General features: G+C 39.1%; 2 protein-coding genes and 1 long non-coding RNA gene across 9 annotated transcripts in view; 1 reads left to right on the forward strand and 2 right to left on the reverse strand.

The window, feature by feature from the left end:
• Window positions 1-8876, reverse strand: part of GDAP1 (ganglioside induced differentiation associated protein 1) — a 23553-nt gene extending 14677 nt beyond the window's left edge. Inside the window, exon 1 of the mRNA XM_066180003.1 lies at window positions 8864-8876. Coding sequence (XP_066036100.1) covers window positions 8864-8866 — 3 coding nt within the window. The 5' untranslated portion in view covers window positions 8867-8876. The remainder of the gene's footprint in view (window positions 1-8863) is intronic.
• A 3061-nt stretch (window positions 8877-11937) lies between these two features.
• LOC136287354 (uncharacterized) lies at window positions 11938-16505 on the reverse strand. Its single transcript, XR_010720141.1, has 2 exons — window positions 16167-16505; window positions 11938-15472 (listed from the first exon to the last, which is right to left on the reverse strand). It is a non-coding gene; the product is annotated as an uncharacterized lncRNA (long non-coding RNA).
• A 374-nt stretch (window positions 16506-16879) lies between these two features.
• JPH1 (junctophilin 1) lies at window positions 16880-99759 on the forward strand. 7 transcript variants are annotated; one of them, XM_066180023.1, is made up of 6 exons: window positions 16880-17373; window positions 23733-24489; window positions 71732-71850; window positions 88526-89187; window positions 96649-96744; window positions 96904-99759. In XM_066180023.1, the coding sequence occupies exons 1-5, from the start codon at window positions 16995-16997 to the stop codon at window positions 96727-96729; spliced, it is 1998 nt and encodes a 665-aa protein (XP_066036120.1). In that variant the 5' UTR covers window positions 16880-16994; the 3' UTR covers window positions 96730-96744; window positions 96904-99759. The 7 variants fall into 7 exon arrangements, with proteins under 7 accessions (XP_066036120.1, XP_066036126.1, XP_066036136.1 ...); XM_066180029.1 differs by having other exon boundaries at window positions 97293-99758; XM_066180039.1 differs by having other exon boundaries at window positions 98602-99754.
• The last annotated feature ends 44420 nt before the right edge of the window (window positions 99760-144179 follow it).

Below are 144179 nucleotides of genomic sequence, written 5' to 3' on the forward strand. Positions count from 1 at the left end.
CAGACAGAGCAGCTGTAATCATATACAGGTGTTTCTTCTTCCTAACCTAATCATCCATATTGCTATGAAATACAGAAAGGACATTGACTTGCTGGAGCGGGCCCAGAGGACCAGATGAGTAGGGGGATGGAGCTCCTCTCCTATGAGGAAAGGCTAGGAGGATTGGGATCACTCACCCTGAAAAAAAGAAGACTTACAGGTTACCAAATCGTGGCCTTCAGTACCTGAAGTGAGCCTACAGGAAAGACTAAAAGACAGTGACAGAACAAGAAGGAATGGCTTCAGACTGAGAGAGAGTAGGTTTAGATTAGATATTAGGAAGAGATTCTTTACTGCGAGGTTGGTGAGGCACTGGAACAGGTTGCCCAGAGGAGCTGCGGACTCCACATCCCAAGAAATGTTCAAGGCCAGATTGGGAGTGGCTCTGAGCAACCTGGTCTAGTGGAAGGTGACCCTGCCCATGGCATGGGCGTTGGAAGCGGATGGTCTTTAAGATCCCTTCCACCCTAGGCCATTCTATGATTCTGTGATAAATACTACCCCGCTGTCCATGTTTATAGTCCTGGTTCAACTGAAGGAAGGAGTGCCTGCGCCTGGGATCCCTCCAGCCCGCCAGGGCTGTTCCCATGCCTGGCCACACGAGGACTCCCTTTTCCAAAATACGGTGCATAGGACCTTCTTCCAGAGATTAAGAAAAAGGAACGATTCCTTTCTCTTCAGAGAAAAAAGGAATCCATCCATCCTATGTTTGCCCTCTACCTTCTCATACCCACAGAAAAGCAAGGAAAAGGTCCAGATTATGAAAAAGCTCACCACATCCTGGAACACCTTGTTCCACAAGCATTTACACAACTGAAATAAATGTCTCTTTCAAGGCATGTTTAATGTGGAAGTGCCATCAATACACAAGCAGCACAAACCTGACTGGCATCTTGCCATTTTCAAGCAGACCCCTAGCTCTGTGTGATAAGTCATTTTTCCTGCTATACTGATGTTCTTGTCCTGTTTCTCTACATGGCCTCTCTTGGGCCTTTTTTAGCATCCCATACACATTGACAAAAATATATGTATATATGCACACCCCTCTACAAGTTTTTTTTAATGCACATATTTTTACATCATGGAGAGAAAATAGCATTTACAGATAATGCTAAAAATAAAAAACATCTTGAGAAACAGTTACATAAATTGGGTCAAAGATCTGAAAATCAATATTCTGATAATCAGTTTTCTTCTTTACTTCACCTTTCACTCCATGTTATTAACAAGAAACGCATAGGTGAGATGTATCATTAGAGTAATTGACTCAAGTTAAAAAAAAACTATTTTTTTCTTATTAGATCAATTCATTGTGCATATTGAAATCCAAATTTATTAGACTACAGGGACATTCTTTTTTCCCCATGCAGCCAGAGCCATTATAGCTGAAAATCAGCTGTATTCTGTGTATGAATCATTAACAGATGCATTGGTTCAATTCCAAGTGCAGAACTGGCCTAATTGATGGTGTTGCAGGAGTTAATACTCGTTGGGAATGTAAGACAGGTTCTGTTCTGGACCTTCTGTCATCAATGGTTATTGACTGAATACCACTGGCAGATGCTGCTTTACTGGTGATGATATGAGTCAAAACAACATAGCATTGAACTCAGGTACACAGCTGAGACTTAATACTGGCACAAGAACTCACAAGAACTTTAACATGACTGAAAAATTAGATATGCAACTCTATAGAAAGAGGGAAAGCAAAGTTATGTCTTGATAGTCACAGCTGAGACTATCTGTGCCCTAATTTAACTGCATATAAAACCATGGAGTGATGGCAATTCTAGATAGCTGATTCATGTTCTCAGGAAATATAATTAGTCAGTTACCATTTTACATCCAGCAAACTCAACTAATAATAGAATTTATTTAGTCACTTTCAAAGTTACTTAACATATCATACTAGGTTTTCTTCAGGGATTTCACCACAAAATTCTGCCAATTTTTCCCTAAATACTATAGTAATCCTGTTCCATGCAGGAGTTTCGTATGTAAATGCTTCAGCAACACTGCTTAATAATTAATTTTTATATAAAATTATTTGAAGCTTTATAGTAAGCCATTTCAAAGTAGTTACTAATAATTTTGATGAAACAAAGATATTAGTTGCTCTAATGATATATAAATCTCAACAGTTTTGATGATTGGAATGAATTTTCCTGAAATATTAGGCTTTTAACGCACACAGAGAAAGATTTAATGTATTTTCATAAGGTGAAAAAAGTGCAGTTTCTTAGCTGTAAAGGTTAAAATCTAGGTATTAACATTAAAGTGTTATCAAGTCTATCCCTCCTCAAGGTTTTATGTAAACAGCATCTTTACTATAAAATCTAATATATCAGCCAAATTCAAAAGATTTAAAACTGTTTTTATACTTGCCCATGTTTGTTGTCTCTGTGCACATGTGAAACATGCTGGCTCACAAACTTGGATCATTACCAAGCTTTTAGGAACAATTCTGTATCATCACTTCTCATGCTTCATCTTCCCTCACATTAACTTAGACGAGTAAGCCACAAGAGTGAAAACTTTGTACCTCTGTGCACAGCATCCAGGTGTTGATTTTTATACTGGTTTTAATCTAACAGTGATGACATTTTGTTTGCACAGCACTATCTGGCACACTGGCTGCCTATTAAAACCCACGTATTATCACAACACAAACAATGAATCTAAGAAATAGTACCTTCCAGCTATTGCCTGCGGCCAAAACCAGAGTGCACAACTTTGACCTTGTAAAACAGATTGGACAGATGCTGAAACAAAGTCCACCAAAGTTAGAGGGGTGATTTGTACTGACTTCAGTGGGTCCTGTACCAGCTCTTAGGCCACTTCAAATTCTATTACAATCACAATGCGAAATATAAATATCCAGTAACTGGATGACACCCAAACACCGAAAGCCTTAAGAAAATCTAAGGAGGTAAATGCAATTTTGTAAAATGTCCTTTGAAGCCTCATTTGGTATCTTCTTTGACTGGAAAACAGTTTTAAAAATCTTTCCTGAAAAATTATAGAAATCAGAATCCTTCCATCCCTGAAACAAATCCAAAGTTTAATAATTTTCAAAAGTTCCTAAAAATCTTGCTACACTCTCTATTGGAAACATGAACACTTTGATAAGTTAATTTGTAAATAAATTTAAATATTTTATCTTTTTCTAGCAAACTGCTCAGAAAAACAGCTTTAAGATTCTTTAAAGCATAATCATTACTTCCACACCTTGTTATTGACAAGTAAAAAAAAAGGGGCCGCTAAGGAAGATCCGTATCATTTAACAACATTAATCACTGGGACAACATAGAAGTATAGGTCTTATTTAAATAAGGAAATTCTTGTTTCTTCAGCCTTCATTCTTGTTGTTTGCTCATTTCATTTGTGCAAGCTGGACTAAAACTTAAACAGGAACAGGTAAAATATTTCAATTAGACTCCGTGAAATCTCATTTCACAAGACTGTCAGACATCTGTGTTAGACAGAAGTAAAAAAAAAAAAAAAAAGGTGTTTTGAAAAGCTACAGTCATCGTCTGTCCCAGAGCACCCTGCACCAGCACAGCAGCAGGGATGGAGGCTGTTCTGTCCTGGGCCACAGTGGGCTCCACACCACCACAGGAAAATCACGGTTGCTGTCTGAGCAATGCAGCTCACAAGTGCTCATGGCAGGGTGGGAGCCATAAGTAGAATATGTTCTCTTGCTAAGGTTTTTTTTCCCCCAATCTAAACCACATCATTTATGCATCACTATTGCATTGTCTTTTCAAATTATAGTACGGCAGAAACAACAAGGAAATTGTAGTGGTCAATTATGATACATCAATTTACTGTATATTTACTGAATTCTGAAAACTAATTAATTCTCATTGCTTGAAATAAAAGAACAGCAGACTATAAAACAGCTGAATAAATTCACTATCAGATAGGATGCAAACATAACATTCACCTAACTCCTCTGAGTAAGACCCTCATTTGTGAAAATAAAAATAGGACAAGATACAGTTTTGGGCAGCAATAGATCTGGGCACTGAATCACTGTCTGTGTTCTTTTGGCACTGACTGAAACATGCTGGCATGATTTTTTCTCAACTGCATAACGTCACTCATAAATAGACAACAAATACCAGAGCTACTGCTCTGAAAACACACTTCCCCTATCACATTTAAAGAAATCCCAATGAGATTTTCTTAAGAAAAACAGAGGTAGGATATTAGTGCCAGCTGAAGGCAGGAATATTTGCTATTTAGCATTTACTGAGTTATCTGTAGAGAGGGGGGAAAAAAAAGGCACTATACAGAGAGAGGGATGAATTTAAATCCTGTGTGTGTAACTGATACAAATGAAAGTATGAAGTTGTCTCTGTGCCCTGTGCGAGCTCAGAGGAGAAGTGAGGGCAGCAGGCGATGGTATGTGTCTGAAATAACAAACCCTCTCCACTAACACCCCAGCTAATGCACCGGTGCGGGGGCAAAGCCAGAGGAGAGAAGCTGCAGAAGCTGAAATGAGCTTTTCAAACTTTACAGAGATGTGCAAACTGGTGCAGGGGGGAGGAGGAAGACATGGTGCCTTGGCTTAATTTCTGTATTGTCCTGTCAAGTCCATCAGGCAGAACACAAAGGCAGAAGTTGACCTGTATGTTACAATCCTCAGAGCAAAACACAAACATTATATGAACAGAGTTTTGGGACAAGGAAGTCCCAAGTTCTTTTGGCCCAGGGGGATAATCTTTTTTTTCAAGATGAAGAAATTGACGGGGTTAATTCTTGGCCTTGAATAATTAAAATTTCCCCTCTAATGTGCTAGACAGGCCGCTGCCACAGACCTTCAGGGCTATGTTACTTCATTTCAACATATTGCACAAAGTGAGAAATAACTGAAACTGGAAAAAAAAATTTAAATCTCAGCTTCTCTCTGATTTCACTCTACAATGTATTTCAATTCCAGTTTTGACATTGTGTGGGACCCAAGACAGTTGAACAAAGAGCTACTCTTCAGTTTACCTTTCCTCCTCTACAAAAGTTTCATGCTTTAGCAGTTCTAAGTCACTAGAAAACGTAGGCTAACATGAAACAGGAGTCTAACAAGTACAGGGTTCATATCTTGGAGCAAGTTTTAATACTGTGATAAAATTTGTATTCCCCCTAAACTGCATTTTGTTTGAACCCCGTGGCTTGTGATCCCGTTTCCTCCTGTTTTCTTGATGTCAGCTACTTCAGTGCTGGCAGAAGATCCCTCTGAACTGCAGCTGCATTTGTAAATGTTTCATCAAAGGCCTGAACGTCTGGTAAGCAGCAGACCCGGTGGGTGCTACGAATGTGATCTGGGTCTATCTCGGGGAGGAACAGCATGACCGTATTTACTGCCGATGCTATTCTGGGGGCTGGATGACGTGCTTTTCCCCTCTGGCTGAGCAACACTTGCCTGTTCATCTTTCAACACTCACTCCCAGCGTGACAGGATGAAATAAAACAAAATTTACTGGTAGCAAGCGTACTTGAATATTGAAGATTTCCATTCTAACAACTTCATGCGCACACATATAGTCTTATTTCAATAATCATGTTAAACATTTTGTACTCTAGGTAGATATGATTTTAGGTTCCATTTAAAAAAACAAAATCATAAGATAAAGTATTACCTCATAAAATAGTTCAAATTATAATGGGGACACAAGTTTATTTGTCCCCATAAATGAACTCTTAACTCAGGATGGCAGCAACAAAGTAGCTCCAGCTCTGCACAACACTTCCAAACGTGGACAGCAGCTGTGTCCCCCCAAAACTGTGAAAGTAGGGGGGAAAATACTGTATTTGTAAAGCAATTGTGCACATAGGGCCACCTCTTCCAAAATTAGGCAAGTAGTTTACAAACTGAAACTCACTCAATAGCCAGCAGAATGAGCCAGGCACTTCCAGTCATTGATTAAACCCAACCTAGCACAAGTTCCGTGCTAGACTTTGTAAGAGAAAGGAGGAAAAAAATTTAAAAACCCCAACAAATGAAAAACCCAACAAAAAATCAGATTAAAATAACATGTACATTTGTCACACTTCAAGGGTTATAATTTTGCCAATATTTTTTAATCTAGAAATATGCCACTGACACCAAATGGCACAGAAAAGATCACTTTTTTTTTTTTTTAATCTCTTAGGACTATACAAATAGTTTTCAATACTAGAAATGGAGAATCACAAAGTTTCATAATGCCAGATTCATTCCCTTTCTGGTTACTGAGGTAGGAACATCCTAACATCATAAATTTTCAAAATCAGCTGACTTTTTAAATATATTTACATATAAATATATATTTATATACATTATTATTTTTATATATTTTATATATTTCATTTGGTTCAACTTTGCAAATATGCAACCAGCTGGTAAAAATAAAATACGATTTAAATTTTCTTTAGACAAAAACTGCAGTCTCAAATTTACATAAAACCAAAACTATATCCCTTTATATGTGAAGACAAAACTGCAACCTCCAGCTTCTAACTTTAGCATGTTGTATCCCAGAAACAGTCCTCCAGCTCTATTAAATTTTTGTTTTCATGGCAGAACTTCTCATAAGCAAAAACAGCAGATAGATAACTGTGGGTGAATTAACAAAATTTTTGCAATGTTATCACATGAAATAAGGGAATTTCAAAATCAATTTTACTTCTCAAATCAGTTGGAAAAAAAAACTTTGTACCTAATATAACCAAATACTTTGTACCTAACATAACCAAATATTATGCAGGTTAATGACAAATTTTAAAACTGACAACCTAAAACAGAAACTAAGGTGATCTCCACAATAGACTTAACAGCACAGGTGATTTTAGGCATACCTAAAAGTTAATGATTTAGTGAACAATACATCCCAAACTGAACACAAATTATAATTCTGTAAGTCAATTACATTTATTATGCATTCAGACATAAGAAAATATCATATACTTGTTTTTCAAATACACTGTGTTATTAGGAAGCTATACATTCCATGATTAGAGCAGACACTGTCAAAGAATATTTTTATATTCTGCAGAAATCCTACATTCCACCATTACCTACTTAATACGCAAAGTATAGCTGGTTTAGAAAAATCAACTAATGGATAATTTTTCATAACGGACCTTCGTGCGAGACCATAAACTTCTACATAAAAGGATTTTATTTCCTATGACAACTGCAGTTTCTAGAGGATGATACTTAGTTAAAAAGCACTACAAAATGTGATTTAGACTCTATACCTAGAGAAAAAAAAGAAAAAAAAGATTACTTTTAAACAAAAGGCTTAAAACTCTCCAAATGACACAGTTTGTTTTTAGGAAAAAAATACTGCAAATACTAATTTATCCAATGTCTATCTTGTACTTGCCAGAAACACACTTGACATAGACATAGATAACTTATTCACAGGCAGAGCTGCGAACACAAATTCATGTGAAGTCACCAAAATAAGAGCATAAAAAACTGTTCTGCACCTGCACAACACAGAGACAGATACACAAAATTCTGCATTGTTGGTTGTGTCTTCCAAAGTGCAGAATCTAATCTTTAAGTGCAATTACAGTGGACAAATAGAAAACCATTTTGCAGAAATGTGGTATTACAGTAAGTGCATTTGCTAAGAAAGCCAGTTTTCAAGATGCAGAGGGGGCTGATACTGTAATCCACACAGTGAACGGGCTTCTTCATTACATAAAAACATCATGTCACTACGTTACAAGCATTGAAAAGGCCAACACAAGAGAAGCAAATGAAGAAAAAATGAAAGCTCATACCAGCTGGTAGGTTTAATTCATGGGTTAGGCTGATTATGATGCACTAGCCCTTGCTATATTCTTTTATATAAACTTAAATATCAAAATACATTAAGGTGTTTGACTTGCATGTTAGCTGTGGAAAGAAAAATTTTCTTCCCCAGGACAAATATTCCTGAAGAAGCAGAAGAAACTTATCAATAGGGTGCACTTCTCAACTCAGGCATAACAAGCATCTGTTTGTCTTTTACTGTTTTATCAAAAATCAGTTAGAGTAAGCCGCATTATCCTCACCAAAGTTTAAGCAGATTGAGGGAGTGGCTTTCTATTAATGGTCTTTGCAGCACAGCCTGCTTAGCCCTATGGTAATGTCCTCTAAAGTTCAATTCCTCTATTGCAGAATTTGTTAATGGAAACATATCTCAAAAGTGACTGTACCGTGCATAAAATATGCATATTACATTCAGTCTCAAACAGCAAAACCCTCAGCTTTTGCATCTCTCGTAGCATTTGCTTTGTTTTCTCCATCACAAACTGAAAAAAAAAAAACAAACAAAAAACTAAACCACAAAAAAACCCCAAACGCTGTCATATTTAGAATGACAGTGATTTTCAATTAATTTCACAAATGGATTCACTCAGAAAAACCAATTATATGAGGTATAAGAAGTACCAACACTAATTCATTGGTGAAATGCAACAGTTGTTTCTTCTGATCTAGTAGAGCAAAACAGGAGTGTGACATCAGCCAAGGCCCTCAAAATGTATTTTAAAATTAGAAATATCATATCTAACTGCTATTTTAACATTAATTTATCACCACTCAAGTAAATTAAAAAAAAGACATTTTCATTTTTATAAGAAAAAACCCAAAGAAATACACAAAAAACATACCATGTTAAGACAAAATTAGGTATGACTGCAGTCAGACATATGGCCTCATCCCTATGTCTGATAAAATCTGCCTGATAAAATCAAGGCAGATTATAAGGAACTGCAAGCTCCAGGGAGTAGCTGAAGAACTGCAATCCCTACGAAGTTGGGATGGGTGCCTTCTTTGAGGCGCACTCACCATTGCAAAGGTCTCCTGGTGTGACCTGCAGAGCTCCGGTCTCCTTCACTGGAGTCACATGAGACAGAAACACTGCAGAGCTGCCCGTCTGATGAAGGAATTCTCTTTACCAGAGCTCTCTGAAGGTCTGTAATCACTGGTGATGAAAATGCTAACTAATAAAGGAGAATTTTCAATTACTAAATGGCCTAAAGCATGGCAAAAAGCCTAGATTTCTGGGAAGATATAAGTGGTATATAACTCTCAATAGAGGTATTCTGATAAATAACACCATGGTGAGCAGGAAGGCCACTGAACTTTTTTTTTTTCCTACAGTATTAAAGCAGCATGTATGAAAATTATTTCATTCACTAGCTAATTTACATGAAAATTACCAGAGAAATTAAGATCTCAAAAGAATGTTATTTCTACAACTTAAAAATAGCAAAGCCACGAAGTACACATCCAGGCAGAAGAGAGATGCTTTGCACATCAAAAACAAATAAATATTAAATAACCCAAATTCTTACCTGATGTGAGGGTTAATATGAATCCTCCAAACAATTAGAAAAGCTTCTATCAGGTTTTGGTCCTCCTCAGACACCTGGAAAATGCGTAGAACATGGCAATGCAGGACTCAAGAGCTTTGGGTGCTGCTGTTAGTTCTTCAAAGCACAGAACAGGGTGAACATGAGGGACTTCAACAACCAAGGGACCCGTTGGGAAGGTATCATTACAGTACAGAATCATAGAATGGCTTGGGCTGGAAGGGTCCTTAAAAGACCATCCAGTTCCCACCTCCCTGCCATGGGCAGGTACACCTTCCACTAGACCAAGTAGCTCAGAGCCACTTCCAGCCTGGCCTTGAACATTTCTCAGGATGGGGAGTCCACAGCTCCCCTGGGCAACCTGTTCAGCCTCACTAACCTCACAGTAAAGAATTTCTTCCTGTATCTAATCTAAATCTACTTTCTTTCAGTTTGAAGCCATTCCCCTTAGACCTGTCACTATATATTCTTTTAGAGTCTCCATGTAAGAGTCTTCCCTCAGGTACTGGAAGGCTGTTTTACAGGGAAGAATTTTGTTATTGGGCAGATAAGTAACTACATCGAATCTGGAATATCTCTTTTCTAATCAACAGTGGGCAAACTGACTGAAAGTGCAAGACTGAGGGCAACTTCGGTGAAAGATTATGGGAAAAATGTTATGTGTAATTCCTAGAAAAAGAGAATGGAGTTACAAACAAACAAGGTGAACAGTAAAGCTGACAGCTTTCCTGTATGCTTTCAATTGCATTAAGGCAATTGTTTGCATAGATGTTCTGCAAACAGAGCAAAGGATTCGGCTTTAAGAGGAAAATAAAAATAAATCTTTTCGCTGGATTATTTTTAAGCTGGATTGGTTTCCTGATCCAAATCACAGCTCACTGAAGAAACAGTTGTGCTGGCAGCACAGAGGGTTGGGGGCATGAGAATATCTCAAGCCAGTGTCTGCCAAGACTGCCCTGAAAAAACCACAAACTTAAGATTTGCTCTCTACTAGGTTTTATTTTATTATAAAAGTCCAAAGAGAGAAATCTGAAAATATAATGTGAATATAATGTGAAAATAGTGTGAAGGGCATAAATGAACTACTTCGATGAAAAGGGAAAATAAGATGAGTATCATGAGATAAACTTGACTAAATTGAGAGCTCTTCAAGGATCCTGAAACACTAGAAGGAAGCATACGCAAGTAAAAAGTAGGTCAGATTACAAAAGGATGAATTTTAGGGAAGAGTGCAAGTATGCAGGGGCAAAATCAGAAAGGCCAAATCACAGAATGAGTCTTAGTTAAGAACAGAAAAGGAAACTGAGACAGCCCTAGAGGTGGAGGAGGATGGCAAAGGGAAGGGCTGTGCCACTGCTCAGTGGGGAGAAAAAGCTTTCAGCCACACCAGTGAGATAAACCAAAGTGCTAAAAGCTTTTCTGCTTCAGCCTTCAGCCTAAAAGAGATATTATGTATTTTGACTTCAGCAAAGCTGCTGATGTTTGTTAAATGTGATCTAAGTAAAGCTGTAAAAGACTACACATTGTGTTTAGATATTAGGTAATGGTTATTAATAATTAAGTGCCAAGCCTAAAGGATGTATGAAATGCTAAATCTGTACCAAATACTTTAATATTCAATACCTTTGTGAATAACTTTGATCTTGGAAGAGTTCAGTTATTGCACATGCAAATGTGGAAACTGTTAAAAACTTGTGAAGAACTGCAATGTGGAATTAAAACTGAAAATTAACTTAACTTGGGAGCGTAATCCCAAAGCGGAGGGAAAAAGAGTGTGCTAAGTGAAACTCAACTTCACTAAAGCACAGTGGAAGCAACTATCTAAACCAAATTCTATGGGAAAGGATTAGGACAACAGCAAATCACAAACAGAAGATGAGTTTTTACACATCATCTTGTTGTGTGGAGGAAAACAGAATCACCACACTTCCAATTTCTGGTACCAGTGTAAAAAGCATAATGTAATTTGGGAGTCACACAGAATTATGCTACTTTAATATGACACAATATTAGCCAAATAGCATGGTTTGTATTTGAAATCAAACTTTAGCAACCAATAACATAATATAATTAGATAAAGTCCAGACAACAGCAACTGTGACAATCATGAGGTCTACAGGAAAATAAGGCATCACAGAGCCTCCTTAAGCTAAAGAAAAATGCTCAAGCAAAACTATTCAAGCCATTTTCAGAAGTGGGAATTTGTTCCAAAGAGGAAATCCATAAACCTTTCCCATCTTCCCCAAGGAAACAAGACTTGAACTACAGCAATTGCACAATTCCTATCGCCATTTAGGAAAAAAATTACTGGGGATAAATCTGATTTTCTAGATGTCTTCCACCTATATAATCTGAATGCTAATTTAGGGTAATCAGTGATACTCTAAATCACTTATTTTCTTCAAATCAAGTGTTATAAAACAAAACACATTTGGAGTTAGTTATTTTTTCTAAGTAAATGGATTAAGGTATAGTGATCCACTCAGTTTTGTTCTGTAGATATATTAAAAAAAACCCCCAAAACAACCAATGACACAACTCCAAATGTTGGCAAGATCTAGGAACAATTTATCATATTTCTTCCACTATTATAAATTATACATTTTAAAAAATCATTCCACCACACTGGATATGTACAAACATGCAACTTATTTGTATAGACAGTTCTTTTACTGTTAAAATCACTTCAGAGACAAAGGTGTTCAACATAAATGCTGCATTTCCTTAAAAAAAAAAAAAACCTGCATTTTTATTTCAAATCTAATTCAGCTGCTTGGAACAATGCTGAAAATAGAAGTCTGGGTACAGAACATACTCATCTTGTTTTCAAGTTAGAAGAGGATCTGTATTTTTGTTTTTTTATAAGCTTTATCAGCACTTTTCCAAAGAAAATAATAACTGTATTCACTGAGTAAGCACAATATCTCTGGAATTAAATATACTGTCTTACTGGCTAGGTCCCAGCTTCAACTGCAAGAACTGACACTGATACACCTAGGAGAGCAGATTCATAACACAGTGTTGCTCAAATATTATAGCAGGTTTTTTGAAAAAAAAAAAAAAAATCCTCTAGAGTTACTGCTTCAGTGTTTACACTAACTTACGTGGATCTACAGTGTATAAGGAAAAAGTGTTATGTTCCTGTTCTAGAAGTCAGACAAAACTATTTATGTTAAAGCTATACAGAGCTATGTTTAAAAACTTTTAACATGGATTCTGGACACAAAAATTGGCATAAAAGTAGTGGCTGTTCCTATGAAGCCAGAAAAGACCTACTTGCCTTTGAAATTTCTACACTTTGTGTTTTGTACTACCTTTACTTCTGTATTTCTGCCTCCCACACAGCAGTCCTGTGTGTGAACTCCTCCAATACAACGTGTGAGGCGTGGAGCTCATCAGTGAAACATCCTGCCTCCATTCTGCCAAACACTTGAGAACAGTCTTTGGAGCTTTGCTGTATTTGAGCACAGATATCTTGCAGATGTTTAATTTAAAGCTCATGTGTAGTCCCACTGAAGTAAATGGGATTACTAAAGTACTTAAAGTAATTCCCTGCTGAATCAGGCTTTTAGGAGTAAGAATAAATGTGCCTAATTTTTATTCATGCATCAGATATCTATAGACTAATAGTTTAAACTCAGCAGTTTTTTATCCAGTTAATATTAAATGTCTGGAGTTAGTTTATCTTCACCTGCTGCATCTACCACCCCTATAGCAAGGACTTTTTAAATATAACCCTGCAGCACAGTTTTTGCATACATACTGTGTCATCAGGCACTCATGTTTTGCATACATATAGTGTCATCAGACCTAGTGCTGTGATGACTTTTTTGTAAATAATAAACTGCACCCGGCCCTTGTATTTTTTGGGTGCTACATGCATGAAAGATTTCAGAAAAGAACTCTTGTAATGTAGATTAAAAAATTAGTGGAAGTAATTCCATTTACTTTGGACAAAAGAGAAACTCATTCATATACCTGTAACTGCTTACTTCCTGCATCTATGGAGATGTAGAATAATTTTTAACTTAATTGTGGGAAGAACAAAAGGAAAAAAAATCTGTGGATCTAAGGTATTTAACACATACATGCTAGAGGTTAAAATGGGCATTACTTACACCGTGGTCAGAAGCAAACATGATGTGGTGAACTAAAGGTGAGATTTGTGAATACAAAATCTTTCAGCAAAAAAAGAAAGCACAACCAAAAATCCAAATAATAAATCTACAACCTCATCAGCAATGAGACACCTGTGGCTTCTTACATCAAGACCTAGCTAAGTGATGCTGAGAGTTCTCTGCAAAGTACTTCTATTCTCACATCTATTAAAATTTATCCCCTGCTGAAAGTATAATAAGAGAAGGCTGGCAGTGATTAATTCATCTTGTCATCAAGCATCAAGTTAATTTAAATTGATTTCCTCATTTAAATGAGTACACCTGGAAATATCAACCACATGCAAAATTACCACTGATTTTAGCATCATTTGCAGGTCACTAAAAAAGGACCCACTGACACACATGTGATAACAAAAGAAAAATAAAATTATTCCTTCCTGAAATTTTCACTGTTCATCTCTGGCCCACCTGATCTAATTGGTTCAGCTAATCTAGTATTAAAACTTGGAAAATTTAAATCAAGGGGGCAAAACACAGGACTAATAGGCAGATGCCTATTTAATTTTTGCAATGTTACAACATCTTCTACTGTACAGATGTAAGAACTTAAGGCAGCCCCGATGAGCTATAGGTCTGGGATACCATAAGAGACAGTACAACAGCTTTAGGGATAAACAATTCATCGCTAAGTGACAGTACACATCAGGGGTGCAATTACCCAAGTCTTTACAACAGCAAACCCAGTTATTCACCAATACCGAGCCAAAAGTGATACCCAGCTTGGCAAAGGACTTGCACAACCGTGTAAATGGGATAGGCCATTGGGCAGAGGGACACAGCTGGTCCTTCAAAGAAACAGCTTAGATCTACAGAGGAGCTGGGCGAATCTCCCATTCCCTCATCAGACCCACCTCTTCCTCTGCCGAGTCGCAGCAGCAGTTGTTTGGATTTGCTAACCCGTTTTCACACCTCACCTCTGCTCCCCTCCGTTCTGGTTGTGTTCTGGCTGTCCACAGGGCACAGAAGTGTTGTCCGAGGCAATTCTGGCTTTACACCTCACTTCTGCACAGAGCACCCAGAAACACAGTGCAAAGCAACAGTAGCCCCGTAACAGACACATCCAATGCTCAGCAGCTCCAGTTCAATCCTGACAACTTCAAAAAAGTCTGCTCATGTAACAGCATGCAGTTATGAACAGGCAACGTCAATGACTAGTTAATTGTACGCCAGTATCAGCTATTATGCATGCTGTCTTCCAGCAGGTAGTTCCCCATAACCATACAAAGTGTTTCAATCTTCTGTAACTCTGTTCAAACATGGCAGAGCTTTATCTTCTGTCGGAAGAAAGAAAACATGAAAAAATTTTAAGAGTGAAAGTAGTAAACTCCTCAAAGCACGTGTGTTGTCACCACGATTGTTTCCAATCTTTCCCCTGATGAAGAAATGCAAGACATGTAGTGCATAAAACCCAGTAAGCTCGAGCAATACTCAGAGAATATTGCACTACAGCAGTATTCTTCAGCAATCCCATCCACTGCAAATTTTCAGACTTCCCCCCAATTCTCAATAACAGCATTGCAAAAATACAATATTGCAGTGAAGGTCTCAGTCCTTTAACTTCAGCACACTTCGTAGCCTCGTCCAATGATACATGAAAGACTGCATGTCTGTGCTACAGAAACAACATTTTTGTCTCATTTTCTACACTCCAAAACTATGGAACAGAATTTTCTGGGTTCACAGAGGCACTGAAATCTTCTCTATCTTCTCATGAAAAGGCACAAGTCTTTGACTGTGTCTTTTTCTCTTTGTATGTATGCGTCCAAATGTGTGCGCGGTCTTCTACCTCCACAAGTTCAAGCTGAACTAGAAATCCTCTTTCTGGCACAGAAAGAAGGCTTTGAAGCACACACTTCTTATGATGACAGGAGACAACAGTATCAGTCATGGCACCCAGCTCTCTCCTAGAAAGAGCAGAAATACTTTGGCACTAAACTGTATAAATGTGGCATAAAAACGTACACGTAAGAGTGTGTCATGAAGCACAAAGTTTGAAAATTTATTCAAGTTACATGGGTATGTTTAGTATGTGGAATACTTTAATTTCATTTAGGTTTAAGACAAAACTGCTTACGTTTGGGCTGAGTTTGACAGATTTCTGAAGCCTGTTTCAATATCTAATGTTTTGAATTCAAATCTTCCACTTGCAGTTCTATTTCTGCTTCTATTCATCATTACTAACATAGCCATTGTTATTTCTCCAGTATTCCAAATAATCTGTGTCCAGATAGTACCACAACGCATGATTAATAAATATGATTCATACTTCTAACAAGATCCCCATTGAAGAGAAACATTTTCTTTCATATTTTTTCCAATCCTGGTCTGTAACCGTGAAAAAACAAAAAGCTAGAATACTGTGACAGCAGATTTCAATGCCTTCCCTGCTATTCTCTCTGCAGTTTCTACACTTACATATTTCTCCAGTCATTTGCCCTTACAATTTTTTTATCTGATTATCAAATATCTGGCAAAGAAGTACTTGGCAGGATTTAGAGCTCTTCAGTCGCCTGATGACCGCGGAGCTGATGGCATAATAAAAGGCTACTAATGAAGTTCCCGGCAGTGCTGTCCCTGAAAAACCTCGACCACACTCACTTTTTGCCCCGTATTTCTCCACCCGTGGAACTTGGTGAGCTCCACACGTAATCTGGAAAAGGCACAAAACACAACTCGGCTGTGCTCTTCATGCACCATTTCGGCTTAAACCTCGTCTTCTAGCTCAGGGCAAGTAAGAAAAAAAACAAACCAACCACACACACAGACACAGAAACAAAACCAAAACTAAGAACCACAAGTAGCACTCGGAAGCCCTCTCTTTTTGCCTACTTGTTGCAGGTGCTAGCAGGTGTAGCAGCAACCTGCACCGGAGCCGAGGGGCGGGCAGCGCCGACAGGGCAGGGCACGGAACCACCGCCGCCCCCCGGGCACCGCGGGGCCCCGGCCCGGCTTGCGCGCTCCCGGCTCGCCCCGCCCCGGGCCGCGCGCGCCCCCGACCAGCGGGGGGCTCCTTTTCCCGGGAGCAAAAGGCACACGGAGAGCTCCCCGGGAGCCGGCTGGCGAAGGTGGCGGCTCCCGGGGCACGAGCCCACCCAGGCGCGGCGGCCGCAGCGGCAGCCCCAGCCCGCCCCAGGGGCGCGCACCTGCCCCGCGGCAGCGGCGCGGCCACACCGGGGGCGGGCCCGGGCGGGAGCGGAGGGGCGGGCGGGGAGGAGCGGGGGGCGGGTGCCGCTCGCCGCCGCGGGGCTGCGGCTGGGCTGGGCGCGGGCTGCCGGCCGGCGGAGCGCTCGCAGTCGCGGGAAGCGCCGGGGTTGTCGGTCGGGCGGCGGGCGGGAAGGGAAGGCAAGGCAGGGCAGGCGGAGCAGGAAAGGGAGCGGAAGGCGGGCGGGAGGCGGCGGCGGCGCCGCGCTCGCCCCGCTGCCCTGGATGACGGGCGGCCGGTTCGACTTCGACGATGGCGGCACCTACTGCGGCGGCTGGGAGGACGGGAAAGCCCACGGGCACGGCATTTGCACCGGGCCCAAGGGGCAGGGCGAGTATGCCGGCTCCTGGTCCCACGGTTTCGAGGTGGCGGGCGGCTACACCTGGCCCAGCGGCAACACCTACCTGGGCTACTGGGCGCAGGGCAAGCGCCACGGGCTGGGCGTGGAGACGAAGGGCAGGTGGATGTACCGCGGCGAGTGGTCCCACGGTTTCAAGGGGCGCTACGGGGTGCGGCAGAGCCTCAGCACGCCGGCCCGCTACGAGGGCACCTGGAGCAACGGGCTGCAGGACGGATACGGCGTGGAGACCTACGGGGACGGAGGTGGGCGCCGGCGGGGGGCGCCCCGCGCGCGGCGGCGCCGGGGGGCGGGCGGGGATGGGGGCGGGGGGGCGCGCGCCTGCGTGGGCGCTCCGCGGGAAGGGCCCCTCCTCCCGCCCCCGCGCCCTCACCGCCGCCCTCGCACCGGGGTCTCTGCTCTTCCCCTGCCCGTGGCCGGGCGCCTTTCCCGGCGCCGTTCTCTCGGCGCCCCCGAGGCCCCGCTGGCGGCCGGGGAGCGCCACAGGTGCCTGGCGCCCGCCCCGCCCCACTCTGAGGAGCCGCCTGGCCCCGGCTGCGCTCCGAGCGCGCTGAGCTGTCCGGGCTCAGCGCTTTCTCCCGGCCAGCTGGTAGAAATCCGCATTACGGCCGCCTGCAGACAGCTTTCCTTTCTCTCCGCTGAGGCGGCTCATGGGCTCCCTGGCCGAGGTAGCGATGGCCGGGCGGCCGCGTCTGGCTCGGGGAGCGAGCGAGGCGGGCGAGCCCCGGCACCTCGCCCCCTGCGCACCGCGTTGGTGCGGGAACGGCAAGAACTTGTTGTAATGGAGCCCTTGTATCGCGCTGATGTGCAGGCAGGGATGGCTTTGTGCGCTCGGCTTGTAAACGCGAGGCTGGAGCTAATGGAGTGGGGACGCAGCTTGCGCTGTAAAATCAATGAAACTTGGGTCCACCCTCACACAATAACTCCGGGTTTTATCAAAATTCGGGATAGTTTCAAGCATCCTGCTCGAAGCAGGAGGTGTGCAGTGCAGTCGCACAAGACCTGCCTCTGACACCCTTCCCCGCCACCGAACCCATGACCCAGGGCTGAGATCGCGGTGGGCGTGCGGAGGGGCCGCAGCGATCCGCCCTCGGTTGAAGTCGGGGCGGTCAAGAAGGCAGGGTTCAGTGAGGTCACTGAGGACTGGAGCTTACTTGAGTGCTCACTTACAGTTCTTGTACCTCTGTCGCTTCATGCTCTGCGCGATAAATAAGCCTGATACTCTTTAATTCAGCCTCGGCTGCTGTAATGTCCTTGGCCTCGGTGGAAGTGCCACCTGCAACTTCTGCAGAGTTGCTCTTCAGCTGGGAGCAAGGGAACAGGTTTGCGCTGTGTAACAGGAGGTAAAACGGGTCTCGGTTTTAGGATTAGAGAGTTGCTGGGATTTTTTTACAGAAATGCTGCTTGCTTCAGCATTCAGCAGCGTATTCAGTTAAGTGGCAAGTAATAGAATTTACCGAAATCAGAGGTACTGTTCACGTGATGTGACTAAAGGACTAACCCACGTGTCAGCTCTCAACTGATACTTCTGCTGGTTTCTTTCAGGAATTTTTTCAGGTCATCTCTGGTCAAACTTTTAGGAGAGTGGGTCTTTTTGTATGAAGCGGAAGATGAGATATTTGCGGTTGGGCTCCTGTTTTTTCTTTTCCGAAATGCAAAATGTAGCAATTTGGTAGGATTCAGTTCCTTCAGACAACGAAATCCGCAGTGGGTTTTGTACCCTTCTGTCCCCTTATTTAGAGATATTTGTAGCTGTCCAAAAATTGTTTCCTGGTGTGGAAAGTTCTGATATTCAAAGGCAGCTATGTGTTTGTGGATTTAAAACAAAAAGAAAAAAAACCCCACAAAACTAACAAACAAACAAAAAAAAAAACCCCACAAAGTCAACGTGTGAAAGAGAACAAAATTTCAATTTCACTTTCACCACACAATATATTTTTTCAGTTTTTATGAAATGTGTTTTGGCTGAATACAAGCAGTGGCGCTTTTTTTTTGGTTGTTTTTTTTTTTTTTTCCCCCCCTCCCTCCCCTTCTGGGAAAGTAAATTGCCATTCCAGTAAATGTTCTAGAAATTATTTTCTCAAAGTTGTTTTTATCCTTTTTTTCTTCAGGCTTCTTGTGGCTTTAAAAAAAAAATCTTAATATAGTACTGGTTATTGGAGGTAAATTGTCTCAATATTTAGACTTGGAACAACACGTGAAGGATCCAGTTCACACTGTTAGCTGAGATCTGTTGTCATGACTCCAGTCTTTTGCATGTTGCAGTTCATACGAACAGAGGGTGTAAAGCCCCATTGATTTTAATGAAAGTACTCATGAATGAAGCAGAGCAGTACGTCATAGATGTTTGCAGATGTGTTTTTGTTTTCATGCTCTGGGAACAATAGATGTATTCGCACACCAGAACACATCTGAAATGGGTTTATAAGGAAACCAGATTTACACATGTATCTTTAACATAATTTAAAACAGTTGCAGGAAAGCTCTCTCTTCATGAATACCAGAGAGTACCAGTGTGGAGAAATAACTCTTTAGACTATGCCAATTGCTAATTTATTTTCAAACTCACTGTAATCAAGGCCTCTTTGCTGCTAGCTGTTTAGTTTTTTTTTTTTAGTCTATCCCCAGTACGTTGCTTTAAAGTGTGTTGGTGGTATTATGAGATATAATTGAAGAAGAGAAAAGGAAAATGAGCATTGACAGGGTTCGTCAGTTTTTGCACACAAAACTTTTTGTGATATGAGTAATATATGTCATGCTGTGTTTAGATGCTTAAAATTGTCACTCAGTCAAATCTCTGGGTAAAATGCTGTGAATTACAAACCATGGTACTTCATACATTGCATATGATTACAGTGGGCCTTCAAGTGACCTATCAGTCTGTCCCCTGCAGCAATCTGGATTTTTGTGCCCCCTTTAAACTCTCCAGGTTTTATTAATCTGTGTGAAGATGCAAAACCTGCTGGAGGAGGGACTGTGGCCTAATTTGAAACTTCAGTGTGTCTAAATTGGTTATTTATGGCCCTTCCAACAACAGCAAAAACCAATTGCATGTTGTCATTCCACAGAGGGAGATCAGGGGCAAAAGCACCCTGAGCAAAGGTCACATATGTTCATTGATTTCTGAGAGGTCTTCGTTTTAGGTCTACGCTTATTTAACATTTGAGTCAGAAAAGCATGCAAAAATCTTGATGTAACAACAAAATTTTTAAACCATAGACTAAAGGATAAGAGCAAGTGGAGTAGTTAAATGGGTCGTTGGCCTCTCCTTTTTTTCACAGTATAGTTTTAAATTTTAGCTGCAAGTGGGCAATGACATTTGCAGCTGTAAGATGCGCCAAGGATGTTTTAGAAGGGATGGCACACTGTAACTAAGGAAACTGATTATGAAATTATATCTTACAGCAAATTGCCAACAAAAAGAAAAGGAAAAAGATATACTCTCTAATAGCTCTCATGCTCAAAATATGACCGCCTTTTTAAAAGAACTAATTAAACACCAGATGGATGGTCAGGAGTTATGGCTGAATGTTTCTTCAGTTACCGAGGATAGCAAGCCTACCTGTTGAAAAATTAGTGTCAAACAACGTTATTATTTTATGGTCAAACACAATCTTAAATTATATTGGTAATTACAGTGATAATTCAAATTTTAATAATTGACCTTTAGAGGAACTGCTTTGAACAGTCAGCTGTGGTATAAGGTGAAAAAGAATGTGGTGTGTTTTTTGATATATCATTCATATTTATCTCTATCTAGAGAGATAGGTAAATAATGCGTAAGTTTTCTTCATATATGAGAAAAGCTTTTTCATCATGTCTTATACATTGTTGTATTTAATTATAGTGCAATATTGACATACCTTGCGTTGCTTGTTTAAACATTTCTAAAATTTATTGAATAAGGTGAGGCAGTGTGAGATAGTCAAATTACTGTACAAGGTTCTTGTATCTACATTCTGGACACTGCTCTCCATATGTCATTAAAATACTTTTCGTTTGAAATGTGAGTAGAAAAGCCAAGAAAAATGAGTTGGCTTTTTAGCATTAGTATCAGAAACCTTTCCATTACTGGATTTGTAATGATAGAAGTGATAATAGTTACCTGCTGCGCTGCATAAAATTCAACCTAAGTATCTCATACTTTTTAAAGATGAAATAAATACGAATCTTCCAATGTTTTTTTTTACTATTTTGTCTTTAGAAGAAGCTGGCATTGATTTTATTTCCTCAATAGAAAGAAAAATTGGACAAGTGGATAGCAGTGCAATAATTGTTTTTGTTTTAATGCCCTTACGTGTAGCAGCAACCACTTCCCTTCTTTCTAGAGTAGTGAAAAATACAAGTCTTAAATAAAGTATTTTTGAGCTTTCCATTATTATTAATTGAAGTATTAGTAAGAAAAACAGGCTGACCTTTTATATGTCTTTAAAATTCTGTACTGAAATAAGTTGATTGTGCTTGAAGTCTGACATTGTAAGCAGCATGCAGAGCCATAATTATTAGATGCTGCTTTAATTTAATACTGAGGTATAATCAAAATTAGACTTAGATTTATTATTTCAAAATTAAGTTAAATAGTGGAGAACATTAAAGGGGTTATAATATGTAGCAATAAGTGTATGTAGCCAGATTCTTAGTTCCAGCAAATCGTTATAGATCCCAGAAATAATTAGGGACAAAATGAAGTAATTTATGCTCATAAAATATTAATGTACTTCTGGGAATTTTCTGTTTAATAAAAGAAAAAAAATTAGAATGTGGCTGTATATTTGCAGTATTTACAGAACATGTCATGCCAGTGCTCTGTGCTCATCCTTCTATTTGTTCTTCCCCATATGCTGAGTTTTTTAAAATAATCATGTTCCTAGATTCAGCACCCTTACAACCAGTACAGCAGTAAGTATCCAGGATACAGAGAAGGAGAAAGAAACTAAGAAAGTTGTTTGTTTGTGTCAGCAGCCATCTGTTAAAACCTTCCACTTGGTAGAATTTTCTACCAACACAAAACAGTTACGTTTTGGAACCTATCTAGTATTATATAATAAAGAAAACAGACTTAGCAAATTTAATTGTGTTAACACTGAAATGTAAGTTAGCAAAAGAGGTAAAGAGTAAGGCAGTACCTGATAGATGCTGGACAGGTACACAATCAAAACAGTATGTAAATATGTTAGGGATTGAATCTCAAAGCAAATGAATCTTGGAGCTACGTCTTCAACTGTAGATACTTCACAAATATTTTCACAAAAATTTTGTCAATCCCTAAACTTGACACTTGATGCTTAGTTCTCTAAATAGTTGATAGCTGTTCCAATTGAAGTAGATCAACATTTTAAAAATTAAAGATTGTTTATTGATCCGTCTGTGAAAATATTTAAAGTAGCTTTAAGAAAAAAAAACAGCACTGGGGGGTGAGTGGCTACATTTTGAGGAGCTTAAAGGAGTTCAATGGGAATTAGAGTGAAATTACATCAGAAAACAGGGTATCTTCTATTTGCTAGTTATGGCATTCCTGCCACCTTCCTTTGGAGCCTTGGGTAGAAGTGGCCTTCAGAGAGCAGGCACTGGCAAGTGTCAAAATGAAAATGCCTTTTGAGAATATAAGAAAAAAAATTGATGTAGTAATCTGTATAATAAAGGTGGGGTTTGGCTCCAGTGCAGCTTTCCATGGACGTCCATGACATTTCGTATCGTATACAATACTCCTCCTTACATTGCTGTTTGCAACTTTCTACAAGAGTAGTTATGATTAAATATTTGCTAGAATGTTGTGCAATATTGTGTAACTGCCTTGCCTTTCTCATGTACTGCAGAACAAATGAAAGGCAAAAAAAGGGCTAAAGAATTCATGCTTTTGATCTCTCTGTCACAACATAATGCAGAATGCAGTACATGTTTATGTACTGGGGATACCAGAAAGTGTTGACATGAAGAGTTTGTGAAGAGAAAGGAGTCCTAAGATTTTGTTCTTTCATTCAACTCCACACAAAAAAATGTAAAAGATTTACTTTACAATAGAGGTTTATGACAGTGGATCCAAAAGCCCATCCGAAGGCAATCTAGTGCATTGTCAAATAGCTCCTGACAAGGAGATGTCTGTAGTCACCTTAAACCCACAGTACCAGAATGGTTACTTTTCCTACTTTCTCCTTCTGTGAGCAGCTGGGCACAAGAGCTGTGAGTGTCCTGCTCTCTCCCTTCTCTCCAGCCCTCTCTCCCTCCTCAGCTGACTGCGTATAATGTGTGTCTGTTTCTGCTGGCCACGTTCCCATCAGTCCACCTTAAAATATGTTGACCGAGTCCTGCTTTAGAAATTTCTCTTGAAGTATTTTTCCTTGGACAGATCCATTTTAAAAATGTTCATGTGATTATAGTTACTGTGTCTTAGTGGCCAAAATGAATCAGCTGTGAAAGTGAAATATTTGCTAAGTGGAAAAATAATTTATAAAAAAAAACAAGTAACAGAAGTAGTTTATCTCTCTGTATCGTGTGCATCTCACCAAAATCAGAGCTGACAATGTAGTGTTGCCTGTAGCTTATTGGATGGAGAGGGCTAGGTCTTCTACAGCTTCCTAAATTTAATTTCTTATTACTTTAAAAGGTACCTACCAGGGGCAGTGGACAGGAGGGATGAGACATGGATATGGTGTACGTCAGAGTGTACCCTATGGCATGGCCACTGTGATCCGTTCACCTCTCCGAACATCTCTGGCGTCGCTTCGAAGTGAGCAGAGCAATGGCACTGTTCTGCATGACGTCACTTCAGACAGTCCAGCTGGAACAAGAGGAGGATTTGTGCTCAATTTTCACAGCGATGCAGAAGCCATGGGCATTAAGAAAAAAGGAGGCTTGTTCAGAAGAGGATCCCTTCTTGGTAGTATAAAACTTAGAAAATCTGAATCTAGGTCATCGATATCTAGCAAACGGAGCTCTGTCAGGAGCGATGCTGCTATGAGCAGAATTAGTTCTAGTGACGCCAACTCTACCATTAGTTTTGGAGATGGTGACTGTGATTATAGCCCTCTGGAAGACCATGTTGATGCTACCACTACAGAAGCCTACATGGGTGAATGGAAGAATGACAAGCGCAGCGGTTTTGGTATCAGTGAGCGTTCAAATGGTATGAAATATGAAGGAGAGTGGCTGAATAACAGGAGGCATGGGTATGGATGTACCATGTTTCCAGATGGCACCAAAGAAGAGGGAAAGTACAAAAATAACATTTTGGTCCGTGGAATAAGAAAGCAACTTATACCAATACGAAACACAAAAACTAGAGAAAAGGTGGATAGAGCAATAGAGGGTGCACAGCGAGCAGCTGCCATGGCAAGAACCAAAGTGGAAATTGCAACCTCAAGGTAAGTTGTCAAATAGAAGGTTGTAAACCTTTGTGTTAGTGAGCACTTGCTCACCTTTCAGTTTCATGTGTGTAGCTCCATTGACTTCAGTGGCATTACGCATGTGAAACTTAGAACTTGAGCTCATTTGAGTAAAGAGTTTGTGTTTGTTCCATAATATACTGTAAAAGTACATTTCCATTCTTGGTACATTTCTGCTTTCTCTCAAGAGCTCCTGGATTATCCCTTTAAACCTGTTTGGAAAAAAAAAAAAAAACTGGTGAGGAAAGAAGTGAATGATTTGGGGGATATGAGGTAAAGTTTGAATATTTTCCCATAAGCATGCTCCATTTATGCTTATTGTATTGCTGATTTTTTTTGGTAGCATCTGAAACTCACTGAAGTTGCCCATTTGACGATAGACATCTCAAGAGGCATCTTTTTCTGAGAAATTGTGGTGTGAACAGTGTAAGAATAATGGTCGAGGATGTTGTGCTTGGAGGCTGTTATTTGGTTGCCAGGGCAGTATCTGCCAAAAGAGTTCTGTATGAGGACTCTTCCATTTTGGAGCATGCTTCTCCTCAACTCATCTGATCATAGGGCCACCACATCAAATAGTGGTGGTCAGCTTCTCCCTGTGCCTCTGCCAAGTGTTTGAGATGGGAGAAGTGTGTGGGTATTGGTAGTGGAGAAAAGTGCCATTTTAACTTTGAACTCCTAACCAACAACCAAACAAAGATTCTTGAAATGGAATTGTTACAAATTAAATCAGTATAGACAATTTAAACTTCTTTTATTTTAAGTTTGAGAGCTCTTTTAAAAGCTATTTAATTTTTATTGCCTTCCAATAAGTTTCTGAGGTGGTTTCTCTGTTGATGGCTTTAGTTTATTTCCTCAGGCAAACTTTTCTTGAAATATGCTTTGAGTAAATAAAAGAGTTCAGAATGTGCATGAAAGAAAAACTTCATGCTATTTTAGAAAGAGGATGTCACATTATTCTTAAAGCTGAACAACTGATTCCTAATTTAGTGTGGTCACTAGTATGTCCCCAGTGACTACCCTTTTCCTGACAACCTTAAGAAATACAGAAAATGCCAAAAACTGCATAAGTGGGAGAGCTTGAATATATAAAATGCTCACAGCAAGAAGTAGTTGAGACACTAAGGTGAAGAATGTAGCATACTGTTAAAGGACCTTTCTGAGAACTGGTCACGTAAGTAACTAAAGGGTAGACTATACTCAGTTACTTCTATAAATACATGTAAGGCATTGTATGACAGTATACCATATTAGTAAAGCAGATCAGTAATACCTAACTTTAGGAAAGTACTAGATCCCATTCATGTTCATTCAGTACATGATAAACCCTAGGTTTTTTTTTTAAATGGGGCACTGGGATGTTTGGAAAGGGGGAGTCACCCCTTTGAGTCTATATAAAGCTATTAAAAAGCTGTTGTCTGAAACGATTACGTTCCAAGGCATGGTATATGGACTTCCTCTTCAAGAAATGTCTCTGAAGTGTTTTGTTTGCTTTTCCTTCCCTTGGATTTTTAGGTGGAGGATAGAGTTCAAATTGCTTCTTTTGGAACAATTCATCAAAACAATGTTTATTTCTTGAAAATACGTTTTTGAAAATGCAGCAGAAGGACTCGGGTATAGTGCAGCTGTGACCAAGGGCAATCTCTCCCTTTGGTTTCTCAGCTAAAAATCTCTCTGAAACACTCCCATGACTACCAGGATAGACAACAAGATCGCAGATTCAGGTCTTCTCTCTTTTTAGTCGCCACTGCACCAACTGTACTGGCACTGATTCAAAGGCCAAGAGATCTGACACCAGGCTGGGCAATATCAGGCATGAAGATAATATTAACTTCACTTCTGAGGGCATGTTGGACTCCCCTAGTAAGAATGGCAAGACCTTTCTTATCTCTCAAGTTTTAAGGGTTGTTTTGAGTATCAACCAGCGGGAGCAAGGTGTTGGGCACTCGTGAACTAAGGATCTGTCATACTGGCAGGGTCAGTAGCCGTATCATCTGGAATAGATTCTCGAGCGGCATTGAGTAAAAAACTTCCATGTCAAATAGTTGTTAAAATCTAGGCTGAGCAGATTGGTTATGGTTTCAAGATGGAAGTACTTCTGTCTCACTGAAGCCTGATGACCAGTACTGGTTTGTGACTGTATTTTTTACCAAACTTATATATTAATAATATAATAATTCTTTAGACAGTAGCATTCTTGCAACGTCTTCCTAGATGACTGTGAAGATGATGGTCTTGTCTGTTTCCCAACAATTACTAGTGCACAAAAAAGTCTAGGAGTAGTGCCTTCTGTAATACCTCTCATGTTTAATACAAAGGTGGTTCTGCCCATATGGCATAACCTCACTGCACAATGGCCTTCTGTGTTTCACACTGGACAGATACCACCAGAACTGTGTGCTTGCTGTAGGTTTCCATTCCATTAGTTGAAGAATTCATTAGATAGACCTTTTTTCACCCCAAAAACCATCAAAGCAAAGAGCTAGAAATCCTTACTCTCATCCAGATACCTTCCTTTTCAATGCAGCTTGGAGTTGTATGCTATTCTTCCTGCATTGTTTATTCCCAAAATGTTTGTTCAGCCAAATGGAAACAGACCATACTCCTCATCATAGCTCCCTGCTGGTCATGACAGGTTTGGCTGGTAGTTTGACCTGTGACAGATGTCCAAACAGTCTTCAATGAGACCAACCACTGTTTTGCTTTATATTCCTGATGTCTTTTCATGTCTAAAAGTCCTCTTTAGTAATCTGTGTAATCTTCCTTTGTCTAAAGTGGCAGTTTTGTAGACACAGAAAAATATAAAAATTGGGATAAATAGTGCTTCTCTGAACCTGAATTTACATTGGCTCTCCTGACATAACTTTTGTGGTTTTGAGGCATTTGTCCTAAGGTGTTTGGAAAATGACAGCAGAATTTCTCAAAAGACAGCAGATTGCAACATTGTGTGATGTATAAAAAGCTGCTGTATCAGGGAAGTAATTACTAGCTTCTGCTACACAGATGTGTATTCAAAACAGATTAGAAATTAGCAATGAATAAAAATTCTTTTCAAATTACAGTGCAGCTTAATAGATTTGATTGTGTAGTAAAGTTTTACTAGCTGTATTTAAGGAAAAATATTTTGGCATAAATATAAAAATCATGGAATTTGAGAAACTTCAAAAATATGTTCAATGCTTCCCTTTTCAAAACTTTTTTAAGGTGCCTTTTTTAAAAATACCATTCTTATGGGGAGTAATTAATTCAAATTCATCTTTAACGCATTGCGCTAAAAGCAGTCAGGTTTATATACCTTATTTGGCGTCCTCCTGTCTGAAAGGAGAAGCTACTTTCCAGAAATGTTTGATTCTTTTCTATACATGTGAAGTGCTTTAAATGCTGAAAGATGTACTTTTGGGAGATATTAAAAAGCCCCAAGTGTTGACTCAGCCAAGAGTTAAGTGGAGACTCATTTTGAGGATATCACATAATTCTCACTGTAGGGATTTTGAACATTCTTTTTACATCACTGTCATATGTCTTATTCAAAGGAGATATCCCTCTGCAGTTCAATATAAACTGGAATTACATTAGAGCACTTCTCTCCTAGTATGAAAATCACTTAAGTTCTCATTGTACTGTATTTTATTAACTTTGCCTTCATCAATACTTATGCACAGTATAAAACTGTAATGTTTCTGGAATTAATTTTCAGAGTTTGAAGATAAACTTACCTTATAACACTCAGTGTCACTGGGTGTTTAAAATACATCAGTCCTGTAAGTAAACATGAAGCACTGGAAGCAAGAAGGAGTGATGTTTGTTTACTAAAAACCCTTCATGTCCATATTCTTTCAGAAAAGTAAATTTTATGTCTTCAGAATTGAGTGTTCAGAGCCAGGCCTTTTTGGTTTTTTACTCCCTTCAAATATTTTCCAGCTAATTCTCCCCGTAAAAAGATCTTCTTTAAGTGTTGACTCTCTGAAGAAAAACAAACTTTGCAAGGACACAGAGGGACATGATAAAAATACACTAAGGGTAAGAAGTATGAACCAGAAGATAGTGTGTGAAGGAAAAGGGAGAAAGAAATCAAAAGAGAAAAATATCTCCTTGTTGACACTTTCCTAACATTTCATTGATCTTTCAGGTCATAAAACAGGCAGATTAAAGAATTTAAACTTCTTTTTTAGTTTCTTTTTTCACAGAAGATAAATACTTTTAATTACATTAAAGTTTTGAGTGATTTTTAAGTGAAGTATATCTGTAGTCATAATATGCCATGAGAACTTGTGACCACCTTAAAAGCAATATTGTAATGGGCTCTCATTACATGATCACCTGAGATTTGGTGAAGCATAATGGTTCCTTTGTGTTAGGCACTGCACAAACAAAGTATGCTGTCTGGAGACCTTGCAGTCTGGGAAAATGGCAGTGCCCAACAGATGAAAAGGAGCTGGCAAAGACTGGATCAGAGAACAAGATAACAGTAAAATCAATATCTTGCTACTAATAATATGGAGCAGTTCCTCCTTGTTAATTAGCTGTCTGTGCTCAGACGCAGTGACTAGCAAGCCTTCAGTCAGGAAGACCTTTTAAGTGGCGTACTGAAGGGGGATTATCTGGCATCTTCTGCAGTGATTTCTTTTTCAGAGCAGCTTTTTTAGACAGCTCTATTTTATTTTTAACATTTTTGCGTCCAAGTCCACAGATGCTGGAACTAAATTTCGGCTTTTATTTTTTCAATGGAAACTACTGAAACTCCGATTGTGATCCTGTCTCACAAGCAGGCTGCTTTGTTCTGCGTGGCTCCAAAGGAGTCTTGGGTTGTTAGAAGTGGATATAGGTGCAGCAGGATTGACTTGTAATGGAGACCCAAAATAACAATTTTGTTTGGAAGTGGACCCACTTTCACAACCTGGACTTTCTTGGGTCCCTGCTCTCCCTTGGAGTCATCATGGCCTGGTGCCAGTAGCTGACTTGTGTAATGTTCAGTGCTGAGGATGAGTCAGAGAACTCCAGTTTACCCTGAGTCTTGGCCTGGTGCTGCCCTGGGCTTGGGCACTTAGCATTGTCTTCAAGTTGCTGTGCAGCACCTCTAGCTCAGTTGTCCACCCCAGAGCACCCATGTCCACAGTAAAGCAGTTACTTGAGAACCCACTGCTTATATTTTTCATAACCTTGATTCAGAGTAAGTGCTTCAGTATGCTGTGCTGCATGATGGGGTCATATGGAGCACGTGGAAGTGCCAGGATGCAGAACTAGATGGTTTATTAGGCAGCTTCTGTGTTGTGTTCATTGCCTTGTGTAACAGGTGTGCTCAGCCTGACCTGAACAAACTGTAATTTCTAGGGAGAGCTGAAGTTACATGCATGTGATAGTACAGTTTGTGTCCGCACTAGAAGGCAGCTGCCAGTCATTCCAAACAGCATTGAATTATTTGTGCCACACACAGCTTTCCATGATGGATTTAGCTGACTCTACCACTCTCACTTTACTCGAGAAACTAAACTGGACACTTGCAAGCCTGGTCCTCACACGCCTTGGAGATGCTTTACTTATTATAGCTGAAATATGAACATTGTGTTTAGGAATAGGATCCAACAAATACCAAAGGTATTTATCTAAGACTGCTTGCTTCAGTACAGAAAGCTGCCTGAGGTTCAAAACAAAATCACTTTTAATAATTTGCTACATAGTTTGTTTGAAGATAACAAGTTAAATGCTGTGGTAAAACTTAAAATAGGTCTTGAGCTACTATAGATAGTAATTTTGAAGTTAATTCTGCATTCTTCATAGAAAACCATGTGTTCTTTGAATCCTGTGAGAGTTGGAGCACATATTCCCTCAGATTTCACAAACAACTCCTTGGTAGAAGAGTATAATCTTCCTTTTTGCTGGGGAATGAATAATATACCTGTTTGAAATACACAAGTCATATAAACATCACCACACAGATTTTTTTGCTTTCTTAGTTTTTAATGCACCAAGGTTATGTGGCTGAAAATATACAAAATTAGACCTATGCCATCCCTCAGCTTGAAATTTTAAAAAGCCTCAAGTGTTTAATTATCATATTACCTATATCCAAATATGCCTACCTACAGCCATAAGCTTGATAGAGATTTTGGTTTTTTTAATGCAGTTCTGGTGTGGATCCTGTCTTACCATGTGTTTGCATTAGACATAGAATTGTTACTTGAGAGTTGCTTTTCTAAATAGTTTAAAATCAGGAGATTGTGAGGACAAGACAGGAAATATTCAGTGCTTTCAGAACATAAATGAAACAATGCTGCACTACTGCTTCTGAAATAACCTTCTAAGAAAGCCTTTTTCTACTGTATAAACGTTCTTGAAATATTTCTTTATTCAGTTTCCAGAACACTTAATACAGAAGCAGAGAGGATTTTTGCAGTAGTGGCCCAGCAGATATATGTGACAACATGAAGGCTTTTTTTTAATGATATTGGGATACAGAAAGAGACTAATATTTTTTTGTAGCCGCAGAGGATGAGCTGTTATGCAGATTCTCCTTAGTTTTTACACAGCATGTCAGTTTTGATCTGTATTACAACAATTGTTCAAAAGCTAAGCTGCAAATAGCATCTGTTTCTACTGACATGGAGGAGAGTTTCTGTGATGGAAATAAATGCCCATTAAAAAAACAAAATGTGGATCATTTGGACTGGTTAGTCATGTATGAACTGTACAGTTAAGTCATTAGATTTATGTTATTGATTGCTGTAAAAATACTCTCAAGACCAAAAAGAGATTTTGTATTTCCATTGTATCTAGTATCACTGCATATATATATGTCCAGTAGTACTAGCTGAAGCTTGAGTAATTTACTCAATTTTTTTGCTCAAAGACTAAATCAACTCATATAGAACATTCCCAGCTTGTTTCTTCAGAGATAAGAAAACTTGATATCATCTAACTGTAACATTGTCAGTCAGTATTTCATAGAGTAAGATGTTTCTCACTGAACAACTACAGCAGAAAAAATATCCGATAAAATTACTAATTCATGCCCCCTACGTTAATCTAATTCTGTATTTCCCAAATAATAATTGATTCATTTTCTCAAAACTGGTGTAGTTCAATGAGTAGTACTGTTTGAATATTAATGGATCAGTGATATGTATTGTGACTTCTTGTATTGTGACTTCTTTTCATGTTTCTGGCGATTAATACATTTTTCTGCTTTATGTATTTAACAGATTTTGGTGCATACTTGCATACACTGACCTGCATTCTTTTGCCTATCTCACTGTGATCTTCCTCTTTCAGTACTCCTGTATTTGCACTTTGTTATCTGCTTTCTCATTCTTCTGCAGTTCTTTGCTCTCATTGTCTGTGGAGGTAGAGGCACAATCTCTTTGTGGCTAGTGTCCAGGAACAAATTTCTCCATAAAAGTTTGCCTCCCTAAAGGCCATGTAAGTGTTTGACATCTGAAACAACCTATTGATTATTCCTGTTGTCCTCTCAAAATGTAGTATTCCCAGATCTGCTGAATCGAGGTAGTCTCCCAAGAGCTCACTCCCAGGGTCACCTTAAGGCCACTTATAAATAAAGTTGGGGTTGCACTGCTTTGCACATCACTCTTACACTTAAATTGAACTTCATTCGCCATTAAGAGTTACCAGTGAGTTTTGTGCAGCCCTTCATTGCAGTTGTGCCTCAGACTCCTCTGACTCTACCGTTCATGAATTCAGTCACTTAGCTGTTCCAGCTTTTCCTTGGCATTTAAGAATCACATGGCTTCTCAGCCCTGAGCCCTGTGGATATCCAGCATTAAACCGCAGCTGGAAGAACCAGTCATTTCGTCTGTCCCATTATCTTCTGTTTCTGAATTAATTTTTTATTCACTTAAGCTCTTCTTCTTTTTCTTCGTTTTAAATCTTTATTTCCAGACTTTTTGGTGATGAATGCTATACTTTGGTCCTACTGCATTAAAAGTAGGGATTGATGAGAAATGATGGTATTACTAATTTGCATTTAAAAGCCAGAAATTTCCTTCTAGTATCTGGCTAAAATGAAATCAGTTAAATGTGAATTTTCAGGTCTTCTGTTCTAGGAGGTTAAGAAGACGGGTATCTACATCTCTTTTCTCTTACCAGCCTGAATCAGGTGGGTGAGGCTTGTTTAGTTATCTTACTGCTATAATGCAACGTTTCCACTTTGTTCTTGCCTCAGATGTTACTGGCATATATAAGAAGAGGGAGAGGTCATTTTGCTGCTGCTTTAGCTTTCCTTTCTGGCTTTGGGGTGAATAATTTCGAAGATATTTCTCCTCTGAATTTTTAGACTACTTCATAAATAAAAGTATGGGATCGTGTCACTCTTAGTTTTGCAAAAGAACTTAAAATCCAAATGTGGAAACAAGCAAGACTCAGAAGTCTCACTGTTGAGGTGGCCTGTGGGCAGATGCAGGCATGTATCACAGCCCTAGTATGTTCTTATCTGCAGCTAGGATTTCATACCTGTTGCTGGTTAAAAATTTGACTTCCACAGGGAAAAAAAAGACCAAGAAATCTTGGTGATGGCTGAACTGAAGTGACATCATAGGATCTGGCTGTGTGTGTGTGTGTGTGTGTGCATGTGTGTGTCCATGCATGTGTGCGTGTTCAGCCCAAATTCCCTTTTTAAGGTCTTTCACTTGCAGGAATTTGTGATGTCAGTTGTATAAGCATCTTTGGAATATCCTAAAAACAAATAATATACTGCCAAGCACTAAGGTAAAAAACGTATTTCAGGAAAAATAAGGGAACCATCCCTGAATGTGCTTAAAAGACGTGTAGATGTGGTACTTTAGGGACCTGGTTTAGTGGTGGACTTGGCAGGGTTGGATTAACTGTTGGAATTGATGATCTTAAAGGTCTTTTGCCACCTAAACAAATCTGTGGTTCTATAAGCAAAAGTTAAGACTGTAACCGGATGGGTGCCAGTTGTCAGAATGCTTTGTGAAGAGGCAGTGGTGAGCCACGTTAAGCATAGAAGTGTCTTTTCCATATGTCTCTGTAGGCAGTCCTGCCTTTACCTTCATGTATCTTGATGAAGGGCTTATTTTCAGTTTTACTGAAAATCTAATGATTTTTCGTATTTTAAATGTTTCTAAATTTATTACCATTCACAACATCATTTTCTGCTTCAGATAAGAGTTCCATTTTGGAAACCGCAGATTAGCGATTAAGGTGGGAAAGGCATTTATAATTTCCATAAAAATCAACAGGACAGATAAGTTGGTGACTTATTGTGATATTTAGAAATGTTTAAATTGTACAGATCTGTTGGAATGTTAGTCAATGGTTTCTGGTGAAGAGGCTTTCTCTTTCTTCCAGTGGTGACTAGATCCCTTGTGCAAAACTTAATTCTTATCTTGGGAGGTCTAATGTTGCCCAGCATTCACAATTTCTAATTGGTGTAATGTACAGGTATAAATATTGTTTTATATTCTCAGTGGATAATGAAATATGAGAAAAAAATCATAATGATGTGTTACAATCCCAAGCACTGTTTGATAGTATATGCTGTATCGATGAAGAATGTAGTTTTATTTCCTAATGTAGAGTTTATACTTGTTCCAGAAATTGATTTTAAGACAGAAATGAGACAGATAAAAATTAGTGTATGCCTAAAATTTAGACTGCCTGCAAGAGATGTAGTTATATTACTTGCTCATAGTTGAGCTTTGTACAAGTACTTGTTATCAGAAAAAGACACTAAACGTTTTCATCTCAAAGTCTGTGTCTGTGACATGCACAGATGCGATGCATTTCTGATGGAAAAATTGTTGATGGAGCTCTGAGGGTGAACCTTTTTTAGCAGAAGAATTAAAGTGCATAGAATTTAGCTTTTAGCTTTACTGGTTTGGTGAACAATAAATGCAGAGACCAATTAGTCAAAATTATAGTTCTGAATAGATTCACCAAGGAGTTTGGGCTAAATCTGATTTGATGTTTTCTTCAAATTTTAGTCAATCAGGATATGCTTTAAATGGCTTTTAACAGTTCACTTGTTAGTTCCATCTTTGTAATGTAACATATACTTGATTTGACTTCACTTGCTCCTTACACTTGTGGTCAGACCATTATAAAAGTGATAATGAAGTCTGTATAGCAGTTAAGTTGTGGGTTACCTGCTGAGAGATGACATGCTGCATATAGAACATGATGAACTTTGGCTGTGGACCTTCTTGGTGAGTGAACCATATGAAGGAATTGGTGTCTCTTTCAGGAAGGTCTCCATACAGTGCAGATAGACCATCAGAAGTCTCACACACTTGTTTGCACACCTAGATTTTTGCTGTTTCCAGCAAGGATGAAGCCAGACTGGAATCCTTCAGTACAGAATACTGTTACATTTTGGACCATTACTAAAAGTCCTCAGAAATGTTGAATTGTGTGCCTTGGTATTTGAGTAGGTGTTGCACAAGACTTGCATCTGTGAAATGCGTGAGCTCATTTCCTCACAGCGAAAGTTCTTCCGTTTATTTGCTATTTCACAACATATTAAATCAGCTCTTTGTAATAATAGTGTAAGAATGAAGGCATTTTTGGTTGATGGTTCAAAAAACATACTGACTGTGTCTTCATAGGTCAGTCTGAGAAAACTCATCTTAAACTGTGTTCAGAAACCCTGCTTGTTCAAGGTCCCTGAAAATGGAAGAAATGCTGTTCTGCTTTTAGTGTATCTTAATGTGATACTTTAAAAGATACTTCTCTTTAAAAAGATTACTGATTTCCCTGGAATCTGCTGGTACATGAAAATGTGGGTTTGGGCAGATGTATAACCTAGCACTGCTTAATCTATTCAAGAAAATAGTTCTGGTTTTGCGTAGAAATTCACTTTGCAGAATTAGGGTGACAGTTTCCTCTTGGATTTTCTACTTTTATGTGCTCACTGTTAAACTTAAAACCATTTCCTCTCTGTCTGAGTCTGAAACCATTTATTGTCTTTTCATTAGTAAAACTAATTCACACCTTTGAATCTTTTTCTCTGTTCTTTGACACTGAGTTGTCTCATTTTGCAAGTAGAAGTTTCAAGGGAGGCAGAAATTGAGCCTGCTGAGGTGCAAGTCAGGTGAGGAAACATTTTGTGCACAACATTGACGCTTCCATCTATTAATAAATAAAACTTTAAAGTAGATTGAGACCTTTTAACATTAAATCCACTGTAGTTTGTTTCAGATCACACTAAGGAGTGGTTTAACTCATCTTTTTTCAAAAATATTTGCTGTTCATAAAAATACTTTCGTTGTCCTTTGCTGGTCCTATTCCCATACTTTCAGTTTAAACATGCTTTATTCCTCTCAAGATTAATATGAAATAGAATGTAAGGGGAAATGGTTTCTTTGCTGTCATTTTTGAAAAAAAAATAGTCTCTCAGAAAAGTAGAAGTTGCTTCAGGCTTCCTAGATAGCATAAACCATGTGCCACTCAGAAATTGCCAAACACCTAATTTTCTATTTGTTTGATTCTCTTGAGGTGTCACCAGCTTGTTTTGCATTATGAGATTCTTATTTGAAGTGTTTCTGTGAAAGTTTTCCTTCTTTGTTTTGGTTCTTCTCTTCAATTACTGAGGTATAAGTGTCACCCATTCCCAATCCCTGATAAACCTTCCTTAGGAATGGATCCTGTTAAAAATAATTTGAGATAATTTTTTATTTTCTCAAAGATATAAATTCCTTGTCAATATCCTCATGTTTTGACCCTGCTGTTGCTATCAGCATAAAGCATTTTCTTCTCTCGGAAAGAAATGCATTAGATGGATTAGCAAAGCACTAAAAATATCTTTGCTTAACCACCAAATTATATAACCATCCGACTTCTGTTGTCTGCTGGTCTCATGCTGTGGTACAGTTTAGAAATCTACATTTTACAACCTACATCAAGTGAGAAAAGTTTTTGATTAACATCAGATCTTCTTTCAGACTATCAAATGTATCTTTTTAGACAAATTCTTTATTCAAAAGGTTAAAAGTAGAGTTTACTGAAAGCTTTTGATAACTCTGCTCACTTCAAAATTCGACAATAATGCTACTATTATACCATAAATTTCTTCTATTTTTTGATCACTCCGGGGTGATATGTCTCATACTTGCTTTGGGTCTGTTGCTTGTTTTGGCAGAGGGGTATTTTTAAATTAATAGTAATTTAGATCAGATGCCCTGCTGAGGGCCATGGTAGTCTGAAATAAGATGAGTAGCTTTTCTAGAAAGTTCTTTATTTATGCGAGAGAAGATTTGATCACCATGACCCAGTTTAAAACTAAATGTCACCTTGTTATGCACTTGCTCTATCATGTGTAATAAAAGGTTTTCTAGAGCTAATCTATCCCAGAGACTCCTGTAAGGACAGAACAAGACTGAAATTGTTAATCTTCCCTTACATGATTTAAATTTTTGTAATACATCCAGTATTTTCCTCTAAATTTACTGTGAAGATGTAAGGTGATTTATCTTCTAGTTTGCTATTACAGTATTTGACTGTACAAGTAGGACTAGTAGTAAGTTGATGCTGTAACTCAGTTTGCAGCCATGAATGAAGAAAAAAGAGGCTCAGTTTAAGCATGTAGATAACTGACTGAAGTGTTCATCATAAATGTTGGTGATGAGATAACTTTGTTTGATGGCAGTATTTTACTTCTCTGTGTCCAAAAGATCGTGTTGTGTTGCAGTGGAGCTGTTGCCTGTGGTCGGGTTCCCTGCAGATGGGCTGAAAGGTTTTGTTCCTTTTGAATGTGACAAGACAAGTCTTCTTGTATCCTAAGGTCAACCAAGTGTCACCTTGGCCTGCAGTTACATCCTTTCCTGCTGTTTGTTTTTCTATTGTGTAGCTTTAATTGAAAAGAAAAAAAACTTGAATGCTTGAAAAAAGGAAATGATGCCATCAGAGCAATCACTTTGGATCTAAGGGAAAAGACTCCACATATAATCAGCTGGCTAAAGGGCATGAGAACATCCTGAAAGGTAATTGGGCACCTTTTGTTGAAATGCTCTGATATATCCCATTAACTTGTTCAGTGTTGCTCAGAAACAATGCCTTTAGACAGAGGCATGTTACTGGGCCTTTGTTCAGTGCCAAAAGCTGCAGTTACCACAGTGTACAGCATCATCTTAAAGCTGGTACTGTACTGTTTCTGGACGGGTATGTACACAACGGGTTTAAACTTTTTCATGGCCTGTTTTTTGTGCTCTCACCCATGATGTTCTTTACAAGTGAGTAGGAGAAATGTATGGGTTTTTCAGATCCTTCTCTGAATTACTTCATGCATGCAGTAATTTTTCTTGTAGAGTACGAGTAGATACCCAAAAATGTTACCAGTTGTTTCTGAGGGGACAACTTCATATTGCTCTTCTATTTGTTTTTACTCCATTCTGTCTGGAATATTTGTCTCCACATGTTCCATCTCATCTTTTAAGTTGCATAGACTCTAGGGTCTTTTCATCATACATATTTTAAATCACTGAAATGGTGGAACTTAGTCTACTTGTGATCATGCAATTATTAACAAAATGTATTCGCTAATAATAAGAGGAGCAATGAAAAGATGATTTCATGTAGAAGTTTTTTGGAACACTGTTGTTCTGTTTCACTTCAGTAATACTGTCTTTATAAGCATGGTGCTGGTAAGAATAAACAAGTTTGTTGGGAATTTTTTTTCTCCCACTTTTCCCCACGACTTACCAGGAAAGAAATTACAGATTTCTAATCTTCAGGTCTCTAGTTTCCTCTCAAAAGGAAATAATTAGCCATGGCCCATGGATGTTGTGATGTATGCAATTGCTTCTAGTCACTAGAGAGAATGGTATGGAGGCATTGTTTTGGTCTCTTCTGTCTTTCTGCTGCTGAAATACGTTTTAATATATATGCCAAAGAAAATGAGCACAAATTTTATAACAAAACCCCCCAAATTTAGATGAGAGCATTATGTTGAATCTAGTAACTAAATCAGTGACTTCAAGAGTGAGCATATTACAGTGAAAGCCCTACATTCTTCAATAGTACAAACACAGAAAGTCTGACATGATTCAGGTTATGGTATTTCTGAGTGAAAGCACAGGAGGGTTTTAAGAGGGGGATCCTTGCAAACATAGGAGTGTATTCATAACATTAATGTGAGAAAATTGTTTTCTTATTAAATTGATCTGAAATAGACAACCAGAAGGACGATAATATTGTGGGATTTTAATATGAAAATACACAAATGCTTTCGTATTATAATTTGAAATCACCTACCCTTTCATGACCCTGAAGGATACTTTAAATTGTACTTTATTAATCCTAGAGGGTAGTTATGAAATAAAATTCTAGTGAGACTATAGTAGTAATGTGTTTTTTTTTTTATTGTGCCTGTCATTCTGAAGGAATGAGGTGACATTTCATGCTCTGATCAGCAACTCCTCATAACTGTTCTTTGCCAAATTCTGAAATGAAGCTGGAAGGGAGTGTGCAGCTTGCTGCTCAGTAGATAGAGGGAGAAAACTGGTCCAGATTTGAAAACATTCACCTTACTACTAAAATACTTCCTGTGATGTTACTTTCTTTAGGAGCAGAGAAAACATCCCTTTGTAATCAAAGAGCAGACAAATGGCTTTGGACTTTACTTACTCCTGTTACTCATCCCTGTTGCTTTGGAGGATAGAAGTGTGAGCTGATTCGTGGCTTTTAATTAATCCTTTACATAGGCTGCTGGTGGAATAGGAAAGGTTGGCCATGCTGACATCAACAGCAGAACTCCCACTGGTTCCAGTGATAGGAGGATATCACTGATGGAACAGTGCTCTTTGTGAGCTGCATGTTTTCTGGGAGTCACAGGCAGTTGAAAGGCCTAAGTCACGATACTAGAAGTTCCCAGCTGGATCAGGAAGGGATAATCAAATACAGAGACAGTTCAGTTACCACTGAAGGAAGCTTTTAGGCTCTCAATATGCTGTCCAATTCTCCTAATTTCCAGAAAAACTAAAATTCAATTCTTTTATGAATTCCAGAGGAACTGAAGGTACATTCTGAGATTCAGTCTTTTCCCTTTCCAAATAATGAAGTAATGAATCCATATGTCGCACACATTCTGTCTGCTGTTACTCATGCTGAATGCTGTGCTGTTCTGCATATTGCCCTCAAAACCTGAGATTAGAGTATGTTACAGCTCAATATGAATAGGGGTGGCAGAATTTATTCTAGAAAGACATGTCAGCTCACTTGCTGAAGAAATCCATATTTCTGGAAATCTGGTAAGGGTTTGCTCTGAAAACTGAGAATATAGTAACTGGGAATACAGTTTTGTGCTTTATTGCTCTACTAATGAATCTGATTTCTGCATTTACATACATGTAAGAAATACGGCTAACAAATTACATGGTTTGCCGTGGAAACAGCTGATTATAGAGGTTACTGCTTCTTTATTCTTTTTGCAGTACGGCTTCTTGTGTGTTGCAGAGATCCTCTGTGTACTAGCTAACCAGGTAAAAGCATCTTATGTGAGTGAGTTTTAGCAGTTTTAATCATGATTTGTTTTCCTCAGCTTTACTTGTTCAGCCCCTTTTCTGGAAGGTCATTGAGGCAGTGGTGCCAAAGTTCCCTGGCTAGATGCATGGGTCATTCACCTAGTGGCAGGGAAAGCTAGGTGGCTGATTGCATGTGCAGTACATCAGAGGCTTCCAAGGAGACGAGGGTGTTGAAGCCATTCAGACAGCTGGCTCCCGGCTGTGCTTTTCCCTAAAGGATCTTTAGAAGCGGGTGTGGAATGTGCTGTGAAATTCTGGTAGAGGCAGCCAGACAGCCTTGTGGTAGAGACAGGAGCTCTGGAAAGGGTAATGATCAGGATTGGGCTGCTACTACTTCCAGAGTAATTTAGTTGGCAGTCCACCTGTGCTGCCTCAGGTATTTGTCCAGTCAAAAGCCAGCCCTGGGTTGGTGGGTTGGCCTAGTGAGCTGCATATGGTCCCAGGCCACAGGCAGGGTGTTCATCCAATGGATCTGATGCACTACAGAACTTGGTTTTTGTGGGTTTGCCTTCCAAGCATGACATAAACTTTAGTGTGACCTTTCAGCAAGAGTTACAGCGGGGTGCCTTGTTAGAAATACCTGACCTGGGAACAAGTACTCCTTTAGGCTTGTATGAAGAGAAGCCAGAGGGGTGTGGTGAGTGTATAAGCACAGGTTTTTGTTGTATGTCAAGCCTGTGCACCAGCTCTCTGTGTATACCTTGAAAAGTGCAGCCTAGTCTGGATGACCTGCTCTGAGGATAAAAATCTGATGAAGACTGGTGTTCATCTGCAGCACTGAAAGCCATATTGCCTTCTCCAAAAAAAGCAGGATATTAACTGAGTGCTTTAGCCAACACAGTTAATGGCACTGTCCAATGCAGAGTGAGTTTTAATAGAACATATTGTCATTGTTCCAAAGGAAGTTAAATATGTGACATTGACTGGATCTCCTGTATTCAAGAGCTCACCTTTTGGCAGTAGCAGTGAAATAATATACAGCAGAATCTTGTTAATTCACGCTAATGACTTAAAAGACCCATCACAGATTACTTGATTTTACAGCTTAGCAAGTAAGTGAAACATGATGACAAAACTTCAGGGATGCACACTTTAACAGTATGTGCTCTGCTAATTTACCTCTATAGTAGCAGTTATGCTGTAAATACATTTGTAATAGATGAGTTAATGGACAGTAGTTCTAATAGTTAAAGCAGTGATGATTTCCTGAAAAGACACTGTAGTACAGCAGCCTATTATTAAATAGTTTCAGTGAAACATGACTAATCTACTAGTTCTGTGAGTGTGAGGCCACTGAAATAGTTCTGAAAGTAACAGATGTTGGCTTTTAATATTAATAAAAATGTTCTCTCCACATATACGTTATGTCATTTAGAATAAATGTAGCTAGAGTTACTTGGGAAAAGAGTTATCCTATCACAGTAATAGTATAAGGTATATATGTAAATGAAAAGTTCATAAAAATTTATATCTTCAGGTTGAATGCTAGAGAGCTAAGCCTATGCTAGCCTATGCTCATTCTTAAAATAGTAATTCCCAAACGGCAGGCTCATGGAACATCACATACATTCCAGTAAATTTCTTAGTCTTGAAAATACAGAATAAGTCTGTATTTTCTCTCCACTGTGAAAAAGTCTGCAGTTTTTTCTGACCATTCCCTTTCAGTCTACATTGTGTTCTGCATTTAGTACTATTAAGAATGCAGTTTTGTTACCAGTGTGTATTCCTAAATGAGAAAATAAGACTTTTCCAGTATGCCTTAGAAAATGACACGAAGCAATTTAGTATTTGTTATGCTCTCAGTAAAAGAAGGAGCTGAGGTCTGTACTGGATTTGTATGCACTTGTTACTGTGCATTGGTGTGTCAGCAAAGAAGTCTGACTAAATAAGGCAATGCATGAGTAGAGCTTATCAGCATTTGACAGGAATATAGTCCACTAACAGCTGATACAGTTGCCCATCTTTTCTGTGCTATCATCGTCTTTCTACATGGCACCCAGATGTACGTTTATCACCTGCTGGGTTGCTGATAGCGCTCAAGCGCTCAAACAGCCCTCCACCTTTTCTTTTTAGTATATGCTCAAAGTAAGTCAGCTGAAACCCTTAGAAAGCCAGGGGTTTTTTTTTATTTACATAAAAACGTATATGAAGTTGTCAGCTTTCAAACTTCAGAAGTACGTTGTGCCTTCTGCTTCTTCTCCCACCAGATAGTGTATTGTGAATATTGTTTGATAATATAAATAAAAAATAGGAAACTTCATGCATTTTTGTGCCCTTATGGCACTGCTATGTGCTAAGCAATGCTTGTATAAAGTATCCATGACATGATGAAAGCAAGTCCTGACTGGTGGTGCCTTCTTCATTCTGAAGGTCTGATACTACTCAAATGACTGTCTAAGCTCCCAGTGATCTTTCCAGGAATAGTATTGCACATTGAATGTTTGTAAGTGGTTTTTTTAAAAATACGGAGCAAGATACCCTTAAGACTGTCGCAGAATCATTTTTTCTGTTATGCCGAGCTTGGTTTTCAAACTTTGTCCCTGTGTTGTGCAAGAGTTTGGGATTTGGCAATTTTATCCATAAAGTTACTAGGCCAATAAATACATTTTAAGGTTTTTTAGCACCTGGCCTGCTACAGAATGTCCCAGAACAATCAAACTGGTGACCTGCAAATGTGTTTTGATACTGGGAGTGGATGTAAATGTGTTTGCATGTGTGGCCTTTTTCTAAGGGATTTCTGAAAAATATCAGACATGAAATTCTTATTCCTTACTATGAAGACAGGTCGGTGATTTGAGAGTTCCTCCTTTTCTTGCAAATTCACGTCATTAAACTGCAAGGCCAAAGCTGTTGAATTTCTGGTAAAAGTTTCTGTTAAAGAGGTGATCAATACCCTTTTGATCAAGCATGAATTTAAGAAAACACTGAAAAACCCTCTTGATTTCTTTATAGCACACTTTCCATTTTGTGTTCCTACTGACATTCTGTTCTGTCTTCTGAAGTCAAGCAAAAAGGCAGAAAAGAATGAATGGATGGGTGGACTACCATCTTTATTTCTGGCACTGATTTGAGTCTTTTCACTTTAATCCTTTTACACCTGCCTGTCAAATGTGTACCTCAAATTGCTTTTTTCACATTCAGCTAAAAGTGGTCTTGATAAATTATATTCTGATTGTACTGTAAATGCAAAAAAGGGTTTATAAATTTCTCCATATAAAATCAGATCCAGTGTACTTCTTACCTTCTTACCATTTATTTGTATGTACTTTCTGCCATCCAGTACTCTACTTTGGCAGCTCAGTATCTTGCTTATTTGTTCTTCCATATTCCTCCGTTACTGTTTTCCTGTTTTCACAACATCATCAGTATTCACCCCCTCCTTGTCCTCTGTACAGGAAGCTTGCTGAGGAATGGAGAGTGCTTTGCATCATTCTGAGAGCATTCTGAAGGTTCCAGGTTTGTTTTGTGGGAACCTCACATTCTGTTTAAGTGTTCAACATACTGTATGCAAAATGATCAGAGAAAGATAATAATTCCCATAGCAGTTTAGGGAAGAGTTTTCTGGTAACAGTTCTGGGAAAACGTAACAGATAAATCTGAAAAGAAAGACAGGGAGGCATTTTGTTTTGGTTTGTTCTTCCTGCTGTCTCTTTCCTAAGCTTGGAATGAAGAATCAGGTTTCTTTCCTTTAAAATTTCCTTTCCAGTCAGGGCGAAGAAAGGACTTGCAACTCTTCCACGGGAGAATGCTTACCTTTTGTACTCTCTAGCAGGGTATGTGCTCGAAGTATTCGTTTCTTGCACACCACTTAGTGTCACAAAAATACAGTATGCCATTTCCTAATCAGGAGCTGTGCTTGTAAATCCTATTGGCACAGCGAGCACTCTTCCAAAGTTGGTTGTTTCCCAAGTGTCTTTTCTTCTTGCCCAATGCAATGTTTTAAAAAACCAAACCCTGCAATTTTAGCTGAGATCCGTCTTCTTCAGTTCTGTAAGCTGGCTTAAATACCCTAATGTGAGTTCACACATCAGTAGCATTGTTGTATGCAATATATGTATCAGAGATGTCATTCTGTGCTCTGAGTCCATCTCTGATAATGGTTCTGAGAGAATAAGCAGTTCACTGGGATGTTTGCCATTAGAGCACGTTGGGAGGGTTCACAGGAGATGCACAGTGTAATGGACTGTTTGCTGTGTGTAATAGCTCCCTTCCAAAATAAGAGTACTTCTACAGTGCAAGTAAGGACACTTTCAGGCTGCCTTTTTGACACTTCCCTGCTGTGCCCAAAATACTCCATTATTTTCTGGAGTGTGTCTATCATACACCTATGTGATCTGTATGGAAAGAAATATGATGTGTCCAGAGAAATAGAGAAGCTTTACAGCCCTGAATTTAAGTGCCATGACTATGCAGACAAGCATAATAAAGCTATTAAAATTCTTTAGTCATTCAGGGCTACTTCATTTTGAGGAATTTTATTGATTAGTTTCATCTTTTTAATTTCTGAAAATGCATTTTAATTGTTGTAATCATACTAATTATGTAGACTTAAAATTTCATGTTTTCTAATTCTTTTAAACCTACTCTGCTCTTCATAAATATTTTATTATGTTTTCATAGCACACAAATTTAATGAAGTATATATCAGTTAAAAAAAGCTTGAAGCAGTCCAGGGCTCTACAAAACTGGCCTTGTAGCACCTGAATATGTAACAGCAAGTGTTTGGCAAGCTATACTACTATATTATGTATCATTAATTATACATTATTGAGGAATATATATGTTGATAAGTAATGAACTTGAACTTCTAAGAAATAACTCATTTAATAGCAGTCTTTTAAATTGCTAAATGAGACAACATGATCAGCCTTTGTGGAAGTTCAGTTAATGTCTACACTGAAGTTAAGAAATGCATTAGCTTGGGCTGTGGGCTGGTTACAGATTTTTAGCCTCTGTCAACTTCCAGTGTGTTTCATGGTAGGTGTGTTTGGCATATATCAAGAACTCTTTTATAAAGAATTTAAATTTAGTGTATTTTAGAGATGTATTCTCTCTAGTTTTATGCTGAACAGTAACTAAAAAATTAGGTGCCCCTGAGAAGGGAGTTTAGTCATCAGAGGCTCTCAACCAGCCCCCACCCATACTACCGTATTTTCTTTGTAATAATTACTTCAGGTTTAAATTTAAATGTTTTGACAAAAAAGGCCAAATGTGTATATTGGAAAATATCCATAAATTGTTTAATCTTAAAAAACAAACTAACAAACAAACAAAAAACAAAAACAAACAAACAAAAAAACACCTGCAGCTTTCAGGCTTTCTGCTGGGAAGTTTAGAATTTGAAAGTTAGCAGCAGAGAAGGATGCCCATAAAATTACAGTTTTTAACTGTGGAAAGATATATTTAAGCTGAGATGAAAAACTTAACTTTGCTATGATGAGACTGTATTTTCAACACTCATTAAAGTTTATTCTCTACTTTTATATGGTTACTGTATAACTGTAACTTCCAGTGAGCTATAAATTTCAGCTCTTCTTAGGAGGTTCTAACTTTATTGTTCATTAACTCATTTATCTTTTGGATCACATGATACATTAACAAAGTGAAGTCCCACATGTGTAATAGATAATCTATTCAGAATTTTCATCGTTACATTGTAGTGTTTACTGCTTGTCCTGCAACTCCAGAAGCAGAGAGTCTGTGATATATAGATGTAACTTCATCTTCTTAAAATGAGTGTTTTGAAGGCTTTCATTCTGAAATCTATTTTTAAAAATTGTTTTATAATTTTGAAACATTAGTTCACATTCCTTTATGGTTTTGGATAGAAAAAATAAAGAAGTTTTATGGGAAATAAATCTCTTTCAATACACTTTACCAGCTGCTCATGGACAATATTAAAATCATAGAATGCTTTGGGTTGGAATGGACCTTAAAGATCATGTAGTTCCAACCCATCTGCCATGGGCAGAGAGACCTTCTGCTAGACCAGGTTTCTCGGAGCTCCCTTCAGCCTGGCCTTGAACACTTTCAGGGATGGGGCATCCACAGCTTCCCTGGGCAACCTGTTCAGGTGCTTCACTGCGTACTGAATTCTCTGAGCACTGAATTCTCTGAGTAGAGAATTTCTTCTTGATATCTAATCTAAATCTGCCCTCTTTCAATTTAAAGCCATTCCTCCTTGTCCTATCGCTATCTGCCAGTATATAAAGTCCCTCTTCCTCCTTGTTATAAGCCTCCTTAAAGGAGGTGCTGGGAGGGCCACAATGCTGTTTCCTCAACACCTTCTCCAGATTGAACAACCACAGCTCTCTCAGCCTGGCTTTGTAGAAAAGGTGCTCTAGCCCTCTGATGGTCTTTGTGGACCATTATTGTTTCTAATAAAACTTCTAAGCTTTTAATGGATGCAGTTTTCAGGTTGTAAGCACAAATTCTGGTTTGGGGCACCAAAGGATTTCTCATAGGTTCCCAAGTGCTACTTTGTTTAACTAGACCAGGGACCTCACATGTCTGGCTGCATGTACTGAAAACTATAGTAAAGGAGAGGAACAGATCCTCAGTGTATAGTCTGTGTAATAAAGAGGTTGAGGACTGTTTTTTCTGTGTAAATGTGTACTTTTCTAAACATGAAATTACTCCAAATTATGGAGAGTTGTTATTATTTTCTCCTACAGATTGGCTTAATTTGAAATATTTTTTCTGTTTCTGCTAAAGATGAAATTACCAGAAGAAATCCCATTGCTTTTGTGATAAAAATATCAAACTTTTATTAATTATTGGTCTTCCTTGGTGTAATTTATACTGACGGGTGAACATTCCAGTATTTTCTGTAAAAACTTCAAGGGAAGATTGTTATGAAACTTGGGTAGTTCTTTGAAATGTATGTGGGAGAGGTAATCTCTGTGAAGAACATACTCCTCCTGAGAAAAAGAGAAATCTTCTCCTTCGCTATGAAAACTATGTGAGGTTTGTAAGGGTTGTCTGTAGTGTGCTAATGTGAACTTTCTCTTTCCTATGCTCACGTTACAATATGCTAAGCAAATATTTATTAACAGACCTTTCAGAGGCTGTGCAATGTCAGCAACTGCACATCCTGGGTAACTAGGAAGCTTAGTTGCTTCCTGCCTTTCTCACAAACACCACCTTAGTTGCTTCATTGTATCCTAACACCATACATTAGCTCTTTGCTTTCCCTTACAACAAATAAACTTTAATTATAGATACTGATATTCATAATCTGCTCCTTGTCTCTTATTCTTTCCCGGTGGAATTTTTTTTTTTTTTTTCCAGCACTTAAACAGCCACAGCACCATCTCGCAGTTAGGCTTCGTAGAAGCACAGAACACACTGGGTTGGAAGGGACCCAGAAAGATCATAGAGTCCAATTCCTGGTCTTGCTCTGGACAGCCCCAGGAGTCCTGGCAGCATTTTCCAAACACTCTTGTCGAGCTCAGTGCTTGACCACTTCCCTGAGGAGTCTGTTCCAGTGCCCAGCCCCCCTCTGGGGGAAGAACCCCCAACCTTAAACTCTCCTTACACAGCTTCAGGCCATTCCCTCGGGTCCTGTCACTGGTCACTTTAGAGAAGAGATCAGTGTCTGCCCCTACTCTTCCCCTCTCAATGAACCCGTAGACTACAGTGAGGTCTCCCCTCATTCTCCTCTTCGCCAGGCTGAACAGACCAAGTGACTTGTGGCTGTGTTAGTTGCTGATGAGTTTTGGCTAATCAATAACAAATTATTGTCAGGTTTTTTGCTTCTCTGCCCTGGCATTTCCCACAAATGCAAAAGTTTATTTATAATTATTTCTTTGCCGTGGTTTTAATCCAATGCTTTTCCTATAATATAGCATGTTTGAGAATAATCTTTCCTTTATGGAGCCTTACTGTCTTACCTGTCTTTTGTAGTGCCTTCTAGTCTTGGTGTGTGGTGGCTGACTATTTTGCAAGCTGTCTCAGTTGTAGAGGTTTTAAATAACCAGAGTATCTGGGGAGATGCTTGCTTGTGTTTTCCTGAAGTTTTTAATTTTTAGGGATTTGTTGCATTGTCATTCTTTGTTTCTGTCACTGTTTCTGTTAGCTTATTTGTAGACCTTGGTAAGATGGGTACTGCAATGTGCACCTGTTCCTCTAAATCTTTCTCCTCTTTTGCATCTTGTCCTTTCTTGAAAATGCAGGGTGAGAAGGGGTGAGGGAAAGAAGATCTGCCAAAGGAATTTCTCTTTCAGTGTCGTATTTCACTTTCAAGTTTTTACCTTTGTCGCTGTAAGATCATGTGCCGAAGTCTTGGCGATGCGAAAGCTCAGAGTTGTTAAGAATATACTTGGGAGTGGGGGTGGCCATTCAGCCTGTCTACAGCTGCCTGCTCAGTGTCCTTGAACAAGAGGGCTTAGGGGTAGGCTGAAGGGATTGTCTTGCTGATAGCAGCCCACTCTTGACTTCCAAGGGTTCTCAAACACAGCTGAGAGTGGGTAGGTATTTACTGTGTAGAAATAATGTGGATGGGAAACATCTGACTGGATGATACATACATTTTGCAGTGTCTAGCTCTGTCTGTCTAGCAGTAAAGCGAGGAACCACTACTGCCAGGTGCCTTGGTGACATGGTCCCTGCCCTGCCACAGTGGGGCATGCTCTTAGTCCATGGCAGACAGTTATTTAGCAGCAATAGGAGAGCAGGGAAAGCATTTTTCTCCTCTTTTCCATTCTCTAATTTCCTGAGTATCAAGTGGTGGACAGCAGGTTGTTGCCAAGAGCGAGGGAGCTTGCATCTGCACACACAGAGGAAGCCCTGCTGTGTCCTTAGGCCAGTGCCATATCATGCCTGAGCTGCGCCTGTGCTGATCTACCTAAAACCAGGAATGGGCTTCAGGTATAAGTAATGTGCCTGTGTTTACTGTGGAAGATCTCAGCTATTATGCTGCAGCCATATCTCTATCTACAGTTCTGGATATTTGAGTGCTGTGGCAGATAGTGAGTTATTTGCATGCGGTTTTTGTGTGACAGTGTGAGCACCGTTATCCCTTTTCCCTGGGGGTGCTTTTATGCAGCCATGCTACTGACACTCATGAGTGCTCTATGTTGGTTCTTTTATGTAGTGTTTTTTTTTAGTGTTTTCTTTAGCTTTTGAAAGTGATTAAACCCTTTGTACATTAATATCTCCTTTATATTTCTGACATAGTACTGCTAGCTAGCTTTTTTTTTCTCCTTCTCACTGAAGGCACTTTGATCATCAAGACTAGTCTGGCACCTCCTTCTTGTGGGGAGAGTGCTTTAAGAAATCCTTTACAATTTTTCCTGTTCTTGTCTGCATCATTCCTGACTCCTCTGAGCTGTCTTCATAGTAATTAACTGACTCTGCACAGATTTGCATTCTCCTGTAACTGAATTTAGATATTTACATCCTGTGTGTTGTAGGTAAAGTTTAAAGACTTCTTTTTCCACTTCTGGATCATTTCTAGGTAAAGCTTTTTCTGTCAAAAGCTTTACTGTTCTGTACACACCCTCTGGTATGTAGGTAGTGCAGATTGAAACTGGAAGCAGGCACCCACAATTAATGTTTCACACTTCCTGAGTTGGTGTCCTAATTATCAGCAGAGTCACAAAGGCTGTGGGGACTACAAACTCTGCCTTTGGCAATGTTTTCTGAATGCTGACCATAAGCCACTCATCTGTATTTAAATGCATGAATTTAGGGCTTAAATTCTTGAAAATTTTCATGGCCTGAAACTCATTATCACAGAGCTGCATAAGTACAGATGAGAGAATGTATTTTGAAAATGTCTCTGAGAATTTCCTTTAGGCAAGTTGAGTTTTCCTAGTGTTTAAAACGCTGCCCAGTACCTAATCTGTACGTCAGATTCTCCTGCATTCACTGTGAGAGGATATAAGTATTATTTCTAAGCATTAGGATTTTTACTTCTTGTATCTAAACACAGCATTGTTGAGCTTCATAATGCTTTGCCTCTTATCCCTGTGCAGTGTAAAATGAGAGCAGCTGAAATATCCATTTTACCAAGGCACTTTGAGGATAAAATGAGTGTGCGTGCTGCAGAGATGGGGTAAAATACCCAGTTAAAATAATGAGTGGGTGAATGAATTTAGTGCCTGCCTCAAAGGCTGAGTACCCAACACAGCTACTGAAGACTCCAGTGTCATTCAGTTTGCTTCAGTGGCTACTGGAAAGTTCATTCCTCACTGTGCTGTTTTCATCTTAATATATCTGAACAATATGGACAATCCTGAAGATGACTGAGGTAAACTTCAAGGTGATGCAAGTTACAGGTGTTGAGGGATTCTTGTGTGCGTGTAGAGGAGTGGTGGAGCAGACACAGGAAAAACAGTTAAAGTGTATTTCATTTATACACATTCTTTCTATATCACATGGCAACTCCAAATAAGGCTAGGAAAGCACATTTAAATCATATTTTTTAAATTATCCAGAGCAGTAATAGATAATGTTATGTTGGTATATACACATTCTGTATTTCTTTTACCCAAAAGATTTATTTTAAAATAAGGTAATGTAATTCAGGATTTCTTTTAATACATGAATGACATTGCTAAAACCAAGCAATTTATATTTTTGATTCACTGCTTCACTGGAATGTTTTATTCCTCAGTGAGACGAGCTTTTCCATGACAGCTTGTGTTACTAAGGAGAATTTTTAATTAAAATCATCATTATGTTTTTTATTGGTACTGAATTTCTTGTCTTTGCCCATAGGATGGACATATGATGTTGAATGTAATGCTGTAGTACTGTATGATACAATTCTCATTGCAATTTTGCTGAAAGAACAGAATAAGTCACTGAACTTGAGAATTTTGAACCAATCCTGTTTACATGTGCAAGTAGGAAGAAATGATGCACCCTTCCCCCTTCATTGTTAAGTGGTAAATTGTTGCTATGGTGATCATTCTTTCCATCTCATCAGCTATAACCTGGTTTTCCACATCAACTGAATAGCTTCAAGCAACGCATGATCTTTATTTTTTTATATGTATCAGTTAATATTGTTTTGCTACATAGTTATTGTCTTGGGACTTACCGTCAGCATCAAGATGCTGTGAATGCAAGATAGTTCTAATTTTGTTGTATATAAATCTGTGTACTCATTAAAACAATCTTCATGTAGCTGCCAAGAACTTTTAAGTAGATTTATTAAAGGAAGCTTATTTTTGATGGATACAATTGATTATTTTCCTTTCATTATTTCAGAGTTTGTAGGCTTCTGTAGTAAATATGTGGAAAAATTGTTAAATCTCTGAATAATGTCTCAGTTAAGCAGTAAGTTGTTTGTTATCTAAGGTGATGGAAACAGCATAGCTGTAGTAAAATTTCACAGAGCAGTTTTATTTTCTTGCAGTGAGAATTGATACATATGAGTTAAATTCAGAGAGATGCCTGCACTGTGGTGAGAGTAAGCCAGGTGACCTGTTCCAGAGTCACCAAAGGTAAAAATGGATTAATATGGTCTGTATGGGGTCCTGTGTATATACACAACAGATTTGTGTCAAGAGAAAGGACAGAATGAGCATGTGGGCCATCACAATATTGCCTTGAAGCCAGATGTCCCTTCCCTTGTCACCAGTACCAGGTTTTTTGGGAAATGGGCAAACAAACTTTATGTTATGGCAAGCTTTGAAGCCATAAGTAGGGCACTGGTGTATAGAATGATAAATGTGAATCTTAGAATAACCTCTTTGAACTTAGGTTAATGCTTTTAAAAGACTGTTTGTCTAAACTTACTCATTTATTGTTCATTACAGTCAGTCTTTCCTCTCCTCTAAGATGTCAAGCTCTTAAAAATGTAACCATATTGTGTCCTGCATTGCTAGGCAGCATATGAACAACTCTTGTGTTTCTGATTTTACTCATGTTCTAGTTTTTAGGAGGGGTTTTTTGTTGTTGTTTTGGGGGGTTTTTATGGCTCAAACATTTTCCTCTGCTTTTTATCTGCATCACTTGTGCCTGTTTTGAGTTGTTTCACATGATCAGTAAAGCAGCAAGATCATATTTTGTCTCAAATGAAATTTTACATTTATTACTGGGTTTGAGGTCCACAAGAGGCCCTGAACAACACAGAAGTATTTGAGTGTGTAATATCATGTTAAATGATTCCTAATTAGATGAAAATGCAAGTAGAATCTTGATTTCTCTCCTAGTGGTCTTCTTGGATTCTCTGTAGGAAAGAGTGTTTTTCATGTCTCAAAATATTGTGCTGCCATAGGCAAACTTCTATTAGATCTTCCCGACCTATATTTGCAGCAAGGGATGTTTTGCTAAGGAATGTTAAAGATCATCTCTCACTGGATCAGTCTCTTAAAGGATATGGTGAGAGTTATACTATAAACATAAATACACTACCTATGGAGGCAAACTAGGAGCTGTATTAATATTTCAAGTAAGCAGAGTATCTGTGCACACTCTAAGTCTAGAGGACAGTGTCTTGAATTACTGCAATGCATAGCTCTTTTGGAAGTATTTACTGCATGACTCCCAAAGTATTAATCCTTTTGGCCAAAACACAGTTCATTAAGTAGCCTGAGAGAAAGTGTGCCATGGAAGTGAGGAATGCCATATTTCCTTCCAGCTGCAGGGGATGAAAAGTAAGTTACTGAGAAAGCATGCAGTTGCCTGAGCCAAAACAGCCATTACAGGGTTCTTGCAGTTACTGTTTTGCTTTGCCTGATTTTATTAAGTAGTATCATATTTAAATTTGTGAATCTGCTCATCGTCGTTTCGTGAGCTACATCATTCCTTTATTTTCCCCCTCCAAATCTGTATAATAGTAGAAACTGAACACCTGCAAAACAATTTACACTGTGAGGTACAAAGTCCTTTCACATACTTCACAATCACACAGATAGACCAGAGAAAGACTTTGTTATCATGTACTGATCCTTTTTTTGTTGTTGTTGACAGAGAAATACAAACAAATCCAGCATTTGGAGCAAAAGCTGGTGAAAGAGAAGCAACTGCTTTATGTTTTGTTGTTGCATTTTCCGGAATAGTGTTTCCTACAAAACCAGAAATAATTCTTCTCTGAACAGGAGCTGCATGACCCAAGACTCAGTGGCCCCCAGAGCTGAAAAAATAGCTGAGTATTCTTTATACCAAGCCTTTTTATTTGCTTAAGCTTCTCACTTCCTTATTTATTTCTTGAAGCCTGTGGTTTCAATATGTTTTAGCCTGCAGTACCAGGAACCTGTACGAGGAGTCAGCTGCAAACGTGAGACACAGACTGATCCAAGTTCAGGAGTGACTGTCTGAGACTGGGGGAAGAGAAGATGGTTCTTTTCGGCTGTGCTTTTCCTTAGATTTAAGCATACATGCAAACTATAGCCTTGTTTTACCCAAATTTTTTTTCCTACCCAGTCCCTTAAAGGGATCTAGTGTGTTCCTTTGTTGCATGAGTGTAATCTGGAATTTGATGACCTGGAAAAAATGTATTCAGGCAAAATGCCAGCCAGAGAAGAGAATCCTCTGAACAGTAGGACCGTGCACATGGGACCTAGTATTTCTTTCTATATTATTTCCCTTTAAAGTAATAGCAGGGAGTGTTTTAATGCTTCAGCTGCTATTGTTTCTGAAACCATGTACAGGTTTTTATAATGTAAGATTAGATCAAGAAAAGACAAATATAATTTAAAATCAAAACGAACTCATATTTGCCGCATCAAAGGCCATAAGATAACTGTACGTCATTCCACTCGAATTGAGTAAGTGAGCACACAAACTGCCCTGTTTAATCTTGATAAATTCTATTTGTTCTCTGTAACCAATATTCTGTTTATTTTGCCATTCATTAGTTCAAATTCAGATTCTCTTGGATATAGTGGTAAATAGACTTTGTGGCTATGATATGTAAAGATGATTTCTAACCCTTTCCTTGGCGGTATTGAAATGGATTGATTAGAGAATACAGCTACAAGAGTAAATAAGTTCCATATTAATTTATTATCCATATAATCATATAATATATATAATCCATATATTAATTTAGTATCTGTGTAAAAAAAAGTACAAATTTTAAAAATTGCCAATTTGATCATTTTTAGGATAAATGTGCTTGCAAGGGCAGTGTTCTCTCATTGCCACTCATGTAAGTAGAGACAGAGAAGCTGTTGATACTTGACAGGGAAGTCTGCTTCTGTAGGTTAAAATGTATGGTTTCAAACACAAAAAGCAGCCACCACTACCACCAAAAACCCCCAAACATATACCCCAAAAACCTCTTTCCCTCTGGAGCCTTGTCAGGAATTTCCTTCATTTCACTCAGTCTCACTCTCAAATACTTTAATTTCTGCTGTTTGTCCCCATGAGTAGCAGTTGGCCGCTTTCACAGTTTAATTGTTGCTGAGCATATTTTGTTTCCTTACTAACCTGTTTGTCTTCTAGCCTTTTAACATTTCTGATCTCTGACACAAGCCTGACACTGTTAAGAGGCAATAGCATTGTTCAGGGAACTTGCTTAAACAACATATGCTTTGTTCCTTTTAAGCGCTCTAAAAAAAATGTCATCTGAAGGATAACAGAGAGAAAAATTGTCAGATCTTTCATAAATATTTTTTGTCTGAAATGAGTGGTACTACTTCTGTGTTTCACAGCCTTTTATCACAGCAAAATATGAGAGATAAACATTATTTTCTCCATTAAAAAAGCATTATAATGAGGGGGGGGGAAAGAGGGTTTTTAAAATATGTGATTTGGAGTAGGTAAATCAACAGACAGCACCAACGCAGACATTTTTTTTCCATAGCTGAATTATTTTTAAGCTGTGTAAAATTTCCTATACATAAACTATACTGGATTAACTATGTATAGTTTATTCATACACTTTCAGGATAACAGTGCTTTTTCCCAGTGTGTTCTGAAAGTACTTGATGCAGAGATGATGCTTGATGCAGTTGGCTTCATGATTTACTCAAACTAATTGTTCCATTTTACAGTGAAAACAAACCCTGTTCTTAAATATTTTTCAGATGTAGGAAAGAAGACCACTGAAGAGAAAAGAAGGATAGCATTAGTACTGATTATTAGCCATCATGCCATGGTAATTGACCCAAAAAACATACCTTTTTACTTCAGTTTAATTCAAGGACAGGTGGATACCAAAATATCTCTTCTAAAAAAATTTAAAAAGTAAGGATATTAAAGTTTGTAGATTCCAAAGTTCTCTTTTTCAAAGTTTCTAAAGCTTGTATTAGATGTAATTCATACTCTTTAATTCAGATATATTGTAGGAGGAAAAGAATTAGCTGGAGGTGGACTCTGCTTAATTATCCCATCTCCAACAGGAATAAATTCAGCTCTGACATACGCTGGCAAAAATCTCATTCACACAGCAGCAACACCGCAGTACATCATTCTCCAGTCTCACCAGATGGCATTTCTTCTTCAGGTGTGTGTCGCTGTAGGCAAATATGCACCTCACACAGGTTAGAAAATGGGAGCTGTTCAGTTTGTTTTTAATAGCAGCTCATTTTCTGGACCTACACCCAGCTTAGCCCTTTTATACGTCCATGTAGAATAGCAAAGTACAAGATGTGGAAATCTTCCAAGTAGAAGGATAGCATAGAAGGGGCCTTATTTCCCTCTCACTGTGAGAGAAATTGTTGGATATTGAAAATACTTGTTATCAACCCAAACTATCCCAAAACCTTCCAGAACATACGGAATCATGACTCTGCCCTGATCCCTGGTTCAGATGCCCTCAGCTAGATAATCATAAACTTTAAATTTAGTCTGCCTTTCAATTTACATTCACTTCCTGCACAAGATAAAAAAGTCAACAATTCTTCTGCTAGGGAAGCTGCATGTTCAGATGTTTTGTATGTCTGCCCTTACCTGCTGTAATTCACAGAATGTGAGGTTGATGGCTGAAACTGTCTTCTGCAGCAGCTCATGGCCTCATCAAACCTTAAGCAAGCTCCAGCATTTCGATTGCAAGCAATTATTGTCCATTAAGTACACCACTGAGAGGACTAATACCCAACTGCCAGAGCAAAATGTCACAGAATAATAAAGAGTTAGCAACATACTGATGCTGTTACACCCTGCTGAGGTATAAAAATTTCAGAATGACAGCACCACTGATGCTCCTAACATGGACATCAGTAGCCATAGTTCCTGCAGCATGGGTCTCATCATTGATCCCAGTTACAGGGAGATAGATCCATTTAATCTGGTCCATCACTGAATCTGAGATAGCAGCTAGCCCAAATGAAAACTGTAATACCAAGCGCACTTTATATCTATACACTGTTCCTGGAAAAGGTTTGGTTCTCTGGTCTTTGCCCTCCCCACTGAACAGGGAGCTGTTCCTCTGTGCTGAGTTTTCTACCCAGCCCCAGCTTATTTGGTATCTTATGAGAGTGTCTTGTGAGTGTTTTTCAGGATTGATTAAAAGTGGGCAATTCAGCTGTTGACTGCTGTTTCACTTTTTTCAGGTACTGTCTTTTGAGAATTGGTCTACACCAATGAGGGACAATATTCTTACCCGGTCATCCTCTGAGGGTTTTTCCATTGAGGAATGTGTGTGTAGAAGAATTGGATCTCATGACACATCATTAATGAGTGTGGAGATTCAGAAGTCTGAGGCACACATGGTGGTTAACATCAGGGAAGTTGTGTCAACATCTTATTCATGCAGGGTCATCTTCCATGTTTATGGGTGACTGCTAGATTCAGTGAAAATAGTGTAGTAAGCACGAGCCAAAGAGATGAGATTTGTAGAATAAGGCAATCAAATAAAGCCTGAATATTTTTAGGGTGACTCCAGTTGAGCCTCCTAAGTGGCGTTGGAGGCATTCTGACAAGCATCTAAGGACAAGGACCCCAAATAACTTGACTTTTCTGTGTAGAAATTGTAGTTCAGCTTTGCTCTTTGGCTGATTGCTAAGTCTTGAAGGCAAAAAATCATTTCATGTAGGGTGAGAAGACACCTTGTTCACATGACAGCGAAGAGCTCAGTTTTGGTGAAACAAAAGGGTCCAGCATTAGCCAAGTAGCTTTGCAGGAAGAAATGGACACATTGGATATCCTGACCATTTATCATATAACTGTGTAGCTTCAGGTGCTCTGGAGGAAGCAGCACCTTTTTAGAGCATGGACATTTGGTAACATAGACTCACTAAAAGAACTTAAGGGGTCTCTTACCCTGGGCAGTGGGGGAGCAACACACATGCTCCCTAACACAACTGTATAATTACCAAAACAATTGTCCCAGCATTGCAAACAGAGTCTTATTAGAAATTTTTTGGCATTGCTCCTGTGGGAGTCATCCTTCCTTGTTCTTTGGAACTATTCTTGTTTCTGGGGTAACCTCATAAATTTAATAAAAAATCAGGTAACTCTTTAACCAACACTAGAAAATACAGACTCTCAGACCCCTTCTTGCCCTGTTCCCTCAAGACTAATTGTCAGGATCTCAGATGGCTGGGTCTTTAAATGCCGTTTTTCCTGACTAGTCCGTTCATTTTCAATTTTCCATGCCAGAGACAGTTTTATTTCTTTTCCTTCTCCAAAGACTTTTTTTTTTTTCTCTGTGAAGTCTTTTTCAAACAAAATTGACCCTCTTGTTTCATATAAGATCTTTACATGAGGGTCCTGCTTTCTTGGCACTGGAATCTGTCTATTTTCCCAGGGTAGATAAGAAAGGCAATTTTTTTCCTCTCAAAAAAAAACCACCCCAAAGTTCTCCCCATGCTGTCACACTTGTAGGCTGATAATACTTAATTTTATCATGCCATGTTTAAAGTGTAAGATTCATGCATTGTTTCTGGCATTTTTACAGAGATCGTGCAGGATAGATCTGAAATTATCAATAAAGGATGCTGCATCTGGAACTTTTCCATGATGCTCTCACTCTCTATAGAACATATGATGTGTTTAAAATCAGGAACTCACATCTGGTTTTGCCCAGTCAGCTAGGTGATAAGACAAATACAGTGCAGTTATATATAACACAGTGTGACCTGTATGTTTTCTGACCAGATAGTACAGAGTTGAGCAGCACTGCTATTGGAATTGTTATTCAAATATATTCAACATTAATAAAAGATACTGGTTTTATTCTGCAATGAGGGCTTTCCTAACAGCCTTTCCTAACAAACTTACAGAGATGTTGAGTTTCTGCACATACAAACTCTGATCAAAGTACATGAAGATCCTACACCTAAGAATTCCTAAAAGTTTTCTTTGTATGTCTGCCCATTCTGTGGAATGCCAAGCTTGATTTTCAAGTAGAAATCCAGCTCCCATACTGACCCTTCAAAAAGAGGTCATTTGTATCTTATTGTCTCAGTATTTGAATACTCAAAACAGGGCTTTGCTACTAAACAGGTCAATCATTAAAGCAAAAGTAGTTTGCAGGATTTTGTAGCTGGGCTCACTTGCATAAGAGGTAGAAAAAGAAACTGCCAAAAGTAAATTTCAAGCTCTGCTAAAGGATGTCTTCATAATTGCTGGCAAACTAACCCATTGCAGTAGTTCAGCAAGTCTTCTAAGCACTGGAGTTTCTCGAAAAAGTTCAGTTCATTTCAGGAGGACTTCTACTGCACATGTATCTCACAGCGAGTGAAAATGTTATTTGATAAGATTGCAGAATAAGTCTCTACTAGTTACAAAATTATTTCACCTTTCCAATGAGAAATCATATTCCATGTGCACCCTATTGCTACTGGAGCACACTCATGAGAGAGCAGCGAGACTGCTACGTGGAACAGACCCTCTCATTTTGTTAAATAGTGTCAGCTAAGTATAATATGAGGTCATATTCCAGTTCAGTAGACATGCACTGCATCAACAGATCTAGCTGGAATTCTGTCATTTGTTGAGGGAGAGAATTTTATTACTGTTAATATTTTGCTAATTACATAAAATGGGTTAATCTTTGCACTGATCATATTGAATTATCAAATTCTCCAAGAATGCATGTGTTCATTTTCCCTGCCCTTCCAGTGGCTCTTCAAGTATGTCCTCTATTCCTCCTTTAAGGCCCCAGCAATGCAGGCTTCAGCAGAAGAGCTGAGGTGTGACTGAAGCCTTCCCAGTTGGTCACCTTCATATTTCCCTATGCAATTCATAAAGTAAGATACGTATTCAGGTGAAGGTGAATCAGTACAGACTCTAGGAAGGACCGCCTTGGTGTACAACCTGACAAATAAGTTGTTGTTTGGGTGATTTAGCCCAGGAAAAACAAGGGTCCAGGAAAATCTTAAAGCAGCTTTCCAGTACCTAGAAGGGGCCTACAGGCAGTGTGGGGAGGAACTCTTTTATCAGTGAGTATATGATAAGGCAGAGGGTTTCAAACGGAAGATTGATGCAGGGTATTTTTAGGGTAGATTTGGATTACGTATTAAAAAGAAATTCTTTACTGTGAGGGTGGTCACATGATGGAACAGGTGGCTCAGAGAAGTTGTGGATGCCCCATCCCTGGAAGTGTCCAAGGCCAGGCTGGATGGGGCTTTGAGCAACCTGGTCTGGTGAAAGGTGACCCTGGCCATAGAAGGGTGTTGTAGCTGGATGATTTTTAAGGTCTCTTCCAATGCAAACCACTCTATGATTCTATGATCACAGGATAATTCATCCAGCCCACAGGGTTATTCCAGGACACTGGTTTCCCAGGATTTATCAGCCCTTTCCCTGCCAAGATGCATGCCCTTGACATGGTGAGGCTCCTTTAATGTCCTCAAGAAAAGTAGCAGGTGCAAATATTTTCCTGTCACTCCCTGGTGTTCAGACCCTTGCAGTTACCACTGGCTGTCAGCGACATGAATTGCTGTAGCAGCAGCACTTACTCCTTTACTGTTATTTATTGAAGCCACGATGAGTGCAGGGCTTCGATGGATGCGTAGTCCTGCCCAGCACTTCTGGAAAACACTGTTGTGTGTGTGCAGCACCATTATTCAGTGCAGATAGAGCAGATCCAGTGCTTCTGGCAAGCATTGGTGGCCTTGCTGTGCAAAAGGGAGCAACATGTGGCCCTTCTCTGATACTCTTAAAAGCTCAAATACCTGCAGTTTAGAAAGGTATCTTTACTAGGAGACTCATTTTTGAGGCTCAGGAATTGCTTGCCAATCCTGATCTCAAGCACCAGATCTCGAGATTGGGCCTCAGAAGAACAGCTTTTTGGTGGGAGAGGGTGCGCATGGTATCACCTAATAGAGGATTCTTGTCTTACCAGCTGTTCTCAGTGTCACAGTTGTGTCAGTAAAACCCATCAACCATTACATAGTCTTGGAAAGTCTGATAAATCCGTGTTTGTGTGGAGAGAGGGCAAGGAGACATTAGGACTGATTATTTGGGGATTTGCTTTCTTTTTCATGGCACGCAGTAGTGTGTACACTAAAATTCTTCTATCAGTGACTCAGAAAAGGAAGCACTTACTTTTTAGAGGAGACTGGGAGAGAATGTCAGGGCTCCAGACAAGGCCTGTAGTAAGAAGGGAAAGAAAAAGAAAGAAAAAAAAAAAAAAAAAAAAAAAGAGCAAATAGACCATGACCAGCTCTGTTCAGAGGGTCCAAAACAGTAGACTTTCATGAGTCTGCAGTAAGTTGTTGTTCTTATGAATGGTTACTGCTAAATATGTCATACAAGAACAAATCCTCAACTTTACTGTGCAGATCTGCATGACTTCAGCTGAACAAAGCAGTCAAGGACTGCTCTAAGCAGGAACAAATAAGCTGCTGTGAACTCTCTCTCAGCAGTCTCTGGATGCCACAAAAGCCTTCTGGGCATCTAGGCAGGATCATCAGTCCTATGTGAACCAGAACAGAGCAACATTCCTGGGTTTTCGTTTTTTTCTGGTAGCTGATAGGACATGGTGGATGTTTATTCAAAGCTATATTGGCAGCATTATAGATAACTACAGGGGGTAAGCATGTGCACAGGTGTTTATTGGAGGGGGTTATGTATATGAGAAGGTTATTTTAAAGCTGTTAACTTCATTTGTCATAAACTCAGGTTTTGCATTTCCTTCATGCTGGAGATAGCAAAACCTGTGAAATAGCTGTCAGCTGCCCTATATCTGAAATGATCTGGTGTTATTTTCAATCTGAAGTGCTCTTTAGTTAAGAGGAATTACATGTTTACAGATGGAAGGATCATCAAAGTCTTTCCTCTGCTTGTTTAACCAGTTTGGTTTCTTGATGTTTAATATATAATATGAACAGTCTGATTCGTATCTGTCCGCCTGGAGAAAAGGTAAATTACTTACAACCATCCCTACACTTGAGTACTTGTCTTTCATGGAGAACTTAGGCCCTTTTTAATTAAGCTACTCAATTCTAATATATGAGTGTTTTCTGTTAGTCACATATTCCTGTGAATTTTGTAACAGTTATCATTAAATAACCAAAAAAGGAAGAACTTATTCCAGTGTGGTTTGCTAGACATTTTTCTATCAATACTTTTTTTCTGGACATCTGGCACCTAATCAGGGAACAGAAATGAACCATGCAAAGAAAGATAAGCCTAATTTAGTTTTGGCTCTTCGATTTCTAAGGACACAAAAAGTAAATTTAAACACAGTTAATGCCTTTAAAAGGTTAAGAGTATTGCACTAGATTTTAATGCCCAAAGATTTTAAAAGGCTGTTAAAAAAACCCTGCAACATTGCCACAGATTATTTGAGTTCATGGCAATATGTTTGTCATTTAAATAGTTGAATTACACCTTTTTTTTTTTTAATTACAAGTGCATAAATGCCACTGTTATATCTCATAAAAAATCATTTTGTTCATCATTATGTTCTAGGCATTATTTTCATTTTGTATTATTTCCCAGACAATTTTGCGCAATGCACCAAGCTCTTCAATGTTTATTCTGTGGTCAGTGTATCCTTTCAGTTGTCATTTGTTGCGAAAATTTTAATTTCATAATACTAATTTCTTTTGAGAAAATGTAAGCAAATGTGTGTGCTAAAGCTTTTGTAACAGAGAAAACATGAACCAAGTTTAAGCATGTACTAAAACTGCAATGCAGTCAGTACAGACTGCCAAAATCAGAAGAAGCATGAAGCATACTCATGGAAGTACTCATGACTGGGGATTTTATGTTGCACTTTTTGAAGCCAGTAAAACCCACAGAATTTTAACTAATTTTTCACATTTTCCTTCTCGTTTCTGAGAATGTAGTTTTCATGAAGCAAGTGTGTTACGAGTAACATGTATTTTGATGTTCAGAGAGATCAGATGTTGGTCTTATATTATACATATTACTCTCCAAAAGCTTTGGTATTCTTTGCTAAAATATCTCTAACTCTGTGGACTTATTTTCCTTGAAATGTAAAAAAAAGGTTAAAAAAACCACATCAACTCTGTATGAGGGAGAGATTAAGGAATACAGACATTGTCATGAATGACATTTGACATAGTTTTTCTGAATAAGTTTATTGATTAATAGAGCTTCCAAAAGTTTTCTAACTAGAACTATTCTAACAAAAAAAAAATCTAAATAATGACATTTGATATAATATTTTCTGTTATTTTTAAAGGGGTAAAAATCAGTATAACACTGAAAAAGATAATGTTTTGAATGGAATAAACAGTCCATTTGGATACAAAGAAAATGTTCCTGATCTCTTCTTGTAAGTTTTTTGTTTTTTTTAAATTTTCATCTAGCTGTATTTCTGGAACAATGTTGTGGCTTTCTTATACTTATGGGTGTAGAATAGCTTCCAGATATTGGTGCTGATGATAGCAGTCATCATACCTACCATTTTATTTTATTTGTCCCAGATGGGGAACAGTTTTTTAAAAACTGTGGTGGGGGGAAGTGCAATGCACTAAACATACCTGACAAATTATCTAAGCAAATGATCACAGTGGTGCATGCATTCCTATTTCCTTGAGTAGGATTGCCTTCACTGTGCAGAATCATTATTACAATAAGTTCTTCTTTTCATGAAGCTTGTATGCTATGATGAAGGGAGGAGAAACATGTTTATCTCCTTTTTGTTTTTCCTCACTTAACTGTATCATCAGGAGCAGCTGAAGCTCAAGTGTGTATCTTTTTTCATGCTCCCAGCTAGATTCATAAGCTCTCTTCAGCCAAACAATATAATTTGCTTTAGTGATTGGAAACAAATTGTTTGCAGCTATTCCCTTATCCCTTTCAAAAAAAAGTCCCTTCCTGTCTGCAGGAATTAATATTATGGGGTCAGGGAACTGGAAGAAAATACTGCTCACTAAGGAGGCTTGGTAATAAAATAGAATAGACTGCAATCTGTCCTATAAAGTAGGATAGAGAAATCCACATCAAGATTTATGTGACAGTAAAAATACTGTCAGTGACTCACCATTGGCAAAAATGGGGGAAAACCCCCAATGAGCATAGTATGCAAAAGTGTATTTTGTCCAAAGTGTAAATTTTCCCACAGGAAAACTTGCATTCTGCTTGAAGTGATGGTGCTGATCTTGATGAAATTGAAGACTGCGCCATCTTTAACATATAGTGAGGTGGGTGTCGATCTTTTTTCACAGGTAATAAACAGTAAGACAAGAGGAAATAACCTTAGGATGTGACAGGGGAGGTTTAGATTGGATATTAGGAAAAATTCCCTCACCTAAAGGTTGCCAACCATTGGAACAGACTGCTCAGGGAAGTGGTTGAGTCACCATCCCTGGTGGTATTTAAGACTTGTGGATGTGTAGCACGCAGAGATGTGGTTTAGTGGCAGACTTGGAAGTCCTTGGTCAATAGTTCAACTTGGTGATCTTAATGTCTTTTCCAGCCTAAATGATTCTATGATTGCTGTGCCAGTGCTATAGTCAAGTAAATCAATACAAAAACAAAACACATTCATTCAAACTACTGACAGTGGTAGTTAAAACTGAGTACCATAACATGAAGGTCCAGCTCCTTTATACAGGGGTAGAGTATCTGGCGTGCATAGGAGTAATGCTAGGCTAGTGGGACACCTAAAGTTAAGGAGAGTGCCATGTAAAGCAGCCTCTCTAGTGATGCTAACAGCAATTCAAAAAAAAACTTTGTAAATTCAGACATCTGCATGTGAGTCTTTTTCCTAACAGGTGAGCAAGAGTGAGGGCCTGAAAGACAGACTAGGGAGATTGAACTAACTTATGTCAGTTGTTGAAAGTGGATTTACAGAAATATAATCTTTTGAGGATGCTGTCCTTCATTCACCTAAAATCTTTCTGCACTGCTGTGTGTTACCGAACTGAGTAACTTTGCACTCCTGAGTTGCTGACCCGTTCTGGGTTTATTGATGTGGACCCTAGAGGTCTAAAGGAGAATAAAAACATGTTCTAAATCTCAACGTAAGAAGGCAGCTGATTCTTCAACAAGCACATAGATTGGTGTTTGCCATATTTGTAGTCACAGCAGGGCACGTTTATGCTGACCACTGCAGGAGTCTGACATTTGTACAGTTCAGAGCTCCAAACTGAAAAAAGTTTCATATTTTAGTGAAGTAAGATGTGTGTCTCCAATGAGATGATCAGAGCCCTTATGTCATCTGTCGGAAATACCTAATGTAAACAGTCCCAAAATCAACCAATCTCACTTCCTGTAAACAAAAGACTATGTAATTCTTTTCTCAGAAAATGGATTAAAGAGCACTTCTATTACAGTGCCTAATATCATTGCAAAGGCTTAGAAATATCCATCTTTTTCTCTCTAAAATACACCCATAAGATTTCAAGGTTGACTGTGCCTAAGTGCAGCTTCTAACTGTTGGAGCAGTTATGTCTTTGTCTGAAACACTTATTTTCCCCTTTATGTCTTCCCCATATTCCACTGTCAGATAGCTGTGTGTACAACTTGATAAGTGGCTTCTCAGTGGGTTTTTTCAATAACAAGTAAATAGAAGGCTCAAGAAGTGTAAGTCAAAAAGCTTGTCTTTTTAGATCCACAGTTATTATGTGGAATAATGAATTGTGGGAAAAGTAATTACTTTATCCTTCTTGGGATGTGAACTTATTATTCACCTTATTATTCACACCTTTGGGTGAATAATAAGTTGTTTATAATAAGGTGTTGTTCCCTTAGTGGTTCTATGGATGCTGGATTATGTAGTACAGCAAAAACAAATTCCTCAGTTTATTCTGGATTTTTGTTTCTAACAGTATCAAGACCACATTAACCCTTCCTTTTGCGGAGGCATGTGGGACTAGCCAGCAGGGTGTCGTCTGCCTTTGTGCTGCTTTCCATGACCATCTCCAATACTGACTGGATTTTTGTTTCCCAGTGTTTTGTTTTGGTACACTTAAACAGAGTGGTGTTTGGAGTTGGTCTGATTGAACTTCATGTTGCAGTAAACTGTAGATTACAGCAGCTTTAGGTTACAGTAAATTGTCCTTGGGGTTTTTGAGAATTCCGAAGTTGTATAACTTGCCAGCTCTACCACAGTATGTTTTAGCTTGTATTGAGACATTCTAAAAGTGAAATATTAGAACAACTCTGTAACAAAAAGATAACTACTAAGGTAAAATGCACATGTCAACTGTTTTCTTTGATGTCTTGTGCATTAAGCTTTGAAATATGTCACAGTTAGCTTTTAATCCATTTATATGTACTTTATTAATTCCATGTAATTTATGCTATTGTTTAAATACATTGCCGCAGGGTACAAAATCAGAAACCTTAAAAAAAATAGTCCAAGTATGTTAAATCAAGGCAAACAAGATAAGGTACAGGACCCATAATCTTTACATGTGTGTGAAGTGTTTGGCAAAATACTTTGTTAAAATAAGATGCCTGGCACAATACACTGTTAGCCTATAAATCTCTGTGGAAGTAGCCCAAATTTATTTATGCTGTTATTTATGCCTAAAACTGACATCTGGTTTACCAGTCATTAGCCCCAGGTTATCTTTTCAAGTACCAAAACCAGATTGGCTGTTTACCAAGTGTGAGGAATTTCCTCAGCTTTTCAGGAGGTATTAACTAAAGGTTAGTATTCTTTAAGTTCCTCTAATATGAGTAAAGACTGAAAAATATGAGAAATTAATTTAGGCTCGTAAGGAGGAGTTTTCAGAAGCAAAATCCATTAGTTAAGAGATACAGATTGATGTGCCTGCAGTGTTTGCGTAATAGACCTGCTCATGCTCTACTACATCAGACTTCACTGCTAGTACCAAACTAGTCCAGTTACTGAGTGAAGTCAGTTCATAAAGAAGGAGTGGCTGGTTGAGATTAAAATTTAGTAAAGCACAAAGGATAAAGAAAAGTTCAGCTGAGGGCATGTGTCTCATTTTGTTTATTCAAACTGGAGTTTAGGATCACTTTAAGTTTCTTACTGTTGTGAAGCTCTTGTATTGCATTATATGTTAGTCATTCTTTTTCCTCTTCCTGTTTCTCTCAGAGACCCCCACTCCTTGCAGGTTTTCAGTGACCTACCCTCACTTTTACACTATTATAGCAATGAGTTGCTGAGAGATGAAGCCAAGAATTCTTAGGTAGCTGTACACAGTCATGCAAGTATTTATTCTTAATTCTACCATAGAAGAATATTGGTTTTCACCCAGTATTACCACTGAAAGAAGCTGAGAAGAATGAATAGCACACTTGATAAATTCCAGTCTGTCACTTGCAGTGTTAAAAAAAAAAAAATGCATAGATGTTCTATATATATTAAGCTTTCATTACTGATGTATAATATCAGGAGAATATAGGAGTAAAATGGGGGCAAGGAAAAAATTGTCTATCAAAGAACTTCCCTTAAAGTCTTTCTCTCCAGTTCATTTTACCTGGAAATGCTACAGGTCTCTGTACCAATTTTAGCAGAACGTGGTTTTGTAGATTGCAAAGTTTTTCTCTGACAGATAGGAAAAAATGTGAAAATGTTGGAAAGTTTTATACCTGGGGAAAAAAAAAAACCTCAACACAATACTGTCTGCTTCCTAGAACAATCACTGCATTTTTGAATTTAGGAAGGAAGGTTTCTTTTTAGAGAATTCCAGTTTCAAGAAGGATGGTAATGGGTAACATTACATACACAATATGTAATTGTTACACAGATAAACCTGATAGCTGTCATTAATAAAAAATATCTCTTGAGAACTTCATGTAGGTTTGGCCATTACTGATATTTTTGTTCTTACAATACAGAAATCTGTTAATTTAACATTGTAAATATTATTCGTTTCGGATAATGTGATAGGAGCATAATTCTGTGTCATATATTTGGCAAATTGAAGGCGAAGTTATTTTTATAATTTTAAGAAATAGAAAGCAAGCTCCTGGAAAGCTTTATGCTGGATTCACTGTGTTTCATAAAATCTGAAAAATTAAACAAAGTAAACGTATGCTGCTTACATTTTTAGTTGACTCTGAGTGAGGCAGCATTACAAATGTGTTGAAGGATGCCATGGAAATACAAAATAATCTGGAGGGTAATGGATAGTTCTAAATGGGTTTTAAATATAGATAAATGTTACATAATGCATTCCAGGCACATGGCATTGTATATAAGCATTGTTGCTGCAGTAGGGGAGATAATATTGTTTAAGCTCTTCAAGCCTCAGCACTCCTCCTTCAAGTTATTTTTCATACATAAATAGATAGAAATCTGACTATAATGTTGCTGAAAGAAGGAGGAGCTGCTTGTTAGAAGCCTCTGGCTCTGGGTTTATAATTTCTGTTTAGTTAGTATGATGTGTTCCTGTTTACCTACCCAGTGAATCACAGAACAGAAAGGTGTCAGTAGTGATACCAGTCTAGAAAACTTAGGCTGCTCTAAAAATTAGACCCTGGTATGCAGTTTCTCAGGTTTTCAGTCAGGCACTGGTCCCCCAGCCCTCACTCCCTGGTCAGAGACTCCTAGAGACTGACATCTACCAGGTATCTATAGGGACTTCACATGCTGCCTTGTGCTACCAGGACTCCCCATGAGCTATAGCTACACATTCCTTTTTAATATAAGTACATTTTGATTCCTGCCACAGATACAACTTAATCTGAAGCCCCTGTCTTCATTGAATTTAACACCTCTGTGAATTCATTAGTGAAGTGGTAGACTGTCCCTCTAAATATGAATTGATTTCGGTAAATACTTTAATTTTTATATTCATGTGAAAGCTTTCAGGGGTGTGTTTGACACATCACGTGGAATATTAATGATAGTCCCGATACTTTCCAGGAGAAATACATATATAACCACACAGTAATTCAGAAGTTACTAGTGTGTATTAGGTATTACAGTTGCTGAGAAATAATTTTTGCAAAGAACTACCTATTCACTTAAAAAAGTCGTTAAAGTCCTTTGCTATAGATTATAACCTGAATGCAGCATTTCAAAGCAGGTTACTTATCTTTCTGCACTGTTTTGCAATCTGTGGATTGCTTTCTTTCCCGTATAATTTCTATTTGCCGCTGAAACATGAGCTCAGTCCTTCCTGGAAAAAAACCTACCGCAGTCTTTTTCTTGGTTGGGGAGAGGAAAGGAGACTTTTTTTTCAAGTTTTGCTTTCAAGAGTTCTCATCAAGATCTCTTGTCATAGCAAAGGACATAAAGTTCCCTGGAGAAAAAAAACAGCTCTTAAGTAGAATGGTGGTCATTCAGATGTGGTCATATTGATGTGATATATCATAGACTTAAATTTCTATGAACGCTTGCTGATAGCAAACAAAACTTGGAGACATTACAGTGACAAATTTACCCCTGAAATGAAAGGTAAAGAAAGCTTTCCAAAACTGTGTGAAGGATAAATGGAGCAAATGGATTCTATTTCTGCTTGGATAGTTCTCCTTTCCAAAAATTGTCATTCAAAACTAAAAAAATTCTCCATCGTTTCTGATAGTACTGGTCTGATAGTGTGTGGGTCAGTTCAAGGCAGAATAAAACAAGTACAGACAAAATATTGTGTCAAGCAGCAGTAATTGTAAGCAAGGCATCTGGAAAACATACAGGCAAATCAAATGTCGAAGTCAGAATAAAAAAAAAAAAACAGGAAAACAAAAAGCAACAGAAAAATTATTTGAGTCTAACACTTAAAAATAGATGTGCAAGAAGTTTAAAAATTATCTAGGTATGCAGTTGCAAATGGAGATGATAAAATGCACGTTGCTGAAGTTAGCCAGTGAAGCATCCAAATGCCAAGGTGATAAACAGCCAACAATTGCACATTGCGGAGAGCCTGCGTTCCCAGGCAGGGCACAGAGCTGCTGTTCTGTACAGAAGGATCAGCTCTGCCACTTTCTCCCATTCTTGTCACTTTTGTCACTGCTCATGAGCGGTGAGGAGGCTGTCAGGAAAGTGTCTCAGCACAGGCATGTGCACGCACCTCAGTCTGGCTGTGGAAGGCCTGCTGAGGAGCATAAACATGTTCTTGTGCCTGGCCCCCCAGGGCTGGTTAGTTCCTCTTGCTGCATCGCCTCTCAGCGCTGAGGCTCTGCTCCCGTGTGTCACTGCTGGGACATGCCTTGGCAGGGCTCGCTCCTCTTCTGATCTGCTGGAACTCCTCACTGAGAGTACAAATGGGGCAGAATAGCAGGAAGTGTGAGTTGAAAAAAGAGGTGTGAGATAAGGCAGCCAAGGAAAGCTGTGCTCATTTACCTTCTGTTCCTTTGGCTTCTTCCTGTTGTGACCTGCTCTGCCCAGCTTCATAAGACAAAGTTACACTGGCTTTTTACTCATGTCACCATTTAATTCCTTAACTAATTGATAGTGTATTTTCCAACAGAATGTCTGTTTTGTTTCCTGTATTTAATAATACAGAAAATTCATAGGCATCAATAAATAAATGTACTATCCTGGCAGTATATTTTCCTGGTGCTGGTTATTTAGTATATTAGCTTTTAAAATGTCTGTCTTAGCAGTAGCAATAGTATTAGAATCTTTTTATATGGGAGTAGTCTGGTTGTTTTTTCATCACAAAAAGATGACCAGTGTCTAGTTTATCTATGAGCAGACTACATTATTGTCTCACAAAACAATGTCCCAGTGCTAGGATTGCTTCATTAGGTTTATGCTACATAGACATAATTATGCAGGAGCTAAGAATAGCTCATCTAATTGAAAATAATGATTCTGGAGAAAGAACGGGTTTGATTACTGTTACTAAGCAAGCACACATCATACACCCATTCATGAACTGCACAGAACACATATGGGATTATATGGTGCATTTGTTTTCATTAACAGTTTCTTTCCCCCATCCTGAGTGAAGGTGTTACAACTCATTTGCTCATTATCTTTTTTCTCACAGACCTAGGGGGACCTGCAAGAAGGCAGCATAAGCTAATATTTATCCAGTAAATTATGACAAGCTAAGCTTTGAAAGAACATTCAACATTTATCCCCACACACATTTTAGGGAGGATGTAACTTAAATAAATCTTCTCCAGGCACCACAGATGAAACTGTCTATGTGGGTTTTTTTATGTCTGTGTTTATACTAGTACCCTACGGGATTAAACATCCTTTTAGAAATGCAAAGTCTGCCGTACTGTTAATCTCTTGATGCTCATTCTGGTTAATGCTAACATTTAATTCTTCTTTTGTCTAAAACACATAGAACCTTTCTTTATGTCTTGAAAATAAAACTGAATTTTCACAGTGAAGTTGTTAGAAATTTTCATTTATTTAATTGCTATTACCAGGCACATGTCATAAAATTTGGTGCTATTGTTGTCCTGTTAACTAGTTCTTTTCTTACTTCTGTGTCAGTTTTCCACTAGAGTGTTACGAGAAAAGTGATGAGATCACAAAATTTAATGTATTTGGTTTAGAAATGTTAGTAATGTCTTTAGAGTCTCAAAATATTCTCCTGGTTTGCAATGTTTACCTTCTCCTCTGTTCTAATGAGTCATTTCAAAGCTATAGGCTGTGTGCTAATGCTGTAGAGGCACAGAGAGATCACTGCCATCAGGAATTTTCGAACAGATGACTGTTCGGAAAATGAAGTGGTGAGGGAAGACGGGACAAGCAGTGATGCAAACCTGCAGTAAAACAACTATCAGTTTGCAATCTGGAATCAGAGGCCTTTGCACAAGCTGTTCTTGGGGTTTTTTGAGAAAAAGCGAGAGGAAAAAAGTGAAAGCAGCATGAAGATTACTTTACCAAAGTATTGTTGTCTTGACATCAGAAAAGTTTCCTTTTCAGATTGTTTTTGGATTTGAAATTCAGTGAGTTACAAGAATTTAGGACAGTTAAGTCCCCATTTCTACAAATGCCTATTGAAGTATTAAACACATTTTCTAGGCTATTCCTTACCAGCATGATCTGATTGTGGAAGACATTTCCTATTTTTTGGGCCAATATACTTGAATTTTGCCCGTCATAAATTTTTACATGGCACCCAGCATTGACCCAGCATTAACTTTGAAATGTGGTAAAGGTAGTAGCATTCCTCAGTCCCTTTGAACACCATGTGTCTTGAAATCCTACAACCCTGTTCAGGAGTCAGTGTGGTGGCCCAGTCTGACCTTCTGTGCACTTCTGTACACATTCTGGTAAAATGTAAATAAATCCTAATCCCATGTTTCTGTCAGATAAAATTCTTTTCTTCCATTTAGAAATTTTAATTACAAGCTTGGGCTGTAAATTGTGTTCCTGCAAGTAAATATGATCCAAGGATGAGCAGGACTGAAGAGCTGAGAGGAATAGTGATTTGATCCTGAAATACTTCACTGATTTGCAGTTCCTCACAATTTATCCTTAGACTGCACTGTAAGAATAGTGTATGATAGCTGAGGTCCTTTGCTCTCACATATTTGATGAAACTGATGAAATACTCCTCTGTATATAAACTGTTTTCTGCTTCGTACAGAACTGCACATGCAAGAGCTAAAGCTGATGCTGCGGATCAGGCTGCTCAGGCTGCTCGCCAGGAATGTGACATTGCAAGAGCAGTTGCCAGAGAACTTTCACCAAATTTCTACCAACCAGGTAATTGGAGATTGGGGGTTTATGTGGCTGTTTGTTTTATTGCAGTGAAAAGATTTTGTGTTAAGTTAAAGCATTGATTCCATCTTGAATGTTGTCTTTTATACAGAAGTAAGTCGTGTGTATGTCATGAAGAGTGTACATTGCTCAAGGAGATTTCATTTTCCATTTCTAATCATTTGGTGACTATTTCTTTGTATGAAAACAGTTGAGTGTTGAAAAGTCAGTATCAAGCATATAACTTTGCCTCAGATTAATAGTTTGTTCAGGACAGTGTCAAAGACTTCAATCACAAATCAACAGAAATTTGGATTAATTCTATAATGTGTTTATTAGTGGGAAGATTTATAGCTTTTTTACTGTCCAGTGGAATTCCTGACAGTCTTGGTTAGATAAGGTCTGAATTTTGGAGAATGCTTTACCATTAGACATACATATCCTCTAAGGGAATCTTCCTCTGTAGAACATTAGTCCCATATTCATGGTGGCATAGAACTAAGTCTGTCTCACTTACATCAGCATTGCAGCCCATTTTCGTCTGTCGCAGGGTTAGAAAAGTTGCTCTAGGAAGAAGCAAAGTTGGTTTTGTTTTGTTTTTCTGCTGTCTTTCCATGAGGTTCGTATTTCTGTGTACTGCTCTTGAGCTTAAAATTGGATAATTTTAAAATGGCAACTCCATTTGCCAGTTTAATGTCTTTTCATGTCTGCCCTTTCTTTCACCTGTCAAATTGAGTTGAGTCATATCTTGTTATTACTTTTCAAGGATCTGCCTGTACTCGCATGCTAATACAGATTACAGCTCTGAGATTCATTTTCACTTACTGTCATTTTCCGCTCATCCTTGTTTCAGACACAGACTTACTTATTTAAATGCGTTCAGGCTATAATGACCCACAAAAGCAAAGAACAACATTCTGCAACATTTTCTTAAAACAGAACTATTTACTTCCAATTTTTAGTTCAAGTGGTCACTGTATATAACTTGTTACTAAATCTTTCCTGTCAGTAACCTTATAGAGTGGTTGGTTTTTTTCTTTATTCCTAAGTACTTGGTTGTAGAGGGGGAATGGGTTTTGGGGTTAAGGAAGTTGGGGACCTCTTTTTGTGTTCATTTAGTGCCTAAGTCAAAGATTGTTCACCTGATTGGCATTTTCATTCCCTTTACCAGTCTTGCAGACTTTCTTTGTACACATCCTGATATAAATTCATCCTTTTTGAACATGGCAGTCCAGAACTGTTGGTAAAACTCAACAGAACTATTTCCAGTAGTAAGACTGTAGTAGCTTTAAAACAGTATAAATATGTACTTTTCACTGTTGGGAATTTCCTCAGTACAACCTGTCCTGTGGATTTATATTATTGGCCCATACTTACTGCTATCATACTCAAGTCTTTTTCACTTTTCGTTACTTCATTCTCCACTAGCTGAAGAAATCCCAGTTAACAGCAGCAGGCCATCTTGCCATTCATAAGTTAACAAGTGATAACCTTATCCATGCAAAGAATTATAGCATTTGGAAAGAAACTATTTGAAAGCTGCCAAACGCTTCAAATAAAGAAATTACGAGAGTACTCGAGTGAAAATGCCAGCATCTGACAGTGTGACATTTGACAACAAGAAATCACCCAGATCAAGAATTTCTCAGGTGTCTTTTTGCTCGCTGCCACAGGAATTGAAATAGCATTGCTGACAAATCAGCTCAGACATGGGAGAGAATGTGTGGGAACTTATTGTCCTCTCACTTGAAACTTTTATTCTAATTACAGAAGAGGAGAGTTTGTATCCCCTCCCCAAGTGCAGCTGGATATGTATGGAATGACACAGCAAAGCATTTCTCAAAGTTTGCTTACTCAGTTCTCTGTTAGCTAGCTCCGAGCAAAAGATAAATACCTTTTCTGGACTCTAAATTTTGAATTCTCTAATTGTTTTCAAGATAGTCAAATACAGCATATTTGTATACATTTGAAAAAAAAAATCTTTTCCCATTACGTAAACAACTTTTAAATGCCAAGATGTTCACTAAATCTCAGTTATCCCAAATAAACTCCTGCAAACCACCAGGTTCACACATCTTTGTGACAATTTCAAGCACCATCATGTCTAAGATCTTTTCCAGGCTTGGTGTACATGATGCCTTTTTCAGATACACTTTTTTTTGTGTGGTACCAGTTAACCCACTCACTTGTACACATACTTGTTTGTTCAAGCATTTCCCAAGAGTCATGCCAAGAGTAACTGGACAGGATTACTGTTAGCTTTTATCGTTTATGGTAATAAAAGAGATCAATATTTCTAAGTATTCAGATTCACTCTCACAAACAGAAGTAAGTACCTGCTTTTCAGACAGCTTTTTTCATGAAATGAAGGTAACTCTTACTGCTTCCTAATAGAAAATTCTTGGTTTTCTTCTGTTGCTTGAGCTTTTTATTTTTACAGTATCTGTAAGTGCTGCTAAAAGGTATCAGTAAGTGTTCTGTCTCATTCTCCTAAACTGTAGTTAAGTGAAAGCTTTCCATTGTACAAAATTGTCTTGAAAATAGGTTATGATGGGAAAGTGCAATTTTTCTCTTATTTCCTTAACTGCTTAGTATGGTAGGCCAGCATGCTGTCAGCAGTAAATGTATGTAGCGTATCAACAAGCCTCTTGAAACAGAGACAAAAAGAAGTGAAATACAAATACTTTTCTCTAAACAACAGAAGCATTCTTTTCTGTCTTAATGAGTGCTCTCTGAATTACTTGTAGCCTAAAACCATTTCAATATTTGAAAACATTTTGATAAAGCTCTTAAATTTCAGGTTCGTAAAAAGCAACTTTCTGGGCCATATAGCCTGGTATTACACACAAATTATAATTATAGTGAATATTCATCATTCATTGTACCATGGCAGTTCATATCCCAAATACTTTCTCTCATGTTTCACCTTTACGTTCATTAAGGCATTCATCAGAAGCTGCCAAGAGGTTCTGCCTTTGTAATGTAGTTTAAAAGGAGACTCAAAGGAGAACAAAGCAGTAGGAAGTAAAGTAGCATCCAGCAGGTAAGAATAATAATGAGGTACTGTAGAAATGTAGAGATTCAGGTCTCCCAGTGACTGATTGCCTTAGTATTTGCATATAAGGAAAGCCAAGTATGACTGAAAAGGTCAGAGCTGTAGTGTAAGGACTTACAAGGTTGCAGAGAGCTGTTTTCCCTGAGTTTGTTCATGCTGTTCTCAGGCTAGACCCTGCTTCTACTTTTGCTGTGGCAGGTATTTGGCTAGTGATTAATAATTACGAGGATGTGTGTCTTTGCAGAGCCCTACCCACAAGGCTCTCTATTTTGTAGAATTAATAAATGTTATACTCTTTATAGAGACCATACTTTACTGGCCTTTTTATCAACAAATAAATTCTGAGAAATCCCAGCTCTGACCTGTTTGTTTCCTCCAGGCATCACTAAACTTGTGGATGTGTCAAAAGAGAGCACACCAGGACAGGAAACAAATGAAACCTGAGTCATAGCCTCATTCAAGGGAGTCATCCAGGGACAGTTTGAGATTTGCCTTTGCTTAGACAAAAAAATAAGTGCTGTTTTGTGTCTGTTGTTAAAACCTAGAGAAGAACAAATGACCGATGGAAATACTGTATCAAAGGTGTAACAGAAAAGAAAGGTTTTTGACACTCAGTAAAAAGGGGGAATATTGTTCTAGTCTTGCACAAGGTTAGTGAATGCTTAGGCTGACACATTCATTCTAAATTCACAGACCATCTTTAGGATGTGATCATGTAAACACACTATCAGGAGGTAAATTGAAGTATGGACTTGCACAGAGTGGACAGCTAAGCCATAATTGTCTGTGTGCATATATATCCCGCAGCAAATGGATAAAAACTCTTTCATTCAGTTTGAATGAATAACATTTGATTAAATGAAAAAGTACAACTACATTGCTGCAGGGTAAGAGCAGTCTGGGCACTTTACCATACAGCAGTAAAGGTCTGGAAATTCAGATCTGAATTGTTTTCTGGCAGATTATTCGTCAGGCCAACCAGCGGCCAGATAAACATATATGGATCACCAAAACAATTCATCCAGCCTTTCACCTAAACAAGACATGAGAGAAATCAAGGATCAGTTTATAAATTAAAGCTGTTCAAGTTTAGAGATGGACAGAATTACTTTAGGTGAAATATTTGAGCAAAGGCTTTCTAATTATAATTATAAGAATAAGAATTTGGCAGGGTTTAGTAGTATTTTTTTACTATAAGATTTGGTTACTGTTAAAGCTTCAGTATTAACATGCTGAACATTACTAGTTTCAGAAATAAGCATTTTAAGTTTGTTACAAGGCAATTCATAATAGCCTCTAATGACTTAAAGAGGAACTGTGGTTTACATTCTCTTTTGACCAGTGGTAGATGTCTGTAGCTTAAGGAAAAAATCCATCCTTCCCAGCTTCCTCTTCTATGCCATCACCACCTCCTCGAGTTCTCAAAATGCAAACTCCATATGGAGAGGAAAGAGAGATTTCTGGTTGATGCTAATTAACTGGAATGTCCTGGCTAAATGCATGTAGGCCAGACCAGATAGTTTTATTTAAAAAGCCAAGTACAGTGAGAGTTTTGCCTGATTAAAGTTACCAGCCATGCCGTCATTTGTGCCTTAAAGCATACGGAAGCTCGCTCCTTATTCTTAGTCATACAAGAGCCTGTTCATTGTCTGAATTTATTCTACATATGACTTCATTATCCTCACAGATTGTTATTGGGTTTCTTGCTATGCCGTTTTTTCTCTACAATTTATTGCTTCTATCCTCTTTCTGCAGAACTCTGGAGAAGCCAGAGCCTATAGAAGTATCCTAATGCATTTCTGTTGTACCCAGTAATCAAAGAAAGAAGGTGCATTAAAAGAAATGGTGCCCATTACAAGCTTTATTCTTGTTCTCCCCTTTCTTTTTCTGAGTCATGTCATACCAGTCTTCACAACATGACTTTCAGATTTATCACCTGTCTCACCAAGCCCTAGGTACAGATGCCCCCACCCTTCCACATCTTTCCTCTCACCCAGTGTAAGGGCCATCCAGCTTGCTGGGAGTCTGCATACATCCTGCTGCACTGCCTAACACCTGCTGGCTCAACCCACTCCTCAGTGTTCCTGCAATGCATCTGGGACAGGAGAGCATGCATGAGAGCAGGCAAAGCAAAGAGAGTTTGCAAAGGCGTAGCCTTGATTCTTCAGGATTCTTTCTCAATCTCTCCAACATACTTTTGAGTCACATAATCAAATTATTTGCTTAGGAAAAAATATGCCTAATTAGTTTTGAGCAAATTAACTTTTAAGACTAATAACAGAGAACCAGTTTCCTGTAGAGAGATAAAGCTGTTGCAATCACTGTAATTTTCACAGACTTGCATAGGTAGTGAGCTAGTTAATTTGCATCCAGATGAAATTTGTGGTTGCTTAGTAAAGGCTGTAGGATCTGACCATGAAAGTAGTTAGAAGCCTAACTTCAGTGCTGTCTCAGCTGTGTTGCTATCTTGAAGTAACTTTTCAAATCCTAGCCTAGGTGTACATACCTAATTTGGCACTATGGGAGTGTTAATTACAGGTCTAGTCTAAGAGAAAGAGGTTGGTGCTTCCTTTCTCCTGTTAAAAACCATTCGTTTGCTCTGAAAAAGAACCATTCCTTCCAGGACACTGTTGGCCTGCTCCAGTGAATTTCTATATTGGTCTGTCATGGTGTCCAGCCAAGGACAAGATGAAGTAGGGTCTATCACATGGGAGTATTATCACAGTGTCAAAATTTCCATTATAAATCCTATTTATAACCACGTCATAAATATTTGTTCCATGTTGAAATTCAGCTAACAAAGAACTGAGAACTTTCCTTACAGTGCTAATTTTCAGTGGAGTGTGGTGGTCTATTTTGAAAGGATTTTATTATCCTAGTGGAGATTTAAATTATGTTTAAAAGGTTAGATTTCTCCTGTTACACTTTTAACATGTGATGTGGACCATTAGAGAAAAGTAATCTTTGCAGCTGCATTCTGTGTTTGTCAAGGCCACAGAAATAGATGGCTGATATACATGACCTTTCATTCCAAGAAAGTGTGCAAAATTTAAGACTTATATAAAATGAAAGAGACTCTAGGGAGATACCCAAGAAATGAAATTCTAATTCATATTATAGACCTGAGTAATGTAGAGTAATGTTCAGTATAATGTGGAAGACTATGCTGAGAATTTGGAGAAGATGAAGATTACTGCCTATTGAGTCAGTAATAGTTACTCATTCAGATCACTGTCTGGGCAGGAGTAAAACCTGGAGCTGAAACACAGCCAGCATGGAATTGGTAGTTTTTGTATGGGGAAATTAAACAGGATGAAGATCGTAAAAGAAAGGTAGAGAGTCCAAGAACAGAATAATCAATCAGAGATTATTGAAATTGAAAATTTTATTTTCCTTGAAAGCATGGTATGAAAATGAAAGAAAAATATGGGTAAATTAAAAGGATAAATCATAGATTTTAACAGACGAGAATTGTTCCAGAAGAGGAGAATGGTCGCCTGTGTCAAAGGAGGGTAAGAGAGGAGTACTAGTACTGAAATGTGACTAAGAATATCACAGAGGCTCCTCAAAACGTATCACATGAAGAGCAGAAAGTATTTTGTCAGAGGCAGTTGCCAAACTGAAGAGTATGGGGTAGATTTGGAGGAGAACAGCAGTAAATGGATATTGCAAACTTAGACTTTAGAAATGAAAACTTAGAGCACTAATGTGAAAGGGAAGAAATGACACTGTGAGGTCAGAATGGTAAGTGGCATGGGTAGTGGTGTTTCTCTTAAAATACAAAAGAGCAAGAACATATTGGAAAGAAGCCAGATTTGGATGCAAGACTAAGCAGCTCACATATCCTAGTTTTACCAGAATTGACTGTTGTATTTCTCCTGTTCTCAAATTTGTAGTGCAGCAGTCACTTCAGGCTCTTACACTTTATAATTAATTTTAGTGCTAGATATAATAAATTAATTTTGCTGGAAGTGTAGTACAGTGTAATGGGTACTGTTTTTGAAAAATACTGGATTAGCCCTCAACCTTCTGAGAAAATTCATAAAGCCAGATATTTCAACAGCAGTGAATTTCAAGTCTCTTTATTTTACTCCTGATTTTGCATCTTTCAAGTTCATAATTTCAAGTGTATTTTCTATAATCACAAGGCAATAAAGAGGACTTCTAAAAAAATTGTCTGACGTGATATCATATAATCATGAATCCCTTAGAAATATCTGAAGTCTTAATTGAAGGCAGTAATGCATCTCTAGATCTGTAAAATCAGTGGAAATCTGAAACTGTCTAGTTATTTCCATGTTTTTTTGCCTATTTATATCAATGCCTATATATTCAAAAGTAATGTTGGTTGTTTGCTGACATACATATATTTGCCGTCTTCCTGGTTTTGAGCCTTTTAGGAACGTATTCCACAGGCATGAGAAGTGCTGACATCTACAGCCCAAGCCCTGAGTGCAAATCCTAGGCTCTGCTTTTTTTCTGTAGTGGAAGAACAGAAGGGTGTTCTCAGAAAAACAGGCACTGTCTCTTTATGTAATAGGGATTTTAAAAGAAGCAAAAGTTAGAAGGGCTTTGGCAAAAAATTCACTTGGTTATCAAATTTACTAAAAAACAGTTCTTAAGACAGGCTGACAGACTTGGCCAGTTGAAGAGCAGATATGAACCTGCTCCTGTGGAGGTCAGTTGCCAAACTCCTGTGGAGCAGAATGATAGCCATGCACTTGAAATGTGATAAGAGAAGTAAGAGAAGTAGCTAATACCCTTCCAGGCTGTATATACAGAAGCACGTCATGGAGAATGGTCCCTTCTCTGCATGATCCCAGTGACACTGAGTCTGAAATACTCTGTAGAACTTTGGGAATCATCACGTCAGAGAGATCTGGACACGCTGGGAGAAATGTAAAGGAGTGTGAATTCTAATGAGTAAAGACAGCTATTATGCCACATTAACAGTCTATATTTAAAATTCATCTTCTCAGAGAATATTGCAGTTGCAATGAGAATAGGATTACAGCCTTTCACTTCTGCCCGTCCTTTAGGAGCTTAAAAAACACTACTTTTGCAGTTAACAGCTGCCCCAGTGCAGTTCAGATGAAGTAAAGTAGTCTCTAGGTTTTCTGTGAAAAAGCTAAAAATTTACCTTCTCACTTATCGCCTGTTAAGCAGCCTGCAGGCTTAGAAGCATTCAAGTAGATTATAGTGCATGTGTTATTTAGCTGGGATCATTCACATTAAGTACAATGTGTGTACGTTATCTACCCTGGAAAAATGAAGCCTGTCCTAGATACAGGAGTCATATGCATCACCATGTAATCTTGACAGATATTTTTTTGAAGTTCTGTCAGTATTCATCAACAGAAAGGTAGGGTAAGCAAAGCAAGCCATAATTAAGATTGCTGGTCACAAGCAATTTCTGTGTCCATAAGCTGATATGCCAGCGAGGTGTTAGAGATTGTTGTGCAGCACTCATAGTGCCCTCTACCAGGTAAGATAAATTTATTAGATTTTTCTGATGGTATTGATTCCAGAAGTATAAAGGCTTGCACACTGCTATGCAGATACAGTTAGGAAATGTTGCCCTGGTTTGGAAATACCTCAGCTACTTCAGTCACCTAGTAAAGCAGCTACAGGAATGGAGCAGAGATTGGATACATAGTCAGAATAAATTCATTGTTCTTGGTGCTGACCCCAGGCAGTTTTTGAAATTCCTTAGTGTAGTCTTTCCTCAGTTCAGATCATTCGGTGTGTATATGTCTGCACTTTAATGATGGATTTATAAACCTTTACAGGAAGAAAATCTTATTTTTAGGGATTCTTTTATCCTTAATGACTCTTTAGTTGTTGGATAATACAAAAAATGCAAATTACAAAAATACTGTTTAGGTTCTGTATGCAGGTGTGTTAATGGTAGGGTAACTCAATTTCAGATTTGGAGGAACTGACAAGGGAGAGAAGAGGCAGTCTGGTTTTTGTACCAGTAGAAATTGCATTAAAATCTGTTTCATCATCCTACTGCTAGACTCTCAAGTTGGTGATGTTACCTGTGATGTGAATTGTTTGGCTGAAGTCCATTTCCTTTTCTGTTGTCATTTCTGTTGCTGGCAGCTCAAGTGTGCTTGAGTAGACGTTTTGATATTTTCCAAAAGCATTGTGAGATAACATGATGTCATGTGCTTTTCAACAAATACCTGCGCGAAGTGCAGAGACACTAGCAGTAGTGAGGTCACACCAAGAACTGTATTGTGTTGTGTAAATATCACAGCAGATTAAACACAGAGGCATAAAAACTAGCCTTGGATTTGGCCAAAGTGTGTGTGTCTGTATGTGGGGTTAGTAAATAAGTAACTCAAGGCTTTTGATCTCAGTCAAGTCCGTGTCAGGAAGCATTTGATGGGGGTTTTGAGAAGGCTGTGCCGCTTTCATTGATGTCAAGGTCAGGAAAATAAAGCATTGACAGATACTTTAAATATGGTAGATACATATTCTAGCAAAACTGTGCAGAAGTTGCTTAGGATACTGCACAAAACTGTTTTCCTGAGAGGTATAAAGTAGCAACCTTGATATGCAAGAATTTGCGTGTTAGGGGGTTCTTCTGAACAAGACACTTAATAAGCCATTTCTACCAATGAATACTTTCTGTAGGTCCTTATCTTCACTTAGCAAGAAGGGAAGGTTGCGTTTCAAGTTGCTTTCAAGCCTGCTTGTATTCAGTGATGCTACCTGTTAAAGTTAGTCCTAGGCAGATTTAGGACTCCTTGGGGAGATAATGTGTATTCTGACTTTTACATCGCTGAATGATGATGTGGCTTTGTCAGGTTGTGGCAATAGTAAAATATCACCTTATATTCTATCTCCTTGTTATATTTTTGGGTCTTGTTGGTAGAACATGGTTTCAAAGACAACGGGCTGCCAGATCAAATCAGAACAGTTCCATAAATGAAACACATGTAGGCATCAATCTCCACGACGCTCATGGATTTAGTGAGTAGCATATGCTAGCTTCAGTCTGGCCTCTAGTCCCGCATGAGAAAGAAGACTACCAGGAATACTGCTTAAGGAAGCAGCAATGCTAACAACAGATTGAGAAGCCCTGAAAGTGTAAGCTGGAGAAAACATCTGCAAAGGGAAGATACCTTCAAAGGGGGAGGAATAGGAAATGAGGATTTGTAATTAAGAGTAAATTAAGAAGGATTCTAAATAATAAACATTATATTTTGGAGTATTTTTGGGATTATACAAAAAAAAAAAAAAAAAAGAACTCCTCTCCCTCTTGTTTACACTGTAGTATGCTTTCATAGGCAGCCATGGTACTTCCATGCTGGTGGTATTAAGTCCGGGGGGGGAGGGGGGGAAGGCATTTTAAGGCAGCCAAATGGAATTTTAAAATTGATCCAGAAAAGATTTTTTTTATTTGCCCTTAGCTAGGGAAGCTGCTTAATAGCATTTAAAATGCTGATCATACCTCACCAAAATGCATTTGCCATCAGAGACTAAAAGTAAATCAGCAATCCAGACTTGGGTTTCTTCTGCATCTCACAAGACAGTGTCAACAATCCCTTCCGTTCCATTTCTTTTTTCTCTTTTATGGCATGCTTTATTTTTAAGCCTTAGCTAATGTCGGTTTTTAATCTCTAAAGCATTCTCAAGTGCAATTAAAGTCATTTTTCCATGTGGCATAACCAACTTCAGATGCAGGGCAGCCAGGCCTTGCATACATGTTCTTGAATTAAGGAATTCTTAAGTAACTTATCGATGCATCACTAGGAGTAAGACATGTCTTATGTTGCTGCCCATTGACCCAAGCATGAAGGAGCTGCACTATTCTATGCCCTATTGCTGGAAAACTGCATCCATCAGAAAGGTACTGCAGACACCTGGGGTGATAATCTCTTAAGGTTATCTTAAACTAACTTAACTGTTAGGAAATCTTTCTCTATCAGAAAGGTGGTCAAACACTGGAACAAGCTTTTCTTGAGCGGTGATTGATGCCTCAGGATTGTCAGTGTTCTAGAGGCAGTTGGACAATGCCCTTAATAACAGGCTTTAACTTCTGCTCAGCTCTGAATGAGTCAGTGACTTGGACAAGATGATTGTTCTAAGTCCCTTCCAACTGAAATGTCCTGTTCATACTACTCCTACTCATACCTAAATCAGGCAGAAGTGTTCTCTCAGAGCCCTATGACTCTTTAAGCACCTTACCTTATATCCTTTAATTTCTCTATGGCAATGATCTTTAGCCTTGATTTCCAGACCTATTCAGTCCCAGTTCAGTCTGCCAAGCATTACTAAAACCGTAACCATATCTCTGCTCCAGTGAGTTCATCAACACATTTTGCACATGGCACTGCACAGCCCTCCATTCAGTTGGGCTGAATTCAAGCCAACAGCCTAGCACTTAAGAGGGTTTTTTTTGTTCCCTGTTACCAGTATAACAGTCAGAAAATTAAGATCAAAACTGAGGAAGTACTAATGATATTAATTATAGTTCTTCCCCTTCCCTTCATATCTCCACAATGAAGAAATAATAATAAATCCTATCTTTCTGAAATTACTGAATATAGTTATTTGCACTTCCATAATGACTCACTGAATCACTTCTTTTAAGAGATTGATAATTGATTCTTTATATTTCTTCACCTACAGTTACCATCCTGAGGAATTCTTCTCTAATGGATGTGCTATCCTGAAAAATCCTAACATAAGGAAGAAAGATCCTGTATTAACTGATCCTCTGATCAATCACTTGGCTTTTTAATGTTTTATTAAGTTCACCTGAATAACAAAGAAATCTTATTGCGAGAGCATACATATTGTTGCCAACAGTGACACATTAGAAAATTATCAAAAACATTAGAAGATAAACCAAATTGTTTTCACTGGCTTATTTTATGAACAGTCTATATCAACCTGCAGTACCAACACTGAAGTATACATTTTCCTTTTTTAGTACGGTTCATTTAAATACAAAACTCTTAAGCTTGTGTTTCAACCATACCATGCTCTGGATTTGTATTAGGGTATAATCTGCAGTAAGAAACTTACTTACCATTTACTATTTCCTTCTCTCTTTAAATTTAGATTTGGTAGATCAGCTCTCGGCTTTTTTTGCAAGAAGACATTTATGGTAGGCAACAAACTTACGGCCAAAGTGCTGTGTGGAGTTTGATTACTCAAGAGACTTACACTCCATTCCTAGTTTTGACCAAGTCTTTCTCTGCATCTTTAGCTTTGTCAAAGATTTAGCAAAGCTATGAGCATGTTGGTACTTTATTCACAGCTGAGCACTAAATTCAGAAAAGTTACTCAGATGAAGCATGTGCTTTTGGTCATTGCTTTCTTTTGGGTTAGTTTCCCCATCACTAAAATGGGCTATTGGTATAAGCTTTAGTTTTGTACTTACAGATTCTGAACTTTTCAGATCAGGAATTCTCCCTTTTTTTTTTTTTTTCTAGAAGTGTTGAGTAGTTCAGTAAAAAGAGGCCCCTAATCTTGGAAGGTTTGCATATAGACTACAGTGTTCTGATTGAACAAGTAACTTTATTGTGTCACCATTACCCCACAGACAGGTGTTAAACATTACAGGGAAAATGGAGCATCCTTCCGCTAACAGTTCATACATGTAAACAAAATTAGGAAGTGAAGTATGTGCTTCACATTTGGAATTTATCTATAAGCACAACATAATTTTTCTCATAATTACAAAATCATAATATTGTTTCTTATTTGGGTTTCTCTTTATAGCCCTGTCATTTTGTTAACTCTCAATGTAGCACTAAAGATAGGTTACATCATAACGTGTACTTCAGTTTAAAAAGCAGAAATAAGCATACATTTATCTAATAAGTATTTCTAATATACCTTGAAATTGAATCACATCACTCAGCATCAATAGTACTTTAAGTATTAAATTCTTAAAAGATTATGTTCTGGAGCTTGTGTTAGGTGGCATTACAGTATTTTTTTGCTTTCAGTAGACAAAAAAAATTGTAATATGAAAGACTTATTTTTCCTGAATTGTATGAATGGTAAGATGTTTATAAAATCACTGGTGAAATTGCATGCATGCCTTTTCCCTCACTATCCTGGATGTATTCTGCCATCCCTCTCAAGCTTCAAATTTTATTCTGATCTGATGAGGCACAAGGTCTCTTCTTAGCCTTCTTGGGAAACAGTGGCTTTATTTACAGTGTCCTGCAAGATGACATTTTCAGATGCTCCTTGAGCTGCAGTACTGCAGCAGCCCTATGCTGCCAATACTGTGTGCCTCACTAGGCCATGGGGCAAAGCATGTGGCTGTCACCTCTTTGAAAATGGTGTGGCAGAACCAGGGCATCCTTCTCTTCTCATTCACAGGGCTGGCCGTGCTGTCACATCACTTACTGGAGCCCTTCCAGGAGGAAGGACACATTACACAAGAACTTCACAAGGAATTCTAGATTTAGACTCACCCCACAGCCATCAATGAAATGCTGTTCAAGTTGACCATCAGACTGTATGAGACTCTTATATGCATACCTTGCACACATCCACACAGTCCTTTGGATTTTACAGGCTCTTCTCCCTGAATACTGGCTAACTCACACTTTAATGGTGCCATCCAGTTGCTGGCATCTCAGCAGGTTTGTGAGCCAAAACCACCCCATGGCTGAACTTTATCAAGTAAAGATGCATCACTCTTGATCCAATGGTAGCACAGCCAGCATGTCACTATAAGAAAACACACAGGTTCATCTTACCTTCACTTGGTTAGATAACATTTCTTGGTTCTGCTTTCCAGACCAGGTTCTCCTTAGGCACTCACATGTATCATGTCTAGATCTACTGCTTGCTTGAACTGCAAAATCAAAACGAGAGTGCTGTGTTTATTTCCTGGTCAGGTAATCCCGCTTTACCTCCTCCCCACCATCAAATTCTATCCTCTTTCTCATTAAGATCAGCCAGCTAAGAAATGTTACAAGAAAGGATGTTAGTGGCTCTCTTTACAAATTCCCTTGGCCCTTGTTTCTTTAAACTTGTGCTGTAGATTGCTCTTATGATGGACTCCCTTAACCATGTCTGTAGAATCTTGTCTTTAAGAAAGGGGACAAGGTAAATTCAGACAGCTCCTAGTCCTTAGAAGGGAGTGGGAGCTGAGTTTTTGCTGCCTGGAGTCAGTGGTTTGAATAGGTGCATAACCCGACTGTATTGGATACAGTGAACAGACATTTAAAAAGTATTTGAACAATCTCCAAAGCTAACCTCAGCACAGGGCCAAGAATTTCATTGTTGGAAAGACTTGCCTGACACAATTGGAGGCAAGTGATGTATCTCTAATATCCATATGTGATGTACTGGAGGTGGGAGGGAAGGCTGCTGCGCTAAGGCAATGGCTGAATGTCTGGTCAGACACCCTCAGATGTTGCTTGGATGCAGCATTCTCTGGTGGAGCTCAGTGTCACGTAGCATCAGTTATTGCCAAATACCCAGTAAAACTGTGGCATTGTTAGCTTGTTGAAACTTAACTTCTTCAAGAAGCTCCAGATTATATTTTTTACTTTTCACTCCACCAGTCTCTTGGGGAGACAGGGGCAGCTGAGACCATGGGTTCCGTTCTATTTTCAGAAATTAGTAAAAGTCAAATCTTTACAAATATGAGGCAGTGCAGAGCTGTCACAGTAAGTGAATTTTCAGAATTTAGGCTGCATTGTGAGACTGAAGAGATAGTATTCCAATTGGATGCTTTAACCACAGTAGTCGTAAAGGACAAGCTAATGCAAATATGGATCTGTCCATAATAAATAATCATTGCACTTTAACAGCTCTGTGGCTTGGGCTTAAAGATTAGTCAGAGCTCTTTTAGCTATCGTTTTCTCTTTATACCCCGAATTATACCTAATGTGAAAAGAGATGAAAAAGAAAGTTTATGCATGTTAAACCCCTCAGCATTACCTTATGTATCTCAGCAAAGATGGAAGGAAATCCCCAACATGACGGAGAATTTTTTGAATGGCGATCATACCTGTAACTTTATATATGGAAACTCTTAATTTGCATTGTACTGCCTTTCCCTTTTACCAGGAAGATTATAAAAAGCTGTGAATCAAGCCTCTAGTTCTCTCCCTTTGTGCAGGCTTAACTCCTCAAAACTTCCTCCTCAATGTCATTTGAGAACAAATCCTGGCTTGTCTGTGTCTAGCCTTCTTTCTTAACAGCTCCCTATTTCCACCCCTGGTTTTCAGAGATGCCAAAAATGTTGTGATTTTCCTGCTCAAGACCTTGCATGCCGAGTAATTCTTCTTCTCAGCAATGCTTACTTACCAGATGACTCAGTAACTTCCAAAAGCTTCATGCTGCTCTTCCTTCCTCTCATCTTCGCACTGCGTAGATATGCATATGCTTCTGGCATCTGTAGAAACACTGTATCTGCCTAGCACAGTTAGAGCCTCCTCTAAACTCAAAAGCAGAAAAATGTGTGCAGACATTCTTCTCTAGGCACAGAATTTCTCTATGACTTATAGCACAGATAAGCCTCACTTAGAGAAGGGTAAAAAATTCAAAGGAAAGTTGCAGTGCTCGAGAGGATAGAAGTGGAGAAACAGTTGCAATCTGGTTTTCAGAAGCCATTTTTGAAAGTACAGGAAGATTGTTAGCAGTTCTTTGTTCACAGAGCTCCCCAGCTTCTGACTTCTTAGGGAAACTGATCCTGGAATCTGAGATGTGACCTCTAAGAGGTAAAACAGAAAATATTGCCTAAAATGCATACAGATTTACAGGAATTTTGTTTCTTCAGTGGTGTTTGCTCAAGTCTTACCATTAAACAATTAAATCTGAGAATCAAAACTTGGAGCAGAGCATGTCAGCCAGTTTCTGCTTATGTTAACAGCTGTATAGACATGCACTTTGATAAGTGAGTCGTGGTAATGAATGTGCATGTGGGTGTTTAGCTAGAATTTGGGGAGAGGGTGTTCACACTTGCTGCTCTGTAAGTATTTTCCTGATTAATGTAAGAGAATTTGTATTCCTGCCTTCTAAGCAGGAATTGTATTAGCGACTAGAATGGTTAACCTGGGTCTTCAGATGGAAGTGATTGGTTCTGGAAGACAAAGCCAGCATGTGAGATTTCAAGGCATATATGTGTATATAAGACAAGCTGACATTTACCCAAAGGGGAAAAATAATGATTCAAGCTCTCTTTCCTGTAGCTCATAAGAACAGAAGAGACATTTCATTCTGATGGTTAACTATCTACATATCAAACAGGTCCTCTGATCATTGGAAGTTAAATCTGTTAGGGTAATCAAGTAAAATGACCCTCAAAGATATCTCTCAGAAAGGGAATGATAGGTGGTGTAAGGTTAGTAAATCTTCAGTCACTCAGGAGCAATTTACATACCATGGCCCTTTGAAAAGCTGAAGATGTAGAGTGACTGAGCCAAGTTAATAAGTAGCTCCAACAATTATCAAAAACCTACAGTAACTACAATTGCCTGAGCAATTTGGAATAAATAAGTATGGATGTCAATGAATTGTTGGTAGCATATACCCCTGCCTGCTTTTTAACAAGGCAGTGCAGTCTGACATCCCAATGCAATAGTTTTGCTGTGAACTTTGTTTTGATCTTAATATTTCTATTACACTATTTTTCAGGCCCTGATTATATCAAACAAAAATTTCAAGAAGGAATGGATGCAAAAGAGAAATCTGAAGAAAAAGGTCAGGAGAAACCACCCACCCCAAAAGAGTCACCTCACTTTTATCGAAAAGGTACTACACCCCCACGAACCCCAGAAGCAAGCCCAAGAAATAGTCCTCCTCTTTCTTCTGAGACTTCTCCTTCAAAACAACTGAAAAGGCAAAGCTCCACTTCTGGGGCAAGACTCAGTCAAGAAAAAAAGCTTTTAGCCACTGAGAATATAACACCCACAACTAACAAGCTTTTATATTCAAAAGCACCAGTGAAGGAGGAAGTAGCTGGGAAACTCCAGCCAAAGTTTTCAGCCCAGAACAATCCCAGCAGCACAGAGAATGGGGAGCTGCATGGTCACTACCATGGCTATTATGTAAAAATGAATCCAACAGCGCTTCCACAGGAGCTCAGGGAAGAAGATGAATATGCCAACCCTTCGCCATCAACACTTGCACGGATACCACCCTCTCAGAAGCCAAGTCCTGCTAGATCTGGGGGTAAGCCAGATGCCAAAGAAAACAAGCCTGACATAAAAATTAAGAAACCAGAATTTGCTGCACCAAAGAACCCAGCTAATAATGAGTCACATCAAGCAATGGAGAAAGAAGTAGGAAACAGCTCGGTAAGTACTGAAAGAAACATTTTTGCTTTCACTGCCCTTTTGCCTCCCAAATGCTGAGCTTTGCCACCTAAGCAAAGCAGGCAAAGCTCACTTCTGTGAAATCTTCATCTGGATACAGTCTGCTAGCTAAAACTCACTACACCTGGAGTGAGGAAGAAATATTCCAGTCTGGATTGAGCAAAGGAGTTTTAAAACTACCCTTTCAGATCAGTGTGAATCTTAATTTCATTATTATTTAAAAAATAATAAAATAATCAATAGCTATGCAGAAAAGGAGTGGTGACTAGTAGCATTTCTATTTCATGTTAGAAGAAAAAGCCAGCATATGAAATTCAGAATCTCTGATGATGATTCTGGGATTTTTGGGCCAGAGAAACTCAGGAAAGCATTAGTTTTGCATCCTAAAGTTAACCTTTAGTGAATGAAGAGTTCTAGATAATTGTCATAATGTTTCTCTTTTATAAGCGTTGTTTCTTGAAGTAATTTTTGGTGGTACTCTATAAAACAAACAGTGTGTCATTATTGATAGGATAAATAGAATGACCCATTTAAAGAGATCCAGATAGCCTAGTACTGATTGCAGGCAAAGCACTGGAATAATTGACACCAGACTTCATTAATAAAGAATTTAGAAATAAAGAGGGGGAGTAATTTCCAACCAACATGAATTCCAAGGGGTCTTGACTAACAAGTTTGACATCTTCAGGTGTGACAGAAGAATCATAATCTCAGTCAAGAAGGTCACTTGATTTGCTTTTACATGGTCATGTATTCTGACAAGGAAAAAAGGGTAATGCAAAGGCTTTTAAATGTCACATTAAAAGAATTTTTTAAAACTGACAGATGGTTCTCAAAAAGTAGTTAGAAAACCATCAGTTATTTGATATTATTCTGATAAGGTCATTCTTACATTAATTCTGTTATTCTAATCACATTCTTGTTAATGGCATACAGGAGGACATGAGAATATTGTCCATGAGGTTTATAGAAGACACAGTAGACCAGGAGAGTGGTCTGTAATGAAGGCAAACATAACCTCATGCAAATCAACTGCTAAGAAGGCTGAAAGTATAGTCATCCATGGCAGCACAGCAAAATATAATAGTGTATATGAAAGACAATTTATAGAGCCTGTCCATGCAGGATCAGAACTGGAAAAGGTTGGTGGATCAGAACAAGAGAGGCAACTGAACATGAGCTCCTAGTCTGCTGCTGTTGTTCAGAGATGTTAATATAATCCTTAGATTTATCAACAGAAAAGATTAAGCAAGAGTACATGGGAGTCTGTTCTGTCTGCTTTTGGCACGGGTGCAACCATTTCTGGGATAAAATAGTGTCTGTAAATCGGGGATTTAAAATGAAAAAAAAACCTTGAGGGGAAGTGACACAAAGAGTTGCAAGAATAATTAAAACGTATCTTACAATGAAAGATTCAAGATATAAAACCTTTGACGTACTAAATCACTTTCTGTAAGTGCGCTTTATGGAACAGTTTGCCAGGCTAACAAGCAAATGTGTAAGAAGATCCAACAGCTAGAAAGAATCAGATGAAAGTCTTGTTTTAGGTTGATTATAATGATCTTAATTAAATGTGCCATCAGTTTTCAGATGCCACGGTTTCGGAGCCATCAGTGAGTAGTTTGATAATGAGCATTTTGCCAAGATGATATTCTCTAGTACTGCAGGAAGCTTTTATTCTGTTTTGTGCAGATCAAAGTAGATGTTCACAGAGGTTTTGTAATCTGCAAATCTGTATTACAGCTGATATCAGCCCTTTAACCTTTCAAATCTCACAGATATTACTCCTATGTAGGGTAACACAAAGCTGATAGGCTTGTAAATGTTGAGAGAGCATGTACAAATTTTAGGCTGAATTGGAATTGGGTTTTAGCTGTGGTGAAAATAAGTCTCTAGAAATAGTCCTTATTTTTCCTTCATTCCAAATAATATTTTGGAGCTGAATGATGCTTCATCTTAACAAGTAGGGTACCTGAGCAGCAGTTTATTGACCTTCTAGAATAATCAGGATAAGGACCATGAACCTGCAGCCTGTTATCACAGACGGTGTAAAAATGATGAGTTATTGTGCATTAGTTACTGTTTGTTTACTGATACTGCAGTGATATCTGGGAACTCTACTCTAGGTCCCTCTACTTCATTTGGAGCATTCCAGTCTTATTACCAGCATTCCAATATAGAAGGAAGGAAGGTATATTTTAGGAATTCATTTTTACTGTAACATTATCTTAAAAGGTATGTAGATGGATGTGGACGTTTTTCAAAGATTCTAGTCTTCTATATGTGTCTGTAAATTTGCCATTAAGGACTAAATTTCCTACAGGCTTATTTCTTCAAAGTGCTGGGAGTAAAAATGCTAAACTAATTAAAGCAAAAAAGAGTAGCCTACTGGCCTAGCAGTCTGAGGGAGAAACAGTACAGAATGGCTGTTAACTTTGATGGAGACTTTTAATTTTCAGGACCACCTTTCAGCTTCAGAAAAACAGTTGCCTGTTCTGCAGTGCTCCTGGACTGAGCTCAACAGTGTGTTAGAATTAAGCAGTGACTAAGCTAAGCGAGCACAGTTACTGAGGAGAAGCCAGATTCATCGAATCATAGTAGAATAGTTTGGGTTGGAAGGGACCTTAAAAGATCGTCTAGTTTCTACTCTCCTGCCATGGGCAGGGACACCTTCCCACTAGACCAGGTTGCCCAGAGTCCCATCCATTGCACATTTTCAGAGATGAGGCATCCACAGCTTCTCTGGGCAACCTGTGCCAGTGTCTCAGCACTGTCACAGTAAACAATTTCTTCATAATATTTAATCTAAACTTAATCTCTTCTAGTTTAAATGCATTCTCACTTTTCCTAATTAATGTACTTCTCCTTATCCCAGATGCTTCTGAATGTTGAGAGACTTCAGCATTCTAGAGTTGCATTGGGGAATTTTTTTTTTTCAGTAAGAAGCTGCAGTTGCTTTTTAGTCATTCTGACAAATGGTTTTGTAATGCTTTCAAAGTAAGTCTGCCTTAGATCCTCCATAAAAGTTCTAAAATATATTTGTTAAGGAATATAAAGAGAGAAAAACTCTCACTCATGAAAAGAGAATGATAAAACATGGTTTGGGAATGCAGAAAAATTAATCTAATAACATTTATTGAGCACTTTTGTTAGATTGTTTGAAAGTGCTATATAAAATTATGCTATGCTTTTTCCAGGTTTCCAGTGATAGCACATTAAGAGCCCAGAAACAGAAGGGAAGATTTTCAGTTCATCCTTCTATGTGTCTAAATCAAAGCCATTTCTCATACCTGAATGAAACATCAGCTTTAACTTGGATTAAGAATTTTAAACTACTTTATTTGCAGCAAAGTTTGTAGCAGATGTTTCAGTTACCAAATTCATGTTTCATATTTTCTGTGAATGTTACATCCTTAAGAACGTCTTTGAGCGTCATCTGTGCAATAAGTTAGTTACAAGAACAGTCTTGATTCTCTAAATATCCTCATTTCTAGCTTTATGCTTGAAAAATATCAGCACATACTTCTTATGCTGCACATATAAGTGTGTTTCTCTGTGTACTTACTCCCTGATGTTCAAAAATCAAAGTTCAAAATCATTCCAGAACTCATAAGAAGGAGTCAGTTTTATCAAGGTGAAATCCTGCATAAAGCACAATGACAAAGTCACCTGTCATTTATGAGAGATAAATCACCCCTCTTTCACTGAGAATGAGGCTCCTTCACATTACCTTGCATTTACCACTGTGTGAAGTGTTCACAGAGACACTTGACCACAAACCAGTACTGTTGTTTCCAACTGGTCATTAGCAGCCTCTAGCCCCAGTTTCAGCTTGCACGCTGCTGTCCCACCTTGAATATGAGCTGACTGGAAATTCTCTTGGATTTGTCTGAAAAATAGGATTGAATTTCACAAAACACTATTGTAATGTACATTCATGAATGTACACTGTACATACACGTGTGCCCAGGCACAAGTGTTTTTTACTAAACTGTATTTTTTTTTTTCACTTGGCAGGTAAGTTTCTAAACACACAGTGTTTAGCCTGGTTTTTACCTGCATGTTACACAGTGATTCTACTCCCATCTTTTTGTTTAATTCTCATTTTTTTGGTCACCTAACATCCATTTAATAAGGGCTGTAAATATCATGATGTTTTAAAAATAGATCAGTATTTTCTGGGTCCTAAAAAAAAAAACTCTGAGCAAGAACTTTAGCATAAATGTAATGGACATTCCTAATGCAATGGAATTACAAGCCTTGTCTTTTATTTCCTGGCACTTCATTTTAGGAAAATAACTTTCTTTCTTCCCCAAATGGAAACTAATCATATGGCTGTATTTTGAACTACATAATGTCTAATTTACAAGAAGCTGAAAGGGTAAATTTAAGCAGGACTTAAAGTTTTCTACTACAGTATCTTTAGTGCACCTGTTGTAGTCACTCTAGGACTGTTCAAACTAATTTTGGCTTTTGCTATTTTAAGCCCTTGCAAGACACTAAAGCCTTACTTGTGGTATTTGTCTTAAAGCATTAAATGCTTATTTCACAGGTGTCTACCAAACAGGTGGTAGTTCATTGCATAATAACTGTGTGCTCCATAAATGTTGTTTCATCATTTTTTAGTGTATCAGGAATTCCTGCTTTGGGCTGAAAGGTATAGTTATCAGAAGGTAAAACACAATGGGCATAGCAGGCCAAAAATGAGCTTATATGAGCAAATATGAGAATTACTTCTTTTTATTAAGAGATATCTTTATGATATTTCATTATCGTAAAGAGATAACATATTTTTCTGTTATCTTCATGTGAATTCAGCAGGCCAGTTCTTAAGGTGTCACTTGCTTCTGTCTTTGTAGATGTGACTTCTTGATTCAGAGCATATCCCCTGGGGTTTTTAGCCTAATTTATCTAATGTTACTGTGGTGAGATTGTTATACCTAACCTGACTGACAGATGCATCCAAAGAGAAGTCCCCTTCCCCTCCAACAAGCTTAATTACCTGAGACTGTGCATCAGTGATACCGAGCTGCCATTGGAGCTGCAGTCCCAATCTGGCAATCAGCAAAAATCTGTCTTGCAGCTGCCAGGATGCTGTTCAATGTTGTGTTTCAGGTAATGAACAAGTTCTTGGCTCCTCTGAAGACACAGTAGGTTCCAATTTTTTTTCAGTTGTAATAAATCAATGTGATTTTTATAGATATTCTTTTCAAATATGCAAAGTACTAGATGGCCAAATCCCAAAAAATTTTGTTGGTACTTGCCAGTGATCTTCACAGTTCCTTGCGATTCCTGGTGCAGTATAAATATACAGTGCGGTATAACTGTAAAATCTTCAGGTAGGATTCCAGCCTATAAAGGAGCCATTGACCTGATTTGAATCACATGGGCAGTCCCTGTTAGAATCATAGGATTATGGAACCATAGAGTGTTTGGGTTGGAAGGAGCATTTAGAGACCATCTGGTTCCACCCCCTGTGCCATGGGCAGAGACACATCCCACTAGACCAGGTTGCTCAAAACCCCATCCAACAATATCCAGTCATGGGGCATCCACAGCTTCTCTAGGCAACCTGTTCCAGTGCCTAACAACAGAAAGAAAGATGTTGAACCCACATCTGAGTGGAAGTTAATAGTGTAATCAAATCACACTTCTGCAGAGAACAAGGCTGCTCACAGTGCTGTAGTAACCATATCTGGAGCTGTGCTTTCCTTTTATGCCTGTTCTCTGTCCCCGAGTGTCTCGTGTGCTTTGGCACATGGTGAGTCACTTCCACTAAGGAGGAAGGAACATGGTTCTACTTCTGTTCTGTGACCTGATGGTTGAAACATACACTGGTTAAGTGGGAGCTTGTTATTCAAAATCACTTTGACTAAGGTGTCATTAAACATGGTCTTCAATTTCCTAGTGAATATTTTAGACATTCCACCATTAAGAAAAATTGGGTGCTACTGGCAATACCATCACCCCCATGGCATAATTTAATTTGCATTCTGATAATCTCAATCATTGTTTGAACCTGAACACCTCCGAGTTGGTGCACAGGGAACTTGATGGCTGTTACGGGTAGAGGTGCTGATGAGGTTTAGACTCACCAGAGATTTAAGCAATACCTAACAAAATGTATTTTGTGACTTAATCAAAAACTTAGCAGCCCACATCTGGCCTGCCATCTGAACTACTGGGTAAGGTGTGTTCTGATGAAGGTCTTTAAATGAGACTGTTTCAGGAGAGCATGTGATACAGTAATGAACAAGTGCTATTCCATAGCTTCGAGTTACAGTGTTCCAGCAAATTACTAATAACAAGTTCTTACACCTTAGCATTCCAGAAATTATATAGCTGATAATATGTTGATTATGTTGTCATGAAGTGTAATGAACTTCTCCAAGGCATGCCTCATGGGAAAAGTGAAAACACTGTATTATTTCTCACTTAATATATACCTTCTTATGCAAGCCAGTGATTCTTGTGTAGCTCAGAAGGTATTTTTCTGCACAGATTTTCTGGTGGGCTTTGTGATTTGTCTTTGAGGAAAGTGTTGTCTAAAGGAAAAGTTTTCTGTTTCTGCTTACAGTGCAACTGTAAAGAGTATAAAAATCTTTGTAAAATTATGTTGCAATAAACCAAATACATTAAGGGTGGAAGAGAACTGAGAATTTTAATCTCTTTGGACATTTTTTTCAAGTTGATCATTAGAAAGCATCCATTTTAAAAAAAAAATAACCCAAAATTGCTAAAAAGAATTAAAAAATGTTCTCTGGCTAAGCAGAAATACTGAAATTGTGTAATGAGTTAAATTTTCTAACCAATTTTGGCTCTAGGTAGGAGTGGAAGGAGATATTTGACTTTTCATTTCTTCAGTACATAGGTCTTTAAGATAAGTGTCTGAGTAAATCAAAACAAGTTTAATTTTGCAGCTGTAAAATGCATTTTAATCTGTAATGAAAACAGGTTTGTTAGTGCAATGGTAAGTAAATTTTCTTTTCTGTTTGGGTTATCAAAAAGGGTATTCTTTTCATAAAGCATCTTTGTTATGTCTGTTTTGAAATGGGTTGGAACTGGAAGAGGAACCCTCTCTAAGACTGAAGAGCAGCACCCTGGCTTCCCTAAAGTAGTTTACATTCTTTGTTTTACTTTATTTTAAACTGACATGGTTTTTTGTGTTGTTGGGTTTGTTTTCATTTGTTGATGAAGTTGTATTTGTCAGGTGGCTTAATCTCAGTGTGATTAAGAACGGTGGAGTAATATACTCTCACCTGTATTTATCCAGCTCATTTTCACACAGATGATCTCACCTGAATGTCAAGGGTAGTGGCTGTGTTTCAGCAGCAGGGTCTGTTTCCTTCAGAGCAAGAAGGAAATTGTGAAGTCGAGTCTCGTTCATGGCTGTGCCTATGTGGGGGGGTTGTATTAATTCTGCTATCTTTATTTTATTTTCAGGGCCCTAACTCAGTCATGATCGCCCTGGTAATGCTGTTGAATATTGGTTTAGCCATTCTTTTTGTCCATTTTCTAACTTGACTGGAATTAGGAAAGGTAAGAAAGCTTTCATATAAAATCACCATATCCACCCCACCTTAAATGATAAAGATTTAATTTCTTCACATACCTTTAATGTTCCCCACTTTAATTTTAGCTATGCCTGAATGTGATTCAACATAGTTATTTAATATTGTAACTGTTTTGACCCTTCAGTGAAGTCATGACAACTAGTGGTGTTAGCCCACAGTTCTCTGCAGTTGTGTCATCAGCCTTTTAAATGGCACCTGTCATACTCAGACACAGGGAAGGAGGCTTGGAATTAGGATGGGACGCAAGAGAGATGAAACTTGGAAAATTCAGCCAGGGGCCCAGATCAGTTTCTCTGCTGGTGGCTCGTGGCTTTGGGGTCCTCTGAAAGCTGAAGCAAGCAGCCATGTTGGAAAACAAACAAAATAATCTGCTGAAGCAGCCCCGCCAGTGAAGTGCGTTGGCTTCTCCATCTGTTCCAGCAGAGTGTAACTAAACTGGAAATGCACGGAGCTGCACTTTTTGTTGATGGAAGTTAACAGCTGCCTTACTATTTTACCGTCTGATGTTTTTAGTGGGGAGATGGGAAAACGACTGCCAGAGGAATGTGGTCAGAGGATTCTGTTGCTGTGGAAGTGATTCCAGCGTTCACTCCTATCTCATTAGAAGAAATAGTTAGCAACATCAGTCACCAGTCTTATTCCATTACCTGCTGCTTTTAACATCTCCTGCAGTGTTCTGGGAGATCGAATTTCATTTGCCTGTGCATGATTCTGTTCATTTGTTGTTTATGAAATTTGATGTATAGCCATAAGTAGTGTTTAGTCCAACCTGGAGAAAGCTACCAGTTCTGCCTAGCAGCAGAAGCAGAAAATCAAATATATTTTCCTAGTCCAGGGATAAAATTCTTAAATTCATTTTCTTAAACCTGGAGAGTCATTTTGCATTAAGGTTCAGTAAATAATGCACCATTACTGCAAAACTTCAAGGTACTGCTATCTTCCTTAAAATGCTCAAGTACTTATGCCAATACCAAGCAAAATTTTTCATAATAAAAATAAAGAGAACCTTACATTGGTAAAAGCACATTCTAAACCGGAGATAGAATATCAAAATAAGCCAAGAACGATGAAATACAGGGTGTGCATGTTGACTTTTTTTTTTTTCCTTTTTCTCTTAATTCTGGTGCTGTGGTAATCGGTGATTTGAATTATTACGTTGCAACACTTAGGTATTTTGACAGCAGTTAAAATAAAGTTTTGTCTGGGTGCACATTAATGCCAATGACAGTAAAGCTAGCTAATGCTCATAATAAATCATAACTTTTAAATGCTAGATTTGTGTTGAATACATTCAGGTAGAGCATTTAAAAATGTTGAGTGATTGTTTATCAATTTGATGCCTTCAGTGTCTTTAAAGTCCATTTATAATTTTACCTCAGCATTAAAAAAGCCTCAAAAATTTTCATTTGGAAAGTTTGTCTTAAGTAGTTTCATAGCCCTTTGTTCAAACTATGTGATCACATTTCTTTTTATGTGCCATTATACTGTAATTATTGTACCCTATATTAATCAAATGCATGCTTATTTATTGAAGATATGTGGTGTGATCATTTGGCAAGCAAAAATTTTACTTTAAAGCTGCAAAAAGCAAAGGGCTTGTATTACGGTTTATTTTACCTCTATTAGAAAGTCTTTCATACAGTATAGTTTTTGAACCTGTTTGTAAACTTTCTAAGTTTTTGCATGGTTTAATGGGCAACATTCTTACAAAATACATTAGCTATTTTTTGGTGCAGCGTAGTAAAATACCGTAGGTATGGACTGAATGTTGTGCAGCGAAGCAGCTCCGAGCAGGGCAGTAACACCGTGGTGTTTTTTACAGAAGTATGTTGAGAATCCTGTGTTTTGACCAGTGTGGATAAAGAAGAAAGCAGAAAGAGAGCAAATGAAAATAAAACTTGTATATTTATTTTTAAAAAGGAAAAAAAAAATAAAAGTTGTGTTTTAAATTTAGGAAAATAATTTTTAAATAAGAACAAAATTTTAAAAGTTACTGTGTAAGCCTTGAATTAATGGATGAAATGTTCCATCCCACTGTTAAATCACCCCCTGTCTCCTTACATGGAGAGATAATTTTGTAACTGACATATTTAATTCCTATTAAATGTTTATTTAAAATACTTTATCCTCTGGAAATGGGTAACAAAGCTTATGAAAAATGTTTATAAATTTAAGTAAGCATGTTAGTACCATTTATAAATATGTATGATTTATAAGCTTTTTTAAAACAAAGCTCAAACAAATTGTTGGTATTTTTCTAAAATGTGCACAGTTGTATTTTACATGAAAGGCTATTTATAATTGGTTGTTATACTGTACACTACATTTTGGACAGCACAATTAAGCCTGCCAATGTACTTAGAAATGTCATTTTGTCTATTTAAAGTTTCTTGCTGTCAAAGAATTAACTCTTTATCTATGAGTTTCTCTATTTATAATTCTTGACCCAAAATGTACAATGTACAGTTTTCACAACTGTATTTGCTCTAATAAAAATAAGTTGGTTATTAATAGAGTTTCAGACTACTTTTTCCTGTTTATGAATTACTTTGTTCACTCTTTGGAAGCAATTTTTTTCCAACTAATCAAATAAACAGGAGTGAAGCAGGAAAATGGGTGAAATTCTAGTCCCTTTGAAATAATTGTGAATTACTGTTTTTGACAAAAGTGATTCTGGGAAACAAAAATAAATTAAAAAAAAAAAAAAGTCAAGCTTCCCTTTGTGTCTTCTTTTATCTTCTGATACAGGATTTCGTGTCTTTATAAATTTAGAATCTTAAATTACACTCCCAGTACAAGATGGTTTGATCAATTTTGATTTAATTGGTGAGTGACTGGTCCATTAACAGCTGCTCTTGTAGGGGAATTAATTTTTTGGGCTTCACTGCTCCTTGGGATCTTCAAAGGTTCAAAATTAACCTGAAGTTGGTGAGCCAATATTTACACAGAGAAAATTTGCCATTACAACTGTCTTAAAACCACCATATTTGCTGAACTACTCCATCAGCTGAAAATTTCATTTTCTGTGATTCCAGTTCATACTAGTAGCCAACTGTACTGAAATCCTAATGTTCAGTTGAAGAGGAGAGCAATTTTTATTAGTAGTTCCTGTTTAAATGGAAATATATTTTTAGGAAGTAGTCATTACTGTCTTGTTCTTTAATTCAAGAGCATGAAGCCTACCTTTAAAAGTTTTTATTTTCTGCACAATACTTGCTCCCTAAAGAAAATCTTTGGCTCTTTAAGGAGAGAAAAATGCATTCTCAAGAAAAATCAACAGAAATAACTTCAATACCAAAAAATTTTAAAGTCAACTTCAGCGAGATCATTCTTCTCTGACATTTGTGATCCACAGTGTATATGTTCAGATATGAAAGTAAAGTGTCCATGGAATCTTTCTTAGGGCGTATGAATGTGATAATATACTCAGGCATATAAAAATGTGAACACCAACAAGCAAAAGATGTGCACAGAAATAGAATAAAAAAGTTCTCATAATTTTCAAGTCGTTTCACATCTGAGATGTTTTTACCAGTGGTTTATATTACAAATGGTGTTACATGGCCCTGCGTCTGCTGTGCCTAAAGGGAAAAAAAACCCACAGACACGCAGTACAACCTAACGCTTCAAGATCTGCTCCAGCATGAAAAATTTCACCCCACTTCCAGCAAGGAAAGCTTTTCTCAGGCAAAGTAGTTTCTCCTGGCACAGTTGTGTGTTTGCCCACAGGTGCCAGTAAGCAGTGAGCTCTCAGCCTGGAATCTCAGGCCTGGTTTCTTGGACAGCTCCATTTATCCAGTTAAACCATATGTACAGTGTACACAGACAGCACGGGAACAATGGTGAGGTGCCGTAGGCTGAAGGAAAAAAGAGAATCATCTGTCATAGCATTTAGGGCCTTTCTTTACTTAGTCTGTGTACCTATATATATGCCTATATATATAAATATTAGTCTGCCTTTCCACCAGAAAAGCAATAAAAAACATGAAGAGTGAGGAATTGTTGTCATTTGCTTTCCAAAAGGAGGGGTTCACTTTGAAAGCAGAAATTTTGAGACATATGGCTACAACTTGCCTTTCCGGTACAGATATACATTAAAAAAATCATAAATACAGCCTAGTGCTAACTTTAAAAGAAGTAAACACCTTTCTATGAGAGTTAAATCAAAAACCTTGAAACAGCTATTTACATAACTTTTAATGATGTTCTGTGATTACATATTTATTAAATTCTCTGTTAAGACACACAGTATGAAAAGACTCTGACTATAACATAGATGTAAGGATGAAAGCCTGGAGAATTCAGCACATGCTGAGCCTCATGAACATTCTTAGTTGTTATTAATAAAACATGGTTCTGAATTGTATCTGAATGGTTTTACTCATAGCTCATTTGAACTGTTTAGTCAGGAGAGATGGTTCTACAGGCCATTCTCCTATGGAAATGTAATTCAGTAAACAAAGAAAATTAATAGAAGGGAGATTAAATAAGCCTTTCAAATGAAGTAGTCTTCTCAGTCTCTCGTTTAATATTCACAGAAACAGCCAAAAATAGAAATTAAGTCTGAGCAAGAAGCTGTGTATGCCAGCATGCTATAGCTGAGCCATCTACAGTATCCGTCTCCATTTTTTTACTCCACACAGAAACTGCAAACTAAGAGACATTATACTTCCCACCCTTGTAGGAGGTAAATATAATTTCCATACTCAACATCTTTAAGAAAAACAGTCCATAATATCTATGGCTATAAACTAGAAGGAAAAAAGCCACTTTCTCTACCTGAAGAGTTTGATTTGACCATGACTGTAACAGCAGAACAAATCCCTCACCCCCCTAAAACCAATAGCAAAAGTAATGCTGGTAGGAGAATTTGATAACAATCTCTCGTGTTTCTTCCTTTTATTTGCTACAAAGAGAGGATGGTAGGGAGAACAGGAAACAGCTTTTTTAACCGAATAATCTAAAGATCATCGTGTCAGTATGTGCTTCCTTCAGCTAATGCTTTTCACAATCCCTTGGGACTGGTTATCTAGGAGATTTTAGGTGCAAACTGGCAGTATATTGAATGTCATTTCTTCAAGCGGGTTTTGAATTTTTCTCAATAATGAAAAAACCCCAAGATTTCCCTTCCACCAGTGAAAGTGGGTTTGGTGGTTCTTTTGCTGTGCCATCACTGTTTTTCTATTTATGTTCTGTCCTTCACTGCCCACCCACCTCCCAGTTCTGACAAATTCAACTTAATCAGTTTTGCCCTGCATGTGGGCATTGCCCCAAGACTTCAGCTGCTCACTACAGAAGCTTTTGTTTTCTGTGGGCTACTTGTTCAGTGTCTTTAGCTCTCTCTGGCTGCGGACCCTGTCTCCCCAGCAGTTTGCTCCACAGCAAACTGCACGTGTCATATCACAGGTTTCATTGGGTCCATTCTCTGCATGCTGTCAATGCTGGTTTATGCAACTGTATTATAATTTCAAATCTACTCTCATTGTCTCCAGTGTCAGGACAGTGATTTAAATACAGTGTGTGGGAACTGAAAAGAAAAATACTGAAAGTGATGCCATACACAGAGATTTCTGATGGCTCTTCACAGTTCGTAGAAACCAAGGTAATGCTGACATTATTAGGGAAAAAATCTGGTATCAGCTGGGTTAGGAACTCATCTACAAATTCCAGCACTAAGATTGGGAAAAAGATTGGCCATGCAGCTGAAGTTGATTCTCAGATCAGAAGAGCAAGGAGTCTGTGGGCTGTGATTTACTGGGATGGTGCAGTAAGATGATTTCTGGACCTGATACAGATACATATGGATTGTTAGCCAAAATAAAATGCATCCTGTGTTGGAAATGTGGGGTTGTTCTCCTGCCTGAGCTTACATATGTCTTCCTCTTTGTCTTACACTGATTAATCAGGCAGCTCTGTGGAAGTTGGGTCACATACATTCAGACAAGGACTAGATTTTACATTCATAATTGCCTTCAATACTAATTAAGTAAAGAGCAATAAATGACAGGTGAATCATAGGCTTTAAGCCATGGGCTTTGAATTCTGCTTTTTTAATGTTGATTTCTCCAAACTGGAAGAAAATACAGAATACAATCACAGAGTAGAATTTCAGATGTTGTCTTTCACAATAATAGGTGTGTTAATCCATGACAGTACCTGAATTCCTTTGAGATCATACATTAATTTGAGAAAGAGATGTCTTTCTCAACTTTACATTCTGGTTCACTGGATAGCAGCTTGACAGAGACACTGTATTAGACCACGAAACACAGATACTGACCAAGAGTTTTGAGAATGGCTGCCTATATTAATATTGCTTCATCTACACCTAGTGATCTAAATTTAAAAATTTCCCAACCTTTGAACATCATCTGGTTAATATTTAGAGACATTTTGGGAAGGGGATAAGGGGGAAGTCAGATATTACACTGAAAACTGCACTCTATGAAAATGTCAGATCTGGCCTACAAAATATGTCAAAGGTTGAATGCATTTAGATCTGGGTTTTAAATCAGTCATTGGAGCTACAGGCTCTGATTTTGGGATTTCAGTCAGAATCCAAATTTGGATCTGATTCCAAAGGCATACAAGTGAAATATTTGAACCAGGAGTGCTGTTAAGGGAGGGGCTGGAGGGAGAGGGAGTTACTTAAAATCAGGCTGCTGTAACTCTGGGTTAATTGGACCGTTACACTCTGTACTTTTGAAACAGTGTCATTAACTTTATTTAACAGCAATTTTACTATATTCAGGACATGTTCCACAGAATACCTCAGAAAGTATCATCATTCAAGGTAATGGTGCTTAATTACTTACCCAGTTTTAGCTACAAAGTACTTTTATCATGTAATACCACCAAGTCGTCAAAAATACTGTAAACTGCCTTCCATTTAATTATGACGGCTCAGTTCTAGATTTTGTTTAGACCACTGATGAGAAAATCACTAAAGGATGGGATCGGCTACCATGGAAACAGTGAAGACAGAAGAGCACCAGCAGCATTTCACAGGGCTAGGACTAAAAAAGACATTCTGCATAAAGAAGTTATTTGAAAGACATTTACATCACAGCGGATGGCTTCCATGCATTCCTGCCATTCCAAGACAACACATGCCTGGCATAGGCTGCAACAAGCCTCCACATGCACCAATGATACACAGCAGAACAGGCATTGTCAGAAAGACTGGAAATGAATCTTCAGGGACAAGGAGGTACAGACATGTTGAAATCTAAAGCAGAAGAAAGAGGAAAGCATGGGGGAAAGGAAGAAAGGGGAAAGGAAAAGCTATGAGGAACCTATATATGTTAAAAGGGAGAGGAAGAGATTGCTTATAGGGGAAAAATACTAAGGAAATGGACAATATTGGACCCAGAAGAAAGTGGCATTTCTTAGATAGGAATATGAATGGGATAGAAGACTGAAAAGTCACCATCATCAGCACTCAAACAGCTGCTCTAGAAAGCTGCTTTCCAAGCCCACGGGGATTAAGAAAAAAACAGACTTAAATTGCATGAAAATTGCAATCCAAGTTAGGCATAAAGAAAAATTCTCTAATTGTAAGAATATCTTTGAATTGGATTACCACAGGAATGAGAACATTCAGTGTTTACTCAGAACAAGATTACAGATTGAAAGATTGCTGAATGTCCGTTAATGGCCTGTTTTCTGTGATTCTATGATAATTATTATGGAATGTGAAAATTAGACAGAGGTGTGGTGAGAAGGAACTGGGGGACAAGAGAATGAGTTCTGTACTTACAGAAGAAACTTAAATGAGAGTGTACTGCAGGAATGAAGTAGGAGGATGTTTGGACAAGGCAGATGAGAGGAACAAGAAAACGTGAGCCACAGAGTGAAGAAGAGTGTCGGGGTTGACAGAACGCACACAAGAGCAAAGGGAATAAATGGGCAAAGCCCACAAATGCAGGGTTGCAATGCCAGAAGGAATACAGATAAGAAGTGGGCTGAGAAGCCTTAGGCAGTCCTGCAAGAACAGCGCACTGAAGCACAGCAAAGACAGCTTAGGGGACAAAAACATAACACCAAGGAAGCATCAGGTGTTCAGTAACACCACAGGTGTCCATCTTGGTCATTTTCTCAGCTGAAGATACTCAGTGGGCTTTGATATAATTTTTAAATTGTGGGAATAATTGAAGTTATCAGGAGGCCTCCTTTTAATAATTAAATGTTCAGGGAAACATCTGTGTCCAAAATCTGCAAAAACCAACAGCTTGCTGTTACAGCAGGCTAGCTTGAGTTCCACTGAAACGAGTCAGTTATGCAGACATGGTAACAGTGCATTTTATTAACTCCTTGTGTAAAATTTCTCCAAGAAGAATACTTTATATAATGAGAGTTTTCTGCTGTTCATAAAGATGTGATAAACCAACCAAAAAAAAAAAAAAAATTAACCACTGCATAATCATACTAGCTCCCTATTTGAAAAGAACCTTAATGCAAATTTGCAGGTTCATGTCTCTGAACATCTCAGATTACAGAAATGTTGTTGGTATTTACAGTGATTCGCTGCTGTACCAAATGTTGCATATGCTCTATAGACTGTGGCATTGTGAGTCACACAAATTACGTAACATTTGGAAATACATTCAGTCATCTGCTTGCTACAGAAATATTGCTAACAGATTCTTCACTCTCTTTTATCTCTACAGTCTTTATCATCCTTGTTAAATGTTATTTTCATGCAACTTCCTCAAGGGGAGATGACTCAGCGAGAGAGTAAACTATAATGCTCCATTGACACCAGTGGCCATATGTGCTGGTGATCAGGTGCTGCCATCCCCTCCTCCTTGACACAGCTAGCAGTTGCATCGGGGTTTAATTGTGTCCAGAGTGCTATTCCATACTACATGCAAATGTCACCAGGAACAAGGTGAGAACATAGCCAGTGAAAGGCACAATCAGTAATGCAGCCCTCCTTCCAAACAAATAACAGTTCTCCAAAGCATCAACACTGCCTCCTGACCACACACCTTTTGGCCTGTCTGCTGCCTGACCACTCTGAGAGGAAAAATGGGCTTATCCCTAAAGGTGACCAAATGTAGGATCAAGGACAACTTTTAGCCACAGAGCTGTTCTAGTAAACCAGACTTCACTCCATTTCCTCTGATTTACCTGAGGGCAAAACAGTTTATGCCAGGTCCTCAGAAGGCTGTGTGGGCACCTCCACACCTTTGAGGATTTAGGGCTTCATCCAAGCCCTGCTTCTTTCATGGAAGTTGGGGTCGGGTGGCAAGGAGTTGGAGTTTGTTGGGGTTTTGCTCACAGGCACGTGCATGCACTTGTTGTCTGGTGTCCATCCTTCCCAAGCAACAAGAAACAGCAATTCTACTGTTTTCTGCCAGTAATTAGTCATTTCTCCTCATCAAGCAACCTGAAGGCAGCAGAGATATTTCAGAAACTCACCGTGGATATATGAACTTCATCCTCTACCCTGGAGACTGAGCACTTCTGTAGTCCATTGCTGCCAGATGGGTAAAAATACAGGATGCATAGAGCATATAGACAGGTGAAAAGTCTATCATTAATGCTTCTGGCCACTTGTACCAATTTCTTTTTAAATTATTTTAAGCATCAGGGCAGTTTCTTTGGTTGCATAAATGCAGGTCTTTAGTGATTGGCATAAAAAACGTCAGTCACAGGCTTTGGCTGCCAGAAATAGGGGCTGCTAAGTGTTCAGATAGGTGAGATGTCATCTTGTGAAGAAAAAAAAAGCAGAAAGAAAAATATTTTCAATTCACCTTATGACTAGTAGCTAATTGGCTGACATTTCAAAACCCTGTGTTCACACATCTCACATTCTTCACACTAAATGAGAGAGACTGAAAACACTGAAGAAAATGTATTTTCAGGCATAGGAAGAAGCATCACTTGAATTTACTTTGGATGGAAATGAAAAGTGCTTTTTGGTCATATTTATGAGTCAGAGAGGCTCAAAGCCCATTTGTGCACAGTCGTATTATGTACACGGGGGCCAAGCCTGCGTCTCAAAGGCCGGCGAGACGGGCTGCACACAAACACCCTACTGAGGACACCCTCTGTGTGGGCACAAGGCTTCTTTCAGTTCCCTCTTTGGAAGGCATTCCAGCTGCCATCCAGCTGTAGGTAAGAACGTTAGGGCAGAGGACTGGTGATGTGACCCAGGGCTGCAAAGCTGGAGCACCCTGGGCTGAGGGGGAGGCCTCCTGACACCCCGACTTGCCCCACCAGCAGTGGGTCTGGAGCTCTCCCTGTGTCCTGGAGAGGGCAGTGGTGAATGATGGTGCCACAGGAGACCTGCACACGTGCCTGGCTCCTACAGCCCCCCAGAGCTTGCTGCTTGCAGCGTGCCATTGATGGTTTGAATGTCACAGCAGGAACCACAGTTGTTGCATCTAGGCACCTATGGGGTATTTTCAGTATTCCAGATATTCTTCTCTCAAAGCCCTGTTGAAGTACTGTGAAAATACTGGTGGTGGAATAAAATAAATTGGAAGCAGAGCATAAAAAGTTGCCACTTGCAAGACAAAAACAGAAACAAGAGGCGCTTCCGTCCTTACAGTTGGTGCACGTGACTCAGGAATAAGGCTGGCAGCCAAAACTGCCCGATTGTGCCTGTCAAGTGTCCCTGTGTTGGGAGGGAATGTCCTGAGGAGCTGGCTGGCCACTGACATTTGGAAAATGAATGAATTGTACTTGCCAGGTGCTTGAGAACAACATTTGGCATTAAATAGCTGGCATGACATGTGTTTGCAGGCAGTGTTTTATTTCCTATTCTTCTAGACCTCCCTATTGTATCAAGGGATTAAACAGGAACCTGTTTCAGAGGGCATCAAATATTCCAGGAAGATGGTTACAGATATATTTGCAATATATTAAGCTTATTAAGATGTTTAACTAGAGTAGGATTGCATATGGGATATTATCCCAAATAATAACAGCAGTGGAGACCTGAAATGGATCTGGAATGCTCGCTGTGGAGACACTGGGAAAATCTGGGAAAAGTCAAGGTAAGAAAATGTGAAAATAACTCCATTATTTCCAGAATTTATGAAAAGGGTGAATGAATTTTGCAGACCTGAGCTACCATTGTTGTTTATAGACCTGCTTTAACTAGGAACAGGGTAAGCCCTGCTCTCTGCCACACTTAATTTTCCCTTTTGTGTTTTGGTGGGTTTTTTTAAATCCCACTCCAACTAACTATAATACTTCTCACAGCAGAGGTAATCGAAGTCAAGCATAGATCAGATCTGATAGAGCAGTCTGTCACATGTTGCTCCAGAACAACATTTGAATCCTTAGTAATCTGTGTGGATTAAAGAGGACACTGTTCCTGGAAGTCACAGGTGCTGCTCGTGGCACATCTACAGTAGAGAGACCATTTTAACCTGCCTTTGTTGCATTACTCAAGTCACATTAGGTAGAAAGTTAATATACTAATTCAGTGGTAGTGGTGATTAATCTGTATCTTTCATAAACTGTAGAAAAGTCAGTGGCAATTAACAAAGTTACTGTATAGCTGGATAGGAGCTCTTATAAGCTGATCTGTTTTCTTACAAGAAAAATTACTTGGTCTTGAAAGAATTCTGACTGGCTACTTTAGATGACTGATGCAAGTAGAAAAGCCAGGCCAGAAACATGAGCTACCTATTTCCTCCTGACATGCTAACATCTGCCTGTCTCACCTGAGTTTTTCCATGTTCCTCAGAGATTCACACAATTTGGCCCTTTGGTCTTTAGAACAAAGGGGAATCAGCAATCCAAATTGTAACATTTCAATAATGAATATGTAAGAGTTTACACTGATTTTCCTTTTTAATACTGAGAAGCAAATTTCAGTCAGGACATGGGTCCAAAATGTGCTGCTCTGTCACCGCTCCAAAGAGAGGCAGCCAGAAGGGTTTGATAGTGAACATTCACACCATTCAGCTTAGGAGACTTCAAAGGTCTAAACTGTGATTTAAAATTTACAAATGGTAGTCTTAACCTTAACCTTTCCTTCTTCTCCCTCTGCCTCACCAGTAAATCTCTGATATTTCAACCGAAGTGTCTGTTTACTGTTTGTTTAAGCACAGAGAGATGCTGCACGTTTCTCTTTGGCTTCACATACGCGAATCTTGTCAGGATTGTATGACTTCAAAATGAATACCACCCACTGGAGAAGTTCAGGCAGACCAACACATTAGGTGATTTACCTTCTCCCACTGACAATTTACTACTTTAATCAGGAAGAATAGGAAATTTAGGAAGCTTTTATACCATGTAAACAACGTCCGAATATCACAAGCACATAAATAATTGCTTGGAATCTAATAAAAAGATAGGTGATCATTTATTACATTAATTTAATTGCATTATGGATGTAATTAGCATCTGCTTAATTATGGAGTTACTGTTACGAATGAATAACTAAACATTCATCCAAATACAGGAACGTTGTCTTTTCAGGAGGAAAGGACATTTGCAGGACAATCTTCAGCTTCTTCTCAATCAAGATGAAACAATGAAATAAAATTAATCTATCTTTTATATAACTTTTTTACCACCTTTGTAAAATAAATACTTAATAAATCTGCTTCTAAACATTCAGCAAAATTTAAGTGAAGCTTGGAAGAACCCAAGACTGGGCATATCACTGATTTTTAAGATTGGAAGGGATCTGTAGAGGTCATCTAGTCCAATCTCCCTGCCAAGGCAGGGTTACCTAAAACAGGTGACAGAGAAACATGTCCAGGTGGGTTTTGAATGTCTTCCGACAGGGAGACTCCACAACCTCCCTGAGCAGCCTGTTCCTGTGCTCTGCCACCCTCAATGTAAAGAAGCTCTCCCTCATGTTGAGGTGGAATTTGTTGTGGTTTAGTTTATGGCCATTCCTCCTCCTCCTGTTACTGGGAAGCACTGAAAAGAGTCTGACACCATCCTCTTCTCACCTACCTTTGAGGTATTTTCTATGTATTGGTGAGATCCGCTCCTAGGCTTCTCTTCTCCAAACTAAGCAGACCCAGCTCTTGCAGTCTCTTGTCATAAGAGAGATGCTCCAGCTTCCTTTTGGTCTCTGCTGAACCCCCTCCAGTAGCTCCTTGTCTTTCTTGTACTGAGGAGCCAATACGCTGTGGTAAATTTTGGGATGTTCATCCTGAACATAGAAACTGAAGCCTTTCTGCTGTCAAATATGAGACAGCATTTGCAAAGGGATCTGCACTTCACTGAAAGGAGGGAGATGTGAGCTTTTATGTGCCCTGTGCCAGACCTGCAGTAATTGGTACTCAAGGTGCAATACTGCACCAGCACCTCAAAGCGCTGGAGTTTGTGCAGCATATCCCACACTCACGAGCAGTCTCTACTTGCAGCTTCCATCCTTGGCACTTTAAATCACTCTGTGAGCCCTGCCACCTGCCCTGAAGCTGAGCCAAGAGGCTCCTGCTTCCAGCACTCAGAGCACAGTAACTGAACAAGCCCATCCAAGCAATGGAACCAAAGGGTTCCATAATCTTCACAGAGGGAAGGGGGCACAATGGGCAGCTTTGGCCAGCAATGTTAGAGGCCAGATAAGATCAGCTGAGACAGCAACCAAAACTGCATGAAATCCCTGACCAAAAGGTCTCACACCACAACTACTCCGCCTCCATCCTACAACGTGGTTGTTCCTGCCATCCGTGGCAGTCAAAGGGGAGATCCCATCACACACACAGCTGTGCTTCAGCCTTTAAATGGAGACTTCATGCTGAGACTCCCTCCAGCTGAGACAAGCTGAAGCTATCAAAACCAAACTTCAGACCCTTCACTGTAGTCACTCATAGGACAGCCTGAGCAGAGCACCCTGCCGGCATGGCCAGAGGGCACTGGGGGTGTCTGCTCTATGGTTCCGTTCACAGATCGGTGTGCGCTTCCATGGTCATGGTGCTGAGACTTTCAAGTTTATTTCATCCAGCCAGTGCTCATCTATTTTCCACAGTATTTTGAAACTGCATGGCTTCAGAATTTTTTGCTATTTATAGTTTTACGTGCAACTTAATATTTACTTCAATCTCCAATAGGGGTGCTTATTGTAAATGTCAGCAGATTATGTACTGTGGCAAATTAATTAGTTATGTAATTATTCTCTTTTTAGGGAGGAGAGACTGTTAATACTTGTTGGATTACTTGAGCATTATGAACCCTTTGAAGTTCTTCAGCATTTTTGAATCTTTAGTTCAGAACATGCCGCTTTAAAGCAACAGTGCAAATAATATCCCAGAGCTCAGGCATAAAGAAAATTATTTTGTTTAACTCAGGTATTAACAGTACTTTGTCTCAAATGAACATTTCAGTTGTGCTAAATTACAGTGAAATTCCAGTTGAAGCATATAAGATGGGAACATTTAATGAATTTGTGTATCAATATTATTATGGTGACTATCTTCTATGTTAATGATGATAAGATTGAAACAAAGTATCACCAGCTGTTACCAACCAGCAAAACAACAGTAATTTTTTCACCTTGTGCCCTAAAATAAATTTTAAAAAGAGAAGGATGAATACTGAAATATAGAAATCCACATTGTTTCGTACTTTAACTCCCTTTGATGTTTTTGGAGTATAGTTACTTATATTTATTTGAACAGGGGAAATACATATGCAAACTAATGATTTCTAGAAAATGCATAATTTATAAAAGGGTGCAGTTCCCTTGAAATACGACCGGCTACATTCTCACAACCAGCACCACAATTTAAAAAAATTATTAATCACTAGCAACAAAACCTGGGTGCTTGCTAAGTTGGCACACGCACAATGGATTTTCAGGTACAGAGTGCTGAGGGGGTTTTATATTTGACAATGGAGAGACCTCAATGACAATTTTGTCACTGTTGGAGGCCCTGCTAAGCAGCCATATGTGCAGAGCAGTAGTAGAGGCAAGTTCTCTAGGATGGGACAAGAGGGGACTGACTCAATGCTTTTATTTTGTACAGTATATACTTGTAGAACTGACAAGTAATTAATGCGTGTTTCTTTGTTGTCATCACTTAACATCTATTAGGAGATGCAGATTTTTTTTTTCTTTCCAGTGTAATTTTACTTTAGATTTAAATTTACTTTAAATTTAGAAAACTTACTTTAATAATTTTACTATCAGCTTTCCAGTTGAAAAACAAAGGATCTGTGGTTACCAGACTGCCAGTAACACTTGTAAAAACCCTACTTGTAAAAACGCCTCAAGATCAAGAAGGATAGGCTGCTGTCAGGAAAGAGCCCCAAACTGCAAAGCAAGGCTTTTGAGCTGGAGAAAACACATCTGAAGGAGCTGTTCCCAGTGGGGATGGCAGGGGCAGGCCTAAGGCCCAGCCTAGAGGAGCAAGCAGGAAATCAGGGAAACAGATGGAGCTGTGAGACAGGGAGAGGGCAGGGTGTAAATGTGGTGATCTAAGCAAATGGGCACCATTGTTCCCAAACCCAAGAAGTTCTTCTGCCGGAAAGATTACAGATTGAAATTAGCTTCCAAGCTCTTTGGTGTCCTGAAATCACTGTACTCAGGGGTCCCATTGAGGGATCTCGAAGCGCAGCTTCCCTTGTTAGAAAGAATGGAGTCAAGAGGGTAGTTTTGCCATTAGATTCATCTGTCCGAAAAAAAATATACTTATGATACACAAAACACCCTACAGGAACTCCTGGCTGGAGCCAGACGCTCCCAGATCCCTCAGTCCCAGGGATCCCAGATCCCAGGCCAGATCCCTGGTGGATCCCCTGCCTGCAGCTTCCCAGGTTCCCCATGAGGGTGCTGTACCACTAACATCCAGCTCAGAAACACTCTGCTTCCATTTGAAGACTTGTTTGATTTGAATTCAGCACTTCTGTGGACATAGAAGGAACATGAAGATTATCTTCTAGCTGAGGCCTTACAGGATGACACAATTTCCACACCAGAGCTGTAACTTCACTGCTTGTTGGTTCTGCTTGTTCAGAGTCATCACTGCACAGAGTTACATCAGCATCAAGACAGCTACAGTAGGAAGGAAAAAAATAATTGGCACTGTCTGGTTGTATTCTAGCTTGCATATATTCAGCAAACTAGCTGTCTAGTACTGGTAATAATTAGTTCATTTAAATCACTATCTCAGTTATCATAACTTCATTGATACTCTTTGTTAACTTCAAGGCATCCTGAGGGTCAGGCACAGTGTAGCACTGTTCAGGAAAATGAACAAACCACAGGCAGCTCTGTTAAGCCAATTTTTCATCTCAAGTCTATTAAAGACTTCAGAGAAGCGGCATCCCCATTACTGAGATAAGAAATTGGATCATCAGCTGATCTGGATGATGTGATTGGACATGGTCTCTTCTTCTCATAGCAAGTCTGCATTTAGCTATAAAAAGTGAATCCTAAGAGATCTTCAAATTAACAATAAAATCTTCAGAGTCTATAACAGCCCTGTAAGTACTTGGCCTAAGTTTATCATTCCAAAAAAAAAGGGGGGGGGGGGGCAACTTTATCATTCGAAGACCAAATTATGTGTTCTACATTTTGCATTTTTAAGTATACCTGAATAGCTTGGAGTAGTCCTGCCAATGACTCTACAAGTGTTAAAGTACAGGCTCTTTTGTCATGTCTCTGACTTAAATGGTTCTGACACAGTTTAAAATGAGATATGCAAAAAACCATGTCACATATGTATTCAGCAGGAAGGAAGCACATAGCTCATGCTGCTAGCAGAAGAGAGAAAGGATATCAGCCCATTTTAAATATAATATTTAGCAAATTGTTTATCATCAAAGAAAAAATTGCGAAGAACCACTTCCCAACAGAATTGCAAAGAACCACTTTCCAACAGCTGCACATATTTTCAGTCCCTTCAAGACTTACAAAATCATTCCTCTTGATTGTATGGACAGTAATTGACACCCTAAGACCAGAGGAATGAAAAAACTGTTATAATTTTGACCATTTCATCAAGCATATATTTACATTTAAGTTACCACCTATTTGATCTCCTCCTAAATGAGTGTCAGCTAATTAATCTGAGCATAATTTAGAAAGCTCTTCAGTATCATCTCAAAAACTACAATCTCTCAACACATTTAACTATTTTAGAAGTTCATGTGTATTGGCCCGAAGTAAATAAAAGAACTCCTATATGAATAAAATAGAAAATTTTAATTCCAGCCATAGAAATAACTGGGTCCTAAGTGAACTCTCCCTGATTATGTGGTTCACCCATGGCAGATGGTATTGTCACAAAAAATTATGAGTTTGTAGTTTGAACTCTCCCGCAAATCACTCTAGGATGGAACATAATTAGACTTCCAGCCAGCACAGGTGCCTTTACCCTCAGCTCCCACTTACAAACATGGAGATTAGTGCTGGGAACCCAGGACAGGTTCAGCTGAAAGCTACTATCTTTAAGCTCATCAAAGTGCTGCCATCAGGGTGCCTCACAGAAAATCAGTTTGTGAAGGATCTCTTGGATCAAGCTCAGGAGGTTCATGCCCATTTCTTGCAGCTACAACCACACTGCACTAGCAGCACCTACACTGCTCCCAGGGAGTCTGTTCAGTCTGGTCCCAAACCTCCCCAGGGATGCAAATTCCCCTACTTCATTTGGCAAGCTGTGCATAAAGTCCACATGGAAAAAAAATGTTTGCAATGTCTAAACTCATTACTGTTCACACATTTCAGATGTGATTGCTTTAAATTTATTGGAATGAGCACTCAAGCAGAGTAAGTTTCAGAAAACTCATGACCAGTCCAAGATGAAATTGTTTAAATACATACCGTTAAGCAGGTCCTTGCTAAAACCGGGTTAAAAAACTCTGTCTTACTATGATGCTTTTCAGCAGGTCCAGTGAGCAGGAGGTTCTTATTAAAATGTCACTTGTCCTACCTCTTCTCTACCTTGGGACAGAGCCTCTGATAAAGAAATCTTGCAAACCATTGATCTAGATTTATTCTGGGCTTGTGATTTGAGAATTTCACCTTACTCCAAGGTGTTCAGCTTCTGAACATTTTCTTCCTGTATTCCTCCTATATAATGTAAAAATCAAGCTACTTAATAAAATATTTCAGATCTGCATGTCTTACTTTGAATGAAAGTACTTCTTAGGAAATACTTTCTTAGGAAGAAAGGGGAACAGATGCTGAAGATAAAAAATCTCAATCACTCCGAGCTGAAGTCTGGCAGTTGCCATCAATATAGATCTCATGACGCTGCTCCCAAAAATGGAGAATACACATGTTAGCCAAAATTTTTCTGTACGTAACAGTAGTGTTATTCTTGCAGAAGTTTTGACTTAATGTGATATTTGGTACTTTCTGACAAAGATTGTTACGTAGGATGTTGTGAGCTTTCAATCTGTTGATGCATTACTCTCTGGAAGTGGGTGTATTTTAGTGGTAAGTGTAAGGGATAGACAAACAGAGGCAGAAATCTGAATAAATCCATCTCATAATTGGGTACTGCTGCATGCCCAGTGGGGAAACATTTTGTACCCCTGAATCATAGGCATGCTCTTCCCACAAAATATGGCACGTAGTTTAAATGTGTTGAAATGTTGTTGAAATGTGGCATTGTTGTTTAACCCCAGCCAGCAGCTAAGCCTAGCACTGCCACTTGTTCACACCCCCACCAGTGGGATCAGGGAGAGGATCAGTAGAGTAAAAGTAGAAAACATCTTGTGGGTTGAGATGAAGACAGTTTAATAGGTAAAGCAAAAGCCTCGCACACAAGCAAAGAAAAACAAGGAATTAATTTACGTCTTCCCACGGGCAGGCAGGTGTTCAACCACCTCCAGGAAAGCAGAGCTCCATCACTTATAATGGTGACTTGGGAAGACAAATGCCATCACTCCCAAGATGTCTCTTCCCTTCCTTTTCCCCCATCTCTATATGCCATATGGTCTGGAAGATCCCTTTGGTCCTTTAGGGTCCAGCTCTTCTGGCTGTGCCCTCTCCCAGCTCCTTGTGCACCCCCAGTTTCTTTGCTGGTGGGATGGGGCGAGGAGCAGAAAAGGCCTTGGCTCTGTCTAAGCCCTGCTCAGCAATAATAAAAACATCCTTGTGTTAGCAACACTGTTTCCAGCACAAATCTAGAACAGCCCCATACCAGCTACTGTGAAGAGAATTAACTTTACCTCAGCCAAAACCAAAAATGTATCTCTTTATAACTGTCCTAGAATAAAATGTGCAGTCATTGTTCAACAACACACTTGGGGACACAAGCAGTTAATCACCAAACATCCACAAGGAATCAAAATCCTGGTATCGCCAGGCTTTGGAAGTTGTGTTGCTGAGCCAAATTAACAATCTGAGTTGGGCAGCACATGAACATGCTCTTGCTTTAGAGCACTGTGACCAGAGCTGCAGGCCACTTCAGGTGCCCAAGGACATTGGCTCCTGTGTGGGCTTGCAGGATCATACAATGGGATTTTCATAGCTCTCGTCAAATAACCCAAAGGTAATACCCACCAAACAAAAAGGAATAAAGAAGGAATGTTTTTTGGGAAAGTAAATCAATGTCAGATTGATTTCCCAGTGCACACTCCCAGCTTCCTCTGGAAGTCTACATTACTGGCTTTCTGGAATCTAACAGGAATGGGAACTTTCCCTCAAACTAATTCCATAAGGCACAATTTTCCAGAGATAGTACAATGTGCTCATCTTTGAATCCCAAAAACTAGAGAAGAGAAGGGACCAGCTTGATTTTAGGCTTGGGGGAAAGTATGAGGAATTAGGGGGGGAAAAGCAGTACCTAACTTCTCAAGGTTTGGTCACTGCCTGCAACACCACACCCCACGCAGCTGAGGCCAGGTGAGGTGTCAGTTGTCCTTCCACAGACACAAAGGAGAAGAAAAAGGATTCTCCATCAGGCATCTCATTCTAAGAATTCAAAATCATGTTTTTCTGGGTGCAGGGAAACATTCTCTGGATGCGTGTTTGTACTTACATGCACCTAATCTCTCTAGAAACGTCCATCCACAGTGAAATGAAAACCATGGTTTTCTTCTGACCGCAGAAGGTGAAAAAACTACAGCATTTAAAATCACAGAATCATAAAATATACTGAGTTGGAAGGGACCCATCAGGATCATGGTGTCCAACTCCAGGCCCCACACAGGAAGACACTTCAAGAGTCACACTATGTGCCTGAGAGCATTGTCCAAACACTTACTGAACTCTGTCAGGCTTGGTGCTTGACCACTTTCCTGAGGAGCCTGTTCCAGTGCCCAAACACCCCGTGGTGAAAATCCTTTCCCTGATATCCAATCCTCCCCTTTTCTTCATGCTTCATGCCTTTTCCTCAAGTCCTGTCACTGGTAACGATAGTGAAGAGATTGGTACTTGAGGATACAAAACCTCATCCTTAATTGCTATTGTAGGCACATTTTTCTGGAGTTAAATATGAACTTTTAGAAGTTTGTAGCAGAACGCCTTGTCATTGGGAGCTACCTGAGCCTTGCCTGGAGACAGCTGGAGAAGTCCAGCTGTCAAACCCCACATCAGCCTCTCAGGCTTTGGACTCCTGCTTTGTTTTTACACTACATATATGCCAACCATCAAGCTGTCAGATCTCATTTTCCTTCTGCAAGTCTTGGGATATTTCATATTCACAGTTATTTCATTCATATCTACTAGGACCAGGCAGTGAGAATTAACTCCTGAAGCCTCTTAATTGCACTTTACTTTATATATATATATATATATATATACATACATATATAGTATTTTTTTAAAAAAAACTGTTGCTCTCCTGTGGTTACAAAGACAGAAAGTATGGTATTTTTAAGCTCAAAATCCAGAAAGAAAAAGAGAACTAAGACTGTAGTCTATTTCAAAATACCATCATCTAAATGTTCTGATTCATGCATTTTTTATGTCTAGGGCTGGCAACTCTATAATGTAAATACAGACTTTTAGCTCACAAGCTGTACATCCAAAAGGAAACTAGTTTAATCAGCTTAAGGAACACTTAATAGGTCTCTTTAAAAAATGTGGAAACAGTGTCTCAGTTCATATTTTGCTATGAGACCAACTCTGACGTAAACAACAGGGAGAATACCCTGAGTTCAGCTTTTGCTTTTTTATGCATTATGCTTATTTCTCATAACTTCTTACCAATAATTAAAAAGGCCAAATACTGTATTTATTTCTTTATCCCACTGGTTGATTGATTTTGAGGCTGAAGTAGAACTCCCATGTATGTCAGTAAGACCAGCAAAAACAAATATGTTTTTTTTACAACTGGCCTCAAGTGTTTGAATTCCTCTTTTCCTTTTTTTTTCTTTTCTTTTTTTTTTTTCTTTTAAAGAGGGTTGCAATCTGTCTTGACAAAGATTATGATCCAGTTCAGACACTACCTCTTTATCCCAAAAAGAGACATTATTTCCTGTAACACAATTTCCCCAAGCATTGAACTAAATTTGTATCTAATCTGGAGATTTCAGAGCCAATATGCTTACAAAATCAGATTTTTGATAAGATTTCAAAGGACTTTATTTTGGTTTTCTCCCTTCAGAACTCATGAACTTCAGAATGCACATATGTCCTGCACTATAAAACAGAGTTCTGCAGCTTAGCAATAATAGTAATGAAAACAAGCCTGTCTCTTGATAGTGCTTCCAAGAGCCTTGATAATCTCTGTATCTTTTGCATCACCACTGAGTCCTGAGCTGAAATTCTGCAAGATCACAGCAGCTTCCCAAAAATCTCTCTCTAGTAGAGTATGCAAGTTTGATGCATGGATGTAATTGAACTTCCTTTTCCCCATGTGCATGTTTTGCCCTTGTCAGCACTGAATATCATTTGCCCTTCTTGACACATTACTGTGAGGTCTGGAGATCTCACTGTGGCTCTTCACAATCAATTCTTTTAGAATATTCTGGATGGTTTTGTATATTTTGCAAAAATTTTCACTGTTATTCTCTCCATTTTCTTGTAAATATAAGAGTATACTAAGATCCTCATGATGTTCCAGTAGGAAACATTAGCCTTCACTGTTTAAACTGGCTGTGCACATAATCTCTGCATCCCAATTCTCACAAATTCCTTAAAAATAAACTGCTAAAGTTGTGGTGCGCTCTTTGGTCTGCCTATCAATTTCCCAAATCCATGGTAACTAGTATACTGGGTTTCCATGGCAAGGTTTTGATAGGGGGGGAGCCACAGGGTTGGCTGCTGTGAAAAGCTGCCAGAAGCTCCAGAAGCTTTCCTGGTATCTGACAGAGCCAAGGCCAGCTGGCTTCAGGACAGATCTGCTGCCAGCCAAGCTTGAGCCCACCAGCAGCTGTGTTAGCACCACTGGGGTACAGACTGAAGGTGAGGAAAAAGCTACTGCACAGAAGCATTTGCAGCAAGAGAAGAGAGGAGTGAGAACATGTGAGAAGAGCAGCAGCTCTGCAGACACCAAGGTCAGTGCAGAAGGAGGGGCAGGAGGTGCTCCAGGTGCCAGAGCTGGGATTCCTCTGCAGCCCGTGGTGATGGCCATGGTGAAGCAGCTGTGCCTCTGCAGCCCATGGTGGACCACAGTGGAGCAGAGATCCTCATGCAGCCCAAGAAAGATTCCACCCTGGAGCAGGTGGATGCCTGAGAGCAGGCTGTGATCCTGTGGGAAGCCCACGGTGGAGCAGGCTCCTGGAGGGACCTGTGGCCCCATGAGGAGAGCAGTCCACTCAGAAATAGTTTTGCCAGTGGGACTTGTCACCACACGGGAAGGACTCATGCTGCAGAAATTGGTGGAGGACTGTCTCCTTTGGGAGGAACAACACATTGTAGCAGAGGGAGAGTATGAGGAGCCCTCCTTAAGCAGAGGCAGAGACAACGTGGGATGAATTGTGTCTGTAACCTCCATTCTCAGTCCCCCTGCAACACTGGGGAAGAGACTGTAGAGGTTTTGTAAGAAAAGTTAAGCCTGTGAAGAAGGGGACAAGGTGTTTTAAGATTTGGTTTCATTTCTCAGTTTCCTTCTCTGATTTAATTTGCAATAAATTAAATTAATTTCTATATGTTGAGTGTTTTGCCCATTTCAGTGATTGTTGAGTGATGTCTCCCTGCCCTGATCTTGACTTTTTCATTTTCTCTCCCCTACCCAGTTGAGGAGGGGAGTGAAAGAGTGGCTGTGGTGGGCACATGCTGTCTAGCCATGGTCAACCCACTACAACTGATGAAATTTGGAAACTGAGAAGAGAATTTGGCCAGAAAGCAGATGGAGGTGTTGCTCAAAATTTCAGGATTTTTCCTGTTCCCAAAAAAATACTTTCCTAATCTGTCTCACTTATGTGCATGAACTAGCAAATACTTCTGTTTAAATATTATCACCAGTATACAGTTCGCAGAGACGTGAGACAGCTCTCCCTGTATTTATGACAAGATTTAAAAGGAAAAATGCTGGAATTTCCTTTACCACAAGGCTCATAACATTACCAAGCCCAAGATCTCACTGAGCATATGTGGGGTTTTTAACTTGCTGTTCACAGAGGGCTCAAAGACTGTTGCCAAGGGGTCTGAAAGGTTTATTTTCAGTAGTGTTTACTCTATGGAGCCTGAAGTCAACACTGGGAAATTTCAAGGGGATACAAACCTAAATGCTATAGACCTACATACAGGCCCTTGTACAGAATAAATCAGAAGACAGGCAGAATAAAGGCCTAGGGTTTCTATTCACCCCTAGAATAATTAGAGGTAGCACTGAGCAGATAGGTTTAATGTCGATAAAATGTGGACTTCATTCTGCTGAAGACTCATCTCTGGTGTTGCACTGCTCAAGCTGTCAGAAGCAGCACTAGAGACAAGTAAACCTCCATGAGGGATAGAGCTCTGCAGCAACTGCCAGATGCTCAGGTCAGCAACAGAACTGAGAGGAGACATCACTCTTCCAATCTCCCTCTCACTTCTTTCTCGGTCCCTCATTTCCTGGGTTTTCCTGCAGCCTGGAATTCTTTTTTTTCAAGGCAGCACCTAGGAACCCAGCATGCAGGAACTCAGGAGGCATCACTCCTGGAATAACCCATTCCTGAACTTCAGCTGCTGCCTGATTCCTCTGCTGGCAACTTACCTGGTCTGTTCACCAGCAACCTGCCTGTCAACCACAGAGAAAACCAAGCAAAGAAGAAAAACAACTCTAAGGAAAAAAGCTGAGATGGAGAGGAGGACTAAGAATTTTTTTTTTTTTTTTTGTCTGAGGTAAGACAGCTATTCTTCACCAACCGTTCTTTACAACCCATGAAAAATAGAAAGTGACATGTAAGATGCAAAGGATTTCTAAAGTTATATTATGAGAAAGTACACTTCATTTATGCTGTGTCAGTTGCAATTGGAGCTCTTGAGCTGTGAAAGCAAGAAAACCCAACCCCTAATTACTACATGCTGCCTCTGCCACAAGAAATACCAAGTGTTTTTAAAAAAAAAATTTGATGATTTTGTCATTCGTGTAACTTAAGACTTCATCCAGTTGATGAATCAATTAAGTTGTCTCTTGACTTCCCAAGCTTGTCAATTGAACAAAAACATGCTTGGCTTCTCCTCTGTTCATAGTAGGGGCTTGCATATATGTTTGTTTCAGTACGAGGACATTTCTAATGCCTGGAGATACATGTTGTAGGAAGAAGGACTGTGCTTTGCAGTTCACTTGCTCCAGTGGAATTTGATTCCATCATATGAATCAGAGAACTGGAAATCATTGATGAACTGAGTGTGCTAAATTAACATTCTAATAAGCACATTTCTATGTGAAAAAAATAAGCCAATGCTCTCTAATTAGGTTTAAAATATAGGAGAAAATGTGTTTCTGGAGAATTGAACATTATAGAGTTGAGAAGAAGAACAAAACCTCTTTGGAAGAGAAGAAAAACTGACCTTTCAGTCACTTCTGAATGTTACCACTCTTTTACATAGTAAACACTGTAATTTAACAGTTATTAGAAGGTTTAGCTCATGGCCCACCAATCACAAGAACCCAGCCATGAGCCTGTCCTGTGTGACATGGGACAGGCACAGGGCAGGCAGGAAAGCTGTGACCAGGGAATGTGAGTCCAGAGCAGGTTCCAGGCACATCTGCGTGCAAGAATCTACCCCTCTCCTCCAGCCCTGGCAGGACAAGTGCCCAGCATCCATGTCCACCAGGCCACTGGCTTGACCTCCTCAAAAGAGCTGGGAGACCAGTGGGTCCCTGAAATTTGATGCCACTCATTCACATGGGCTGACACTGAACTGAGTAGGTGCACAGAGACCAGCTTGGGGGTCAAAACCCTTCTCTCCTTCAGCCCATTCTCTCAGCAGAGAGTCAAGCAGCCATTTGTCTTTATGGTAGGATATTTCTGCAAGAAGAGCTAATTGACGAGGACAAGAAGGAAGAACGGAGCTGGTGCATATGTGCCTACTAATACCATCCCAGGATCTGGCTCATAGCATCTTGTCCTAATATTTTCTGTTAGGAAAGAGGAGCTTTTTGTACTCATCACTTCCCAGCACGAGAGCAGTAATATTTAAACCAGTGCTGGTGTGCTGCTGGGCACTGGAGATGCCAAGAGCAGGAGGAACATTCCTCAGGGCAGTACAGCTTGGCTAAAGTCTGCTCACCCTACTGCCAGAGTGGCAGAGATTCTTAACTATTTTTTGGAATTGCTGTTTTCAAACAATTGGAGGGAGATCCTAAAGGATTTTATAAGGGTACAAGGCACAACAGAAGCCAGTGCTTTATATAGAATAGACAAAGCACTGCCCATTTTCTCTCTTCCTTCTGCATGCATGGATCACACTCCATGCAAATTAGAAATAAAGGGAGAACAAAGAATACATTCAATACCAAGTTCTGTGCATCAAAGTAACTCTATTTTAAGTTTTTTCCAAATATCAAAAGCTGCCCATATGGCACAAAAACAACCTAAAAATGGTACAGAAAAAGGAGAATCATATTCACTGCAGCAAAATAATGGTAGCAGTTGAGAAACTAACAGATGTCTACAGCTCAGAATTTTGAAATTTGTTGCTTTGTCACAGTGACATTTACAGTATGGTAACAATAATTCTATAATTTGATCAACTTGAATTACTTTTATTTTTAGCGTTTGAATTGTATACAATCTAACTAAAACAGTTTTGATAAATACCTACTAAATACTTTTTAAACAAATTTCAAACTACGTATCTTTAAAAAAAATACCAAGAACCCCAGTATATGTGATTCAAAAACACATGGTGAAATTTTTCTAGAAAGAAAATATAGGAAGCCAGTGATTCATCACAGAGATGATGAGTCTGCCATAACAGCAGTACCAAGGCAATGTTGCCAGATCTCTGCACCTGAAGATTTTGGGCTCTCTCTTTTTTCTCCTAATACATCAACTTTTCCACTGACAATTTCAGATACACGTTTCTAAATAGCACTGCTTGTCTCTGGAGCCATTTAACAGAAAAAGATTTTGAAAACATCTATATGAAATAGGTATTGCTATTCTTGTGTTTTAAATAATGAAGTAATCAGCTATACACCTTTCTCTGGCCAAAACCCTTTAAAATCTACACTCCTTTTTTTTCAATTATTTATAAAGTCCTGCTTTCAATATGGTCAGTAACATAGTAAGTAATTTTAAAACAAAGCCAAGTATTAGCTAGACATGTTCAGTAATTGTAATTGATGAATCATTTTTTTAAGATGTCTAAAGAAGTCATCTTTTTACATACACAAATCATTTTAACCTAAGCTATTCCATCCATACATTTGTGTCCTAGACTAGCCACCCTCTAATCATGTATTATTATTCCATTTTTCTGTCACTTCAGGCTTTCCAAATCATCAACCCAGCTTCTGTTGCCGAGATTAAGGCCTGTGGGGTTTGGGGTTGCTCACTTCAAGAAAAACAACAGGGACTTCCGAACAGCAAAGGTAGCCAGAACATGACAAAGGATGTAAATCATCACTACACACTGAACTTGTATTTTGCTATATCCATGCAGATCTGTTTCCAAAAGCACTGAGTACATCCCTCTTTCACCAATTTAACCAACACCTGTGAAAAAAACTGTTTTTAAAACTAGACTATTTTTGAAGGAATTGTGGATATAATGAGATGCTGATTTGGCCTCTTGGAGCGTTGATGTTGGTTTTGTATAACATGTTCCAAATGGCCACCATTTTGGCTGCAGATTTAGTTTATATTGGCTTCTTATTTGCATTCAAATAAAAGCATTTAGATTACTAAATTTAAACAGTAAGAGCCATTTCATCATGGCCTGAATTCCCAGACTCCTTCATTCACAGGTGTATTCTTGAGCAGAACTAGTGGCAAATGCAAAAACAGCAGCAATCCAAGTTCCCGGGCAGAACAGTGGCACAGGGACATAAGGTTTCATACCACTCTTCTCCAACGCTGCTTTTCACAGGCTGGTCCCAGTGGCTGCCAAGCCCCAGGCAGTGTAAAACACCCCAGCTAGAGCCAGGACATCACATTTTCCATCTAGCCACTAAATCTGACCTAGCAATAACCTGGTGTACCCACTTATCTTTCCCCATCCACTTGCTTTCTGCACAATGGGAAATTGTTTGAACCCCAATTCCCCATTTTGCACAAGGATTTGATCTCCATCATGCCAGGACTTTAATTGGTGGTGGGTTTCCTATACAGACTTCATAAAAGTTTTCTCTGCAGGTACCTGCATGTTCATTACCAATCTGTTATAGAAACACAACAGAGACCTTTCAGTACCCTATAGTTTTCCCACTCTGATGAAAAAACCCATACTGTGTACCGTGTTTTTATTAACTGTTCTTATTCATAATTATTCCTACAAAGCTTCATTAAAAGGAGGATAAAATATTCTCTGCCACTTCCTCCTCTTCTTCCTTAAGATCACACATCGTTTTTTTCTCTAAATAATGCTGGCAGGCTCATGAAAGGTCAGCTTTGCACTGCCACCAAAGCATCCTGATGCAGAAGAGAACCTGAGGTCACTCCCGCCTTCAAGAAGCGCCGCCAGCTTCCTGACCACTAACAGCAGGAATGGCATCACCCACAGTGCCACATTATTGTTGTTATTATCATCCTTTTACCACCATCATTTGCAGACTAAACTGTGAGCCTGGCCAGGGCTCTCAGTGGGTAAAACCTGGCTACTTTATTGCTCGTGCTCAAGGCCAGCTGATCCTGCTTCCCACCACTGTCAGGTCTATGGGTTCTCATGGTGCCAGAGCAAGGATCCTCCTCTTTGGGACAGCATAATCACATCTGACAACCCGAGAAGAAGGAGTGGGCAGGGGAGAAAGCAAAGGGAAAGCTCTGTCTTCTCTTCCCAGCTGGCAATCTCAGGCATTCAAAACAAAGCAGGACAAAGAGCCTGGAAACTGTGGGCAGCATCTGATGAAGAGGTGGTTAATTCAGGAGAAGGTAATACAATTGGTAATGGTCCGTTTATGGCATTATAGGTTCTTTTTGAGAAACAGCATAAAGAGAGAAAAAATGTGTCAGAAGGGATATCAAGGGCCAGTCAGAGGAAAAGCTAGGGAAATATGGCAGTGGGTGATAAATAAATAACCACCTTAAAAAATAAAACACATGCAACAAGAGGGAAGTTTCCCCTATTTCGGCCCCTTCTAGCAAGCACTGTCAACTTAAAGCACCCTGTATGTCTGAATACAAACCTCTTTTGTCTGCACATTTGTTACTCAACTGCCTTAATTTCAAAAAGAAAATTTAAAAAAATAGAAAACATTATTTTCAACCCTGATTTATGCCTTTGAAATATGCAGGAGCTCTATCTCAGAATTTTTCCATGCTCATTAGTGCCAGCACACATTTTCTCCTCCAGAGAGGGAATACTGAGAGCTCTTCCTGACCCAGGCTGCTTTCCACAGGCTCCTGTGAAACAACTGGAGACGAAGGGCCCCCAGGCGCTGCCATCCCCTTGCAAGGACTATCAGTTTGCATTAGTCACAACAAACCTCCTCCCATCACCCAGCTTTCTCAGGGTCCTTTGCCTGGGAACAGTTGCTGGGCTGAGGCTGCTCTGCCTTTTTAGATTGCCAACAAAGGAAATTACAGGTGACTGACAGGCAGCACCACACTCTGTAGGGTTTGGGGGGGGGGGTTTTGTAAGAGATTGTTTGTCCTCTGGAACAGCAGCCATCAAGCTTTAACCCACAAATCCTAGACACATGGAGGGTAATTTCTAAATCTGAAAGGCAGGCATAAAAGCTTCATTATGAGAAGTCGAGTTGTTCTCTAATTTCCTGAATTTGAAAGCTATTTCTTAGGGGTCTGCAGGGAGTACAGCTTAAAACTTCATATCTGATACTTTAAAATTGACATTTTAAAAAACTGTGGGTGTTGGGTTGGTTTGGGCTTTTTTTTTTTTTTTTTTTTGGCACAAAAAAGAAAAGAGAAGGAGAAAGACTAGTAAGGAAAAGATCCATGAATATTTTCTAAGAGGTGCCTCTTCCAAAAGTAAATTTTGTTGCTTATATGTTCAAAAGCACTCATTTGGACCATTTTGACATCTTCCCAGAGCACAGAGCTCCTAGAGCTGGTTCCTGATCACATCACCTTTACCCACATTCTCAGGCCTGTGCTTCCTATTTAGTTTATTTCAAAGCCTGTTATTTCCAAGAGGAAAATTCTTTTGCAGGGATGAATGCAGTCACACTGAGAGGGCTGGTCATATGTCACCACGTGCTAGTTAACACCCATTCCCGAAAATTCTAACTTAGACCAGATACTAACATTTGTTATTGATTGTATTTAAATTTAAAATAAAGAAAACTGTGCCATGTTATACATCAGGGTTTATTATATCACTTATCCTTACTTACCAGTAAAACCAAAACATATTCCTAACAGTGGTTTAAGAAAAAGTATAGTGTCAAGAAAGACAAAATGTGAGGTTTGTTTGAAGTGTCATTTTTTTTTAACCAAAGAATGATCTCTAAGAAGATGATTACTTCCTCTCCAAGACAGAAGTGGTGTTTCAGTCTATTCCGTGAGATGATCACCTTATTCACTCCAAAGTGTGTATATTTATGTACATGTGTCAAAGGAAATACCTTAAAATCCATATATAGTATATTTTCATATTGATTCAAAGCACTTGCATTTTGACAGGTTTGCATCTTGCCACGGATAGAAGAAACCTGGACAACTACATTGATGATAGCCAGGAAAACACAAACAGCAGGAAAAACACAACAGAGACCCCACAAACACACTGGGAAATAAGGAGATAAACTTGCCAAGTTTGTAGTAATTTCTGTTGAGTAGAATCACAGAATGGTTTGGGTTGGAATGGACCTTATATTTCATCCAGTTCCAACCCCCTTGCCCCTGGTCTAGTGAAAGGAGGGACACCTTTCACTAGACCAGGTTGCTCAGAGCCTCATCCGGCCTGGCCTTGAACACTGCCAGGTATGGGGCATCCAGAACTCCTCTGGGCAACCTGTTCAAGTGCTTCACCAACCTCACAGTAAAGAATTTCCTACTACCATCCATCCTGTTCTCCTTTGTCCTGTCACTGCACTGCCTGATAAAGAGTACCTACCTCTACGTATTTCCTGTAGGTCCTCTGTAAGTAATGGAAGGCTACCACAGGACTGCCTGGAATACATATTTATAAAGTACATATTTTAATATATATACATAATATATAAAGTATTTATTTACTTCATAACATACTTTATAAAATAACTATTTTATAAAACAATTACTTTCACATAGTTAGCCAAGTCAGAAAAAGGCACTGAGGAAAAGGAGGAAGGAAGCACAATATAAACCAGTCTAGGCTCCATTTCACAATATTTGCAGATTCAAGCAAGTGCAGCCAACCCATAGATAGCAGAGGAGGGCAAAATCTGAACAACAGAGCCTTGGCAGCATCAAATCATCACTGACAGCTGTGGTTAACATTTGTTCCTGTGCCTATCTGAGTGGTTATTTCAATGGGCAGCAGCAGTGATCAAATTGTTTTGATTTGCAAGGTGGTTCTATGTGCCCAGTGGTTTGGTTACGGTTTCCAGTCTGACAGCCTTAACCTTTCCACACCAGTCTCACTTCTGACAGTTGCCTTTGGCTGATCTCTTGGAGGGAGACCAGCCATGGACCACAGGCTGAGGCCTGGGTTAAAAGACACAGAGAAGGATAGGATGGGCATCTGTTAAAGAGCAGCAAAACCACATTAATTCCAACATAATGTTGCTAAATTGCTCATTACTACCATGCAAATAGGCATGTTTCCTGCATTGATCTTAGTGGAAGAAGGCCTCAATTCCTACAAAATTAACATTTCTGGCTAACTGTGATTTTACCCAGTAATGATATTTGTTCCCAAAACTCTTTGTCCAAACAAAGGGACTGTCGTGACTAGAATATGTCTGCTGGCCATCTCTCTCACAATTAATGAATCATTACTGTCCACATGACTCATGGTGCAGAAGGATCACATGAGCTGGGATTAATATGATCTATATTGCCCTGTTTCCTGCTTCTGTCATGTTACGTTATACTTGCTTTATTACCTTTATTTACACTTTAAGGATGATAAATTAAATTAATCAGGGCACTACAGTGACAACTCCCGAGAAAATACAGGCTGTTTTTATGTGAGTGGATGGTTTAACTGCTGGCTTAAATGTCATCCAAATCTTCCATTTTTTATTCTCTGGATAGGGAGTGTAAGAAAAATCACTGATATGGTCAGACCACAATGTGTGAAGTTGTCTGCCACTTCCTTGTCCTCCTCCACCTGAAGCCACTCCTTTTCTCACTGCCCAGCGTGGGTGGAAACTCCCCTCCCAAGAGGTGTAGAGCCCACCACAGCCCAGTCCTGCCCCAGAGTTGCAGCTTCTGGTCAATAACAGAACCAATACACTTACCCTCACAGCCCATCAAGAAATACAGTCCTGTTTACTTTGTATAAAAATACCTTCTTTTGAATATCTGTAAGCAGACAAAGCAGCTGCCTGCAGGGGAGTGGCCAGAAGACCTTGACACACTCCTCCAGCTCTTATAGCAGGAGCTTTGTGTCTCCTATGCTCTGGAGGCACAGGGATATCCAGCCTTGCTTTTGATATCCAGCCAAATCTCCATGTGCTCCGCGAGCTATAGTATTGTAATACTGACAGTGGGAAAAACTGTGAGCTTGCACTTTGGAAGCTCATCTTACTGACACTTTATCCCCTCTGTAAAGCCAGGAGAGATGAACTTGCTGCACCCCTCACAAACATTCTCTTCCACCATCTCCTCCAGCTGCAGAGTTGTTACCTGTTGCAGCAGCCCTCTTGTTAAAGAGTAGAAATGAGCCAAGACTTCTTATTTATCACAGCACAAACAAGGTCCTGGTTTATTCCTCTTTACAGCTTAGCCATCCTGACTCCAACTATCCACTGACTGGCTGCAGCAAGCTCCCACTGTAGGTTTCCCTTGCAGCCTCTGACACCTGGTTATTTCCTGCTAAACTATGACTGCACATATTGGTTTGCAGACTCTGAATGCAGGCTTTTACCTAGCTAGATTGTGACTGCAGGTTCCAAAAACAGGCTCTGACTGCAGACCCAGACTGCCCTCACAGCAGTGATTCTCTCTCCAGGATCCTTCTTTTTCACAATTCTCCCCTCACCAGTTCAATCACTCACTCCTGTTTATCACACTTCTCTTTATTGGATATAGCTCTGACCCATCAGGGGCGAGGCTGAATTGGGTAATTAACACAGCTGTTACTTATCAGGGGCAAGGTCACCTGTATTCTCTTCTCCTACAGTTAGCAGCCCTTCTTTTCTGTTCCATTATCATTACATTCTTTCTGTTCCAAGAAAACTGACAAACTGGCCAAAACTAGGGGGTTTTTCCATGCCTTGACTACGTCTATGATTCTGGAAGTCTAAGACCTCACTGAATCATATTGCTCAGTTCTCCAACATTTTCAAAAAACTTCCTCCACCTGTAGCTCAGTAACAGTGATGGAGATGATCTGCTGTCAGTTTTACAAGTTAATACAAAAGCAATTACCTGTCTTCCTTGGAAAGCCATTTCTCTAAGACCTAGGCCTTCCATGTGTTTATCAGCTCCATTTTTAACTCCTGTTAGCCACCTGAAAGTTCTGGACCTTAGAGAAATGCTTTTGCATTAAGACACCAGATACCTATGCAGCTTAATTTGTAAGTGTGAAAATTTTCACTCAGCTAAGCAGGACAAACTGCTGCAAAGAGGACTTGCTGTCTAAGTCTCTTATGCATTTTCATCACCTTACCCTTCAGTGCAGTGACTGGTTCTGAGACCTCCTGTGACAGAGCCCGTGCACCCAGCATCCGTCTCCTCCCAGCAAAGCCAGTCTTCAGGGCATGTCAGAGCCCATGGAACACCTGGGGTACAGGGGATCCTCTATTCCAGCTTCTCCAAGGATCCTCAAAAAGGGGCCCTGGCAGCCTGCTAGCAAGTCAGTCCAGCACTGCTTCTCTTTCACCCACAAAGCACCACTCACTGCAGTGTGGCTTCCCCTAGTCATTGGTAACAACTAACTTTCAAAAACATGAACATGGAAAATACTGAGATTGTGAAGGCTGTTTTATACTGATTCTGTCTTCAACAGGCCAGATTGAATTTAACCTTAAGGAGAAGGAGATCTGAGTAATCAAGGTCTTGTGGACAACGACCACTTCTGTGTAAGCTCTCACATAAGTCTTGTGTGACTCGCTGTGGTCCAGGTGAGTTTGTGGATGTGTAAGTATGGAAGGTGTGGACAGGGTGACAGTCCTGGGGTAACAGATGGCCTGCTCAGCTAGAGAGGGCATCTCAGTAAGACCATCATTTATTTTAGAAAGGGAAATTAGTATGACACAGAATGAAAGGACTACAGGGGGTAGCACCACAGAGAGTCATATCAAGTAGCAAAAAGCTTGTTAAAATATGCTGACCTCTCTAGCTAAACCCATTTTGTCAGGGCTGGACAATGCATTTTCTATCCCATTGCAGTTCCCACACAACAAACCCTGCCCTTGAGATATCCTATCCCCAAATCAATATCCACTGGCACCAGCTTGCTCTGGCTTCTCCAAAGCTGCTTTGCAGGAATCCATCCCTGATGCAGTAGCACATATTGCTGCCTTCCTTACTTTCTCCCACCACATAGATCTGCACTGCCTTAATTACCCTCGTCTGTGACCTGATATTAAGGGATGTGTAAGAGGCCAACAAATTCCCCGGGCTTGGCAGCACCAGGGAGAGCAGGACATTCATCCTCTCAAGGTATCAGGCTCTCATGCATCTGATTAAGTCACAGAAATGAAAGAGTGAGTTTGCTTTCCAGGAAGCTTTTCAAAACTCTCCTTTCTCTGTTGTGCATCAAGATCACTTTTTCCTCTTTCTTTTCCTATGAGAGAGAAAAATTGCATCTCCTTTGGGTCACTTTTTGCTATTGCTCTCCCCACTTCTAGCTTATACTACTGGTATTTCTCTAACAAATAGCATGCCAAGGCTTTCCTAACTCACTTGGAACTGCATTTAAGCCCTTATTCTCCTATACACTGGAGATTTTTCTCAAGCAAAAATGTAGCACTAAGTACCTTGATTCTATGATGCAACAGTTTGAGAAATATAAATCCTAAATATACTTATTTTTTCCCCAGGAACAAGACAATAATTTATGAGACTATTTGTAGTCTTTTTTAAGTTGTTTTGTTGGGGATTGTTTGTTTGTTTGTTTGTTTGTTTGAGGTTTTTGGGGAGTTTTTGGTTTTTGGTTTTGGGTTTTGTTTGTTTGTTTGTTTGTTTGTTTAATTTGGATGCTTCCCTTAGTGTTCCAATCACTGTGGTTTTTTATCCTTATTGAAATAACATTTTCATTTTTCGATTTTTTTTCCAGTGCATAACATTTTGTTTATATATTTATAATTTTGTATTTATGCAAATATACTTATGTTATCATTCATGTCCTCATTTTATACTCATTTTATAGCTTAATCTTTTTCTTATATGCTTAATTCCTTTGCTAACTTGAGATCAAAAAGGAAGAGCTTTCTATGCCTTATCTGGGTTATGAAGACTAAGAAAAATCTCTTCCTTAATTATTATATTTTTTCACATCCTTTCAGGAATTTTGCAATATTTCAAAGATTTTCTTACCTGCTTATAATTTTTTTGTGTTTTTAAAGGTTCTTAAATATTGTTGGAATTTCAGGAATTATAAGACCAACTCTGAAATAGTGAAGAACAGTGATATTTTAACTGACAGTTTAAATTGCTTCCAATACACAGAATCAAATTTAACACCTGTAAATTAAAAAAAAAATCTTTCTAAAGTCAAAGATGTAGTGAAACAATGTTTTCGTGTTCTGAAAATACATTGCTTTCTTTATACAGCTAGAATTCACCTATAAACGTATTCCTGGAAGTATTTTAATATTGCCTCTGTTTTTTCTGTGTGATTTATTGCAGTTTATACACTACAAGACGAACATATACCCAGAGAGTTGTATTTTGAATTATCTGCAGGCCAATTACTCTGTGGGTTTACATTCTGAGAGACTTAGATCAAATTCTGCTTTAAGACTGGATTTGTTTCTCTGGTTGAGCTGTTTGTCAAGTTTAATAATCCTATTAATAAAGGATTAAGGAGCTAAGGATTAAAGACACTAGGTCTTTTCAAAAAACAAACAAGAAAATTCCTTGGAAACAAGAAAAATAAAATCATTCCAAAGACCAGAAAAGCTGATATATTTCTCTAGATTTGAAGGCAATCACTGACTCCATATGGTATCAAAATTTCTGAGAGTTTTCGATACTGGCTAAAAATACACCGTACAAATGCTCATTTGTACAATGCTGATGCAAGGACAGATGGAAATTGCAGTCCCAGTCCTACCCTTCCCTCTGCAGGGTCTAGGAAATGCTTACATTTCACTCCCGTGGCTTGCTTGGATTTCATGCCAAAGGGTAAGGTATGGTATGGGGATGAGGAAGAGAGTTCTGTTCTGGAGCGCCCATATCAGGAACATCCCCCTAAGCCTGGCAGAGGGCACAGAGACCTCTCACGGCTCCCACGGGACAGGGTGAGGGCTGGCACCCAAGCATCTGGCATCAGCACCTCTCCTTCTGCCCCCAGGAAGTGTTCACAGCTGGGCCACAGGGGGAAGGTCTGGGGCTGCAGAACTGCATATTTTTTCCTTCAAGCCTGGGCACAGCCACCCTCTGAGCTTTGCATACCTGGATGTCAAGAGGTTCCTCAAGCCAACCAAGGCCCCTCATGTTTCCTTCACTTATACAGGGGTAATTCCTTCCGACCTGACTGAGCTCTCAGGCTTTGGTTATGTCATATGAAACTTCAATGTTTTGGACTGATGTTTCAAAACCAATCACTGTATATTCCTGCATAAAATAAACTCCCGTGTCTATGTATGTCAGCTAATCATGACTGAAGGCCTTGTTCCTTTTCCTGTTCACTAAATACAATAGTAGAAAGGATCTGTTAAGTCCCAGGATATCACAAACAACCAGACCAGCTGAGGGAACTCCATGCTAGCATTCATATTTCAATTCCTGAACTGTTTGGAAGACTATTACAGAACCTAATCTCTCCAACATACAGGAGTGTGGAGAAATACTGAAACACAAAGTTCATCAAGAAGGAGTGCAAGCATTGGTTATAGTTCACCAGAAACAGACTACACACCTTAAGAGCAGGAACATTGAGGGAGCTTGATGTACTGCCATGAGAGAGACATGGAACAAAAGATGGGGTGGCACAGAGGTGTTGTGGTCATGCTCTGTTTAAAACAATGCAGCTAACAGGAACTGAGCCAAAGAAATAACCCAAATGGTGACTGAAAGCTGAACTTAAAAACACATATTACTTTTCATACTCTGGCGTGTGCTAATTAAGTAAAACCTGTACATGCTTTACATGTACGACTAAAGTCATTCAAACTCCACCTAAACATGAAATCACATCAGCTTTAACATTACATTTTCCCCTCCCTTAAAAAAAAAAAAATAAATGTAGTTTTAATGGAAAGTGAGGTCAGAGATTTCGTCTTGGTATCCAGGGATGGTTAACTATATCTGCACCCGTCTCCTCCCTCATAAGGACACACACTGGGTATGACTCAAGCAGTCACCTATCCTGGACGCTTCCTTGGGAAATTCAGAAAGGAACCTTGTGGTTGTGATCATGCCTTTAGCACTATGGAGCCATCTCTCAATTTACAGCATTTTTTGCTGGCTGTATTATTCCTATTCCCACATGTTTCTGCAGATAGTGTCTTTATCACTGACAATCCAATAAAAACCTGCATTTCTGTTGCAAAATAAGTTATTCTGCACCTGCCCATGAGAGGTATTGAATGCAACCAGACTTCTAATCCAGGTGGGAGAGTTCATTTGGCATGATCTGACCTACAGTGGATGGCACTATTTGTGAATCTGTAATCATGGTCGTCTCGGAGAATGTGACTGGACTTACAGTTGGCTCTGCACTACTGTTGCTTAGTGCTCAGAATCTAAGCCCAGCCACCCCCAGCCCCTCTGATATCTGAGGACCAGCTGGAATGCAAGGGGGTTTATTTTCTGCCAAATCTTTCTCTTCATGGACAAATTTGTCTTACTCTTCACATGACAAGTAGCCTTATAGTTTCAAGACTAGTCTTGGCACACTGATTTTTAAAATTTATTATTTATTTTTAAAAAATTAGGGAGCTATCTTTAAATCTTTGAATAATGCCAAAACAACTAAACACAACCTAAGAGTGTAATCCTTGTACCAGTAGCTGATGCAAAGGCAGGCACTAGACCCAGGCCCTGAATTAGCAAACAAGCCTGAATATTTAAGTCTGGTATTATGGGAACTGTTTATACATGGGAAGAAATACCTGTCATTAAGAAACTTGACTGAACTGATTCATTTTCTAACAAAGGTGTTTTTTACCAATGAATTAAGGATGACAAAAGAATGCTAGAAAATTTTGGTCCTATACAAAGCTGTTAGGGAAGTGTCACATGACAGATTTTCATGGCTGTGAAGTTTCCCAGTTAGTTCCTTTATAACAGCAAATGTGGAAGTAATCCACATATTACCATACCATACCATAATTTCCATACCAAAGAACTGGAAAAGTACAGTATACATCAAATATTTCACACAGGAGTTTTTGGAGATCCACAGTGTTTCAGTGCTAAGCACTGTTTCCTGTGGAGGACCTTGGCACTGGGAAAATTGGTCAGTCAAGTGCAAAAACAGTGTTTTTCCTTTGGTACTCACCATAAGAGGGGTGTGTGCTATTGCCCATTGAGCCCCAGAGAGCAAGAAAATCTAGATAACATGGGAACAGAATATGTGCTAATGTTCCAGCTCCCCCAAACTCCTTGGAGCATCTTGTCTGAGTGCCTGGATACTCAGGGTACCCATTAACCTGCCTCCCTACCTGAATCTGAGCAACATGGAGACACTCAAAACATCCACACAAATATTCGATTTTAGTTTCAGCACAAAACTTTGGCAATGTAAAATCAACAGTCTGACAAAGGGAGAGCAAGGGGACAGGAAAAGATAAAATAAATTCCCTGTTTCAGAAGCGTCACTATCGCTTGTTAATATCTTTTAAGGCACATTTGAGTGACCAAGCCAGGTGAACCTGTGGCCAGACTGGAAATAAATACAGTGGCAACCAGTTATCCCATGGGAGAAAAAAGGGGAAGAAAGGAAGAAAAGTAACAGAACAGTGTGTTCCATCTGGCCCAGAGGCTGGGGTAAGAAGTCTGCCTTTCTCAATAAGCTTGTGTCAAAAAAATGTAGATTTAAATGAGAGGAAGTGTAATAATAACCTCCCCTTTGATGCTGACTCTGGTGGGTCTGAGCCACTTCCAGCACCTTCAAAAATCTCCAGGTGTGAAGCTGCATTGTGCCTGTTCAATATCACAGCTAGAAGATCACTACAATACCCCCCAATGAGTCTCCCTTACTGGACAGATTATGAACTTCCAGCAGAGGTGGAACAGAGGAGCAGAGATGTCACCTGAGAGATGACCAAAAGGGCTATAAAATGTACTTCTCCCCATAACAGCAAGAATTTATTTTACTTCCAACACGATAAAAATCAGCATGTGCAGCCCAGATGGTGCAATGTGGAGGGCTGCAATGCCTGAGAACAAATAAGAAAGGGAAGGAGGTATTTATCAGGATGGAGGAAACCACAGCCTAGAAGATCCAAGGCTTGTTCTTGGTAAAAGAGCCATCCAACTCTCTGGCTAATGAGAACAGTCTTTTCCACTTCCTGAGAAGGTGCGGTCATTTTGGAGTCTTAACAGAGCAAAATAAAACCACAAAGCCGCAAAATATTGCAAACAGAAATGTCTCTTCTGCATCAGGGTTTACTGATTTTTTACATTCCTACTAACTTAATAATTCCTGAGGGGGGGGGGGGGGGGGGAAAAAAAGATGGAATCAAAGCAAAGAAAACTCTCCCTTTCCCAAAATAGGAGCCCTGTCTGATGATGCAATAGCTCATCTGCACGCTATTACTGCTAACAGCAAAATTAATGAGCAGATATTATGTATGAGAGTTAAAGTTAAACCAGCAAAAGTTAAGAGTTAAAGTTAAACCAGCAAGAGCATGGTACTTTACTCATTCTACTTTACCCTGGTACTGAGACATAGAATAAGATTATGGCTAGCAGAAAGAAAATGGTAGGAAAGGAATGGAAGAAGTTTTGATAAAGACTTTATGGGGTCCTGTCCATTTTTTTTCAAGCTTGCCTGTGGTGAAAAGCATGTTTTTCAAAGTTTCATAACACAATACTGCAAAGCATGCTTGCTTTGCACTCTGTCTACAAGGCACCATCCTGCTCTTCCAATGTAGGATATGGTAAACCAAGGCCTCAGTCTCTCTGGCATTTGAAATAATACCCAGGTCATCACAGAGCACATTTCCCTGTAGAGCTCTACAATCACTTGGAGGTCTCAGGGAAAAATAAAATAATAACATAAACCAGCTGGCCTATTTCTGGGTCAGCACATATTCCTTGCTCCACCTTTCACCTGAACATCCTGTGCCTCTTCTGGAGGTTCCTTAATTAACCCTTACTTTATCTTTCAACTATCAAATGTAAATTAATAGTCGTGTGGGGTCATCTTTCCAAGGTTACACTTCATGTCATACACCTGCTCCTGCCTGTCAGAATTAAATCTGGAGAGTGCTGAGTTGCTCTGTAATCTGCGTCATTTGAAGATACAGCTTTTCACCTATACAGCAAAGTGCAGTCTTAATTTGGGCTATACGATGGGAGCCACAAAGTCCCAGGAGGGAAGTACTCTCTTTAAAAAATGAGGGTTTTTTTTAATTTAGGCTGAAAAATAGGAAGAATATCCATTTTGAGATTTTATCGCTTAACTCTTTTTTTTTTTCTTTCTTTTTTTTTTTTTTTTAAACATGGTGGGTTTATTTTAAAACAGCTTTCATTAATAAGGAACAGAATTCCCTTAGCTGACCTTAGACATATGCAGCCTCACAGATGGGAAGGAAGGGTGCTTTAGGCTAAGTAAGCCAGTGATGTATAGGGTATAAACCGAGAAGAATTCTCGTGGTAGGAGCGAGCGAGGCACCAGCAGGCTGCAGCTCGGCGGGGGAGGGCTGGTCCCCCCGGAGTCACTGCGCACGGCCAGCACGGCCATCCACATGTAAAGTGTTCTCAAAGCCATTACAGTCAGGCTGATGATCCCATTGCAATAGATACGCCTTCTGTTTGCCTGGGAAAACTCCGAGGGCTAAATTTGCTGTTTGGAAAGAGTGAAATTCGAGGCAGCTGCAGGTTTTTATTAACTGACTTCTTAGCCAGAAACTGTGAAATGGATTCAGTGTTATTACACGGTGGTAGATGGAGTAAACAGCATTTAGGCCATCACCCCAACAGTAATCACTGTTAATAACTGAGGAAAATAAATACTTTGGAGGGAATAATTTTAGTAAATATGATATTTCCCAGTATAAAATTCTACACTTTGGTCCTGCAAAAAAGTATAATAATTGAAATAAAATTGCTTTATATCTTCTCTTTTACTCTATTCACGTTATTAAAATATAAAAGAAGGAAAGAAGAAGAGGAAGAAGAGAAGGGAAGGGAAGGGAAGGGAAGGGAAGGGAAGGGAAGGGAAGGGAAGGGAAGGGAAGGGAAGGGAAGGGAAGGGAAGGGAAGGGAAGGGAAGGGAAGGGAAGGGAAGGGAAGGGAAGGGAAGGGAAGGGAAGGGAAGGGAAGGGAAGGGAAGGGAAGGGAAGGGAAGGGAAGGGAAGGGAAGGGAAGGGAAGGGAAGGGAAGGGAAGGGAAGGGAAGGGAAGGGAAGGGAAGGGAAGGGAAGGGAAGGGAAGGGAAGGGAAGGGAAGGGAAGGGAAGGGAAGGGAAGGGAAGGGAAGGGAAGGGAAGGGAAGGGAAGGGAAGGGAAGGGAAGGGAAGGGAAGGGAAGGGAAGGGAAGGGAAGGGAAGGGAAGGGAAGGGAAGGGAAGGGAAGGGAAGGGAAGGGAAGGGAAGGGAAGGGAAGGGAAGGGAAGGGAAGGGAAGGGAAGGGAAGGGAAGGGAAGGGAAGGGAAGGGAAGGGAAGGGAAGGGAAGGGAAGGGAAGGGAGGAGAGGAGAGGAGAGGAGAGGAGAGGAGAGGAGAGGAGAGGAGAGGAGAGGAGAGGAGAGGAGAGGAGAGGAGAGGAGAGGAGAGGAGAGGAGAGGAGAGGAGAGGAGAGGAGAGGAGAGGAGAGGAGAGGAGAGGAGAGGAGAGGAGAGGAGAGAAGAGAAGAGAAGAGAAGAGAAGAGAAGAGAAGAGAAGAGAAGAGAAGAGAAGAGAAGAGAAGAGAAGAGAAGAGAAGAGAAGAACAAAAGAAAAAAAGCAGTGGAAAAGGCTTAAAAGAAATCCTATCATTTCAAAGAGTTTATAATTATATTTTGTTTTCCACTTCCAGGACAAATTCTCTGTTAAAAAACAAGTACCCAATATCTTGTAAACTGTCTTGTAGTAGTTTCATAAGACATCTCCATACACATAACTGTTTTATAATCTGCAACAATGACACTGAGTTTTTAGGACTTCAAGAATCATCCACTAAATCTGTGCCACTGGGCTACATAAATTAATATTTCCCAAAGTCCCTGATCTTGATGCCATCTATCTTAGAATCCTAGAATGGTTAGGTTTGGAAGGAACCTTAAATGTCATGTAGTTCCAATCCCTCTGCCATGGGCAGGGACATCTTCCACAACACCAGGTTGTTCAGAGCCCCTTCCAACCCAGTTTTATCTTGTACATGTTATCTATATTAACCTGAATAATAATTACTCATGCTAACCTGTAAAATCAGGTATGTACCTGTTACCTCATTATAATATTCAAAATTAAAGGTATTTTGATTGCTCCTTCCAGGTGACATTCTTAATGAAGGTGAAGTTGCTTAAACTTTTTCCATCAAAGTAAAACAAGTAAGAAGAATATATTGAGGAGAGTATTTGTAAGAACTACTTGAAGTCATGCCAGTCAAACCTCAAAACAACCCAAAATAGTGCAATTTCTACACCATAATAACTTCCCTTTTCCTTCCAACACACCCACATAGCAAGCATGTATCCCTTCAGTCACACAAAATACACTACATCTGACCTCAGGAAAACTGAGCAATATTGGAAAACGTATTTGTTTCTTCTGCTCCCTAATATAACTGCAGTTGTCTTTAGTAGGTAGATTAATATGCTTGTTGGCCAGAAATGGGGCATTCAGTGAATCCATTGAGCCAAAAGACATCTGAGTGGCATTTTTACCTTTTTTTTTTTTTTTTTTTTTTTTTTTAAGGCTGCTCATTTAGATGAGTTCAGCTACTGGTATATATTCATGTAACTAATTACCAGTAAACTCTTTGTAAATCAAACAAAATTGTTAAAAAGGCCAGTGTGCACACACATACTCACACTCAGGTGTATACACAAAAATAAAGGATAATACATTCTTGTGCTTTGGGTTACACCAGCGCCACATGTAACAGGATCTGGAGAAGATAAACTTCCTTAATTGGGGCACAACAACAGTTATTTCAAGAAAGACAGGATGTCTAGAGGGGTCAGGCCTTGGACAAAACGGTCCTTTCTGCTTCTTTTCTTAGGGAAGAGGAGACAAGTTGGCTAGATTTAAAAGACTATGTCCTGTTGCAGACTTGAAGATGGCTCATAGCTCATGCCTGAGCTTGCAGTGAGGTGGAACTGATAACACTTCTGTAGGGCATGGTGAGCTGTGTGTCTCCACCACGGCCCCTTACTGGGCAGAATCACACCCAGTATGCTCCATATCCTGGGCATTGCACTGCTAACAGCTAACAGGTGCTACCAGCTCCTTTGAGTGAGTGTAGCTTCATCAACTCATTGGAAATGTGTCCATTTACATAATTTGTGGATGTAATTGAGTGTTGCAATTGAGTTATTGGCATATTAATATTATTCCTGTCCCCATTCTCACCATGAACATCCAGTGGACTGCAGTATTGGGAAGGGCACTCTTCTTAGACCTCTCTAAGACTTCCCGTCTGGGTGCTATTTCACTGACAAAACCAGTCATGACCTGTCAGGGCAGTTGTTGCAATAGAACTGTAATAAAATAATGTTTGGTATTTCATGACTAAATCTTTATTCTGTGCATCTTTGACAGCTTCTAAAACATTGCAGTTCTTTGCCCATCATTACCAAACACTGGTATTGGGGAGGAAAAGGTATGAATTTGGGCCCTACTGCTCTGACTAGAGGATCCAATTCTTCATTTCTCTGTTAGGAACTTCTCTCTATTTTATGTATTTAGTGCAACGACATCGCTGTTCTTTAGTTTAAGTATTTCCTTCTGTCCCTGGCCTTTGTACCCTTGAGACGTTACTAGAAAGCAATTAATTTTGCTGGGCAAAGTAACATATTTTTTAAATGGGTTCTAAAACATCATTGATGTAATGGCAGTTCTGTTTTCTGCAAGTATTATAATGTGAGTTCATAGTACTTGATTATGTGTGACCATGGCAACAATGAGTCTGCAGGAGAGGTCTCACTCACCAGTGCCTTGCAGAGGGGTGTATATAGTGGAATGTACCCCTGTGGAGCTAATCCCTATGTAAATCTCTGCTGGGAGTGAAATACTTGATGTATTTTGGTGTCCTAAGTGACTTTTTTTCTCCATAATTATTATAGATCCTTCTGACTATTTCTTAATCTCTAATTTTCAACAGATGAACTGTCACATTGCAAGAAAGTGCTGTTATTCTTCCCTAAACACATGAGCTAACACTTTGTAGTGTTAAATCCAATCCTATTAATATTATTTATTTATTTATCACAGTCATCCCTTTATTTTCTTGCAGGAATCCCCTCTGTCCTAAAACCATGTCATCAGCAAATTCCATTAACAGACAAGTGCTCTCTGTGACAAGGACATTAATGAACACATAAAACAGGACTGGAGCCAGAGCTACAATCATGACTTATTCCCAGTCTGACAGGGACTCCTCCAATACAATTCACACTTGTCTCTCTGTACCTGGTCCGCCAGCCCTTTTTCCCTGCTCAAACAACTTCTCCTGTGGTCCTGTACCTAGGCTGTCAGTGCAGGCAATAGGGGTTAGGTAGTGCCCCATTTAGCCACGGTTATCAAAGGTATATAGCTGGCTAAATTTTTCCATGCCTCTCACACTGAATTTCAAACCTTTAGAATTTGCTTTCTGCCCTTTATTTAAAGACTTCCTTCAAAATGTCTTTTAAATCCTAGCATATGCTGAAGTCAGAGTAGCACACCCAGAGTAATCTAGGAGAGATGGATGAAATAAAAAGTATGGGGTATCTGCTGGACTGGGGCTGCAGCCCCTTTGCAGCCCTGTTTCAAAGAAGCCTTTTGCCAAGAGTAAAGGCTTCAGTTGTTTTCCAGTGACTTGGTGGAAAAACTGCCTGGACAGACTCATCAAACCTGCCTCATGGCTGCAACTAGCATCTCAAGCATACTGTGACTAGAAAAGTCACTTCTTTCTTCCTGCTCTGCCCCAGGGAGTTCAGTGGGGCTCCTTGTGCTCTTTCTCCCTACTCTTCAGAAGGGCTAACGTGGCACAGATCCTCCCAAAGCTTTTTCTTGAGTCCGCTGTTGCTGTAATGAAATTCCAAGTCTCCTCCATGCTGAAGTCTCTGAGTTCCTTTCCCCAGCTGACATCAAGGCTTGTTGATTCAGCAAAAAATGTTTCTCTGTCATGTCCTCGTTGTTCACTGAAAACAAATTTAAAACTGGCTTTTTTTTTTAATTAGATCAAAGTCATATTGGTGAATAATGTCGGCATTCCATAAAAACTAAGCTGTGTTGTGAACCCCATATTTTTTGAGCCTGAGAATTGCCAGCGTTTCCCAAGGGAAACTTTTCAACAGTTTTCTTTTTCCCAAAACAATCTTGTGTAAACAATATTCTTTTCCCATAACAACAGGTGGTTTTTGCTATTTCTGTTACCTAGCCAATGCGAGAAGTGTCAGCCTGATGGACCAATAATGTGCCTTCTTAGCACAGCATGTTATAAAAAGGCCGAATGAATTGTAAATAAAGCCGCCTGATTTCTATTGCCTTCTGACTGGAGTCAAGCATCTTTATTTCGTGTCCTGTTGCAACACTGTGTCATTGTTAGTAATGTGTACTCTGGTTCATAGGTGAGAAGTTAAAGCTTTTAATCATAATTCCTAAAAATATGTATCTGTTAACATATTACACAGCTCCTCACATACACTAAGGTCAGAGTAGCAGTTCTGTAGTTCCCCAGACTTTTTCTTTGCTCCTCAGCTGCCCCCAGGACTATAACAACTGCTTCTCACATCCCTTCTGTAGTCCTTCATCTTCTGTCATTTAGATTGGTGGGGTATTCCCAAAGTTAAAGTGCCAAGCTTTATCAATTTGTGATTCATGTCTGTGTGATGATTGCCACAGTGCATCAAACTGCAAGCTCTGCCTGAAGAGATGAATATCCTCTGGTATATCACAAAGGAAAACATTGGAGCTGTTGCCAGTGTCACCATCACTACTCCCAACAGCAGAAAGAAAAAGTAAGTTTAAGAGAAATTGTGCTCAGTAGCTACATAAATGCAGGCTTGAGGTTTTTAAAGATAAGAAACAAATATGTAAAGATGGAGAACACAAGGTGCTGTAAACTGCCTGCATTAACAACATCTTACATTAACAATAACAGAGCTGCTTTAAAAGCTAAGCCAGTTTTCATCATTCATGTCAGTTGTTTCCTTTTTATGTTTCACTCAACTTGAACAGTGACAGCTGCATTTGTATTTCAATCAGCTCTGTTGTCAGGCAGCAAACCTATGTTGCAGTTCTTGTGCTGGAAATACTTTGAGGGAACAATTTGAAATAAACCATTCAAACAAAAATTGAAAGAAAATCTTGAAAGCCCCTTATCTTGAGGACTTTACAGACTAAGTAGTTAAACTTTGCCTCAAAAGCTGACACAATGAAACTTCCCTTGGATATTTAACAGATCTATAATGCTTGGATGCTTTTCTGCCTTTGCGTAAAATACAAGCATGTGACTAAATCAACTTTTAATTTTTATTCATATTCCACCCTACACACAATTGCCAATTATAAAAGTAAAAAATGTGAAAGGTTGTTTGTCTGGAGAACAGCTAGATTTGATTTTCTTCTCAAAACTGGAAGACTTAATGCACAGAGAGTAGCACAAGCTATTCACCCCCCCCTTTTTTTTTTTCTTTTTTTTTCTGTTCTGTAGCTCCACAATAAAAACAACAGTGGGAAATAAGCCACATTGTTTTCCAAAATTCAGTGTAATCATAAACTAACTTCAATGATTTGCAGTTTGTGCCACTCCAAGCATTAATACCCCCAAAACCACCTTTGAAGAGAACAAGCATTGTCATCAAATTGCAAGTCATCTTATTAATGAACAAAAACATAACATGGAGATTAAATATCTCTGGACCTTTGAATTAATTACTTCTTGGAATAGCTCAAGACTCAGAATTTTAGGTGTAATAATCCAGAAGTTCTGCTCTTAAAAGGGCAAGAAGGAAAGGAGAACACACAGTTCTCTTTCTTGTCCTTTGCAAGAGCAGAGCTGGTAGATTGTTTTGGAAAGAGAGGAAATATTCCGGTGACCCCCCAAAATAACCTCAGATTATTTCTTCAAGTGCGATAGAAGAACTGTATGCTAAATACCTCATGTTATTTTTCTTAAATAAAGATAGAAGATGTAAAGACAAGCTTCTTTACATCTCTACAACAGGAGAGATATCCTGAGCAAAGAGTACAGAGCTCCTGTAATGCGGGAAATGTCTGCAGCTGCAGGGGAGCTGATTCAGGATACTTCAACAAGTAACATTACCAAAAACCTCACTGCCAGGGAAAGACACTCAGAACTCTTGGTGACCTTTGTGACTGAGGCTGTGGAAATGGTAATATAAGATCGTTGTATGCT

This window comes from Chamaea fasciata, unplaced genomic scaffold (assembly GCF_029207755.1).
Source record: "Chamaea fasciata isolate MVZ Bird 193981 ecotype frontalis unplaced genomic scaffold, bChaFas1.0.hap1 SCAF_1, whole genome shotgun sequence".
Taxonomy (NCBI): domain Eukaryota; kingdom Metazoa; phylum Chordata; class Aves; order Passeriformes; family Sylviidae; genus Chamaea; species Chamaea fasciata.

Coding starts and splice junctions, on each gene's coding strand:
- JPH1 (XM_066180023.1), top strand. CDS start 16,995: ATGACGGGCGGCCGGTTCGACTTCGACGATGGCGGCACCTACTGCGGC. Junction 24,490..71,731: donor GTGGAAATTGCAACCTCAAG/GTAAGTTGTCAA, acceptor TGCTTCGTACAG/AACTGCACATGCAAGAGCTA. Junction 71,851..88,525: donor ACCAAATTTCTACCAACCAG/GTAATTGGAGAT, acceptor ACTATTTTTCAG/GCCCTGATTATATCAAACAA.